This window comes from Uloborus diversus, chromosome 4, assembly GCF_026930045.1.
Source record: "Uloborus diversus isolate 005 chromosome 4, Udiv.v.3.1, whole genome shotgun sequence".
NCBI lineage: Eukaryota > Metazoa > Arthropoda > Arachnida > Araneae > Uloboridae > Uloborus > Uloborus diversus.
Genome location: NC_072734.1, coordinates 27545802 through 27673596, shown reverse-complemented (window position 1 = coordinate 27673596; position 127795 = coordinate 27545802). Strand labels below are relative to the sequence as shown.

The window sequence follows — 127795 nt, the reverse complement described above, 5'->3', positions numbered from 1 at the left end:
AAAAAACAATTGTTGATTTAATCGTAGTTATGATATTGAAAAAAAGGTCATCCACTATTAATGTCATGCCTTGAGGGGAAGACAGGTTCATGAAATTGTGGCAAGGGGAAGAGAGAGGGTGACTAACAGTGACATCACACAGTTATCATAACAATATGTTTATTAAACATATGACATGTGACAAGAGGAGGAGTAAGGTGAAGTATTACACTTTAGGGCGGTTTCCATGGGCACTTTCGACCCCGGAAAAAACCTGCTTTTCACCGCATTCCGGTTATTAGCGGGTTTTATGTGGAATCTTTCTACTCCTGCTAGCTTCTGGAGTGAAAGCATTGTTTTTACCCGGAATGCATTACGCGAAACAAGTTCGTCTACTACCTGCTAAGGATGCTGGGTAAAAACCGCTTTCTCTGGTATAATGGGAGAACCTCTTTTTACATGGAAACTGGGAATTTTTCAATCTGGTTTTTTGCAGAGCCAGAGTGGGGATTTACCGGGTAGAAAAGTAAGTTGTGAACGCACCTTTTGTGACAAAGGGGGGAAGGGGGTCATATACGTTGAAAAAAAGTGCGACATCGTTTAAGGACAGCCCGTTAGTACTCCTCCAAAATTTCATTTTACTCCTTCGAAACTCCTCCGAAACTCCTTCATTTTATTTCTGAAATTGAGTACGAACCCTGATGCTCTTTCAGAAAAAAAATACTTTTGGGGCATTCCAAGGTATTTTTGACATTTATGTAGAGTCCGTAACGCGACCTTTTTTGCCATAGCTTTTTAATTTACCGTTTGATTTGCAAATTATTTTAATTTGAGCTGGTGTGTTGGTAGGAAAAGATAAAAATAAAATAATATGCTAATCAAACAGTAAATTAAAAAGTTATGGCAAAAAAGGTCACGTTACGGACTCTACATAAATGTCAAAAATACCGTGGAATGCCCCTTTTAAAATTTTGGAAACAACCCCATTGCAAAGGAAAAACAGAATTAAAAACAAAAACAAAAAATAGTGGCTCAAAGTTTTACCCTCCCTGACTGTATAGCTGAAAGCTGAAACCACTGACTCATTTTCAATTTCTTGTTTTCTCTTTTTTTTTAGCACGCAATGCTGTTGTGTCTTTTTCCCTCTCAGATTGCAGTCATCATTTTTATTTTTTTCCCTTTGCATAATAACAGGGGAGCGCTGTGAGCAAAAGTATTGCATCTGCCCCGATTACTCATTATTTCACGGCGCCGCGCCGGCGCCTGTGAAGGCAGGCTGCAGTTTTGCGGATTATGCTGACCTCGGCGAAATACTCAGATCATCTTATTTTTACAAACAAACTGACGCCGTAATAACCTAAAATTCACTGATAAAGGATTTTTCTTTATTTTGTTTGGGATTCTTCGGAAATATACCATTCAAATCCTTTTTTTTTAAAACCTATCATCGTTTTTTTTTTTGTCTAGTTGATGAATTGAGCGTTATCGCTCCCGAATAGGATTTCTATTCTTTGTTCCGAGAAAATCAAGGTATTTTATGTCAAAATCATCATTTTACTTTTTTCTATTGAAGCTTAAACAAATGGTGGTGGAGGGGGGGGGGGGTAATATAAATAAATGAATTTATTCGAGTGCACAATTTAGGTGCGTCAGCCCGGTTATCACATCCACTCACTGCAGTTTGGTTCTTATTAGAACTCACCAATACGGAATAGTGAATAACCGTGCTGGTGGCAGATATCATCTCATTGAATCTGAGAGTGCCAACAAACTGGTAGATAAAGTAAATTTATCTCACCAGCGAGAGTCCGCAGCATGGTGCGTTTCGAGTCGTGAATTGAAAGCAGAGCTTGGTAGTTTGGCAGGACTACATGCAATGTACCACACAGCCCGGTTATCCTATCCAGAGACTGCAGTTCCGCTTTAATTAGAACTCATCAGTCTTGAATAGTGAATAGCCTCCAGCTCGGTTATTCACTAATCCAGACTGTTGAGTTCTAATAAGAACGAAACTGCAGTCTCTAGATGAATAACCGGGCTGTGTGGTACATTGCATGTAGTTCTGGGGCCTCAACCCTAGCTTTTAGAGGCGGGAACTTAATGCTCAAGTCAAAGGCGTGCGCAGAGCTTCAATAAAGGGAGTACCACTATACCAGTAAACCTGGTCATTTAAATAACCACCGGAAGAGGGCGCAGGGCCTCCGCGAGGTCAAAAATTTAGACAAGGTGTATGAAATTGGTGGCATCTGAATTTCTTTTAAAGCATCTTAAATATATAGAGATAATTTAATTCCTGGTTTAAAATGGAGTTAAGGAGCCAAAACTAAATCTGAGTATTAGGAATAGAAACCTAATCGTAAGCATATCACTCAGAAATGAGAGGGTCTGAGAATTTTTAGGAATTGTAGTCTTAGAAACGAATTTTAGACTATCTTTGGTTATGTTTCGGTGGGGGGGGGGGGGGTTCAGGGTCGCTTCCCCCATCCTTTTTCCAAAATTGAAACTCCTAAAAATGCAAGTATCTCCGATTATGTTGGGAAGTTCTATCCCAGAAATTGCGTGAAATTGTAGTCCTTACTATGCAATTTTAGACGATCTTTGATGATGTAGGGAAGAAAGATTCGGGGGCTCTCCCTCTCGCCAGGGGCGCAGCAGCTAGGGGAGCGGCATTTCGACTGACTTGAAGAAAAAAAAAAGAATTTTTTTTAAATTTCTTTTAAAGAACTGATTATGTAAGTAGAAAAAGACTTTTATAAATAAAAATAAATTAAAAAAAAATCGTAATGAAAGGAGCTAGAGGGAAAATGAAGCAATCCTTAATTCTCAAAAAAAAGGGGGGGGAGGGGGAGTTTACTTGTGGTGTGAAATTCTATTCCGATTCATTGAGTTATCCAAAGACTTATACATACAATTCGTTTTCCACTGAGCGGTGGTGGAGGGCGTTCTATGCTGGATGATTCCATTTTTTTTCGGGGAGGGGCGACATTTTGTCGTGTACGTGTATAGTTTGAAGTGTCTAGTTTTTCTTAGGCTAAGTAAGTATGAGTTATTCTCATAAAAAAAATAATGCTATTTTTTACAAACCGGTGAGGTTTTCTCTCCTCTTCCTCCCCCCCCCCCTTTTTTTTATTTCTGAGCAATTGTTTTGATTTCTGACATCGATATTTTGCCATCGATGTAGCACCTCTAATTGTAAGCTTTTATGCTGTAAAGTGTCAGGCAACTGATAAGAAGCCCCCCACGCTTTTTTCTATTACATTAAAATTAAGTATTTGGTCAATTACAATCAAAATATTTTTTTTCTTTTTAGTTCACTTTACTACAAAAGCGTGTTTTTTTTTTAGTTTTTTTTAAACTGTTATTTTATTTTCCCTTTTCTTTTCTGTTTAATTTAACTTCTTTTACGAAAAAATATTCATTTCAACATAATTCAAAATATTTTATATTCATGAAATTTTCCAAAAAAAAAAAAAAAAAAAAGTGACTAAAGGTCTCGAGCAGCATTTGAAACGCGGTCTCTCGAACTCCAAAAAGAATAATTATACTCCTTAAAGTGTAATAGGCTAAGCTTTAAAAACAATCAACTATGTTGATAAATTGTGTCAGTAGAGTAATTGACTAATCCTACAGTCATCGATGTATGTGTGGGGAAATCGTATTTATATTACTTTGAAAATTTGAGATACATGTCAATAAAAGTATTGTTTAACAATGCCCTGATTAGCAATAACTTGCCAATTGAAGGCTCGCCTAAATTTTGGCATGAAATTAGTTAAAAACAATCATAACTCATGTTCTAATTACCTTGGAACAATGGAACAAATTTCTCTGATGCAGTAAAATCAAAGGTTTGTATAGATATTTTTAAATAATTTTTAAGGGCAATTTTTGATATATATTTATTAAATTTTTCCTTTTCACATTGTTGGAATTAAGGTCAAAACATTGGTTAAAATTGGAATAAACTATCAATTAAGAGTTAATTAATTAATTTTATTATAGAATATTGCATTGTCATCGGGTCTGAGGTCGCGAGTCAAATTTCAAAAGAATCCGATCGCAGGAAGTGGGCGAAATTTGAGTTGCAAGATTCCGTTACAAGATACATACATACATACAGATGAAGCTAATAAAAGCTTTGGATTAATAGTGTAACGGATTCGGTGCGGCTTCCAACTTTCTTGAAAGGATGACACAGTTCTTGATTAAAAAAATACAGGAAATTTATTTACACTATGTACAGGAAAGAGCGTCAACAACTGCTAAATTATTCATCAGCAATTAAGCAATTATCACACAACACCGTAAACTCAACGTTTACACACGTATTTACTTCCAAATACGAAAACAACACAGCGAAATGCCTCGCAATAAACAGAGCAAATACGCTCTCAGTTCGAAATCTCAATCGAAACTCACTCTTTATCCAGCGTAACGGTTTATATACACACCGAAAGAAATCTCTCAAATATTCCAAACGCTTCTAGAAAATAGTAGACCGTTATCAAATTTTATCAATGAACAAAAAAAAAAAGAAATAGGGGTTCGTATACTTTAGCCATATGTTAAGGGGTTGTATATTCATTACGGGAAACTATTTACAGGTTACGTTACTACAATAATTACTATTTACAGGATTTGTAACAATAGTTTAATAATAATAGAGAATTCTTATTAGCTTCACCTGTATGTATGTATGTATCTTGTAACGGAAACTTGCAGCTCAAATTTCGCCCACTTCCTGCGATCGGATTCTTTTGAAATTTGGCACGCGACCTCAGACCCGATGACAATGCAATATTCTATAATAAAATTAATTACTTAACTCTTTTAATTGTTAGTTTCCTCCAATTTTAATCAATATTTTGGCATAAATCAAATAATGTGAAAAAGGAAAAAAAAAAAAAATACATTAAAAAATGCTCGCAAAAATTATTTCCAAAATATCTACAAAAACCCTTAATTTTTCTGCATCAGACGAAATTTGTTCCAATGTTCCAAGGTAATTAGAACATGAAATATAACTGTTTTTAACTTTTTTTTAAATTTCAATATTGGTTTTTGTTATGTATTTTTCATTTTGGTTTTTCTCGGCATCCTTCAAAAAAAGTAATACTAAATTCTCTATTTACTGATTGTAAAGGTGTTCCCGGCTCTGTTATTTCGTCGGTCCGGGTACGTTGGTTGGAATCGGTTAAAGCTGCATTTATACTGAAATAAAATGCGAAAAACATATTTCTAGAATGTCCAGAAGCAGCTTTACACTCCTGCTCCTATATCCGACATCTAACGAGCAAGCTAAAAATAATTTTTCACATTCTATCTAAGCATTAATGCAAAGCTGACTCATTCCTTCCAACTCTTCCTCAATTTCAACAGAGATTTCTTTAAAGAGCAAATCATAGTTTTGATTATATTTTTGCCGTAGATAACATTTTTTGAAGAAACAGTGCCATTACCCTGACGCAAATTTTACACTTGGGTAGTTGATGTGGGGGGAAAATGTTTTTGAGGTCCGTATCCGCGGATCTTGACATTAATGATCCGGATCCGTATCCGTATCCGCGGATCTACTTTTTTAACGATCCGGCACATCACTAATACATACAGGTGAAGCTAATAAAAGCGTGTTAAAAATAAATAAATACTAAATAAATAAATAAAATCTATATAAATAAAACAAAGAATAGGGAAAAGGGGGCACATGTGAACACTTTTTTTCATTTCTTAATACCTCAAAAAATATTATTAATTTTTCAGAGCAAAAGGGTCTCTGTGATTAAATAGTCTTTTCTTAGCGCCCTAGATTTTTTTTCAAATTAAAAAAAAAAAAAAACATTTCGATACCTTATGGAATTTTAAAAAACGAAATACAGTGGATTCCGCTTATTAGACTACCGGTTAATTGGACCCCAGTCGCTTACCCCCAATCGCTTATTTTGACCAAATCTTTAAGAACCAAAACAATTTCCATTACACAAGCCAAAAATCCGCTAAATCGGACCAAAATATGAGAAAAAATTGGAATAAAATTAAAAATCGCCCACTTGAAGCGAGTTTCAGTGTCAGTTTAAATTGTACAGCAACCGTCAAAAAAAAAAAAAAAAATTCTAAATTATATAACGCTGCTTACTATCAAATTTTAAAGTTTCCTAGCGTGTTCTGACCATTGGATCGACAGGAAAAAACTTATAACACAAATTAATACAAAGAATACTTTGTTATGTGAAGTTCATTCTTGTTGTATAGTGACTTTAAGCTTCATACAGAATATGATGATGAGATTTAAAATTATTTTACACTTTAGTTTTTAGTTAAAGGAAAATATGTTTTCTTTTTTTTTTCTTGTAAGTATTACAATGACTAAACTGTTGGCCAAACATTTGGGAACAAAAGAATTAAAAACATTAAAAAAATAATACAATAAATAATCATCAATTTTCAATAATGTAAAAATAATTGACAACAAACGCACGAACTGATTGTAGCAAAATATAAAGTATAAACCTTTGCATAGGCTTGCCAGATTTCTGAAATGTTCAACCGGGACATCAGAAGTGGGACACCCCCCCCCTCTCCAGTGCTGCAAGTAATTAGAAGAGTGTACTTTCTTGGTTGGTTTTCAGATTATTATTTTAGTGGGTAGTTTCTTCTCAATGCTATGAATAAATGGTTACTAACTATGAACCAAAACTAGAGGTGAAACAAAACATATGAAACAAGCAAATAAATTTAAACATTTTTTCATTTCTTACTTAAGTAGAAAATATTTGAATGAGGCATAAAAATGTGTTCATGTATGTTATTATTGAGCAATCACGATTGCTTATTGCTTTCATTTGACTGTTTTTGATGTCCTATCATTTTATTTTCCCACCGCCACCCTCTGCACCATCACCGTGGACAGGCGGGCTCCTCACGATGCTGCACCTATTGCGAAAGCCGTCTCCAGGTTGCATCCATGTCCTACACACACGCGCATACATACACAACTACACGCGCACATACACACACACACAACACACATACACCTACACACACAAACACATACACGCACAAACACACACGCATACATACACACAACTACCCACACATTCATGCCTGCACACAGACACAAACACATATGCCCACATATGCATACATACACACACATACACACAACTACCCACACATTCCTGCCTGCACACAGACAAAAACACATATGCCTACACACAGACACAAACACACATACCCCGTACACACAAACACCCCCCCCCCACACACACACAAACACACATGCCTACATACACACACTCGTGATTGCGAAAAACATAATTTGAATTCAAGATGTCAAAATTCAAATTATTTTTTTTTTCATATAATTTCAATTGGCCAGAACTTTTTTCGTTTTTAATCTTGTTGTAAAAGTCTTCACAAGCTAATCCAATATTAATTTTTATGTTTATGTTACAAATGACAAATTAACTATCCTAAAATAATCCTTCAGTTTCTTATTTTTTGACTTTTTTGGTCATGTTTTATCAAATTTATCATTTTCCGGGACATGAAGTAAACCGGCCGGGACACCAGAGTTTTGTCTAAAATCCGGGACTGTCCCGATCAAACTGGGACGTCTGGCAAGCCTATCTTTGCAACATTTTTAACACTAATAATGACCCTACACTAATACTTAGATTACGGAAAGGATATGGAAACTGTTCACATGTGCCATTACATGTTGTGTTCACAAGTGCCCCGTCACCTGCCTTAGAATTTTTTTTAAAATAAAGGATTCTTAATTTAATTTTAAAATTCAAACATTGTCATAAATTTACTTGAATGTTCATATAATAGTTTGCAATAATTACGTTTAGCTTATTAGTTTGTTGAAATATGTTCTCACTTGAAGAAGACAGCAATAAAATTACATACAACGCCTACTAAAACAAAAAGAAGTTGTCACCATAGAAGCATAAACTGGCTCATTGCTCCAAAAGTTTAGCAAAGAAGTAGGACTGGTACTGCCATTACTTGAAAATTTTTGAAGATTTTTTGCCTGACCTTATCCTAGTAAAACACACACTGTTCACATGCGCCCCTTTTCTCCTTATGTATGTTTATATGTTCCCTATCAAGGGCGCCCATATGCAAAATTTTAAGGGGGGGGGGGGCTCAAAAATTTTCCCTATAGTTTAGCAGAATATTTTCCCCATGGAAAGCGATTTCAGTACATATTATAGATATTAAAATTTGATATTTTTAATAACTTATTCATTAATGGCTGGAAAAGAAATTTTTATACATTTTTGCAAAGAAAAAAGCATTAAAAGCAAGGAAGTTCTTATTTCAAAGGAGGGGGCCCCTTGCCCCCCTATATGGGCGCCCTTGTTCCCTATACAAATCCACAGCTTGCGTCTGATCTCGACCAAATTTGGCAGAGAGGTACTTGGGCACCCGAAAAGGAACGTCGAGGGGTTTTCGTGCGCCAAAAAAATACCGAACCGTTCGAATTTTAATTTTAGGACCCTGCTCTTTCTACTTGAAATAATTATCCGATTATCTTGATTTAGGCCTCATTCAAAAGCCCGCAAAAAATAACCCTCAAGTTGATTTACTTTCTTCGAATTAAAAAAAAAACAAGGCTATGAAATCGCCGGAAAAAGAGTAAGCATTTTTAAGCCTAATGGTACATCCATTTTAAGCCTAATGGAACATCCATATCAAATCGGAAATTTATTGCTTGCCAACCAGCTCAATTTGAATTGACATGAATAAAATCAATTTTGGTCTGTTGCCATATTTTTTCACGACTGTGGACAAATAAAATTCTTGCTTTTGCTTTGAGGTAAAAATTTCTCCTTTTGCATATTTTTTGCCACACTTTTTTTGTTTCCTTGAAGCAAAATTTGCCAGCAGAAGATAATCAAGGATCTTAGTTGCATTAATAGAGGGTTGCGTTTAATTTGTTTAGGATTTAAAGATTAACCGTTAACAAAATTTAAGAAACAATATTTTGAAGGGAAATTTTATTTTTTTTCCTAATATTTATAAGCCCAATTGTTGAACACGCGTCACTTGACATAACTTGTATTTTCGAGGAAAACCGTACAAAGCCGAGCAACGCAGCTAGTCGATAAATAAGTCAAGTAATTTGCCGCCCTTACAATTAAAGTTAGTTTCTAGTTAAATTCCAAACTGGGATTTGCATGTCCAAGCACTGATACACAGTAAAAACTATCTTTTTTAACATTAAAGTAGCGTATCTTGTAGCACTGAAATATGTATTAATATTTTCAAAAGAGTTTTAAATCAAGTAATTTGCCGCCCCTCAAATTGAACTGAATTTCTAGTTGAATTCCAAACTGTGTTTTGCATATTCAAGCACTGTTCTAAACTCAAAATTATTTTTATTTTATTTTTTTAACCTTAAAACTGAATCATCTAATGGCACTGAAACCGATATTAAAAAATTAAAAAAAAAAGTTTCAATTTCGAAATTTGCCACCCTAGGCGACCGCCTAGGTAGCCTACCCCTACAGCCGTGCCTGATCGTTCGGTACTTTTCATTTGAACACCCCTTACATTTCCATCCAAAGTTTATTTTTTTTTAATACCCGCAGCAATTTTGTAATTGAAAGAACACTTTTCTTTTGTGCAAAAATGCAGAATAGTTAATCTTATTACACAGCTGTCGTCTTGTCGAAATCATAGATTGCAAAATTTCTAAATAATGGTACTTTTCAAAGCAATCGGATTTTGCACTGCCAAATAAGATTGTAAGAATGAAGAAAAAAATTGAAGTTTTTGCCAATAGAAGTAAAGGCATGTTTTACCTCGGTATGGCATCTGCCATACCTGAACCTGCCGTACCGGTTTTCCGACGCCAATGGTCTTCTATTTTTTCTATTATATTCTCGGGGTAGACAAAACATTAGTTTCGCAAACGAGAGAGATTTCACCGTCTCCATATCTTTTTCTTTTTTTTAAGGAAATTTGCAGTTTTTTTTCTCAGTTAAAAAAGGCTGTAACTGTGAACTACTGACCGAGTTTGAGGACTACATAGCCCTTTTAAATTATGTCAAGGCCGTAGCCAGGATTTTGTTTCGGGGGGGGGGGGGGGGGCATAAATTTTCGACAAAATAAAGTCACCTTTTGCTATTCAATTTTTGAAGCATATTGCGCATTAGTAGTCATATGGCAACAAAGGAAAGGGGGGGGGGGGCAAAACAGGAAAAGGGAAAAAAATTAGGAAGAAGACGGAGGGGGGGGGGGCAGGGCGATTTTTTTCTTTTGAACAGTAATTTTACTGAATGAGGTACCGAGAGTTAAAGTTACTTTATCAAAATGAGAGCAAATGTTTTCTCAGATAATTTTAATTAATTACTATAACATCATTTAATCAACATCCAATAATGTATACAAGTTCTGTTGGTTCAAAAAACGATGAGTGTTGTTGTAAATGTCATAATTGCCAAAGATACTAATAATATGAAAACCTTTAATTGGCCCTCAAGTTGGACATAAAATAGTAATATTTACCACCTATCACTTTTCATGAGCTCATAGGATCAGGAGCGCCCAAATGATTGTTTATAAGGGAGGAGAGTATTTTTAATATTTTGAAATACATGCCAAACTGACACTGGATTTGGTATATACTTTTAGACGCAATTTCAAAAAACATTTTTTTAAAAAAACGCAATTTCAGTCTATATTTGATAGTAAGACTAGGAAAAAGGTTTGGTTTAGCGCACGTTTCCCTGGAAATTTTTGAAGCCTTAAAAACGCATTTGGGACTGGAAAACATTGTTATTGAAGTTTTGAAAATGCAATTTTGGGATACATGTTGACATGTTAGGGGAGGAGGTGGGTAGTTCTAACTTGGAAATTTTTTGAAGTTATAAGGCCAATGCTTGATGATGCTGGGGGAAAGTTCAGGGGTTCTCAAAGTTTTGACAATAACACTTTAAAAACGCCATTACAAATTTTCTTTGGGGGGGGGGGGGGGTTCAGGAAGGAGGTGGAATTTCAGGATCTTTCCCTTTGTTAAACACATTCTAAAGTTCTCTTCGACAATGTTAGACAAGGAAAAGACAATGAAAATTATTTTTGATTTGGTACGACCGCATAAGGGGCGGGTAATCGGTAGCTGTCCTCCCATAAATTTTCGAAATCAAAATTCTGAAAATGCAATTTTAAGTTACCTTTAGTGATATTAAGGAGGATGGAAGGAATCGAAGACTCTCGATCCGAAAGTTTTCCAAAGTTGAGGACCCCAAAACGCAATTTTGAACTCTTTTTGGTCTTGTCAAAGAGGTTAAAACCTTCTTTTGGATCAGCGGTGTTTTTATCCCACATGGCCATTCCGACTTCAAAAAAGTAAGGAAGTGTATGAAATCAAAGGCTTCGTTATTTCCTCCCATCACATGTGCCTCAAATACGCTTCTCCCCCAGAAAGTTTAATGATTTTGGTTTTAAAAATGCATTTTGACGATCTTTGGTAATATTGGGGAAGAGGTTTGAGGGTGTTCCCCGCCCATTTTTCGAAATTGCAATTGTAAAACTGCGATTGTTATATTCTCTATTTATGTTAATAGAAGGACGATTTGGGGGCTCACCAACGAAATTTCTTGTTAATTGAGACTCTAAAAATGCAGTTTCAGAAGATTTTAGGAGATTTTCGAAATTATAGTCGCAAAAAGGCAGTTCTAGACGATCTTTAGAAATGTTAGGGAAAAGAGAGATTTGGGGTCATTCCTCGGGAATTTTTTGAAATTGAAATCTTTAAAACACGATTGTAGACCATCTTTGGTAACATTAAGCGTAACGGCAATCTTTCCCAATTTGAAGCTCCAAAAACGTAATTTTGGTTGACTTTCAATGATGTAAGGGAGAGAAGTTTTCAAGCTCTCCTACGGAAACTTTTCGAAATTCAAGTCATGAAAACTGAATTTAAGATAATCTTTAATGATGTTGGCAAGAATAAAGGGGGGGGGGGGCGGAGAGGCACCCCATGAAAAATTCTTGAAGTTAGCTTTTAAAACACAAGTTTTAGAAGATCTTCGGTAATGTTTGTGGGCAGAGGGGTTTAGGAGCCACTATTCGCTAATTTTCGGGGGAGCTCCACCGGAAATTTTTTCGGGATCGAAGCCCTGAGAAAGAAAGTTTAGACGATCTTTGGTAATATTGAGGGGAGAGAGGGAGGGGCAACTTAAATTTTTCAGTGTTGAAGTTTGAAAAACGAAATTTTTTTCGATTTTTTGTTTTAGTTTGTGAAATTTTAAAAAACTCGGGGAGGGGGAGGGGTACTGACCCTCCTTTCCCCTATTGGCTATGGCCTTTAATGATGTAATTTCTACAATTCAGAGAAACTTTCCAGAACAACGAAAGTTGTTAAACAGACAGATCAATTAAGAAATTTGAACCAAGTTCTTTTGAACAAGAAATAGGATTTTTCTGGCAAAAATCCTAATTTTTTTTGGCAGAGATGTGCAAGGATAGAGCCGAAGTGCAAAGCAAAATAGTTTTTTTTGTCTCTGTCGCCGGATTGTTAAAAGCACCCTCCATTCATGTGCAGATCCATCATCCACCCAGGTATGGTCCGACTTTCCCGTTTTGAACGAGAGATTCAGTCCCGTTTTCAGATAACATGTCCCGTTTGTCCCCGCACACACTTTAATGTCCTGTTTTCTGAAGTGACGGAAAGGAACACTGGAAATGTTTCAACCAAAAGTCACAGTGTGGAGGTTGCTGTTGAAGCCTTTTCATACCAGTAAAAATTAAATCATGCATAGAAATGTTTTATGTTTGCCCGAACCTTATGCAATCATAAAAAGAATGTTCTCGCTGATGACTAATTTAAGGCAGCGCAAAAGCAGTTGTAAATCGCTGTTCTCAAAGCAATTTTGGTTTTAAAATTAAACTGTATGAAATTCTAGCAACACTTTCGCTCTTATTTAAAATCAGAACCAAATGTGTGTCTGTTTTTTTTTTCCAAGTGTTCATTTCTGATTTTGCCAAAAAGCCTAAGAATGGATTGGGGGGGGGGGGGCTTCAATTCAGAGATAGTAAAGGAAGAGAGCCTTAGAACCTCAATTTGTGCCTCTTTCCGATTTGTGTGTTCATTCCTTAATAGTAAAGTAACCCCCTTACTTTCAAAAGTAAAGGGGCTTTGCCCCCTCGCTTTTCAGAGTTAATAATTAACGATAATTGAAAAATGATTTTTTTTGCAAATAGATTGATTTATTTCACTAAAATAAAACTAAAAATTCCAAATAAATAGACTTTTCTCAAGCTATATTATAAAAATGGAACTTTTAATTGGAGGTGGGGGGGGGGGGGAGAATCAACGTTTGCGGTAGCACTCCCTAACTACCACACCTCTTTTGAACCTCCATTTTTTTTATTTTTTTTTGCACACCAGCCGCTTTTATAACCCCCTCCAAAATTGGAAACTGGATTCGCCCTTGCTTCCGTTATCTATTACTAAAAAGCAATTATCGCTCCAAGATCCGCGACCGACTCTACTGTGTCTGGTGATATTCATTGCTCAGAGTTTTTTTTTTTTTTTTTTTTTTTTATCTCTCTTTATTAGTAAACAGAACAGTCATTTGCTCACAAGGGGTCAATAGAGCAGAGAATGTCACGGCGATTTTTTTTTTTGAGCAATCACGATTGCTTATTGTTCTTATTTGACATTTTTTGATGTTCCGTTCCTTTTTCAGCTTGGACCAGGGCCTCTGCAGCACCACGACCCGCCGTCCTGCAGGCGCAGCTGTCCCCCGGTCTTGAGCTATGCGCTTCTCTTGGTCGGAGGCGTCCATATACTACGCACACACGCATACACACACACGCCTACACACTCATGCCTGCGCACAAACACACACACTCATGCCTCCACACAGACACAAACACATATGCCTACATACACACACGAACGCCTACACACACACACGAACGCCTACACACACAGCACTGCATACACAACACGCACACACATGCATACATACACACGCGCACCCATACACATGCGCCTACACAAACACACACGCGCATTCGTACACACACGTTCGTGATTGCGAAAAACATAATTTGAATTCAATATGCCAAAAATTCAAATCAATATTTAATTTTTTATTATTTTTCTTTATATATAACATCTGCTGCTTTCAGAGACTACGTACGATGTGTTTATGAGATGATTTTCATGCTTGTTTTTTGTTACCTCATTGACATTGATCTCACCAAAGCTGTTTAAGCAAGAAATCTAAAATGATCCAGACAGGTGTTTTACTGAAATTATGAGCTATTAATTTGTATCGTTAGCTGCAAATGAACTGAAAGATTCTTTCGCGACAGCTTGATGCGCCCTGCATTTCAATTATATACTTTCGCATTTTTAGATAAAATTCGAAAGCTATCTTCCTGTCTATTCTTCCTGCCGCAGCAAAATATGTCTCACTACTTTCTGCCCCCTGCCCTTCCCTTCCCTTTTTTTTTTTTTTTTTTTTGCTGTTTCAGCATGAATTTCGTTGGCCCAGGCCACCAGCAGCGGCGGATTGGTTGAAAAAATCGGCCCCGGCATTAGGAGATGTAGCAGCCCCATAGCTCTTTTAGATATTAAATTTTACCTAACGATTGGGATATCACTTAAATATGAGGAAATTATTCTTAACCAGTAAATATGTTTTATTTAAACGAAATTTAACCGATAGGAACACTTTTGCGCTTTAATGGTGAACAAATTGATACAGTATTAGCTAAACTTTATTTTGGGGGAAAATTGTGATTGTAATTGTACATTTAAGTATTTTTATAATGCCCGGAACTTGATTGAATATTTCTGTAATGATAAAACCACTGCTTGGCTAGTATGTCCTTTTCTGCAGTCATAACAAGTTACTTAATTGCCCTGTTTTATGAAACAGATCTATCGATGTTCATAGGTGAAAAACTAGGGCCGTCTTAGAACGTGATGGATCTCTCAACACAAACTTACATTACAGGGCCCTATTATAAACATTTCCTTTTTTATACTGCAATATCCTGACGACCCCCAGACTCGATACGAGGGCAAAAACCTGGTGATAGGGGGTCAGGTACGAGTTTGACAGCCCTTTATTATTATTTTTTTTTTTTTTTGAAACGCATGTATCAATACAAAGAGAGAGAGATTGGACTTAGCTTTCTGGCTTCTGAGAGTTATTAAAGTATTAGCAATATAAACTTAATAGAAAAATTAGCATTGAGTCTGAAATAGGGAGCTCTGGGGGGCCTCTCCCCCGGAAAATTTTCGAAATTGTAATCTTAAAAACTCAATTTTAGACAATATTTGGTGGTGTTAGGGGAGCGTAGGTTCAGGGTTTCTCCTTTTGCAATTTTTCCGAAGTGGAAATCCAAAAACAGAATTTTAAATTATCTTCGAGTATATGCTATAAAGAGCGGTTCCGGGTGCTCTCCTCTGAAATTTTTAAAAAGATATATTAGCTCTGAAAACGAAATTTAAGAAGATCTTTGGTGACTCTAAAGTTAAGTTCCGAAAACGAAATTTTTGCTGACCTTCAGTGATATTAGGAAAAGGAGTTTTCAGGAGGCTCACCCCGGAAAATTTTCGAAATTGAAGCACTAAAAACGAGATTTAAAACGTTCTTCATTGATGATGTCGAGAGAAAGGAGGAGACGGGGCACTTTCCTAGAAAATTTTTGATGCTGTTAATTTAAAATCACAGTTTTAGACCATCTTTGGGAATGCTTAAAAAAAAAAAAAAATGGGAGAGGTTCGAGTGCTTTCGTCCCGCAAATTTTCGAAACTGGAATTCCATGTTATGGCGGGAGTGGTTTCGGCTGTTCTCTTATGAAGTTATTCAAAATTGAAGCCCAAAAATTTAAATTTTACACGATTTTGATGATATTAGGAAGGAGAGGGGAGGTTCTGGGGACCAACAGAATTCTTTCGTTATTGTTTTTTATCAACTTATTTTTTTTTTTAAACTGAGGGGCCCGAAACCGTAAGTTTGTATAGCGTACAGAATACTTTATGTTTCGTCAAAAAATGTTTGAAAGTCAATTTCGGCGGCCTTTGGCCTTTGATTTGATAATCTTAATAATGTAGAGCCTTTCATGCTCCTCAATGGTATTTTAAGATTGCATTTTTTTAAAATAATTAAATAATTTTACGGAAAAAATATTTTGTCTCTTTTATTCCAGTTGTTATAAATAGGGTCGCCGAGAGCAAAAGGGGGAAAAAATGTCATAGGTCAATTTTTTTTCACAGGCCCCCTTCTACACCTTTCACCGTTAGGATATTTTACCCTCTGCACGAGTTCATTTCCGAGCCGGGCCCCTATTCTAAGCTGACATGACCTCACGTCGGCCCTTGTTGTAAGTTGCATTTTATAGCATTTGATAATTGTTATTTATAAATAAAAGCGTCAAAGAGACCAAAAGTATTTTACCTTTTTTACCCCGCTAAGGTTTCCCTGTTTTTTTTTTATTATTATTATTCATTTATTTTTTATTACACCACTAAAAATATATTGGCAGCCCCAGGAACTGAAAGTGACTGGTAACTGAAAGTGAGGTCCTAAGCCCACATTAATTTGGAGGCCCCCTGAAAACTATGCAGTGTTTGATTTACATTTCTAAAGCACGAATGCACTTCTGGAGGTCTCTTTGTCTAATCACACAACTATGTATGAATCCCCTTTGGGCCCCCTCATAATCGTGACCAAGGAAATTCGTTACTGGCAGAATGATTAAAAATTCCCCTTTAAAGGAGTCCTTTTTCCAATTAATAAGTCATATATATATATTTTTTTAATATATGCCCCATTTCAGAAATTTCCTCTCCCCCTCCTCTTGGTGACGGCCCTGTCTCCCTCCACCCGCAAGCTTTAGCCCATGCATAAAGAGGAGCTGAGGCTGTGTTTTGCGAATTGGCGTTATTCTGAACACATGCGCGTTAAATTTACATTTTGCTGTTAGTAGACAGGCCCAAAAGACTTTGCTGTTAGATGATCGGCCCAAAACATGACCGGCCCACCGGGCAAATGCCCGGTTGCCCGCCGGCTGTATCCGCCACTGGCCACCAGAACCGAAACTAAATCAACGAATTTCCATTGAAGACTTAAATATGATCAGCAGAACCCGGCAAGCCGTCATTTCAAAGTTTTCCGAGTGAAGGGGGGGGGGCGGGCAAAGGGTGTATACTCAATGGTTTTGGGGGGGGGAGGAACACCAAAATATATGCAAAACACACATTTGAAATTCAGGGAACTTGACCCCGCCCCCGATCGCCAAATGCCTGACCTGGAGCCCGTATTATGTAGAATGAAATTATGCATTTATATACGTTCAAAAATTTCCAAAAATATGCACTTAAAAATTTGAAAACACTCACTTTTTAAAAAAATTCTCCCAAATACAGGGTAACCTGATTTTTGGTTCTTTATGAAGAACAAATTAGTCTTTTGCAATCTTTCTTTTGCGGGGAAAGGGGGCGGGGATCTAAAAGTGAGTTTAAAACTCAGTAGTATGCTGCTTTTTTTTTTTTTTTAATTACTGCTTTTAAGCAGTCATATGCATTTAAGTCAAAAGAAGCAAATATATGCCATTGCATATACACATACATTGCATTTTCATTCAATCCGGACTCTACTTACAGTTGAACTCCATTATCCGAATCAATTGGGAACGGCCCCCTTTCGGATAACTGGACTTTCTTCAAAAACGAGTCTGTTTTAATTAATTGCGATAAAATGCTGAAAATGGGAGAAAAAAGCATTTTTAAAGAAAAATTATTTTCAAATAAAAAAAGAACCGACTTCAAAAAACGAAGAGGAACTAAAAGGCAAAAAACAATGGGTCATACTTACATACAATTTTCTACCCAAACGTATAAATCAAATTTATTTTACAATTCCGGTACAAAATTAAACTAAACACCCAATTATAAAATAAACGCCGATTTTAATTATTAGACGATGAATTATTTTAATACCTAACTAATTATATCCGATAATAATTTTTAATAATCTTTTGAAGTCGGGGACTCCTATAAACTAAACTGTAATCTAACGTAACTGACAACCAGGGTTGCCAGACGTCCCAGATTTCAAGGGACAGTCCCGTATTTTAAAAAATTGTCCTGTGTCCCGGGGAACTTCCATACGGGACGGCTAAAGTCCCGTATTCTAGCTAATAACAATATTGTACAAAACAAGACATTATTTTAAGGGGGAAAAATATAAAAAAAACCAAAAAAATGTCAAATAAAGAGCAATAAGAAAATCAAAGAACAAAAAGTTCCGAGACGGCTGACTCTATAGTAAACTGCTTGACCCTTATTAAAGCATTGATTGAATCAGACTTGGATTTACAGTCAGTTTAATCATTTTAACCGACAATACCAACGCTAATTTTGAAACAAAGCGCTCAGTATATGTCCTATTTAGAGAGGAAAACAAAAATTTACTTTAGTCAGGGTGTTTAGATCATATAGTTAGGGTGTTAGCATAGCAGCACTGCATTTCGCTGTGCTGTTGATGCTTTAGAAATTGACGTCAAAACTAAGCGGAATGATCTAAAGGAGTTTTTTGAGTTTGCTGCTAACTTAGTTTAAGGAGTTACTAAAACATATTCCGACACGATGTCTAAGTTTAGCTCCTGCTGTAGATCGACTCATTAAATTTCGGCCTTCTCTCATGAGCTATTTTATACGCGAGGGAGAATCCATCCCTAAGCCTGTTTGAAAATTATTGCTTTTAAGTGAAGAAAGTACAGCTGAAACATGTGAAACCAATAAGGTTGCATTAGTTTTCCTTTTCTTAGTAATGTGTCCTCCGTTTTTGAAGTTGCCAGTAAAAAACTTCAAAATGAATCTACAACTGCAGCTGATAACTTAATGATATTATGGCACTTTTGGTAAAACAGCTAGAGAGCAGATTTGAAGATAAGTTTTATGAATCGTTCGTTACTAAAACCTTACAACATCTAGACGTTAGAAAAATACAATGCCTGACTGAAGGATACCAGAAATTTTTGAAACAGCTGTGAATTACATGAGAAAGTAGTTTGATTTCACAGATAAAAATTCACCTCTTGTTTTAAGAGCAATGGCTTTAATGGATTAAGTAGTTTTCTGACTTGGCATTTATTGTAGAACAGTTACATATTAAAAATAAAGTATTAGTAGATGATCTATACGATGAGTTTCCAACAATAAAGGAAGTTCTTAACAGCTTAGCTGCACAAAAAAGATATAAATGTAGGCGATAAGTTGCAAATGGTGCATTAAAATTATTTTACTCATTCAGATTTCTCAGTTGGCTGGTATGGCATTAAAAAACCAAGTTTTGCTGTACGATTCCTTGCATTACTATTTCAGATAAAGCAATCACATTTAACAAGATTTTTTTTTCAACAGCACCGTTTAACTTATAGCGAAGGCAAGTAAAAAACTAATTAGCACCTGTTCCTATAACGTCGATCTCTTTACTGAACGTTTTATTGCTTTGAGTTAGAGTTCCTCTAAAAATGTGCTCACCCATAAACATATTGAGAGAAATCTTCCGAAAGCTATTAAAACATGGTTGCTTATCACCCCTTAAAAATATATAACCAGTGATTGCTCTCAACCTCAAAAATCCCCCCCCCCCTTCTCCCTTCGAAGCCTGTCCCGTATTTACTGCTCTAAAAGCTGGTAACCCTGCTGACAACCTACCTGAGTTGAACATTAATTTAACTAAACGTGAAATTAGTCTTTAAATGTAAACCTACTCAGTACCTCCTATTATGAAGATCAAAATACTACTAGAGCAATGATACTAAATGAATTTCCTGTTTGCTTCAGAGGAGTCTTTATTCAAAATTTGCGATATAACTACTAATGATTAATGCAGGGGAAATATTTAGAGGGGGGGAGGTACTTCCCAAAGGGGGGGCAAGAGCCTCCCTAAAAAGAAAAAATACTCGTCAAAACACCCTCCTTGCACTTATAGGGCACCCCTGATTAATATTATTGTTTTATGATACTTTCTTCAACACTGAGTAAAGAAAGTACCTTTGTTTACTGGCAATTTCTTTAACAATGGATTTTATATTTAATCGTTTAATATTAAAATTCAATTAAGTTTATTGTGTTTGCCCATAACTTTTTTCTAAAGAGCAAATATGGTGAAGCAAAGGTTTGGGACCTAAGTCATATCACTCCTATCCATTAAACAAAAAAAAGAAAAAAAACATAAACATCGTTTCTCTAAGGGAGATGCTATGAATTTACAAACAAAAACAAAAAAGTGTGAGTATGAAATTTTACGAGTTCACTCAATTTCACCAGATTAAATATATTTCAAAACTGAAGTATTAAAAATAATAATAATAATAACTTTGATTAAATGAAGTTATTTATTAGCAAAAAGAATTTTATATTAAATTAATTAATTCAACTATTTTCGTAGCAAAATGCATTTAATTTACTGATCTGCAACATGAGTAATAAATACATTAGTAAGATTAAAATTAACAGGCAGCGCCGTGAAAATCAAATATCCCGATGCATGAGAATTAAATATTGTTCAAGAAAAGATTCCTCCGTCGAAAAAATGCACCATTCACGCCAAAACCACGTCACCTGTGACTGTGACGTGTAGCGCAGCTGACGAAAGCTGGTCTACGTAGCCACAACGCGTATGAAATTTAAAGTTTCTTAGATTTCTCCGGGACCCCTCATCAGATCCACACAAAATTAACATGGGACCATCTGGAAAGCATATCTTGCAAATAAAAAAAGAATTGTTCAAATCGGTCAGTGTTCTTGAAGTAATACGAAAACATACATAAAATGGCCGCAAGACGAAATCATAACCTCTTTTTTTTGAAGTCGGTTAAAAAGAGTTTTTTCATTAAAAAAATGAAATTTCTACCAATTAACGACGGATGACACCCAATGAAAAGAACTGCACTACGAAATGGTGACTCATTATCCCAATATTCTGCCATGGGCAGATGAAAGGCAGTAACTACAAAAAAAAGTTGAGATTTTTGGAGAAATGTGTTTTGGATTCCATGCTAATAATAGGAAAATGTTGGAATTTAACGTTTTTTTCACGCTTTTTTTTTTCTGCGGAAACTAAATAAGTTCGCTTGAACAATAAAGCTAACGTACATTTAATGATAAAAATGTTTTTAAAAAATTGCAGTTATTGCCCTAAACCTACCCAAGGCAATATTCTTCGTGCTATGCATAAAAAGGGAAGGACAATTATCATTGAGAAGGGATAAAATGGATGAAGTAAAGACTCTCATTCGTGAAGCAAAGATCCTAAGTCACGTGATGGATTTTAAAGCAAAGTATTGGAACAAATCAAGTTTCTTTCGCTAGTTTCACAGAAAACGTGTCAACCATTCGTCATTGTTGAGTCATGTGACTTGGGGTCTTTGCCTCAGCTTTTGATGAGCAAATAATTGGACTACCATTTCCATGCTCCTTCCATTCCTCGGGCAGAATAGCGATCATAGACAGAAATATCATTTTACGAATTATAGTACATTTCAGTCTTTATTCTTTCTAATTTCTCTAATAGGAGTTCGTGGCTGCGGCTTAGTATTGAAGCTCAAAACTTTTGATCTACTGTATAAAAGGGATTTTTTTTCCCCTATTACACGCGGAACACGAGTTCGCAATGGATTCGCGATTTTTGTGCTTTTATTTAGTTGATTCCATCATTTATTTATTTTGTTTGCTATGTTAACGTTGGCGTCACTTTTAATTGCAAGCAGCTTGTCTTTTTTATAATGGGGTTGTTTCCTTCAGTCAAAAGTAGTACTTTTAGTCACTAAAATTGATAGAATAAGCAAAAAAAAAAAAAAAAGAACATAGACCCAGAAAATTCTTTCATTTTCCCAACAGTTATTTTTTAATTAATCTTTTAAAATGTCCGATTTTTCAAACAAGGCGGGTCTTGATGACGTCACAAATGATGCTCTTTGGCGCATCTTTGTACCCGCGTTTCCACGTTATGATAATGAAGAAGCGAATTAAAATTGTGCTCTACGCTTGCTATCAACCATATCGTTGCCAATACACGAGAGTAAAGATGCGAATTAAATATTTTGCTCTGTGAATGGCAACACAGAATGGCATTTCATCATTTGTGATGTCATCGGCAAGAAATGTAAGCAATAAAAGCGCACCGATTTAAATAATTTTTTAAAAATATTAAACTTTAATAAATTATTTAAAAAATGGTTAGATTCTATGTTTTTAAGCATGTTCTTTCAGAAAAAAAAAATTACTTTTAAATTTTTGGAAACGACCCCATTCACTCTATTATTTTCAGGCCCAATTTTTCTCCTCCTGCGCAACTGAGCTGATATTAACTGAAAATTTCGTAACAGGAATTTGAAACATAGAATCGCTTCAAATCTAATTTTTCTTCCACTCAAAATAGCTAATTTGCCTCGAAAAATAACACAGTGTTTGTAACATCTTCTGCAAATCGATTTTTCATTAGATCATCAATGTTCTAAAATACCTTAGGGTTTTAAATGACCTAAAACTTGTACTGCAAGGTCTCAGCTAGAAAACGACCGACCCGGCCTATAGAGAACTCGCATGTAAATTGCTGTGACCGAAGTCGATAGGAAACTAGTGATGTGCCGGATCGTTAAAAAGTGGATCCGCGGACACGGATCCGGATCATTAGTGTCAAGATCCGCGGATACGGATCTCAAATTTGTTTTTGCCCAATTCAACTATCCAAGTGTAAAATTTATTACGGAAGGTATTCCCGTCATAATAATAGCACTGTTTCTTCAAAAAATGTCATCTACGGCGAAAATATAATAAAGACTATGATTTACTCTTTAAGGAAATTCCCGTTAAAATTGAGGGAGAAGTGGAAGGAACGGGTCTGCGCTGCATTAATGCTTAAATAGAATGAAAAATTATTTCTATCTTGCTCGGTAGATGTAGGATACAAGAGCAGGAGTGTAAAGCTGCTACTGGATAGGCTAGAAATAATTTTTCAGATATTTTTTCAGCATAAACGCAGCGCTGATCCATTCCACCCAAATTACTCCGGCCGACGGAATAACAAAGCCGGGAACACCTTTCAAACATTAACTTGTGAATTTTGTCTCACTTTTTTTGAAGGATGTCGAGAAAAATCAAAATGAAGAATAACAGAAACCTCAAATCAATAACAAAAACTAATATTAAACTAAAAGTTAAGAAAGAAAAACATGTCTCAGAGGGCCGTTGGCTTCTGAAATGATACCTTATAATTTAAATACGGAATAAAACCTTATTTAAACGGAATTTAAGGGTCTTTTATTCAAATATTTAAGGATTTTTAGAATAGAAAAGATCCGTTTAAGATCCGTCAAAAAAGTAATGGATACGGATGCGGACACAGATATTTATTTTTCCCCGGATATCAGCGGATACGGACACAGATATCCGGAACATCATTCTAGGAAACAGTGGCGCAGTGAGAGGGGAGGCGGGGCTTTCGGGGGTAAAAATACGCTCCTGAGGCCTTGGTTTTAACATCATTACCAATCCTAGTACGGTAGTTTTTTCTCCCACGGGCAAGGATTGTTCTGACTAAAAAATAAAACCCTCCAGAAGATATATAAAATGATGCAGATTATTTAAATTGTTAAATCTATAACTGCCATGGCGTCGGTTGAGTTAAGAAACATGAATCTGAAAGAAATTCGTTTTAGGTTGTTAAAAATTTAAATTGTTATAGTCTGTAATCGGATTTTGAACTTACACTGAACTCCAGAGTATTCGTGGTACATCGACAATCGGTGCCGTCGTATAGCCTCGTCAAAATAAAGTATTTCCCTGCATGTCAAACATTACAAAAAAATATATTATCAACTTATCATGACGTGGAGCGAGTTTCAATGTTGATGACGTCAGGAGCGTTACTCGTTCATTCGCTATTATATATATGAGGATAATATTTTTTCCCAGGCCAAATGCACTTATAGAAAGGATATTTCGCTTAATTACTAACTTGTGGGCTAGTGCAAAAACACATTTGCAAATCGTAGTTTTTTAAGCAATGTTAATGTTAAAAGTAAGTTTTGTGAAATTTTCTGCTAAGAATTTCATTTTTATTTAAATTCATCACCAAATGTACTGAAGCGAATATGTTCATTAATTAAAACATTACATTAATTCTTCTCCTTTTTTCTGTTTTTGTCTGTCATGAACTATATATAATTGAATACAAAAGGGGGTAGGGGAGGAAGGGAGGGGGGACTTTTTTAAAGAAAAATTCACTCGTACAGATGCCGAAAATCAGTAAATGTAAGGTTTTGAGGAAAAAATAAATGGTCAGCTTTAACATGAGTTGCCTGGCTGAAAGACAAACTTGATCACAAGACCACATTGTAATTTGACGTAAGGGATTTTAACCCTAGATCTAGCATAACTATAGTTGGGGCAAAGCCTACCTGGAAGCGTCGTAATGCTGTCCTTTGCATCCGCTTAGCCTTCACAATGCTGGCAGGTTAGGTTTGCTCCAGCTATAAAAACACAAATCCGTAGTAGCAGCCACTTGAACGCACGAATCTTGAATTCGACTGGAAAATGAGTAGCCTACCCAAGATGCAACTGCAACCACCGATCTCCAGTTGTCAGCAAAAGTTATTTGCGCGCATGCGCTTTTCGGAAGCTTGTCCATCTATTCAGTTGCCCCTGGAAGAGGTTTCTCATTAAGGCCGTTTCCATGGACACTTTCGACCCCAGAAAAAACCTGCTTTTCACCGCATTCCGGTTATTTGCGGGGTTTATGTGGAATCTTTCTACTCCTGCTAGCTTCTGGAGTGAAAGCGGTGTTTTACCCAGAATGCATTACGCGAAACAAGTTCGTCTACTAGCCGCTAAGGATGCTGGGTGAAAATCGCTTTCTCTGGTATAATGGGAAAACCTCTTTTTACATGGAAACGAGGAATTTTTCAATCGGTTTTTTGTGGAGGCAGAATGGGGATTTAACGGGTCGAAAAGTTTGTTTTGAACGCGGCTATTGTGTATCTATTTAATACTATACTATCTGATTTTAACTCACAATGTTCTCAAAAAAAAAAAATAGGTAGCAACAACTTTTCATTTGAGCAGGAACTAGTGACTGGAGGGAGCAAGCCAAATCATTGGTTTAGGAAACGCTGAGACCAAGATCCAAGTCACTTGGTTCAATTACGACGAATGGGAGAAGCAATTTGCTTGAAACGAGGGAAAAAAACCTGATTTCTTCCAGTACTTTACATCAAAATATATCTCGTGACTTGAGATCCTTACTTCAAGATTTGAAAACTCCACTCTCTTCACGTATCCCTTCTCAAGTCGGCCGCTTTATCTATTGGTCAGAGAAATCTGACTGCGATGAGGAGGTACAAGGTTCGAGTCCCGGTTCTGGCATGGATGTACTTTCTATCTCCTGTCCTTATCCTTTCTTTGTGTGCATGCGTTGTTGTGCTGTGAATGGCTACCTACCCTATAAACGGGTCCTAATGGACGTGTGTGTACTGTGGAAGTCAGACTTCACACGAAATAACGGTACGGTTGGTAAAGTAAAGCAGCACCCCCCCCCCCCCCAAATTGCCAGCCTAGCTGACACACGACAACATCCCTTCTCAATGGCTTTTTCCCTTATCATTTCAGAGCTTCTACAAGTAGAATCCTGCCCTGGAACGACTGCAGCATTGCCGTGCCCCGCCCTTACTCCTACCGAAAAGGACGATCGATCCCTAGCAGCCTTCTGGTACAAGGACGACCATGTAACTCCTTTCTACATGGTAGATGCCCGAGGAAGTGCTTCCACCGAAAAGGGCATCCACCGGCAGCTGTCGGCCCTGGGCCTCCGGGCCAGTTTCAACGTGTCCGGCATCCCAGCCATGTTGTACCTGGATGTTGAATCGAAGGAAGATGCAGGGGTCTACGTGTGCAGAGTGGACTCCTTCAAGTCTCTCACTAGAACGTCTACGGTAGAGCTGAAAGTTTTAGGTAAATTTATGGCTAGAATAAAACTGGTCTTGGTATAGGTGTATGCGGTAGAACCTCGTTTCTCCGGACTAAGTGGGGCCAAAGGAAATCTGGATAACCGAAAATCCGCATAGTCTAGATAGTTCGGAAAAAGGGCAGATACAGTGGCCGACAGAAGGGGTCTAAACCCACCTTTCGCCCCCTTTTTTTGATTGATTATGATTCCATGTACTCTCAAGGTTCGTACACTCCTTCAAAACTCCTCCAATACTCCTTCATTTGGGAAATTTTTTTGAAGGGCCCTTCAAACTCCTTCATTTTGATTTGCACTCCTTCAAAACTCCTTCTTTTTTAGTTGAAGTCTACATAGTCTTCTTCTATGACAGTAACTTGAAATACTTCGACTGACAACTTAACTTTGTCACAAGGGCGAAGATGAGGGGATGAAAATATTATTAGATGACTAAGACATTTCATTATTAAAGTAAACCATGCTTAAATGGGGGCTTGACTATTTTCCAAGTTTTATGATTATTGCATTTCCTTCCACCATACTCTCAGCTGCAAAAGTCGGTTTCTCTAATTATTACTTAAAGATACATAGCAGATGTACTATATTAAGTGATTGTGTTAAAAACATAATTGTTTGGCAAATGGCAGTTATAATTTGTAAAATGGGTCATCCACAAGTGATGTCATGCCTTGAGGGGGAGACTGGTTCACGAAATTGTGACAAAGGGAAGAGAGAGGGTGATGAGAAGTGACGTCACACAGTTATTATAAAAATATGTTTATAAAAATGACATGTGACATGAGGAGGAGTAAGATGAAGTTGACACTTTGTGACAAAGGGGGTAGAGGTAAAAGATGTTGAAAAAAATTGCGTCAACATTTAAGGACAGCCCTTTGGTACTCCTTCAAAATCTCATTTTACTCCTTCAAAACTCCTCCAAATCTTCTTCATTTAATTTCTGAAATTGCGTACGAACCCTGACTCTGTACGTAAATAATTTAAAAACTTACAATAATTTTAGTTTTAATACGTAAAAAAAAAACCATATGCAAAAAATATATAATTCTGCATTTTTCCTGTAACGAATTGCAGAAATAAGAGATAAATCTCGACATCGAGAACTTTAAAAACATACGCAAGTAGTAGTACCGTGTATAATTAACGTTTAACTGGTCTTGCACTGCTGACTTCAAACCACAATACCATCACACACTGAGGAAATTATAAATGAAATCAAAAGGAAAAAAAAAAAAAAACCTAGAAACTTGGATTTTATTCTACGATATTTTGTAAGCTTATAGAAGCAGACTGATGACTATAAATGTATACACTAATAATCACCATTTAAGTTTTGTAACTAGATTAGGATGATATATTTTTCCTATGAACGTGGTGCTTCTATAAAGATGAATTCGCTTTGCTAAATTCCATATCTCAATTATGAGAAAAGAAAATACATAAATTCTCGTGCGTTCTGGTAAAGTAATTTTTTATTTGTTTTTTTATATTTTTCATTATTAATGCTAGTTATTTATTCAAAAATTTATTTTTTACTTTTTTTTTTTCAACAATTGATAAAATTAAGTAAATAGTAAATATGTTTGAACAGCGTGCAACCTCTTACTGTAAAGTTAATGTCTCATTCTAATATTATTTTTAAAGTACTGCCATGTAAGGTAAACACACCAGTAGTGGCCAGTGCTTCAGTAGTGGCCACTTCAAGGTTTAAAACACACCAGTAGTAGCCACAGTGAAGTATATAAAAAATATACTACGGGTCTACAGTATTAATTACCTCTCTTAAAACTCAACGAGCTTATTGTAGCCCAAATCTTTCTTAATCGATCCAATTTCTAAAAATGCCAGAATTTCAATTTGGACAATTTTTCATCCATTTTTTTCCCAACCTCAAATTTGATCCGATAGTGGCCACTCCAAAATCTGAAGATTTTAGTAGTGGCCATCTGACATTCTCCCATCCGAAGAATTTACATTAATTACTTTAAATTCAAATGACTTATGAATACAATTGATTCAATTTCAATATGATAGTTACATTAAGTACCAATACATTAACCACATTATTATTGTTTATTTCTTTCTTCAAAGTAAAAGTAAACTTGAAGGTACACTGGCCACTACTGGTGTGTTTACCTTACATCCTTTAAAACCTGAACCTTTATTTTATTTTAGTTTTTTATTTTTAAAACTAAATATTAAAATTTCCCAAAATTTAGGAGAAAATGCTTTATAAAAAAATAAAAAATAATAACTTATTTTTAATTAAAAATGAGGTTTAAGTCTTAACGATAGACCAGGCAAACATGCATATAGAGTTTTATGAAATTATGTAACACAATCTTTTGAGATATCATACACGTTTCTTAAAATTTTTATAATATTCTATCACGAGTTTGCTTAGAAAATCTAGGAATTGAAGGTATAATAAAGTAATTATTTTTTACAAATGAAGAGTGAAGAAAATAGGAAGGCTGAACAGAGCATTTTTTTTAGAGTGCTAACAAGATAACTAATCTTAATAAGCGTAATTAGCTGTACATCCTGCATAATGAATTGCTAGAGTAAATTAGCAACTTACAAGAATAAACAAATTCTGTTTCCTTTTGATTTTGCCTAACTTCCATTTTATTTTTAAATAATAGCTCTTTTTGCGTGCCCTTCTAATAAGCGATATTTTTCTTCAAATTGGTCTCTATTCCTCTCTCCTCCTTTTTATTTTATACCCTGCAGTAAGATGTTTAGAGTTTATTAAATTTTTTGCACGGTATTTAATTATTGAAAAAACATTTTAAAAAGTTTAAGGTGTCATAGTACATGGTTAGTATTTCAGACCAGTGCAAAAATATTATTAGTTGTAGCTTTAATGAGTTTATAAATAGTAAGCGTGAGTGTTGAGGTGTAGGGGAGGGGCACATTAGGATTATTATTACTGTTATTTAAGCGTGGGATTGTACCTGATAGAAAGTCATTAGAAACAAAATTTCCCAATTCTGGGCTGAAAGGCTGCAACTTCTGTTTTACCCCCGTGAACATCAACACACAATCGCACGCTTTCTTTTATGAAGATTCACTAAACAGTTTATATTTTCTCATATATTACATTTTTCGCTTTTTGCTGCTCTATGCACCGAAAAATGTTCGATGTTTATCTTTCGTCTACTAATAGGGCCTGATTAACGCACAGGCCAACTTGGCATGGGCCAGTATCCCATCTTTCTAAGGTGTCCCGAATTTTTCGAAGATTGATGCAAAGAATTAAAAATAAATGTATTTTTGTGAAAATAATAAAAAATCCTCTTTTAACAGGGTGGCGACAGATCAGGGAAATCAGGGAGATTAGGGAAAAGTCAGGAAACTTTATTAATCAGGGAAAAGTCAGGGAAATATCAGGGAATTTTGAAAAAATAACAAAAAATCAGGGAAAATTGATTTTATGAAGAAAAAAATTTTTTTGATTTGCTTTACAAAATTAAGTACTCTAATTCCCTACGCATTTTCCACCAATTATCTGTTCAAAAAAAAAATAAATAAAAATAATGACGTGCGATTATACACTTCCATATATTTGTGCGTCTTTTTTCCTCATCGTCGAAGTATTGAATCTTACTTATTAACCACAGGACTTCCTAAGATTGCTCCTGTGTCTGTTAGGTTGTTTATTTTACCTAGCTTGAAATTTCCTTTTACGTTTTCAATGCTACGTAAAATAAGCAACCATACAGGCAAAGAGGAAGCCTTCATTATTGCCTTAGTTCCTTTGCCTTTATTCCATTGTCTCAAAGTAATTAGTGTACTGTAATCACGATTTCAAGAAGAAATCTTTGGTTTTTGAATTAATACTATAAAAGCTTAAAAGTTATTACTTCTTCGCATTTTTAATTTAATTGCTAAAATTGAAATTTCAATTAAAAAACCTTTGTTTTTTTGCCTTTATACTATTTGTTGTCACCACAGATTATAAAGGTTTTCTTTTCTTCAGACTTAAGTGATTCTTTAATTTTATAACTAAGCTGTGTTCTTCTTCTATATATTTTGAAATTGACTAATTGCTTTTTTTTTTCTTGCATTTCAAAGTTGTTTGTTTCAAAAGCAATCGAAGATTTTTTTTCGTTACATACTGAAATCATTTGAAACAGAATTAACTTGTGTACTTAAGTAAATATCTTTATTTTTTTATTGTTAAAATGCTGTATTCATTCATTAAAACCTATGTTCTTTACTAGAGAAAAGCTCCTTATGAATGGATGTCAAATGGTTTCATCTGTTTTGCATAAATATGTCAATTAGTTATATAAGAATAACTACATTACTTCTATTCTTTCACTATTACTTGTTATTCTTGCAACTATTATTATACTGTTTGAAAACTTAATTCAAAATAATTTCAATTACTTTTTAGTTCTATCATAAATACACATATGTTTTTAAGAGTAATTTTAATAGTTTCTTAAAATTCTTATGCTAAGTGGTTTCTGGAAGTTTTTTTTTTCTTAATATTCTATAATCTTTCCATGTAGAAAAATTTAATGTAAGGTTTTGTAGTTTTTTTCCCAAAAAAATTGACTTGATATGTTTTTTTAACCATTTTATTAAAAAAGTAACATTTTTAAAAAAATATATCTTTAGTTCAACAACTTTACACAACAAAAAACGTTTAAAATACTGCATTTTATACAAACATACAATGGATTTCAAGTAGAGCAAAGAAAGAAAACCATTATCATTGGTAACGTAAATCAGGGAAATTTGGTGAACTTAATCAGGGAAATCAGGGAAAAATCAGGGAACTTTTTTTCACAGTTCCTGTCGCCACCCTGTTTTAATAAATGTTAAGCATTATTTTAACCTGATTTTATGTCGACTCATGTAACAGAATAGAGAGGGGGACTCCAAAGCATTGTGGGCCTGGGGCTTCACTTTCAGTTAGTGGGGCCTTGTCTACTTAAAGAAATGGAGTACAACTTCGTTCATTCGGACTACTGGGACAAAAAGCGGTGTGGATAAACCAAAATCCTGATAATCCGGGTAATAAGCAAAATTATGCATATTCGCAAATAAGCAGCCTTACATTTCATTACAGTAAAAAAAGATGCTTTGCAACGAAATTAAGTTGAATTGTTACTCGCAAACACTTTAATCGTCTATCTATGTTATGTATAGTTCACCTGCAGTGGTGTCGAATCGACACTCCAAATACTCCAGGTTGTTTATTAGATGACTATAGTTTATTCCACGACCTATGCAGTAGTTGAACATTTAATCAAATAATTTTCATTTACGCGAATATATATATATATTTAACTCTACAAATTTGATCCGGATAAACGAGGGCCGGATAAACGATCACTTACCACTCTCATATCTTCCTTCCTAGCACCTACACCCAAGTTGAAAATATACGAGGGGGAAAAGGAACTATCTGATGTTGCTGGTCCCTATAAAGAAGGATCTGATTTGGAGTTGACTTGTGAACTTACGGGTGGTAAGTTTATTTTTAACCCTAAGCTCAGTAGCTCGATTTTTTTTCTAATTCCTAGCAACCTCTGAAGAATTATAATTATATCACAGCACTATATACTGCATTCAATGAAAAGATCGACCAAAAGTAAACAAACAGGTTGCCAGAATTTTTCCACTATGCTTCTTACGTTGGAGTTACATACACTTCACTTCACCACCAAATAATAACAATAACCCCACCAGTCGTTAAAGTTTAACTCGTTTCAAAAAGGATATCATTTCACATCGTATGTATGCCGGGTTTTTTTTTTTTTTTTTCCGGTCCACCTATAGCTTCTCTTTGGATGAACCGATTTTGACGATTCTTTTTTTAATAAGGACCTAACTTAGGTCCCATCTTTAACTCTTGAAAATTGTACGAGTTTGCAGTAGCATACATAGACTTCTGTGCGCCCTCACGCAAGATTTATAAGTACATCCCCCCCCCCACCACCACCATAAGATTTATGTGCACTCTATCTTAGGTTTATGGCAAAAAATTAAAAACTACAAGAGCGAACGTCCTCATACCTCATGCGCCGCGGAGCAGAAGAAAAAATTGAACCCCGAACCGTGACTAATTTTACGTGAAACGGGAATTAGTTTTTCTTGAAAAGCAATAACGGGAACGGGACGGCGTTCTAGCATTAGTTCATCCCTGTCGCAAACAATGATTGCATGAAATGCGAGTAGAGCATGAATCTGATAGTAAGGTCTCTGACCTCCGATGAGTTCATTTCTGCTTGGAAGATTCTTAGATTGACGTAAAGCCAATAGTTATTGCAGTACAATATTACCAGCGCGGTGAGTTATACCACATTTCACGGTGTGCTAGGTTCACACATTAGCCGCGTTCACAACTTACTTTTCGACCCGGTAAATCCCCGCTCTATCTCCGCAAAAACCCGATTGAAAAATTACCCGTTTCCATGTAAAAAGAGGTTCTCCCATTGTACCAGAAACCGCGTTTACAACTTACTTTTCGACCCGGTACATTCCCGCTCTGGCTCCGCAAAAAACCCGATTGAAAAATTGATCGGTTCCATGTAAAAAGAGGTTCTCCCATTATAGGGGAGAGTCGGGTAAGATGGAGAGGCGTAAGATGGTGACTTGAATGTTTCTCTTTATTTGCGATAGATGGCAGCCCCTTATTGGGATATATGCTTCAGTGTTGGCCATCTTTCAATTGAATTACATTCCTAGCGTGGAAAAATAACTGTAACTGCCGCCATTTTGTGTTTTGTTATTTCAGCGTGAACATATCTAAATTTGTCAACCTTTTCATTAGTGGATTGCGTTAAATTGGTGAGTGTTTTGGGCTTTTCTTCAATTTTATACATAATTAGTCTTCTCGATTAATGATATAATGTTGCTTTTAAGTTAAAATACGGTTAATTTTATTCTCGTTTTGTACTTTAATTTCGGCATGACGTCGTCGGGTAAGATGGATATGTAAGATGGCGGGTAAGATGGTGGTCTCCATCTTACACGCAAATAAAAAGCAGGCAATTTACTAGTCTCAAATCAAATATTTGTGCCTATAAGGATTACATATTATCTGTAAAAACTAGATTTTAAGACATTTTTTTACTTTTATTTTGTTTAATTACTTAAAAAAATATTTTTAAATATTTAAAAAATTTGACTAGGTATTTGTTTAAATAAAAAAAAGAATTCTTTATTTTTATTCGTATTTTTCTTCTACAATGAATTGAGGCATATTAAAGATATCAATCAACTTTTCTTTTCTTGGATAGTTTAAAGGGGGGTAAAATTCATAACTGATGACAGCATCCTTAAAGTGATTATAACTTTATTTTTTTAGAAACAAAACGATGGGGAAATATAAAAGGATTACGGAAAGACAATCTTGGTCCAAAGAAGGTATGGATAAAGCTGTTGAAGAGGTACTAAGAGGAGCGTTCATTTTAACAACAGCAAAAAAATATTCTCTGCCTCAAACTTCTCTTCGGCGTTATGTGGATAAAAGGAAGAACAAAGAGCCATTTCCTGAGAACGCTGGAAGATTTAAGAATACTTTTACTGAGGAACAATTACTCTTGCTAAAAACCTATGTTACAGATATAGACAGACGTGCATTTGGTTTGACAAAGAAAGATTTTGCAAGAATCGCATTTGATTATGCTGAACATCTAAAAATAGAACATCGATTTAATAAAGAAGAAAGGATGGCTGGAAAAGATTTTGTGAGCAACTTTTTAAGTAAATTTAATTTATCTTTACGTAAGCCAGAGGCGACCTCAGTGGCAAGATTAGCAGCATTTAATGAAGTAAGTGTGCAAAACTTCTTTAATTTATTGACTGAAATTATGAAGAAACACAGATATGAGCCACACCAGATTTACAATGTTGACGAAACAGGTTGCTCAACTGTACCAACAAAATCCCCTCTCATTATAACACCAACAGGCAAACGACGGGTGGTTAAAGTATCTTCGGCTGAGAGAGGCTCAAATGTGAGTGTGGTCTGCTGTGTCAGCGCAACTGGACATTATGTGCCTCCACTTTTTATTTTTAAAAGAGTGCGCATGCAAGATTATTTGCTGCATGATGCACCACCTGGATCCCAAGCTGCCTGCAATCCAGACTCCAGCTTTATAAATGCCAAAATATTTTTGGAATGGCTGAGCCATTTTAAAAAAAATGTAGGACCTTCAGCTGACAATCAGATTCTGCTGTTGATGGACAATCACGCATCACACATAACCCTAGAAGCAGTAAATTTTTGCAGGGACAACTTTATCACTCTCCTTGGTTTTCCCCCGCACACAACCCACCGGATGCAGCCTTTGGACGTCAGTTTCTTCGGTCCTTTGAAAACTGCCTACAGTAATGTGTGCAATGATTTTTTAACTATGAATCCTGGCCAAACTGTTGCTGTGAAGAATGTACCTAGCCTCTTTCACAAAGCGTATGCCAAAGCGGCTACGCTAAATAACGCAGTGAAAGGATTTGAAGCAGCGGGGATTGTTCCCCTCAATTCACAAATTTTCTCAGCTGAAGAATTTGAACCTGCTGTGACAACAGCGGCTTATGCCACATCTAGTTCCGAAATTCATGATGCCGACACCCAACCTATTGCTGGTCCTTCTAATGCCTCCGATATCCAACCTGTTGCTGGTCCATCTAATGCCCCCGATATCCTGGTACTCCCTTTAGCTCCCCCAAAGGTAAAGAAACAAAAGACTAAAGCTCCATCGCTACATGCCACAAGTTCGCCTGTAAAAGAATATTTATTAGAAAGGAAGAAGCAAAAGGAAAGAAGAGAAGCAAAAAAAGGAAAGAAAAAAACTAAGGTCGTAGAGAATAAAACTAAGGTCGTAGAGAAGAAAAAATGCTCAAAAACTTATTTTGACTATTCATCAGATTCCTCCGTATTCATACATTACATGGACGAAGATGATAACTCAGATGAAGAAGTCGATGAAGTATGCATCATATGTGATGACTTCGGAAAAAATGAACTGTGGTTCAATTGTGCAAAATGCCACAAGTGGGCTCATGCGGCTTGTACTGGACTGTCAAATTCCGAAGCAAAAAAGAAGTCTTGGATATGTGATTTTTGTTCATAATTTTTTGGAAATTCATAATTTTGGGCATAAAATAAAATATAGTTCTTATACTTGACATAACGAGTTTATTTTATTTTGTCAAATGGAATCAACTACGTAATCGCCATCTTACCCTCCACTGGTATCCATCTTACCCGCACCATCGGGTAAGATGGATACTTTGTGATGGGAGTAAAAAAGCAAGATTAACAAAAATATAAATTGTTTACATGGCAGGGAAATAAACTGTCATTAGGCAATAGTTGTACGAAGATATTAGTACAAAAATATTTTTTCAAATGTAGTTAGTTCTGTCTTAGAAATGTAAAAAGTCTTAGGGTCTCCAACTTACCCGACTCTCCCCTACCAAAGAAAGCGGTTTTTACCCAGCATCCTTAGCGGCTAGTAGACGGAATTGTTTCGCGTAATGCATTCTGGGTAAAACACCGCTTTCACTCCAGAAGCTAGCAGGAGGAGGAGACATCCACATTTCCCCCGCAAATAACCGGAATGCGATGAAAAGAAGGTTTTTTCCGGAGTCGAAAGTGTCCATGGAAACGGCCCTTTTAGGGTGTTTTTATCCAGAATGCATTACGCGAAACAAGTTCGCCTACTTGCCGCTAAGGATGCTGGGTAAAAACCGCTTTTTCTGGTACAATGGAAGAACCTCTTTTTACATGGAAACGGGGAATTTTTCAATCGGGTTTTTTGCGGAGTCAGAGCAGGAATTAACCGGGTCGAAAAGTAAGTTGTGAACGCCGCTTTTAAGGGGTAAACTCCCAGCTGGGTTGACACCCAGCACGGGGGCTTACCCCGGCGCAATAAGTGCCAGGACGTCCGTAGTCACTACACTGTAAAATTGCTTCATTTAATTTACTAATGCTTTTCCTTAAATTTACTGTACAATTTCCCCTTATGAATAGAAAAGTTCCGTTCTGGATTGATAACGGAACTTTTCATGGAATTACTGGAAATTTTCTTTTACTTTAGCGCACTAACAGAACATGTCCGTATGCGATCGTTAGAGGGAGCCTTTATCCGTGAATAAACGGAATATCTCCAGTAGTGATGGGCATAATCGAGTTCTCATAATCGAATCACTCGATTATTCAAGATCATTCGAGAACTCGATTACGACGAGTTCTCGATTATCGTATCTCGAGTTCTCGATTACCACTTTTCGAGTTCTCGAGCGATGAACTTCTCGAGTTCTCGATTACCACTTTTCGAGTTCTCGAGCGATGAACTTCTCGAGTTCTCGATTATCATTTTCCGAGTTCTCGAGCGATGGACTGCTCGAGTTCTCGAATATCACTTTCCGAGTAATCGAGCGATCAACTGCTCGAGTTCTCGATTGCCACTTTCCAAGTGCTCGAGCGATCAACTGCTCGAGTTCTCGCTTTGAACTTCTCGAGATCTTGAGTTCTCGAGATGTTGAGTTTCCGAGATGTTGAGTTCTCGAGATGTCAATCACTCGAGCAATGTATTTTTCGACCGATTTGATAATCGAATGAACCTCTCAATATAGTTGACTTCTGATAGGGGTGCCCACCTAGAAAGGGAGGGGGGGGGAGGTCATGGCGTAGCCTGTGCCATTGACATTTTTAGGGGCGGTATTTTAAGGGGTATTTTTCATTTTTTGGGGGGCTCTGCGATATTGAGGGGGGTGCGTCTTTGACCTCAGGGAGGTACCCCTGCTTCTGAAGTGATTCAGTTGCAGGGGCGGATCCGTCATTTAGGGGGTCAGAGGGCTGGCTTTGAAAAGTTAATGATTTTACTTATGAATGGGCATGGTTTTTGTTGGCTTCCGAAAAAATTTGCATTGTACCCTTCCCCCAGAAAAATTTGGAGTGACTGACGGGCTGCGCTGAGGTGCCCACAAGGAAGGTGGTTCATAGCGCTGACTGCGCCACTGAAATTCTTAATGGATGTTAGCCTTTTTTAGGGAATATCCTTCTTGAGAAGAGAGGGTGTTTTGAGGGGTATTTTTCTCTTTTTTTTGGGGGGGGAGGAGGTCTCCGCAATATTGAGGGGGGGGGTACCCTTGACCTCAGGGCGGGTGGGTACCCCTGCTTTTGAAGTGACACCTGCTTTTGAAGTGTTTCAGTTGCAGGGGCGTATCCGCTATTTAGGGGGTCAGAGGGCTGGCTTTGAAAAGTTAATGATTTTACTTATGAATGCGCATGGTTTTTGTTGCCTTCCGAAAAAATTTGCATTGAACCCTTCCCGCAGAAAAATTTGGAGTGACTGACGGGCTGCGCTGCGGTGCCCACAGGGGAGGTGGGTCATGGCACAGACTACGCCAGTGAAATTCTTAGTGGATGTTAGTCTTTTTTAGGGAGTATCCTTCTTGAGGGGGGGGGGGGGTCCTGATTTTAAAAGGTGTGCCAGCACACTTGAGGAATAGATACCCTTGCGATCTAAATGGTGTTATTATCAAATAATTGTCTCTCGAATGTTTCATTCGAATATTGTTATAATTGAATGTATGCTGTCGAATGCTTGTTTATTAAAAGATCCTTTGGGATGCTTTGGTAGTCTAATGATATGTTTGTTGGAAGTGAAGGTTGGGGGCGCTAATAAGGTTCTAACTTGAGAGGCATTAAAGTTAAAATTATATTTCAGGTAGTCAGTAAAAAGCGGAATAATAAGTAGAAAACCTGAGGGGACGTCTTCCCCCTTACGTCCTCCTTCGACTATACCATTTGGTAATGATACAAGTGTAACAGGTGTTAACAAACGTTTTAGAGTCCAACTATACACATTACTGCAGACACGTGTTTCGGGGTTCCAAGGAACCCCTTTTTTTCAACGCAAAATGAGATTGTGGATGTAGGGACATTACTGGATGTCTTTAGGGACCATTCATTAATTACGTAAGGGTCTTGAGGGGGAGGGGATTGGAAAAATGTCTATATTTGGGGGGGGGGGCGGTTCAAACCCATTCTTTTGCAATATTTTCCAAGTCGATGTTTTACATTTGAAATTGCGCGGTCAAGTGATTTATTTGACAGGGATTATATATTTCATTTGCGTCTGGAAAATAAATAACGTATTAGGATAAGCTGTTTTTAATTTGTTTTACAAAGAATGAATAATGTTAAACATAATAAAAGAATCGCACTATGCATGGCATGTTTTATTTTTAATTAGTATCGCATCATGTACAAAAAAATGTCGAAAAAACATTCAGTCTAAATTCCTACTTTCTAGTAAATATTTAATTACACAAAAAAGTTTAATTTAATAATAGTAAATTTAATTTCGATTCCAGTGATGTTAGATTCGTTATTTTATTATTTTGAAAAACGAAATGGAATCTTACGTAAGAATAGGGAGAGGGGTTTGAAAAATCTTCCGTACCCTTACATGGGGGGAGGAGGGTCAAAAATTGCCAAAATCATCCTTACGTAACTAATGAATGGCCCCTTACATGCAAAAGCTTACTATTTTGTTGAAAAAAGAGCACCTTAAAACTCCAAAACAATGTTTCTGCAGTACTCTGTATATTTGGGATACAAAACGTTTGTTATTTCATGTTACTTCTCGGCACAAAGGTATTTATTTATTTCTTAATAAAACAAGTTTTACTTCTGTAGTTTCTAACTGTAATTCCTTCTTATGGGTGCAAATAAGTTTTGACACAAACAGTGGGATTGTAATTTTTAGGAGATTTTGTCTCTTTTGGGGGTATTGCTCTTGGGGAAGAGCTTCATAGGTGTCGCGCCTTCGCTCTTGGGATGGATAGATTGGGAATGATTTTAAAATCGAATGATTGCTTTTCGCTTGCTTTATTCGAATGGGGTTATAGTTGAATGTTAGGCGTCGAATTTTCGATAATTGAGAGATTTCATAATAATCGAACGATATTTTTCGAACGAAAATTGTTAATTATCATATAAGCGGATTTATGGAGGGGCATGCGTTGTATGAGTGGAAAATACAACGGGAGGGTCATGGGGGTCATGACCCCCTCCCTCTCACCCTAAACCTACAGTATCCGTTCGCATTGTGTTCAAACACTTCATGCATAAAATGCAAACGATGACAGTATCTTTTCATTTCATTAATTATTTTTTAAAGTAAATATTTGAACTACTACTTCGTTTCATTGCTCATGAAATTAATTTGCAACGTTTATCTCCAATTAGGTGCCTTATTCCTAATCGATTTGATGCTTTTTATTGATTCCCAAACACGTTCAGACATTTTTCGTATCAAAAATGGGAATTTCGTTCATGTGGGTGGGGGGGGGGCTTTCTTCAACACGACCGCCCCCCCCCCCCAATAATGGTTTTCTGTATCTGCCCCTGGTGTGATTCGGCGGTGAAACGCTTTCCATACTGTTTTGAACTTGACAGTTATTAAGATTAAATATGTACAATTTTTATTAAAAAGTGAGTGATAATGATAATACGGGCGGGTCTTTGGGCGACACTAGCAGGTTTAAACTTGAGAGTTGTTAAACTTAAAAATATATTGAACTAGTATTGCACAAACTGTGTAATTGAGAATTTAAGGTGGTCTTAGCTCGTTTTCGGATCTTTGTTTCTTAGGGGGAGGGGGAGGTGGAATTGTCATAAGAGGCGCGCCATTGCTCACAGGAACAGACGAACACCTCTGTCATTCTATAAGGTTTCAGAATCAAATAATTGCTTCTGAAGTGCTTGTTTTTCGGATGGGGTTACTCAGAGAGCACACTTCGTTGAGATAAAGGTTTTAAAACGATTGTTAACGCTGTGACAACCATGTCAAAACGTTTGTGAAACGTTTTAACGCAATGTGTTTATAATGCAGTGGTGCCCATCCCCCCCCCCCCCACCTGGCGATGACAATCATCCCTCAAATGCGACGAAGAACCCCCAGAACGAGAGCCCCCTAAAATAAGACGAAAAGCCCTCTTATAAGTTACCCTCTCTCTTCAAAACTTCAATGGCGCGGTCTGCGCCATGGCTCTTCCCCCCCCCCGCCCTCTCTCTCGTGGGAACCCTTGTATAATATATTGCCTGTTGTCGAATGTTCGGTTATCGAGCGTCTCGGATAATTTGAAAATCCAATACGTAATCTGCTTTTCAGAGAAACTTGGTAATCAATTTGTCCTTTTTGAGGACCAGCGCACGGAAAATGAAGCGCAGCTACGAAACCTTAAATTCCAAAATGGACCGTCGCGAACCAAAGCATTTTCAGCAGTTTTGCCTCAACACACTTTAAAAAAAAAAAAAAAAATCATAAAATCAGCACATCAATTGACTCCAAATTTTTAAGTTGAGTAAATAATATACTAATCAACATTTATGAAAATATAAGGAATATGACATTAAAAATCTAAGGAATATGACATAACCAGAAGCGAGTAAAACAAGAAAAACATTTAAATTCAACTACGCACGCAAAAATAAATGCTACGCACACAAGAAGTCACAAATATCTTACGCATGGAATTTAAAAAAAAAAAAAAACAATAATCTGTATAAAATATAATTTTTATTAAAAAAAAGGGTCAAAGAGTGGAAGCTAAAACTAATCCCACACGACAATCTTCAATATTTCTTTTTAATGCATTCAGAAACATTTCAACTTCACTCCCTGCGCTTTTAATTACATATTTAAGTCAGCGAATGAAAAAGAAAAATTAAAAAGAGCGAATCAAGAAAGAAAAAAAAATCATGAACTTCAATGCACTTCAAACTTTCAAACCACACTTGTAACTTTCAAACGCAGCCAGAAATATTTTACCCTCCCACCTCATGTATCAGTCAGATTAATATAATTCTACTAACAAGAACACACTCACACACACACACACAAAAAAACAAAAGCAATAAACAAGAATAAATGAGTCCTTTTGCGCAGAGCAACGATTCCCCTACTTGTTTACATAATTAACTTCATGTTTGAGAGATCGAAACCGTTCGAAATAATCACGTGATATCTGAGAATCATTACTTTAAATGCATAGCCGTTCGAATAAATCACTCAAAATGATTGTAAAAAAATAAAAATCGAGAAATCAACCCGTTACACAAATTGAGATCGAAGGGAGAGGGGGTGATAGCGTATCATTTCAATCACTCCGGGGAATCCCCCTGAGGGCCACCAAGAGTCAAGGGACCGTTGCCAGGTTTTTAGCCGCCACCCATAAACTTATAAAAGTTTATACTACTCCAAGCCGGGTCGTCCAAATGCCGGGCTCCTAGTTTCTGATAAGCTAACAGTAGTGTTGACAAGCAATGAATACAATAACTTCTAAAAGCCAGGAGGGTTCGCCCCCTATTATACCCCTAAATGATAGGCTTAATGGCACATTCCTATTTTGAGCGTACCCCTGCCAAAACAACTCGGGAATTCAACTGTTCCGAAAGTTAAGGGTATCCCCCCACCCCCTTTCGCTGGGCGATATGGCGCACCCTATCAAATGTTACGGGGCATCCATCTAGAAAGAGCTCCCCTCAACTCCCGAAATGAGATTTAAAAATCTCTCAAAAAATCACTTCTAAAAATTTCAGTTTCGCAGGCTGCGCTATGGACCCCTCCCCCCCCCCTCCCGAAAATGAGATTTAAAGAACCCTCTCAAAAAACTAGACCTCAAAATTTTAGTGGCACTGGCTGCGCCATGCCCCCACCCCTTCCGAAAATGAAATAAAAACACTCTGAAAAAACCGGCCAATGGCGCAAGTTGCACCATGCCCCCTCCCCCTTTTTAGTAAGCACCCCTGTAGCAGTAAACTCAATTCTGGAAAAGCTCAGAAAATGAACTACTTGAGTACTCGATTCAAACGTCTCGAGATCTCGATTTGAAACATCTCGAGATCTCGATTAAAAACATCTCGACATCTCGATTCAAAAGATCTCGAGAAGTCAATCGCTCGAGTACTCGATTATAAAGATCTCGAGAAGTCAATCGCTCGAGTACTCGATTATAAAGATCTCGAGAAGTCAATCTCTCGAGTACTCGATTATAAAGATCTCGAGAAGTCAATCGCTCGAGTACTCGATTCCAAAGATCTCGAGAAGTCAATCGCTCGAGAACTCGATTCCGAAGATCTCGAGAAGCAAATCGCTCAAATTCTCGATTTCAAAAGATCTCGATTATCAATCACTCGAGTGATCGACTTGAAATGTTCTCGATTATCAATCACTCGATTATCAGAAGTACTCGATTCCCGAGATCTCGATTATCAAAAGATCTCGATTATGCCCATCACTAATCTCCAGCGTAGAAGATTTTTTTAAGTATTGAGTGATAGTAACAAATGAGTAATGGCGGCGAAGCACGTTGTTTATTTCGTGCATGGAGATAGCTGATACTGAACATTTTTCGAACTTTTTTCTCTTCTCCATCAACATCAAATTGTTTTGAACAACAGCAGTGATTACTGCATTAACTGAAACGCTTAGAGCGTTTGTTCGTAGGCTACGGTTAGTTTGTTTATCTTGCAGCAATGGCGGATGACGTAGCGGTCAGAAATCGTTATCGCCGAAGACGAAGTTTTTGTATCTTCTCATCCGGGATTGATTGCTGGTAAGTGTTTACATTTTTACTACAAATAAATACTTTTTGAATTCTCTAACGATGATTGCTGCTTAAAATTAAGTTTTTATCTAGTTTTTAACATTTAATTTCCCGTGGATCTTTGTTTAAACATTAAAACATCGTGACAAGTTTTTAAAATTAAAAAACTTCTAATAATATTAAAAACTTTTGTTTGCTAAGGGGATATTTTACAAAATTGTCTCGAATAACTAGGTAATTGTTAGATGGGACACCATTGAGTCTTGATTGTTTTATTGTTAATGAAGAATATTTTCTGCCTATCTGTAAAGTTAATGTAAAGATATTGCTTATTACTTAAAATACTACTGTTTTTTTAATTTTTTTTATTAATTTATTTTAATTTCTATGAATAACAACTATGTCTGTATAAACTTGCTTCTTGCAATGGATTAGATTTCAATTAACAAGTTGAAGCATCTAGTTTTAGTTAACTACTTGGGTTTTCAATTATCTCCCCCCCCTCTCTTTCAAACTTTTAAATGCTTGTTATCTACGTTAATGAATATAGCACATAATTTTTTAAGGAAATGAATATTAAAAAAAAAATGTATCAATCATTAAAAAAAAAGCATTATTTTGAGAACTTTGAATCATATTATTCTAAGCACTTTAACATTCCAGATGCTGTCCACTTTGAACCCTCTCAGCACTGGAACCTTCCAAAGTGAGCCGGAAAATTTATTGATGGAATGCGGATTCAACTGTGCAACTAAATGAACAGAACTCCTTGAACAGAAAAGGGAAGTTTGCCGCGAATATGCAAATTGTAAGTATAAAACATGTTGTTTTACATATGCATTATAGACCAAGAGCTGACCCCCCAAAACACGATTTATCTCTTTTATGGCTTGTGGCCGGTTAAAATAATAAAAAAATGCAATTTAAAACTTTGGCTCGAATCCCCCCCACTAATTTTGGGTCACACGGCTGCGTGGGTGGATGAAAGGTCAAAAAAAATGAAAAATATTAAAGTGATGAGTTAAATGGCTAAAAATTATATAATAACATTAAATTAATAAGAAAAAACACGTAGCGAATTTCTCCCCCAGCTATGTTGGGGCGAACGTGGTGGCCCCCAGGGGTAAAGTATCGATTATTAAACTTAAAAAAAAATGATCACTTTCATGGGGGGGGGGGAATTTTACAGGGTATTAGTTTCATTATTTTGATTGCCAAAAAAAATTCAACCCCCCCAGTAACTATGGGTCAATTTGTCAAAAAAAATTTTTTTTTGTTCCTCTTTATTTGGTCCAAGTCGAGTATTATTCGAACTTACGCATGACTGTTTAAGTTGCAAAAAAAAAAAAAAAAAAGTTTGAACGTTTATTCGTTAAAAAAAAACTCGTAGCAATCCCCCCCCCCTCCACACCTATGGAGGGGGTTGCTACGCGGTGCGCAGTTTTACAACGTGGTGCCCCCCCCCAGGGGTGAATTGTCGATTGATTAAATTAAAAATAAATGATCACTTTCAAGGAGGGAATTTTACAGTGCATACATTTAATTGTTTTAATTGCAAAAAAAAAAATATATATATATCTCCCCCCCCTTCCCCTCCAGTAACTATGGATCAATTTGTCATTAAAAAAAAAAATCCCTCTTTATTTGGTCCGAGTCGAGTACAATTCTTCGCACTTTAGCCTGACCGCTTAAATTGCAAAATACAAAGTTTGAATGTTTATTCGTTAAAAAAACTCGTAGCAAATTTCCCCCATCTATTTGTGGGGGGGGGGGGGGGTGCTACGCGGTGTGCGGTTTTACAATGTGGTGCCCCCCAGGGGTGAACTATCGATTGATTAAATAAAAAACAAATAACTGTCGTGAGGGAATTTTACAGAGTATACATTTAATTGTTTTAATTGCAAAAAAAAAAAAAAAAAAAAAATCTCCCCCCTACCCCAGTAATTATGAGTTTATTTCACAAACAAAAGTGATTTTATGTTAAAATTGCAATAACGATTTTTTTACTTGTAAATGTTAATGCGTTAATCTGATGCGTTAAATGAATTTTTAAAATAATTTGGAAATTCATATAGATTTATTTACCTTCAGCATATTGGTTGTGATAGTGTCTATCTAGTTTGATAAAAATGTTCCTGCAATCTCGATGATATAAATCTGCTTCTGTTAAGAACTCGGAAAAATCTAAATCACGGAATTTCAGTTTTCAGTGTTTTCGAATCTTTGAAACTTCCTTCAAATAAAGTTTCTGTCAAAACATTATCTTTTATCTGGTCGCTGGCTACACTTAAAATTACCCTTTAAAACACTCATAATATAAAAACACCAAAATATATTTTTGAAAAAAGGATTTTTTTACGTTTTCAGTTTAAGGATGCGGTACAGTGTGCTCCGAAAAGAAAAACCAACAGCTATAACGACTTCACTGTGTTGGCTACAGTTGATCACTGACGAAACTGCCCTCGAAACAGCAAGAAGAAATCATCACATGCGTATACTTTCACCTTCCTTCTTTTCATACTGAGCACACAATGGTAGAAGCAGATGTACGGACGCTGAATTGCTTCGTTTCATTTTGAAAAATATTTCAAAATTTCTAATTTAAATTAAAAACATTTTTTTTTTGGGGGGGGGGGGATTTTTTTTCCTGCTACAATCAAATGTAAACTCTGAGAAAATCCCCCCTCTCTACGAAAGTAATCTTTTTTTTTATTTAATCAATCGATAATTCACTCCTGGGGGGCAACAAGTTCGCCCTAACATAGCTGGGTGGGGGGGGGGGGATTTTCTACGTGTTTTTTTTACCGCATAAATAATTGCAATTGTTTTTTACAATTTAAGAGGTCATGGGAAAGTTCGAATATTACTGGACTCGGACCAAATAAAGAGAAACAAAAAACTTTTTTTTTTTGACAAATTTACCCATAGTTACTGGGGGGGGGGGAGAGATTTTTTGGAAATCAAAATAATGAAACAAATACCCTGTAAAGTTCCCCATCCCCAACCCCACAAAAGTGATTTTTTTTTTAATTTGAACAATCGATATTCACTTCTGGGGGGGATGGGGGCTCCCACATTCGCCCCAACATAGCTGATGGGGAGATTTGCTACGTGGTTTTTTTAAATTAATTTAATGTTATTATATAATTTTTAGCCATTTCACTTATGTTAATATTTTTCTTTTATTTTGACCTTTCATCCAACCATGCAGCGTGTGACCCGAAAATAGTGTGCGGAGGGGGGGGGGGGATTAGAGCCAAAATTTTTAATCACATTTTTTTTATTATTTTAACCGGCCACCCGCCATAAAACAGATAAACCGTGTTTTGGGGGCTCAGTTCTTGGTCTACAGGGACGACGGGTTCGAACTGAAAAATTCATTTTGTGTTGAATAGTCCATTTATTGAGAAGGCTATACAACATTGCGCTTTGACTAATAGGAGTGGAGCAGCAATAAGAAATGTAATGAACGCGGGAAATTTTATATAATTGTACAAAATGCTTGGAACGCCGAATACACGTACATTTTTGAGGTAGACCGTGCAACGCCTGGCAATGCAGCTAGTAGACTCATAATTGCTGGGGAGGAGAGATTTTGTTTTGCAATTAAAACAATTAAATGTATACTCTGTAAAATTCCCTCCACGAAAGTGATCATTTTTTATTTAATCAATCGACAATTCACCCCTGGGGGGGGGGGGCACCACGTTGTAAAACTGCGCACCGCGTAGCAACCCCCTCCATAGGTGTGGGGGGGGGGATTGCTACGAGTTTTTTTTAACGAATAAACGTTCAAACTTTGTGGGGGGGGGGGGGGTTGCAACTTAAAGAGTCATGCGTAAGTTCGAATAATACTCGACTTGGACCAAATAAAGAGGAACAAAAAAATTTTTTTTTGACAAATTGACCCATAGTTACTGGGGGGGGGGGGGGAATTTTTTTCGGCAATCAAAATAATGAAACTAATACCCTGTAAAATTCCACCCATTTTTTTCTTTATGTTTAATAATCGATACTTTACCCCTGGGGGCCACCACGTTCGCCCCAACATAGCTAGGGGAGAAATTCGCTACGTGTTTTTTCTTATTAATTTAATGTTATTATATAGTTTTTAGCCATTTAACTCATCACTTTGATATTTTTCATTTTTTTGACCTTTTATCCACCCACGCAGCCGTGTGACCCAAAATTAGTGGGGGGGATTCGAGCCAAAGTTTTGAATTGCATTTTTTTATTATTTTAACCGGCCACAAGCCATAAAAGAGATAAATCGCGTTTTCGGGGGTCAGCTCTTGGTCTATTAGGGCTGGGCGTTGGATTGATACATCGCCAAAAGCCAGTGTAAACCCTGCATTGTTAAATCGTTTTCTAATTTTTCTCTTAACCAATGCATTGGTTCCACACTGACTACGAATCGAAGCGCCAATGTACGGACACCGGTTTACTATTATTGCCGTTGTAATATCTTTATTGTTTCAAAACGCCACTGGAAGCGGCACCCTGATAGGAGGTCACTGTGAACTACCAAAAGTGTTCTACGTCGACAATTTTTTCTGATGATTCTGTAAATTTGGACACTTCACTGCAAAACTGTTTGAAATTTTTAAATAGTGATGTTTAATGTCTCTTCTCATTAGATGCACGTTTGTGTTCATGCTCGTATTTTATCATTCGGTAAAATTCAGAGTATCGTTCGGAAAATTAAAAAATCATCCCTTCCCGAACATTTAAAAGCGGGGTTGTCTGTAAAGAAGTATCATAAGTGAACGAACAACTTTCACTTTTCCGAAAACTTGCAGTAAATGCAATTGTTTTTAAAAACCTTTTTGAAAAAAATATATTGCTGAACAAAGTTGATCAGATAATAACTCTACAAAACAAAGCAAAATGAAATCTCAAAATAGGAGCAAAGGTTGTATGCACGAATTTTATTGCTTTGAGTTACCTCTTTCCAAATGCAAGATGATATTGCTTCCACAAGCTTGCACCTGTTTGTATTGAAAAAATAGGTTCATTGTAGTTTCAAAACAGATGACTAATATTTATTGCTACCTTGTACACAGTTTTTTTATTTTTGACAATTTTTTGCTGGTGCTAGAACGTGTTTGTAGCATTTATATTTTTTCATTTAGAATATATGTTTTTTTTTTTTAATTTAAACAAGCAATTATAAGTGAAATGAAGAAAGAAAAAAAAATGTACATTTTGATGCATCATAACATCGTGATGTAAGGTTGGCGATGCATCACAATGTAGAAATCCCTACAATGCCCAGCCCTATTTGGAAACATAAATATGCAAGTATAATGAATATAGTATGCATATGCAGGAGTTCGACAAAAAATGTAAACTCTTGAGAGGTAAAAAGAAATTGTAGGTTACCGACAAATTACATATCCGAGTTAATTAGGAAAATCTTAGCTTCTTTTTTTGAAACTGCAAATTTACTGCCAAAATTAAAAAATACAGTTTCAATGTTAGTTTTATTTTAAATAGAGTGTTCTTTCTTTACGTACTATCATTTTCAAAATAAATTTCGAATTTTTTCATTTTGAAAAAGCTCAGTCATCTTAACTATTTCACATTGCCCTACTCAGCACAAATGGTTGGCTGTTTATCAGTTACTAGATTACTATGAATTATAACGACAAAATTTACACACATGAAAATTTTCTGCTTTAAGTCTAACAAAAGTAATTTTTAATTATTGCAGTGTAATCTAGTTTTAACGACATAGCTGCTTTAGCAAATAAAACTAATAAAGCAGACAGCCTATCCTAACCCAACACACTTCACAATTTGTTCTAAAATGCAGAATGTCTGTAAACCGAATTCAATGATAATTTAAAGAGTAACTGATGTTAAACAGAAGTCTTTCCGCTTGCGGAAGGATATACTTTAAGTTTAAAAACCCGATTGGCCCTGAGAAATAAAGCCTAACAATATTTTACTGTTTTAAAAATAAATTTTTTATGAAAAAAAAAAGTATCCATGAAAAGTTTTTCAGGTGTATAAATAATCAGTCAGAATCGGAATAATATAATTTTTACAGTTTTATGTGGGGAGGGGTTAAGGAGATCAAACTAAGAAGGCGTAACCTTGGCTCTCGTTGACCTGAGTTCAACTATAACATATACACTGAAAAAATTAATTCTGCACCAGCTGCAATTTTATACGATTTTGTGGAATTGTGCATTATTGCATCCTTCCAAATAAATGCAAAAGGAGATTGAAAGCACAGTACAAGGACAAATCATAAACATAAAAAAATAATGATTTTTTTTTGTGGGGGGGGGGGGGAGAGAGAGAATATAGTAGAAAAACATCCAGGTATAACTCCGTGATATTTATTGTGATTCACAAATTCATGATTCCTCTCCTAACAGTTCTTTTGAAGTTTTTGAATAATATTCTCGAAACAATTCTTATAACCTGCTAAAATATTATTTTTTCATGGATAACTTTTGTTTTGTTTCTTGAGAGTCAAGTAATGATGTTCGGAACAAAAATTGAGTTAGCAAATAAAATGTTACACTTACTATAGTTAGGGCAAACCTAACCTGGAAGCATTGTGAAAGCTAAGCATATCCGAAGCTCAGTATTACTTGGCTGCCAGGTTAGGTTCGCCCCAATTATAGCTAGGCGAGAATTAGAAGAGATCGAGAATTGTTTTTGAGCTATTGGCTGGCACGTTCAATTCTAACATATAAACTACTCCACACTGCCACTTTTAAAATTGAAAGTATTAATTTAAAAATTGTTGCAAAAAAAAAAAAAATGCATAGGTGTTTACAAATTAACTGTTTCTGAAGTAAGATGCCTAATTTCTCTCCAAATTTCGACAGTGCTGTTGACTACTTTTTTTGCTTGCTGTCAGCGTATTACCTCATTGTCAAGAAAAATAATGTCAAATATCTTACCGTAGGTAATTGATGTTTTCATCTGCATGTTTATGACATGACACTTGGTAATTTATTCAATAAAATGTTTATGTGTTAAATATTTTTGATATCATGCATTAATACTTTTATTTTTGTAATTTAGGTTTGTGACATTAATTGTGAAAAATTGGAATCGTCCTAAGATATCCCAGTTGTACCTATCAATCTTATTTAATCTCTATATATGAGGGCAGAAATAAAAAAGATACTGATGATGACAGCAAAGCAAACTATTAATTCGACATTGGCACAAGCAAAAAATTTTAAAAATTGTGTAGCACAAGATCTGCAATAAATGATTTTGTACTTGTAATAAATGTTTTGTTTTATTGAAAACAATGTTAACTATGCACAATTGATAAGTTTCAATAATTTTGATAAAGTTAAACTTTGTGGCAGTTATTGTTAAATAAAACATCGCACAGTTAATTACAGGAACTTTTTTTTGTCGGGGGGAGGGGGAGAGGAGGGTATTTTTGTGAAGACTGATTTAAAAAAGAAAAAAACAGTTGGTATGATTTGCGTTTATTTCATATGTTTTGCAATTGTTTGTTGATAAAAGATTTTAATACAATAAAATGCAAAGCAAATACATTCCCAGATAGCTGTTATATCTTCCCTCTATACCTTCAAAAGAGAATGATTCATAGTTTCTGCATAGTAAAAATGTGTTTCTTCACTTTTAGGAAGTTTCACAAATTTTTGAAAGTTAAGGAAGAAATTTGTGCAAATGCTCTAATAAAACTGCTTTTCTTTTTCTTTCTTTTTCTTCTTTTTTTTTTTGCTGTTAAAATATAAGGGCTTTTAAAATCTCCAAATGTTAATTCATTATGCTTTAATTGCCCAGCTGTATTTTCAAAATAATAGTTTTTTAAACTGAAAATATACGTGCATAAAACGGAAAATATTTATATTATAAACTGAAAACATTAGTTCATGAAACGGAAAATATCTACATTAAAAACTGAAAACATCAGTTCATAAAACGGAAAATATTCCGATTGAGAACGGAAAATAGCAGTTTTAAAACTGAAAGTGTCAGTATGAAAAAACGGAAACCATCCGTGATAAAAACGGAAAACACCACTTCTGTAAAAAAACGGAAAATTGTCGGCAACTCTGCTGCCAGTACATTTTCCGTTTTTTGAGGGAATTTTAAAATACAATGTAGACGACTATCCACTGCGACATCTGTGTGGGGGTGTTGTGGAGAAAAGTACATTATTGACAAAGTAGAACTGGCTTTCCTCACACCTGTTTTAACTAATGGAATATTTCCTTCGTCTGTCATAAATGTTCATTTTATCAGAGTTAAACTATAAAGTTCCAAAATCCAAACACAACGGCTGAATAATTTTTTAAATAATTCTTAGTGTAGCTATGACGGATTGAGCTATCACCTTGACAATGCTTACTTCTTTTTGGCGAGTTCAGTGAAAATGGGACGTGTTATTGGCACAGATTCGAGTTGGAATTATTTTGCAAAACTCCTGCGAAAGACAGTAATGCAGCTCAACGCTGGGCCAATAACTCTTCCTTGTTAAAACAAAAGGAAGGTAAACATTGTCAAGGTCATAGCTCTACTTATCAGAGCCAAACTATACTTTTTAATCTAGAATTCTTTTCTATTTTACAGGTGATTCGAGTCCAATGCAAGTGCTTTGGATGATACGGAACAACGTTGTCGACTCGACATTCAAAGTGCTGCCCAATGGACGTATGAAGAACGATTATTTGATGCGCAGCTTGGAGCGAAGCCTCTGGATGATTCCCATCGCATGTGTTGCCATCAGCAGAGAACAAATGAATTCCACCAGTGAACCATTACTTGCTGCAGCCATCCAGCTAGATCTCTTTTGTATGTTAGTGTCAGATAAACAAGTAGAATCATCTAATAAGCAAGTGCATCAATTAACATATGAAATGCGTTAGAAAAGCTATTTAACTTATTATTTAGTAGTATTAAATTAGTATTTTCTGTAATTATCCAGGGAAATATTTTTTGTTGAGACGTAGTAGTACGTAGTAGGAGTAGATTTTGGCTACCTGTTTGCTAAGAGTCCGAACTGAAGTGAAACTGAGCCCCATTTTAATATAAATACTAGTGGTACCCACACGGCTTTGCCCGTAGTAGAAAATGAAAAGGTCAATTGGTTCGCCTGTATATTTGCAAATAAGGAGGGTGAATTTCTCGCCAATTTGCTCATGGAATGTATCAATCATTTTAAAGTTCATATTTGAAAAAGAATATCATAAAAAATCCTTAATTTTAGAAGCTTATTTGTTTTGCTGCATTACGTGAAAAATAGAAATTTTAGTTTTTGTGTCAAAACAATTGTTTGAACTTTTTTATTGGTTATTTTAGGGTATATATCGAAACAATATTACTTTTATAGCATACAGGTTTTTTTAGAACTAAAAAATCTTCATTTTTGACCGAGCTATGAGGAAAGCAAAAAGTACAAGGCGGCCCTCTTTGATCCGTCATTTTGGATGGAAGCTCACATACAAACTTAGGGGACTTTTTAAGATTTACTCTACTTGCTATGAGGAACTAATTCTGAAAATATTTCTTAATTATAAATTTGTGGTGCAAAAAATCCTAAATTTACTGGGCTATTCTCGTTGTGTATCTAGTGAACATTACAACTGCGGATAACTCCCAGCTGCTGATTGCCCCAATGGAAATCTGGTAGACGAGCAAAAGCATTCATAAGCTCTTACCGATAGTACAAATTCTGCATGTGCAAACAGTTGGCAGTATTTTTACAATTTATGCCTGAGACTCTCGTCACAGAGTTCTGCATCTAGTTATTCTACATACAGCGGCTCCCAAAAGTGTTCGTACACCTACGACTTTCAATTAAATAGAACCCGGTCCATTGGTTAGAATTAATGTTTCAGAATAGGTATTTAATTATAAGATCTATGATCAATTTTCAACAAGACTACATGAGATATTTTTTTAAATATTAAAAGTTAAGTTTTTAAAAATCAAAAACCAAAAAGTGCCGGAAATTTTATGTCACAAAAGTCTTCGTACACTTTAAAAAATGTCCATATATCATTGAATAATCTCTAATTTTTTATTAAGTTATTATTTAGTAGAATATCATGCAGTATCAACAACACCTTTTAAACGTCTGGGAATATATTTCATTCTTTTTTCTTTCATTTTTTGCGTAATTTCTGAGTAAGTGTTCAACCACACTTCGAGTCTTACTGTTTTTAGCTCTATTTTCCTTTCAAAGCCGTATTTTCGTAATCTATCCTCCAGACATCTATAAATATGTTACATTAAGTCCAAATCTGGAGATTGAAGAGGTAGTTTCTAAACTTAAGGACAATTTTTGAGGCACTAGACACAAACGTTGAAAACCGTGTACTTCTTATCGTTATTTTGATAAAAAACAAAGTTGTTTCCGATAGCCAAATTTTTGGCTAAGAGTTTAAAATTGGTTTTTAAAATATTTAAATGAACAGCATGATTCATTATTTCATCAAAAAATTCCAAACTACCAAGTCCTGATGCTGATATGCACCCTCACACAAGAACACCTTCACCGTCCTGATTAAATGGTCCAACTAAGTTCTTAAGATTAAGTTCCTAATTTTTTCTTCTGTTTGCAATTATACAACTATTTAACCAAAAATGCTGAACTCATTTTTATCTAAGTAAGACGTAATTCCAAAACGTTTTGAGCTTATTTATCATGGATTTCGCGACGAAAAGCGTAACTTTCTGTTTTTCGCATGACCAAGAAAATTTCTGCTGGAAGAGGTCCCATTTAATCCAGCTAATCAGAGAACTTGGCGAACAATTTTAGGTGAAAATTAAATGTAAAAAGTTTTATTTAACTACGCAGAAACTTTTACAGCACTCAAATGTGTATTTTTCATAAATTTTTTAACTGTAAATCTCCGATAAAGCTTTGTCAACTTTTGCCGGTTGACCTTTTCTTACCTTGTTTTTGGTCCGATTCTTTTCTTTAAAGCATTTTATCAGGCACTTTACTATAGAATGGAATAAATTAACTAATTTAGAGACATTTCAAACCAATTTACCGCTACTGTGAGGAAAAAATTTAAATTCCGAATGGTGTTTGTGTGTGTGTGTGTGTTTTTTTTTTTTTTTTTTTCACAATATTAAGGAATAAATAAACAAAAAATTAAAGCCAAATGACTTTTAAGGGTCAACACATTGCAAAAATTATAAAAAAAAAACGGCGTATGATCATTTTAATCATGAATTTATTCGAAAATATTTGAGTGTACGATGACTTTTGTGGCGTATTATTTATCTGTCTCTTCGTTTTTTGACCGATTTCGAAAAGAAGATCCTTCAATATTTTGGGGAAACTACAGGGTTTTATTTAGAATGACAAAGGAATGATGTGAAAAAATATTGGACTTCATATTCGAATTCTGTTTCGCGTTATTTTGGTTTTACTAAAAAATTTCAAAGTGTACGAACACTTTTGGGAGCCACTGTATATGATTTCGAACCACCAAATGATAAAGGCCCCTTTCCACCCCAGAAGAAAATGATTTCTCTGAAGGTCCATGTCCTTCTTACCGAAGCCGATCCGTGCACTTCTGTTTTAGACTGAGGTAGAGAACATAAATAAAGATAAAAACATATCTTTAATCTTTATGTTTTTTTTTTCTTTCATTAGTGAGACCTTTAAGCGTCCGGATCACACCTTCACATGGCACCTGTCAAGAGGGCTCGCTATTAGAACTCCGCTGCCGGACATGGGGCTCTCGCCCTCCAGCTGATATCACCTGGTGGATGTCAGGCTTTCGGCTCCTGAACACGTCCGGATACAACTCCGATTCCGAGTCCAGTTTCAGCTTCGTGTCTCTGATTCCGTCTGCAGCTGACCATGGGAAGATAGTGACATGTCGCGTTGAAAACTCGAGACTTCTTGGAAGTGTGCTGACGGAAAATATCACACTCAATGTGACTTGTAAGTACAATTATATTGTAAACGACTTTTGTTGGTTTGTTTTGTTGAATGGCTTAGGATCCTCAACGGGCTATACTGTGCGAAGCTCATTTGAATGCAAAAGAGAAAACCAAGAAAAGCTGCCATCAGCCAGCGCAACTGAGGGCTAGATTATCCGTCGTATTCTCATTCGCTTTCGATTAACTACGGATCGTTTTCGATTCGATCTAGTGACGGACTTGCTAACAGATTGGCGAATAGAATATTATTTTGTCCACTTGACTGGTCGAAAACGAACGGGGAAGAAATCCGCCCGGGACGAGAATCGCCCTGATTGTCTTATAACACTCGCCTCACCTTCTCGTTTCTCAAAGCAGCTCATTGGCTTTCGGTTTTCTTGGTACAATGTCGTTTGGGGTGTCCGTGGTCGTGGATGGTGGGTAAGAGGTCAAAAGCACCTGCTTCGGGAGCTGCCTGCGCTCAGGTAAGCTGCCTCAGACTATCAAAGGAGCCATGCCACAGTATTAATAATAAAAATAAATTATATTGCATTAAATTAATTAAATTATGTTCAAAGATAATCTTTCAATTATATTTAAACACAATTGATGCGAATTTGTACCAAGAGGGTAGATGCGATGCTTTTCTCCTCACTCCTGTAAGAATTTGTTTTTTTTTAATTGTCTGAGGAACGTTATATTAATATACTATACATAAACAACGCTGGGTAGAAAATTAGTTACCAACAAAATTGTTAATAAAAGTGTTTTTTAATTAAAATTGCAGGATTCTCTCTCTGTCTCATTATCTATCATAGATAGCTTAATAGAGACGTGTGCTACAAACCTTTTTTTTTTTTTTTTTTTTGCCTTCTTAGTTCCTCCAAAAGTGTCTTTATCTCTGAAGACTTACAGTAGCAGCTCCATTTCAGAAGGTGACACAATAGCTTTGCTGTGTAAAGTCCTTGCAAATCCAACCACTGGACCTGTTCAGTGGTCTTTTTCGAAAGAATCGTCAATTGGGCCTACGACGGAAGAGTATCCCAAAACTGGGCCTCATACCCTCATACTGGAAAGACTGGAGCCATGGCACAAGGGAAGCTATAAGTGTAAGGCAGCTAATAATGAGGGCGTTGGGGAAAGCAATTCGCTTTGGCTTGCTGTGAGACGTAAGTATGTTTTAGCTTCATGGCATCATGGCCACGTTTTTTTTAAATAACATTTTAAGTCGCATCTATTTATTTTCAAATTGAAGTGTTTCAAATGTAGGCCTTAAGTTTTTGGGATTCTTATGTTGATTTTTCTAGCAATACAAACATAATTTTCACTGGTGTTCCCGTTCTCTCCTCAAGAATGAAACCCCATATAGCAGGAAAAACGAAACCGTCAGCCTAAAAATATCATTGGGCCCAGTCTGGGCTATGACACGCCTCCCACCTCTCCCGCACAGGGTCATCCCGATGTTCCTGTGTAGAAAATTATTTAATGATGGGTGATGCAACAGCGATAGTATAGTACATCTCTACCAGTGCAATTTATAAGTAGACAGATGATACTGAACCCACGTTAAAACAAGATGTGTTACATTGAGACGAGGCTGTAGTTCACCATTGTTTTTCCTTTTGAAAATATTCGTCATAAGCGTCATAAGCATTTGCCTTTAGAAATAATGAATTAGCTACAATAGATGCAGGAGGATGTCAAAATGGGTTTTCCTAAAAACTTTTTTATTTTATAAGGTTGCGAGAAGGGAAATCGGAAAAATCACTTTCAATTACAAACACCTAAAGTAAGGTGATTCCCATTTTTAGTTTTAAGACTGGGCAAAAACTTGAAATTACCGCCCTTCATTTAAGTTTCTTTATCAAGTTTGAACGAAAAAACTACACAGAAATTGGATGAATTTGTCACCTCCCAGAAGTGGCCACTCGAGGCAAGTGCCCGGCTTGCTCCCCCCTCCCCCCCCCCATATATCGGTTCTGGTAATAGGCAGTTGGACGTGTAATATCCTTTTCAACTTCTTTAAAGCTTCAGTTTCTTAATCGGCATTACCTAATACTATGCAAATATTCGTTTCTCAATTTTGATTTCCTATCTGCACGTCTTTTTCTGGATTAGAAACCATCCCTCTTCATTATCTATTAGCGAACCTATATTAAGGATGAGCTTCTGACGGAATTTCCTCTGTTGTTCTGGGTCTAGTGGTTTAACTTAAATCTCTCAAATGTTCGCTACATTTTTGACGTTTTCTTTCTTCCTTTTTTTTTCTTTTAACTAACTGTAAAAGCGGATCATTTTTCCCCTCACTTCCAGACCGACCCATCTGTCGAGCAGGACAGCAAGTCTCCTATGGTGCTTATTACGGTGAGACACTCTACATACGATGCGAAGTAGAAGCTGAGCCCGGAAGTGTCTCTTTCCATTGGAGTTTTGCAAACACTCAAGTTCATCACGACAACATTACATTCCACAGCAAGGCCCTGAGAAGCATTGCCACGTACACTCCCACTAAAGATGTCCACTTGGGGTCTCTCTTCTGTTGGGCGAACAACAGCGCTGGCGAACAACATGTGCCATGTACCTTCACGGTATTCAGACCTGGTAAGTGAGGAAATTCTGTTGAGAGAAAGTAATAAAAAAAGAAAATTGTGTAATTGAAAGCAACTAACTAACAAAAAAAAATAATTAATTTGAATTTTGTCATCTTGAATTCAAATTATATTTTTCGCAATCACGAGTGTGTGTGTATATGTAAGCTTGTTTCTTTGTGTGTGGGAGGTATGTGTGTGTGTGTGTGTAGGCATATGTGTTTGTGTCTGTGTGCAGGCATGAGTGTGTGGGTAGTTGTATGTATGTGAGTGTGTGTGTATGTATGTGTTTGTGTATGTGTGTAGGTGTATGTATGTGTGTGTAGGTGTATGTATGTGTGTGTAGGTGTATATATGTATATGTGTGTATGTGCGTGTAAGTGTAGGATATTGACGAAACCTGTAGATGGTTTTCGCTAGAGGTGCAGCATCGTGAGGACCCGATCGACGGTGATGCTGCGGAGGGTGGCGGTGGGAAAAATGATAGGAACGTCAAAAACAGTCAAATGAAAGCGATAAGCAATCGTGATTGCTCACTAATCTTCTCAGAATCTGTTTATTCTTCGAGAATATTCTCAACTTTCCTCTCCAACTAAGGATAAACTTCAAGGCAAGAATCAGAAGAGACATATGCTTGCAAACTCAATGCTGACGTACTACATACGAACAAAGCCATAAATTGATAAATGCGTTTGGTGTTTCGGTTGAACGTCTGATGGTTCATAGAGATGAAGAAAGCGCTGTGACAGCTGATCACTCTGTTATCACGATCTGGGTGCTTATTCCAAGCTCGAAATTCACCTTGCGAGATTAGTTCTGATCGCCTCACTAGATGGCGCTATAGGGAAAAAAGCGGTCTCGAAAGGAAATTCTCGCAAGTAGCAATTCCAAGCGCCAAAAGAAGGGGAAAAGTGACTTTTCGGGCGCTTATTTGCGGAGCGAAATCTCGACTGCCCTAAAGTAGGTGAGATTGAGCGATTTTTGTGATACAATTTGGGAGTTTGTGTTTCTGAAAGGTATTGGCTCGAGGAAAACGAATTCGGATGTTGCCAAACTTGGAGATGGTGCAGGGGGGCAAGGGGGGGGATAAAACTGCACTGGGGGGGGGGGGCAAGTGGTTTTCCGTTAAATTTTTGTGACACAAAAATGGAAGTTAGTTTTTCTGAAAGGTATTGGCAAGCAGAAAACAAATTACAATGTTACGAACCTTGAACATAGTGAAGGAGAGGGAGGGGGATTAAAACTGCGCTGGGGGGGGAGCAAGTGGTTTTCCGTTAAATTTTTGTGACACAAAAATGGGAGTTAGTTTTTTTGAAAGGTATTGGCAAGCAGAAAACAAATTAGAATGTTACGAACCTTGAACATAGTGAAGGGGAGGGAGGGGGTTAAAACTGCGCTGGGGGGCAAGTGGTTTTCCGTTAAATTTTTGTGACACAAAAACGGGAGTTAGTTTTTCAGAAAGGTATTGGCAAGCAGAAAACAAATTAGAATGTTACAAACCTTGAACATTGTGAAGGGGAGGGAAGGGGGTTAAAACTGCGCTGGGGGCAAGTGGTTTTCCGTTAAACTTTTGTGACACAAAAACGGGAGTTAGTTTTTCTGAAATGTATTGGTAAGCAGAAAACAAATTAGAATGTTAGGAACCTTGAACATAGTGAAGGGGGGGTGAAAAAGTGGTTGTCCGTGGAATTTTTGTGATAAAATTACGGCAGTTGGTTTTTCTGATAGGTATTGGCACGAGGAAAACGAATTAGGATGTGGCCAACCCCAAAAATGGTGCAGGGTGGGGGGTTATAACTGCAAACATAAAACAGGTATATATGCAAAATTTTTCGCTTTACAACAAGTTTTCAAAGCTTAAAATGCTTAATTCAACTAATAACAACATTATAATGTACAAACATCCGATTTAAATTGCAGACACGTGTTTCGGTAGACACGTGTGAAGAGCTCCTTTTTCAATGTAAAAAATGTTTATGAATGAAAATGCATTAGGCTAAGGTTGATAACTTCCATTGATTCCAGTAACCAAACCCATCATTTAAGAACTAAGGTACGAGTGGGGGGGGGGGGAATCGGGGGCACTCCAAATTTTCAAGATATAATGCATTTGAAATAATTAAGGGGCTAGGAATTTCCTACTCCCTCTTATTTTTTTGACCTCTCGACGGCCTGCACAAATGCGTCTAGGGGAAATTTTATGTAAAAAGCGTTTATAAATTTTATTTTTCTTTTGTACATTATCCCACTTAAAATTTAGTTTTTTTCACAAAAGTACTAGTTGTTTCTGAAAGTTGTATGAATTTCAAACTTACACAGAATATACAATCCCTTTTTTTTTGCGTTTTAGGGGGGGGGGGGGTGATATCACAAATTATCGCCCCGGGTGTCACCCATGCTGGGTACGCCACTGACGTAGGTATTTTTTTTTTGTCTTCTTTTGATATAAAATCCTCCTCCCCTTTTTTTTCCTAAATTCTTTATTTATTACCTACTGTCAATATTCAATTTCAATTGAATTCAATTTGTAAGAAAATTTATTTTTCTTTATTGAAATTTGATATTGATTTACTAATTACAAAACAGTACAAATACTGGTAATTTCTGGGGAATTGTTTCTAAAGTTTGATTTTCCATTTCGCCGACATCAAAATTAGTAATATTATACATGTATTCGATTATCGTGTGCGCATTTGTAAATTGGCTGCTATGTAATATGATGTATTTCAAGGAAAAGAGAATGCTTCAAAATGCTCCTTTTTTCTTTTCTTCTTCAATTTAGGATCTTTCCTTTGGGTTGAACTTTAAAGTTCTTTATCAGCTGAAGAGAAATAATGATTGAAAAATTTATTCCTTTTACGAATATTTTTCAATATACATTTACAGAAGCAGAGTATTTATTTATTTTAAACTGCTCTTGTAACCAAGATTACTGTTTTGACTTTTTAATCTTGAAAATAAAGATGGAATTGTGTAATCATAGGTACAAGTTGCTTGTTTTGAAAAAGTAATCTAGAAAAGTACTGTTTTGAGGATATCTTTGGAAAACAATACCTAGAAAAAATGGAATTTGAAAACAGGAATATTGAAGAAGTAATACTTTTTATTTAGTATATGCTTATTAAATTATAATTTTAAAGGAGAAGAGAAAAAAAATCTGGAACATATCTTTGAAACTGAGATTATTGTTATAATTGCAACTGGGAGCGGGGGGAGGGTTGGTTTTTACATTACTAATCCTAATATGGAAGATTATATATTCTGTTATGTCTGCTCCCATCCCCAAAAGCTCAATTAGCACAACAAACCTTTTACATTTTGTAGGGGTGTCCTCCCCCAAAATATCCGGTAGACTCCCCCCTCCAAAAGCAAGAGCCCCCCAAATAAAAAAATACCCCTCAACCCCCTTTAAAAATTTCAATGGCGCAGTCAGCGCCATGCCCTAACACCCCCCTCCCTGCATTTTAGTGTTTTTTTTTTATTCAATTTGAATTAGCAGATTTTTTCATCAAGACTTTTGAATGCCTCTAAACCTTTCGCACTCTGCACTTCATTAGACACGGCAACAACATATTATTCAGTCCACGATTACGAACTATTTGTATTTTTTCGTCTGCATTTATGAGGGTTAAGATTTTTTTTTTTTTAGTATCATTATTTTTTATTTCGATTATAGTTTCTTGGGAAAAATATATTTCATATAAGACGTTCTTACTAATATAGATGGTGTTATAGGGTAAATCAACAAAATTTACGGTTAATTTTTATCATATTTATGTATTGGCTGTTTTCACCTTTTCGATTTTTGTTTTAGACACTAATATTGAAATATGCAAAAAATATGACTTACTTTTTGCCATTCGACTAAGCTTTTTGCACCGGAGCACTCGGCCATTTTTCCTTTGTGTACTATTTTGTAAAATTCTCGGAGAATTAATTTTTAAGAACATCTGGGTTTGCTTCAAGAAAATCTAAAATTATTTCGGTGTGATTCTTTGTAACGTAAAACGTATTCTTTGAAGAGTAGCCATTAGCGTGCCAGTCATCAAAGTTCGCGCTCTTCCGTGCAAGGATTAAACAAAACAAAACTAGCTGCGCTGAAAGGACATTGGTTGGAAGAAGTCACGTGTACCTCCTGGCCGACCAAACTAATCGAAAAAATCGGTGCCTCTTCGAGAGACAGCTGCGAGCTGTTCAGAATTCAATGTTGCGAGATTTTTTGGACAACATCGATCACGTGACGGGAAATCTCGAAGTCGAAACGAGAATTGTTTGGAATGAGCGCCCTGGTGTGACCCTAGGTGGTGCCCTAGGTAGACCGCTACCATCATGACGCTGCTGAACCCTGCCATTTTCCATCCATCCTTGCCAGCATCTTCGAAGCGCCGCATCGCTTCGACTCAAATGACGAACGATTCTTCGATTTGACCAACCGTGCCTCTTTCAATCCAATGATACGACCTCTTTTAAACTCTGACAGTTGCTCGTAATGAGCACGAACCATGCGGAGAGGCATTTTTAAGTTGTTGAAAGGTAATCTGAATCGCAATCAAACTGAAAGTTTTAACAACTGTTGAAGAACTGCTCGTTATATACATCTGCTGGATGCGCAGTTTTGATGCGCTGGAGATCAAACTATTCATTCATTGGACACCAAATTTTAATCATTTGCATATCTGGTCAAAACACTCACGCATACAAAATTTCAAAGCAATCGGATGATTGCTTCTTGGTGCGTCGATTTTTTTTTTTTTTTTGTTATAGAGTATTTTCTAGGGTGGTTCGAAAAAAATCGATTTTTTTATTTCGGAATCGCGTTACCTCTCAAAAGTTGTAGCTTAGTATTTTCAAATGGGGGGGGGGGGGGATCAAAGTTGACATCTTCAGTTAACGAATGAGGCTGAAAGTTTGAAAAAATAAGTTAAAAATTGAAGTTTTCAGAAAATAATAAAATTAGCTTTTTTGTATTTTTTCTAAATAAACAAGACATAAATTATCAGTACATAGCGTAATATGAACCTAAAAAATATTTTATAGCTTTTACATAAGATCTTTAGTTCGTGCATATGCCTTAGATAAAGTTTCAAATTTCAGGAGATTTTAGCACAATTTACAACATATGCACAAACGAAAGATCTTATGCAAAAGCTATAAAATATTCTTTTAGGTTTAAATTACGCTATATACTGACAATGTATGGCTGTTGCCTTACAAAAATATGGAAAAACTATTTTTTTTTATTATTTTTTTGAAAAATTCGATTTTAACATATTACTTCCTTTTACGAAAAAACGGAAGTATCGTACCATTCGCGAAAAAATTTTGGCCTTAATTTCCATTTTGCTTGCCCTCGAATGAATGTTTTTTTTTTTTTTTTTCAACCCGACTACACGTGGATATATGCCTAAGAGTGTATAGACACCCGAAATATCCATTTTGATGATCCCCGAATTAATTACAAGGAGTTTTCTCGCGACGTTTGTATGTTCGTATGTGTGTATGTATCCTGCATAACTCAAAAACGGTATGTCCCAGAAAGTTGAAATTTGGTAAGTAGACTCCTAGTGGGATCTAGTTGTGCACCTACCCTTTTGGTTGCATTCGGATGTTCCTAAGGGGGTCTTTTACGCCTTTTGGGGGGGGGGGAATCATTGTTAATATTGTTACAAATCCTGTAAATAGTAATTATTGTAGTAACGTAACCTGTAAATAATTTCCCGTAATGAATATACAACCCCTTAACATATGGCTAAAGTATACAACCCCCTATTCTTTTTATTTTCATTGATAAAATTTGATAACGGTCTACGCATTTCTCGAAGCAGAAAGAATGTTGTGGAAAATTCTTGGATGTTTATAAAAGCCGTTAGCGATTTATAAACGGGGAGTTTCGATTGAGGATTTCGAACTGAGAGTGTGTATTTGCTCTGTTTATAGCGAGGCATTTCGCTGTGTTGTTTTCGTATTTGGAAGTAAATACGTGTGTAAACGTTGAGTTTACGGTGTTGTGTGATAATTGCTTAATTGCTGATGAATAATTTAGCAGTTGTTGAAGATCTTTCCTGTACATAGTGTAAATAAATTTCCTGTGTTTTTATCAAGAACTGTGTCTTCATTTCAAGAAAGTGGAAGTCGCACCGAATCCGTTACAATTTGGCGCCCAACGTGGGGCTTCTTCTGGACTTTCTTGGAGTAAGTGTGACTTTGGACATTTTTTCATAAAGACTGTTTGAATTTATAGACTTTGTTTTTATGGTGATTACTCGCGCAATGGATAACCAATTAAAACAACTTCTGGAAGCAATTAATGCTGCGAAAAGTGACATGGCTGAAAGTATGGCGGCTAATCAAGAACAATTAAAAAGTGATTTGACTGCAAGTTTTACTGCAAATCAAGAACAATTAAAAAATGATATGGCGGCTAATCAAGAACAATTAAAAAGTGATTTGACTGCAAGTTTTACTGCAAATCAAGAACAATTAAAAAATGACATTGCGGCTAATCAAGAACAATTGAAAAGTGATTTAATGGTACTGAAAAATGATTTAGCTTCTAACCAAGAGGAAATTAAAAACGACCTTACTTCGGTAAAGACTGTGATGGAAAACAAATTTAATGAGATAGAGCATCGAGTTGATGCTTTTGATGAAAAATTTGAAACAGTAGAAAACCGTATCGCAACAGTTGAAAATCATGTGGATGAGAAAATTAAAAACATGGAAAGGAGATTGGCGATCGCGGAAAGCAGCTCTGTACAGTTTGGCGCTCCCACATCGGTTGCTCGACCGTCCATTAAACTTGCCACATTTGATGGGAAAACTTCGTGGCAGGTTTACAAAACTCAATTCATGATAGTGGCGGAAGCGAACGGATGGGACTCTGCTACCAAGGCCTGCCATCTTGCAGCATCCCTGAGAGGTGACGCAGCGGACATTCTTCAGACCCTTCCGGACAGCCAGCGCCTGGATTTCGCCGCCCTCACATCTGCGTTGGAGCTTCGCTTCGGTGAGAAGTGCCAGAAAGACTTCAGCCGACTCCAGTTGAAGTCCCGTTTCCAGAAAACCGGGGAAACCCTGCAAGAGCTAGCGGCGGACGTCGAGAGACTGTCTCATCTTGCTTTTTACGACTGCCCTGCGGATGTTCGAGACAACCTGGCACTCAACTACTACATCGACGGGGTTCGAGATCCGGAAATCCAGAAAGCTCTACGGATGGCGGATGTCAAAGACCTGAATTTTGCCGTTGTGTATGCGATGAGATACGAGGCCGCCCAAGAAGCAACCCGTGTGGATCGCCATCTAATCCGGACTCAGGAAGTTGATGAGTCTGATTCCAGGTCGTCCCACCTCGCTGAACTTGAGAGACAACTCGGTGACTTGACAAGACATTTGAGCAGCATAACAGCCCAAAAGAAACAAGAGCAGAAGTGCTGGAAATGCGGTAGTGAAGGACACCTGCGAAGGAGTTGTCCGGCTCGCCAAGCTACGCGAGGGAAGGAAATCACCACCACTAAAGCTCTGCAGATTTCCTCTTCTGGTAGTGGCAGTGATGGACTTTTCATTTACGCACATGTAAATGGGAACCCCTGCAGATTGATTGTTGACACTGGAGCCAATGTGACAATCATTAGGACAGATGTGGCTCGTGAATTTGGATTGAAACTGCTGTGGACATCGCCACGCGTAAGTCTCCAGACTGTGACAGGTGACAAAATTGAGATTGACGGTAAAGTGGACTTGGAAATAGTGTTTGGGACTGCCACCTACCATCATACGGCATTCGTCGCTAATATCACGGACCCCTTCATTCTCGGATTGGACTTTTTGAAGAAATATGTCTTCACTCTCGACTTCAAGACTAATGAGCTGCACTCGATGAGAGAAGACATAGCCGTTTTCCCTGCAGAGAGTGATGTAAAATCCGCTCATCAAATAATAGCTCAAACAGATTTATCGATTCCCTCAAGGTCAGAATCATTAATACCTGGCTCCCTTGAAGAAAGCAATAGTTTTCGATTTGGACTCATTGAATACCCTAAGCTAAGCAATAGCCTAAAAGGAGTACTGGTAGCATCCACGCTTGTGGACCTTTCTAAGGATGTAATTCCTGTGAGAGTCGCCAACGTGAGTGAAAGGCCAAGGAATATCCGAAAAGGTGAAGTGTTGGCAACTTGTACTCCAGTAAACTGCATCATTAGAAGAATCAATTCCCCTGAGACTGTGTCTTCCGAGTCCTTGACATCGAAGTTAATTGGGAGTGCGCCGTTATCGAAAGATCAAAGAACTTCTGCGGAACAATTGGTGGACGACTTCAAGCATCTGTTTTCATCTACATCGGAGGATGTTGGCCGTACGAATTTAACGCAGCATAGGATTTACACTGGAGAACACCTCCCTATTAAACAGCATCCAAGACGACTACCGTTCGCCAAGAAGGAAGTGGTTGAGACCCTCCTGAAAGAGATGAAGGAGAATGATGTAATCGAACCGTCATCCAGTCCCTGGGCTTCTCCCATCGTCTTAGTCCGAAAGAAAGATGGCTCCACCAGATTTTGTGTCGATTACCGACGGCTGAATGAAATCACCAAGAAAGACAGTTACCCTCTTCCACGGATAGACGACACCTTGGACACTCTTTCCGGACACAAGTGGTTTTCGACCCTGGACTTGAAGAGCGGCTACTGACAGGTTGAGATACACCCTGATGACCGAGAGAAGGCAGCGTTTACAACAGGACAAGGCTTGTGGCAGTTTAAAGTGATGCCCTTCGGCCTCTGCAATGCACCAGCTACGTTCGAGCGTCTTATGGAGACAGTGTTAAGAGGACTTTCCTACGAATCCTGTCTGGTCTACTTAGACGATATCATCATCGTGGGACGCAGTTTCGAAGAACATCTGGCAAATCTTAGGAAGGTGCTGCAGAAGCTTAGGGAAGCCAATCTGAAGTTAAGCCCGTCCAAATGTAATTTGTTCCGCCGGGAAGTGAACTACCTTGGTCACATCATCTCTTCTGAAGGTGTACAAACCGATCCAGAAAAGGTATCTGCAGTCAAGAGTTGGAGTCGTCCCGAAGACATCCATCAGCTGCGAAGTTTCCTGGGGCTCTGCACGTACTACAGGAAGTTTGTAAAGGGTTTTTCCAACATTGCACGACCTTTGCATAAGCTGACGGAGAGCAAGCAAAAGTTTGAATGGTCCAAAGAATGCGAAGATGCATTTCTACGACTGAAGGAGGCTTTAACATCAACGCCTATCCTTGCCTATCCTCAGCCTGAAAAATCCTTCATCCTGGACACTGATGCGAGCAACGAGGGCATTGGAGCTGTTTTATCCCAAGAAATTGACGGAAATGAACATGTCATCGCTTACTGGAGCAAATGCTTATCCAAGTCGGAGCGAAATTACTGCGTCACCAGAAAGAAGTTACTGGCCATAGTGAAAGCTGTAGAACACTTCCATCATTACCTCTACGGCCGAAAATTTCTGCTTCGGACAGATCATGCCTCATTAACTTGGCTTTTGAACTTCAAAAATCCGGAAGGCCAGATAGCCAGATGGATACAGCGGCTCCAGGAATATGACATGGAGATCAAGCATCGAAAAGGGTTATCTCACGGTAATGCTGACGCTTTATCAAGGAGACCCTGTCCTGAGAACTGCCACTATTGTTCCCGAATCGAGAAACAGTATGGAACGACTAGTCCTACTGCCTATCAGGTGACAGTGACTTCAACATCATCAGAACCTGATCCATGGAGTGACGACCAAGTTCGAAAAGATCAACTTGAAGACCCCGACATAAAACCAATTTTGGAATTCATGGAAAGTGACAGTCGGCGACCTAGCTGGCAGGACGTTTCCATCTTCAGTCCTGCAACAAAAAGATACTGGGCTTTATGGAATTCGCTCCATTTACGGAACGGCGTGCTACACCGAAAATGGGAATCTGACGACGGCAAAACATCTAGGTGGCAGTTACTACTTCCCCGATCAAGGATTTCAGATGTTCTGAAAGAAATACATAGTAGTGCGACTGGAGGACATTTTGGTGTCTTGAAAACCCTCAATAAAGTTCGGGAGCGCTTCTTCTGGAGCAAGGCGAAGGATGACGTGGAGAAGTGGTGCCATTCTTGTGACGCCTGTGCTGCTCGTAAAGGACCGAAGAAGAGAAGCAGAGGGAAGCTACATCTGTACAACGTTGGAGCTCCTTTCGAACGAATTGGGATCGACATCCTGGGTCCTCTACCAAGAACTGCTGATGGGAACAAATACATTCTTGTTTCCATCGACTACTTCACCAAATGGCCGGAAGCATATCCCATTCCAGATCAAGAGGCTACCACCGTAGCAGAGACTCTAGTCCAACATTGGATCTCGAGATACGGAACACCTTTGCAGATTCATTCCGATCAAGGGAGGAATTTCATCTCTGCTGTGTTTAAGGGCCAATGTCAAATTTTCGGAATTGAGAAAACTAGGACAACACCACTACTTCCACAATCGGACGGCATGGTGGAGAGATTTAACCGCACAATCCTGAATAATCTCTCGCTTATGGTATCCAGAAATCAACAGGATTGGGACAAGAAGCTACCTTTGTTCCTGCTGGCCTACCGCAGTGCTGTCCACGAGACTACCGGATATGCCCCATCTCAGATGCTCTTCGGACGAGAGCTTCGGCTACCTTGTGATGTCGTCTTCGATCGTCCTCCGGATGCGCCTGCATCGCCTGAGGAGTACATCCAGGATCTCCAGGCCCGGTTGGAAGACGTTCATAACTTCGCACGAGAGCGAATCAACATCGCGGCGGAGAAGATGAAGACCCGATACGACACAAGGTCTACTGGACATGAATTCAACGAAGGCGACAAGGTTTGGTTATGGAATCCCATCCGACGGAAAGGTCTGTCACCCAAATTGCAGTCACATTGGGATGGACCCTACAAAGTCCTTAATCGACTAAATGACGTCGTAGTGAGGATCCAAAAATCACCTAATGCAAAACCTAGGGTTGTACATTATGATCGGTTAGCCCCGTACTATGGCCATAGTTCATGAGTATTACGTAAACAACCATGGTTGATAACATAAAAGTTGTAGATAATTTTTGCTTTTAATGTTTAGTAATATTTCTTGTTATTATTGTTTTCTGTATCTGTTAGTTATTAATTAGTGTGTATATTTGTAAACCTGTGATAGAAGTTTTGCACCCTTTCTGGGGATTGTACTGCCCGGCACGTGCAGTCCTTAGGAAGGGGGCAATGTTACAAATCCTGTAAATAGTAATTATTGTAGTAACGTAACCTGTAAATAATTTCCCGTAATGAATATACAACCCCTTAACATATGGCTAAAGTATACAATCCCCTATTCTTTTTATTTTCATTGATAAAATTTGATAACGGTCTACGCATTTTTCGAAGCAGAAAGAATGTTGTGGAAAATTCTTGGATGTTTATAAAAGCCGTTAGCGATGGATAAACGGGGAGTTTCGATTGAGGATTTCGAACTGAGAGTGTGTATTTGCTCTGTTTATAGCGAGGCATTTCGCTGTGTTGTTTTCGTATTTGGAAGTAAATACGTGTGTAAACGTTGAGTTTACGGTGTTGTGTGATAATTGCTTAATTGCTGATGAATATTTCAGCAGTTGTTGAAGATCTTTCCTGTACATAGTGTAAATAAATTTCCTGTGTTTTTATCAAGAACTGTGTCTTCATTTCAAGAAAGTGGAAGTCGCACCGAATCCGTTACAATATCAATGCAAACTCAAGTGGTGTTATAATTTGGCAAACACTTGGTGACATATCGCCAAGTTTTTGGTCGCCAAGTTTTTTCGCTAACTTGGAGACAAATGTGGCGTGTTTGTTTGGTTTCATTTTGGCCATTAATGGCGATATTTCGAGAGTTAACCATTTAATCACATTAAAATGTTCAATATTGGGAAAATTGATCTGTATAAAATGTTTTTTTTGCTTCAGTTCGCAACAAACTTGGGGCAAAAATATTTTGAGTGTTTCTTTGCTTACTCCAAGGTACTACCATTATCACTAAATTGGCGTAAAAGGAAGTCATGTGATGCACACATAGCTCATTTTTTCAAACTTTTGACCTCATGCGCGAACTGAAGAAGTCAATTTAGATTTAAGATAAGATACACATACATAACAGTAAGCAAAATTAAAAAAGTAAAGTTAAAAAAATTACAAATTATAAAACATAAATTACAAACTTCATAACAAAACATTAAGTAAATCTTGACTATAGGTCAACACGAGTTAGTATTAAATTTAACACTAAAGAGCGCCAAAGGCACTGTCCGCAGTGTTTTTTAATTGATTTAGTATGGAGTACAAACACAAATATGTATTAACAGAAATATTTACAAATTAATTTTACACAAGTAAAATTAATTTGTGTATTTTCTTTTTCTTTTTCCTCGTTTAGGATATTGAACTACAACTTTGGAGAGGTAACACCGATTCCGAAATAAAAAAATCGATTTTTTTCGAACCACCCTAATATTTACCACTGACATTTAACGTCGCCAATGACGTTGCCTAAAAAAAAAAAATTCGGAGGGAGATATAATTAGTTTTATACCTTTTCTGGTCAAAAAAGGAAAAAGTCCAAGTTTCGGAGGGAGGTATATCCTCAAATGGATGTTGTTTATATTGATTTTCAAAAAGTTTTGATAAGGTACCTCATGTTGCTCTTCTCAACAAATTAGCTGATATAGGAATAGGAGGAAAAACTTGACTTTGGGTTAGAAATTGGCTGACTGGAAGGAAACAAAGAGTAGTTGTGAGGGGAAATAATTCTAAATGGAGTGATGTTTTAAGCGGGGTTCCTCAGGGTTCAGTTTTAGGGACTCTTTTGTTTATTATTTTTATGAATGACATCAATGAGAATATTTCTGGAGGCATGAATTGTTTTGCTGATGTTGTAAAAGTTATAGGGATTGTAGAAAATGAAGAACGGGTAAAACAGCTTCAAGAGGATTTAGATTATATTACTAAGCGGGCGGATAGGTGGGGTATGGCAGTTAATGTAGGGAACTGTCAAGTGCTACACTTAGGTCATGGAAATAAGCATACGAGTTATCGTTTAAAGGGTTCAATCATTAGTCAGAGAGAAAATGTTATTGATCTGGTATCGTAATAAATCAGGACTTCAAGTCTGGACAACAGTGCAGCTTTGCAAGTAACAAAGTCAACAGAATGCTTGGGTTTATCAATAGATCTATTTCAAACAAATCTAAGAATGTTCTTTTACTTTTATATAGGAGTTAAGTAAGACCCCATTTGGAGTATGCTGTGCAGTTTTGGTCGCCTTATCTGAGGAAAGATATTTGTGTATTGGAAAGGGTTCAAAGAAGGGTATAACTAGACTAGTAAGGGGACTTTCATCGACCGTCGCACCCAACCGTGCGGGGCCCCGCTACGCGGACCCCCCGGGCGGTGGAACCTAAGGCTCGCAGGGTACTTTCAGATTTAGATTATGATACCAGACTGAATAGGCTTAATATGTATAGCCTGGAGCAAAGGAGGATCAGAGGAGACATGATTCAGTTGTTTAAATTTATCAAAATGAACTATGTTAATGGATTAAATTTTTGCAACGACAGCAGGACGAGGGGTCATTGTTTTAAGCTATTCAAATCTCAGGCTAACCTGGAAATAAGGAAAAACTACTACTTTAGTCGGGTTGTTCGCACTTGGAACAGCTTACCGGAAGAGGTGGTAATGAGCAAGGGGGTAGATAGCTTTAAGAGAGTCATTGATCTTCATTGGTGACTTATAAATTGACTAGGACCAGCCTAGCTGAGCCAAGAACCTGTTGAAAATTATTAGGTGATAGAATGTAACTTACGCTTATGCTCAAAATTACGTCCCAGATTCAAAGATTTAACTAAAGAAAGAAAATAACTATTGACTATTTTTGGAATTGATGAGCTGCACAGCGCAATACCGATGAGCTTCATTTTTTCTAAAAATTCACTGAAAAAATAGAGTAGGAACTGAGCTCCCGTCGGCTGATGTGCTAACTAAGCCCTACTTGTTCCTGAAAACTGCCGCATGCAAAATATTTTGTATGTTTGCGCTCTAAAGCAGTTTTTTCTTTCTGATCAGGGCCTAAACTCCACAGGCCAACTAGGCTTGGGCCTAGGGACCCATCATCCTAAGGGGCCCCAATTACTAAAAGAATTATGCCTGTCATTGCAAATATATGAAAAATACATGTATTTTTTAAATAATAATAAAAAAAATATGGCCTATTAATTGAAAAAAGAAAAAAAAAATCCTTAAAGTGGAATTTTCATTGGTTCTGCCAGTTACGAATTTACTTTATCTCAATTATGACCGGTTCCTTAGGGGATTCATTAATACACAATAAACAATCACTTATAAATGATTCATACATAGTTTGGTGATAGACAAAGAGGTCCCCAAAAGTGCAGTTCGATAGGCCCTAAACCTGTAAATCAATCACTGCATGGGGCCTCCAAATTAAAGTGGGTCTATATCCTAACTTTTATTTAGTCGGGCCTTGCATCTGATCTCAGCTTTCTTTTTTTTTCCGTTCTTAAAAATGCTATAGTAATGGGTTTCATTCTTTTACTTTTCAGCGAAACCCAACCCCCCTAAAAACTGTCAAACGACGAACCGGACTGCGACATCGTTTTTAGTCATCTGCGAGGCCGGTTATGACGGAGGTGCGCCCCAGCAGTTCTATTTCCGTGCCAAGATTAAAGGATCTCCAGAACAAGGGATCACTTTACACGCTCCGATCCCTGTGTTCTATCTGACGAGTCTGCCCTCCGGAGCTACGTTCACTGGATCTGTCGTTGCAAAAAATAAAATGGGTCAGAGTGATCCGTTCCAGTTTGAAACTACCACACTCTACAGCAAAAATAAAGGTATTGAGATTTTTAATCTGAATGGGGTGTGTGTAATACAGTCTCTGTATACAGTAGCTTGGAAAGAATTGCAGGCAAAGAAAGCGATAGGCATTTGCTTGCAATTCTGCATTAGTTTTGTCATATTTTATTAAATGCTGCAGGAAGATTCCTGGTAAATCAGTTTTGTGTCAAGCTACTACTATAAACATGTATATACGCTTCTTGGAAGGATCCTGATTTATTCCCAAAACGTGACAAGCTTTTATTCAGAAGGTTTCTGAACTCTTCAGAAAGATTCCTTTTTTCGGCGGATATGTTACCGACTGAATTTAGGCACATTAACTTCCTATTATTTTCTAGGAACGTTTCTGATTTTTTTCGACAGTGAAAGCAGTTAGTAAAAAACATGCTTAACTATTTTTGTAAAACAAAAAATAATGACTAAATGAAGTCTGTAGTTTAAGTCATGTCTTTTTTTTTTCATTTCAGATCACATTTCATGGAAAGTGAACAGAAGCTTGCTGATCTCATTCGTTTTAGTTCTTATAATTGCTGTTGTAACGATGGCAACTGTGGCGTCTCTGAGAAGATCGCATCCATTTTTGTTATAATTTGAGCCAATGGTGACTTTAACTTAACTTTGCTTTTTTTGAGAACTTGGATACTTCAGTGTTCGGAAGTCACCCTAGATTCAAAAGTAGCAAGATCAACATTTGCAATGGTAACTTACGGAAACAAAAGTTGGTATTTAATCCTTCAAGGGCCATTGATCAGTCTATTTGTGCGAACAAGACATTGTCGCGCATGTACTTAATTCCTAGAATTTAAAACTTTAGCTTTCTTTCTAAAAAGTTTTTTGTAGTGAACCTTTTTATTTAAGGGCTTTGAAATTCTGATCTGCAACGTTTTGTGCGACGAAAGTGACGTAGTTTTTTTATTTTTTAAACTTTTTTAATTGTTGCCAAAAACAATGAAAAATAATACTAGTAATCATAAATTAAAAATACTTCCCCTCTTTAATTCTTGGCAAGAACAATGAAAATTACTAGTCATTATAAAATTAGTATTGTTAATAAATTAAACAAATTAATTTCTAGGTTGAACCTAAACAAGCATTTGTGATTTTCTTTATGTTAAATTCTTCAAATAATGTAGGTTTTCGGTTTTCCTAAGATTTCTTTGAGTTAAGTGCATCGGTTTAAAAGCGTAATCCACATTGCTTTTCAGCCTTGAAATTAGTTTGTTAACTTTCATTAACATAATAAACTTCATAATAACTACTATTTTTAACTGTGTTTGGCACCATTAAAAAAACAGATTTCGAGTATTGTTTAGTTTTCTCGTTGTTTATAATCTATTTTTAAGTCAGGCGCAGAAAAAGCAAGAGTGCGGTGTGAAAGAAATGTGCGGCTGTTCAGAATGCAAGAAAGAGAAAAAAGATAAAAGTTTCACTTCCATCGTGTGTCTTTACGATGCATTTTTTTTTTTTTTTTGTATTTAAAAAATAATGATTTGTACGTGTTGCGTGCGAAACCGAACGATCACACCAGCGACTCTTATATATAATTATTTTTTAAGTATCAAATTTGTTGATTCTTCGTATTATGATGCATAATGGTTCCTTATATTTGAATGAATAAAAATCAAAAGCCAAAGTCTAAAAATATTTGGGAATCAAGTGCAAACATATGAGTGAAAATGTCAATGGACTGAGCAATAAACCTTTGCGGTAGAGTATGAATTTTTTGTGCGTAAAACTAATAACTGGCGACGTATAACATGTGTGTCAAGTTTTGTGAAATTTTTTTCAGAAAATTTTGTGCAAATGGAAGATACGGATGTGTCTATATACGGTGATGGTCCATCATATATGTGCAAAGCTACAACTATTTCCCAATATTTGATTTTTTTTTTTTTATTTATTGATTTATTTATTTTATTTATTTATTTATTTATTTTTTTCAACTCAGAAATATTTGGACAATTAATCACATTGTCGAAAAGCAATCGAAAACTTTGTATAGAGTTCCGAGAAAAATAAGACAACGAAAATAAAAGTACAAATCAAAGCATTAAAAAAAGAGTTAGATTTGCACGTTAGGAACTCAGCAAAGAACTGTTTTGACGTTATCGAAACAAGCCTCTTCATCGATACATCAAAAAGAATGTTTCACGAAAACCTACATATAGATTTAGTATTACTAGGGGCGTCCCGATGGGAGGTCACTGTCCCCTCCCAAAATTTCCCTTATTCGGCAAATTTTGTCTGACGATTCAGAAAAATCATAATCATTTCGACAAAGTTATCATCATTCGGCGAGATATGGAGTTCCATTCGGCAAAATGGGTAATTTCTGCCCCCCCCCCCCAACCTAAAAAATTTAAGTTCGGGGCACCCCTGGTGACCAGGCCATTACGTCCTGTTTTCAGGAGCCTGTCGTTGTCGCCACACATACTGAAATGTCCCGTTTTTTGAAATACGGAGCGCTTACGCTCAGGGATGCCCACCCCCTAAAGGCAAGGGCGCACTCCCCTCAATATCGCGGAGACCGCCCCCAAAAAGCAAGAGCCCCCAAATGAGAAAAATACCCCTCGACCCCTCCTCCTAAAAATTTCAATGGCGCAGTCTGCGCCCTGTGTGGGCACCCCTGGCTACACTAAATGTTTCAAGTGAAAGCAGTTGGGTGGAGCTGTTGAAGAACTTTCCTAATAACAAATTTAAATCATGCATAATTATTGAATATGTCTTATATTTGCCCAGCATTATGCCCTAGTAGAAAAGATATTTTTGCCTGTGAATGATTTGTTTATATTTGTGCATTGAGATGAATAGACTTGTTTCGATATCCTCGAGACAGCTATCTGAACTCTTTTTAAAAGCTTTTCTTTGTACTTTTACTCACGTTGTTAAATTTTACTCATAATTAATCACATTATCTGCATTTAATCTTCAGTTAATTAGTATAATCTTGGTAAGGGTAGAAGCATAAATTCGTATATGTGAAGATTTGATGAAGACATTTACCATGTTTTAAAGGTAAAATTGAGGAGCATTTTTAAAGTTTTTTTTTTCTCTTTTTTGGTTGAACAGCCGGGATTGTACTCAGCATTGTACATTATGTACGTTGTAAATAATATATTTACTTGAGTTTTGTAAATAAAGTAGAATTGGAATTCAAAAAACGTTTCTTGTAATGAATACTAAGCATTTTTTTTGGGGGGGGGGATGGGGGTGGCTTTGTTGCGGAGTAGAAACTTACAAGTTCAACAAAATTAACGACCACTTAAGATCATCCAGATAAAATAAATCACGGAAAAGATTTGACTGGTGAAAGCAAAATTTATAGAAATGTCACTTAATGTCAACTGCCCCACTTCGCTACGCGTTACAGTACATTTTTTTTTTAAAATAATTTTCTGTGAATTGATTTGTGTCATGTAAAACTTTACTTAGTACCTGAAAAGAAAAATTAAACTTATTACTGCTGCTACACAGGAACGTATTGAGGGGGGAGGGAGTTAAATTACCCCCCTGGAACCCTTGGTTTTAACCTACACTCCTGTTTGTGAAAATTGCAACACCATGTAGGAAGCATCATTGTTGAATGAAATTTAATACACAGTTGAGTGGTAATGGTACAAATAAATGATTACATTTTCAAACCAAACAAACAATAAAAAGAGATAGAAATTAGTATTTTGTGTGGGCCACCACGCGCCGAAATAAGAGCTGCTACACGACTCGGCATGGAGTGAAACATAGTTTGAATAACTGCCTGCGGAAGAGTATTTCATATTGCTTGTATGCGCAACCAAAGTTCGTCTGTCGAAGCAACAGGACGAGAATCACGAGCGAGACGCCGCCCAACGAAATCCCACACATATTCAATCGGTGACAAATCCGGGGAATATGCAGTCCAAGGAAGAAGCTGTACCTGCTGCGAATCAACGTAGGATTTGACAGTCCTGGCGACATGTGGACGAGCATTATCCTGCTGCAATACAGCTCCTGGAAATACTTGCAGGAAAGGAATAACTTGGGGCTCTAAAACTTCGTTTATGTATCGGGTACTCGTCAAATTTCCCACAATTCGTAGCAATTGTGATCGTCCATGACATGCTAAGGCACCCCAGACCATAACTTCGGGTGTTCGTCTATTGTGGCGTTCGATAATGCATTCCGGAGTGTGCCATATTCACCGGCATAGCGCCTACACGAATTCGGCCATCATGGTGTCACAGATTGAAGCGGGATTCGTCAGAAAAGACGACCTGCTGCCAATCAGCACGCCAGTTCCTATGTACATTGGCCCACTGTAGCCGCAGGCGGCGATGGTTTTGCGTGAGAGGAATCCTGTATAAAGGAATCCTTGCGCGCAGCCCACGCTGCAGCAGACGTCTCCGAATTGATGAAGCACACAATGAAACACCTGTAGCTGTTGACCACTGTGCTGCCAATTGTCTGCAAGAAGCTGTGCGGTCCGTCAGTGCCATATGCACCAGGTGTCTGTCATCGCGAGCTGACGTCACATTTCGGGGTCCACTCGCAAATTTCTGAGCTGCCCGACCTTTGTCCGTCCACTGCTTCCAACACGCACGATTGTGCTGCTGTTACGCTGCACACGAGCGGCTACTTGCACGATTAGACAATCCAGCTTCACGAAGGCCGACGATTCTGCCCCGTTCAAACTCCGAAATTTGCTCAAATTTCGCTTTCTTTCGTCGTAGAGGCATAGTAAAGACTCAGTTAACGTTTACTCTAGCATATAGCCACCGATAATCATACACGCCTCGCTACAGCCGTCTATTTATATTCGATTCGATCCGCCGTTCAGAGCGCGCTGCTCATCATACGCATGCGCTACCGGTCTGCAATTCTAATCATTTCCATATCAAGTCGTTCGTGGTGTTGCAATTTTCACAAACAGGAGTGTATATTACCAATCCATCGACGATAGTTCACGTGTAAGGATTCTCCCAGGAGGTTAATTTTGGCTGCGCTAAACAAACAACGTTTTTTTCTTTAACAGTGTTTGAATTTTTGGAGCATTTTATTTTATATTTGTGCAATTTACACTGCTGTGCAAAAATTAAGGACGAAGTCGAAAAATTAGCATATCAGCTGAATGAAGAGGCAGAGCGGACAGAAAGATCAATCAGGAGATTAAGTAAGGTGATGTACGGTAGCACATGCGCAGATATGCAGGCACACGTAATGGGGGAGTGTCTGAGTAGTATAAAGCATGTTGTCGGTGTAAGATCAGTATTTCTGGCAAAGAGATTGCACGCCGTATAGCAGTTAAAATCACACCGAGTTGCTGCCTCAGCGAGAAATGGCGAATAATCAATCTGTTAGACGACATCTGGATGCTTCTACTCGAGGTCGAATCATTGGGAAGTTGGAGAAAGGCCGCAGTGTGACAAGTGTGGCTGCAGAGTTCGGAATTGCTCACAGCATCGTTTCACGACTTTCCGTCGAAAATGATCCGATTGCATAAAATTAGGGGCGCCTTACGGCGCCCCCTCATTCCATGTATCATGGATACACAATCAAAAACACAAAATACAGAATCATTGCAATGATTCTCTATTTTTTTTTTCCTAGGGCACGAAAATATTCTTCTCTCTGTCTCCAAAACATTAATTTCCTTTGCATCATTGCAGCAAATATAATGTAACGGATTCGGTGCGGCTTCGAACTTTCTCGAAAGGATGACACAGTTCTTGATTAAAAATACAGGAAATTTATTTACACTATGTACAGGAAAGAGCGTCAACAACTGCTAAATTAATCATCAGCAATTAAACCAATATCACTCAACACCGTAAACTCAACGTTTACACACGTATTTACTTCCAAATACGAAAACAACACAGCGAAATGCCTCGCAATAAACAGAGCTAATACACTCTCAGTACAAATTCTCAATCGAAACTAACTTTTTATCCAGAATTACGGTTTATATACACACCGAAAAGAAAGCTCTCAAAGATTCCAGAAAATGCTACACGTTCTACACTTTCATTGTTAAAATCAGTGAATGAAATAAGATAAAAAGAATAAGGGGGCTGGTATATTTCGGCCGAAGGTAAAGGGGCTGTATATTCATTACGGGAAACTATTTACAGGTTACGTCACTACAATGACTACTATTTACAGAATTTGTAACATTGCCCCCTCCCTAAGGACTGCACGTCCCGGGAAGTACAATCCCCAGAAAGGGTGTCAAACTTCTATCACAAGTTCACAAATACAAAAATTAAATAATAACCAATAGTGTATAGGAAACACAATAATAACAAGAAATATCACTAAACATTATAAGCAAAAATTATCTACAACTTTTATGTTATCAACCATGGTTGTTTACGTAATACTCATGAACTATGGCCATAGTATGGGGCTAACCGATCATAATGTACAACCCTAGGTTTTGCATTAGGTGATTTTTGGATCCTCACTACGACGTCATTCAGTCGGTTAAGGACTTCGTAGGGTCCATCCCAATGCAACTGCAACTTGGGTGAAAGACCTTTCCGTCGGATGGGATTCCATAACCAAACCTTGTCGCCTTCGTTGAATTCATGTCCAGTAGACCTTGTGTCGTATCGGGTCTTCATCTTCTCCGCCGCGATGTTGATTCACTCTCGTGCGAAGTTATGAACGTCTTCCAATCGGGCCTGGAGATCCTGGATGTACTCCTCAGGCGATGCAGGCGCATCCGGAGGACGACCGAAGACGAGATCACAAAGTAGCCTTAGCTCTCGTTCGAAGAGCATCTGAGATGGAGCATATCCGGTAGTCTCGTGGACAGCACTGCGGTAGGCCAGCAGGAACAAAGGTAGCTTCTTGTCCCAATCCTGTTGATTTCTGGATACCATAAGCGAGAGATTATTTAGGATTGTGCGGTTAAATCTCTCCACCATGCCGTCCGATTGTGGGTGTAGTGGTGTTGTCCTAGTTTTCTCAATTCCAAAAATTTGACATAGTCCCTTAAACACAGCAGAAATGAAATTCCTCCCTTGATCGGAATGAATCTGCAAAGGTGTTCCATATCTCGAGATCCAATGTTGGACTAGAGTCTCTGCTACGGTGGTAGCTTCTTGATCTGGAATGGGATACGCTTCGGGCCATTTGGTGAAATAGTCGATGGAAACAAGAATGTATTTGTTCCCATCAGCAGTTCTTGGTAGAGGACCCAGGATGTCGATCCCAATTCGTTCGAAAGGAGCTCCAACGTTGTACAGATGTAGCTTCCCTCTGCTTCTCTTCTTCGGTCCTTTACGAGCAGCACAGGCGTCACAAGAATGGCACCACTTCTCCACGTCATCCCTCGCCTTGCTCCAGAAGAAGCGCTCCCGAACTTTATTGAGGGTTTTCAAGACACCAAAATGTCCTCCAGTCGCACTACTATGTATTTCTTTCAGAACATCTGAAATCCTTGATCGGGGAAGTAGTAATTGCCACCTAGATGTTTTGCCGTCGTCAGATTCCCATTTTCGGTGTAGCACGCCGTTCCGTAAATGGAGCGAATTCCATAAAGCCCAGTATCTTTTTGTTGCAGGACTGAAGATGGAAACGTCCTGCCAGCTAGGTCGCCGACTGTCACTTTCCATGAATTCCAAAATTGGTTTTATGTCGGGGTCTTCAAGTTGATCTTTTCGAACTTGGTCATCACTCCATGGATCAGGTTCTGATGATGTTGGAGTCACTGTCACCTGATAGGCAGTAGGGCTAGTCGTTCCATACTGTTTCTCGATTCGGGAACAATAATTGCAGTTCTCAGGACAGGGTCTCCTTGATAAAGCGTCTGCATTACCGTGAGACAACCCTTTTCGGCGCTTGATCTCCATGTCATATTCCTGGAGCCGCTGTATCCACCTGGCTATCTGGCCTTCTGGATTCTTGAAGTTCAAAAGCCAAGTTAACGAGGCATGATCTGTCCGAAGCAGAAATTTTCGGCCATAGAGGTAATGATGGAAGTGTTCTACAGCTTTCACTATGGCCAGTAACTCCTTTCTGGTGACGCAGTAATTTCGCTCCGACTTTGATAAGCATTTGCTCCAGTAAGCGATGACATGTTCATTTCCGTCAATTTCTTGGGATAAAACAGCTCCGATGCCCTCGTTGCTCGCATCAGTGTCCAGGATGAAGGATTTTTCAGGCTGAGGATAGGCGTTGATGTTAAAGCCTCCTTCAGTCGTAGAAATGCATCTTCGCATTCTTTGGACCATTCAAACTTTTGCTTGCTCTCCGTCAGCTTATGCAAAGGTCGTGCAATGTTGGAAAAACCCTTTACAAACTTCCTGTAGTACGTGCAGTGCCTCAGGAAACTTCGCAGCTGATGGATGTTTTCGGGACGACTCCAACTCTTGACCGCAGATACCTTTTCTGGATCGGTTTGTACACCCTCAGAAGAGATGATGTGACCAAGGTAGTTCACTTCTCGGCGGAACAAATTACATTTGGACGGGCTTAACTTCAGGTTGGCTTCCTTAAGTTTTTGCAACACCTTCCTAAGATTAGCCAGATGTTCTTCGAAGCTGCGTCCCACGATGATGATATCGTCTAAGTAGACCAGACAGGATTCGTAAGAGAGTCCTCTTAACACTGTCTCTATGAGACGCTCGAACGTAGCTGGTGCATTGCAGAGGCCGAATGGCATCACTTTAAACTGCCATAAGCCTTGTCCAGTTGTAAACGCTGTCTTCTCTCGGTCCTCAGGGTGTATCTTAACCTGCCAGAAGCCGCTCTTCAAGTCCAGGGTCGAAAACCACTTGTGTCCGGAAAGAGTGTCCGAGGTGTCGTCTATCCGTGGAAGAGGGTAACTGTCTTTCTTGGTGATTTCATTCAGCCGTCGGTAATCGACACAAAATCTGGTGGAGCTATCTTTCTTTCGGACTAAGACGATGGGAGAGGCCCAAGGACTGGATGACAGTTCGATTACATCATTCTGCTTCATCTCTTTCAGGAGGGTCTCAACTTCTTCCTTCTTGGCGAATGGTAGTCGTCTTGGATGCTGTTTAACAGGGGGGTGTTCTCCAGTGTAAATCCTATGCTGCGTTAAATTCGTACGGCCAACATCCTCCGATGCAGATGAAAACAGATGCTTGAAGTCATCCACCAATTGTTCCGCAGCAGTTCTTTGATCTTTCGATAATGGCGCACTCCCAATTAACTTCGATGTCAAGGACTCAGAAGACACAGTCTCGGGGGAATTGATTCTTCTAATGATGCTGTTTACTTGAGTACAGGTTGCTAACACTTCACCTTTCCGGATATTCCTTGGCCTTTCACTCACGTTGGAGACTCTCACAGGAATTACATCCTTAGAAAGGTCAACAAGTGTAGATGCTGCCAGCACTCCTTTTAGGTTATTGCCTAGGTTAGGGTATTCGATGAGTCCAAATCGAAAACTATTGCTTTCTTCAATGGAGCCAGGTATTAATGATTCTGACCTTGAGGGAATCGATAAATCTGTTTAGGCTATTATTTGATAAGCGGATTTTACATCACTTTCTGCGGGGAAAACGGCTATGTCTTCTCTCATCGAGTGCAGCTCATTAGTCTTGAAGTCGAGGTTGAAGTCATACTTCTTTAAAAAGTCCAATCCGAGAATGAAGGGGTCTGTGATAGCAGCAACGAATGCAGTATGATGGTAAGTGGCATTTCCAAACACAATTTCTACGTTTACTTTACCTTCAATCTCGATCTTGTCACCTGTCACAGTTTGGAGGTTAACGCAGGGCGGCGTCCATAGAATGTTGAGTCGTTTTTGACGAGCCACGTCTGTTCTAATGATTGTAACATTGGCTCCAGTGTCAATAATCAGTTCGCAGGGAAACCCGTTTACATATGCGTAAACAAACAGTCCATTACTGCCGCCACTCGTCGATGAAATCTGGAAAACTTTAAGATGGGGCTCATTCCAATTTGGCGACCTCCGCCCCGCGGGATTGCCATGGCTTAGTTTTCCTGAACCTGAGAGGGAGAGGCGCTCTTCCCTCCGGTTTCTTGGCGAGCTTCGCAGTTTCTTCGCAAGTGACCCTCGCCGCCACATTTCCAGCACTTAAGTGGTTGTCGATTTTGGTCCTTGGGAGCCGAAATCCTTTTTAGGGTTCCTGCAATTTCTTTTATTTGCATTTCCAGTTCAGCAAAGCGTGACGAAACCGGATCAGGCTCATCAGTTTTCACGCCGCGGATTGAATGGCGATCCTTGCGGGTTGCTTGCTGGGCGGCCTCCAACTTCATCGCATACACAACAGCAGAATTCAGGTCTTTGACATCCGCCATCCGTAGAGCTTTCTGGATTTCCGGATCTCGAACCCCGTCGATGTAGTAGTTGAGTGCCAGGTTGTCTCGAACATCCGCAGGACAGTCGCAAAAAGCAAGATGAGACAGTCTCTCGACGTCCGCCGCTAGCTTTTGCAGGGTTTCCCCGGTTTTCTGGAAACGGGACTTCAACTGGAGTCGGCTGAAATCTTTCTGGCACTTTTCACCGAAGCGAAGCTCCAACGCAGATGTGAGGGCTGCGAAATCCAGGCGCTGGCTGTCCGGAAGGTTCTGAAGAATGTCCGCTGCGTCACCTCTCAGGGATGCTGCAAAATGGCAGGCCTTGGTAGCAGAGTCCCATCCGTTCGCTTCCGCCACTATCATGAATTGGGTCTTGTACACCTGCCACGAACTTTTCCCATCAAATGTGGCCAGTTTAATGGACGGTCGAGCAACAGATGTGGGAGCGCCAAACTGTACAGAGCTGCTTTCCGCGGTCGCCAATCTCCTTTCCATGTCTTTAATTATTTCTTCCTTAAATGAAGTAAATTTCTTGTCTTCTTCTTCCAACTTATTTTCCACATTGGCGATACGCTCTTCCACAGTATCAAATTTTTCTTCCAGAGCATCAACTTTATCTCCTATGGCGGTTAGTTGATTCTCCATCATGGTTTTCATCGACGCTAGGTCACTTTTTATTTCATCTTGACTTGTAGTAATTTTAGCAGTTAAATCACTATTTAACTGCTCTTGGTTAGTCGCCAATTCATTTTTCAATTGTTCTTGGTTAGTCGCCAATTCATTTTTCAATTGTTCTTGGTTAGTCGCCAATTCATTTTTTAATTGTTCTTGGTTAGTCGCCAATTCATTTTTCAATTGTTCTTGATTAGCCGCCAATTCGTTTTTCAATTGTACTTGATTTGCAGTCAATTCATTTTTTAATTGGTCTTGATTAGCCGCCATATCAGTTTTTAATTGTTCTTGATTAGCCGCCAAACTTTCGGTCAAGTCACTTTTCACAGCATTAATTGCTGCCAGAAGTTGTTTTAATTGGTCATCCATTGCGCGAGTAATCACCATAAAAACAAAGTCTATAAATTCAAACAGTCTTTATGAAAAAAATGTCCAAAGTCACACTTACTCCAAGAAAGTCCAGAAGAAGCCCCACGTTGGGCGCCAAATTGTAACGGATTCGGTGCGGCTTCCAACTTTCTCGAAAGGATGACACAGTTCTTGATTAAAAATACACGAAATTTATTTACACTATGTACAGTAAAGAGCGTCAACAACGGCTAAATTAATCATCAGCAATTAAACCAATATCACTCAACACCGTAAACTCAACGTTTACACACGTATTTACTTCCAAATACGAAAACAACACAGCGAAATGCCTCGCAATAAACAGAGCTAATACACTCTCAGTACAAATTCTCAATCGAAACTAACTTTTTATCCAGCATAACGGTTTATATACACACCGAAAAGAGAGCTCTCAAAGATTCCAGAAAATGCTACACGGTTCTACACGTTCATTGATAAAATCAGTGAATGAAATAAGATAAAAAGAATAAGGGGGGTGGTATATTTCGGCCGAAGCTAAAGGGGCTGTATATTCATTACGGGAAACTATTTACAGGTTACGTCACTACAATGACTACTATTTACAGAATTTGTAACAATAATTTCTGAGAATATAACTGTTTAGAATCAAACAAAAGACACTTCTCCTTTGTCTAGCTCTCACTAAATTTGCTTGAATTCTGCACCTGCGTGCAGTGACGTAACCAGAAAATGTTTTAAGAAAACAAATTAAAAAAAACAAAAAACAGATTTTTTTTTTTTTTTGATCTGATAGGGAAAAAGAGGTCAAAAGTTGTCCAGTCAAAAGTTTGAAACTTCTAGTTTTGAAAGTGCAGTTTTAGCCTTAATTACGCGACTATAGGTCATGTTTATTGACGTTAGGGAGGGAGCTCAGAAACTGTTTCCGATCGATTATTTTTTTTAATACATAGATTAAAATCAATTCCTTCTCCCCCTGCAAGTTTTCGAAATTGAAATTTCAAAAACACTACTTTAGACGAACTTTGAAGATTTCATAGACGGGAGAACTGGAGCATTTCCCAAGAAAATTGTTTAAAATTATGGTTCAAAAACTTTAAGCCATGTTTTGCATTCAGGGACAATTCCACTTAATTTTTTTGTAAATGTTGTTTAAAAAACCCATTTTTTGCGATAATAAAGAAAGGCGGCATGGGGACCCTTGCACGAATATTTTCTTAAACTTAAGTCTTAAAACGTAATTTGTAAGGCCATATTTTGTAATATTAGGGCCAGTGATTTTTCGAAATTAGAGCTCCAAAACGCAATTCTGAGCGATTTTCGATGTTGTTGAGTATTTGTGGGCTTCTCCCTAAAACTTACAAATATTTGATGCAAAAGAATAACATCTTTGTTTCTAACACATATGAAAGTTAGTACCTATTAAGTTGGTACAATCATAGAAAAAAAAAACGAAACACTTTTAATTATTCGGCCATTATACATGCTAAAAAGGAAACAAAGGTGTTATCCGACTTGGTTTAAAGTCTTCTTTCAAACTACGTAGGTAAAATTTTGATAAGGGACAATATACAAAGAAAAATGAGCACCAACTCTTGATTTTCAAATGGGAACCCCTATTTTTTGCTACATAATTATGTTTAGACCGCAAAATACAGCCAGGGTACAAAATTTCACTCCATTCCGTGCAGTAGAACAGGAATTATTAACGAAAAACGTTTAAGGGACCGTCACATTGAAAACGCTTTTTTCAAGGTCACAGTTTATCAAGTAAAAATCGAGATTATCCAGCTCAATTCATGATTTTTTGAAGTTCTTTTTTTTCGTAATTCGATACCTTTTTACTGATAATGTTGTGCCAAAAAGCGATTTACGGTCGAAAACTTTTTTTTTCTTTGAAAAAAAAAGATAAAATATTTACTGATTTTTGTCTATCTGGATTAACCTAAGAAAGATGGATGGGGTTTGGCTGGTCCATCGTGTAGATCGTAATTTAGTAAACCGAATAATGACAAATTAAAAGTATACATTACAACAGTCATTTAAACTTTTTAAATTTTAATTGTAAAATCTTACTAATATTATATATGCGAAAGTTTGTCTGTATGGATGTATGGATGTATGGATGGATGTATGGATGTTTGTTACTCTTTCACGCAAAAACTACTGAACGGATTTTGATGAAACTTTACAATAATATAGCTTATGCATCAGAATAACACATAGGGTAGTTTTCGTCCCGTTATGGGGGGCAAAACCCCCTTAGGGGGGCAATAAAACACAATTTTTGTATAAATTCTCTAATATTGGGATGAAAAAATACTTGCACATATTTACATTATATGTCCATCGAAAGCTCTGATTTTTCTGCTGAAGATGGCACCTGTTCGAAATTTCCAAGTAGAATAAAAAACGAGTTATGAGCTTTTTAGATCCATGTTCGAAGGCTTTCCTCAACTCAATACAGTATTTAGTGTATCATCTCAACTCCCTGTCGATAGCGAAAATTGTTGTATTGCTGACTTTCTTTGCTTTTCGTGATTGTTCAAGGCTTTTCTCAAGTCAAATCTTGAAGTAAGATTTTTGCACAAGATTGGCAAATAATACATGATTTGGCTGATGATTTTCCATTTAAACGGAACTTTAATGTAATTAATGGTTTTTATTATTATTTATGCTGATTGAACACTTACTCATTATCCAAACAACCAGCAGATCGCCAAAATTTTTGCAGAAAGATTTCCGTAGCTGATGCATTTGGCAGTTTTTTCAACGTTGCTGTTTTTGAAGCCGAAGACTACGTCATAATGTTTCTCAGCTTTCACCATGTAAACAAAATATCGCCAATCAAAAAATTTTCAAAAGACTTTTTTTACTGTATTAAATAATCCAGCAACTAAATTAGGCAAATCCATAAACAGCACAAAAACTTCCATTAATTTTCCTTTTTGCACAATTTCAAACAATCACCAAATTTTATTACTTATTTCGGTAACATTTCGAATGAAACTGTTTAGCGCCATTTTATGGTGACCAGAAATATCTCAGCATCTGGCGACGATATCTCTGTAACGAAAATTAATATATCGTTTTACAAAGTAAGGAAAGAATGGGGGAGCATCATCGAAGGTATCCCGAAACGACTTTCGCAAATTCGGTAAAATCGCACCAAGAGCCACAATGATTGAAATTTCCCGAAATAACTAAAGCAAGTATAAGGGGATTACGAGCGCAGCTACTTTTTTTTAATCACTTCGTACTTCATTAGCCATACAGAGAAGGTTTTAGACTCAATGTTAAAAAAAAAGTATCAACAGATTAATCTTTTTAAACATGAGAAGATTAATTTCATGTTTTTTAAATTTGTGTATATGCTTAAATATAGTGCTTTCGTTTCTAAATCAATACTACTTTCTTCTTTATACTTATTGCTATTTTAGTTTTATGGGTAAGGAAGAAACTCGATTTTTAATCACGTCAAAAAGTTGTGTTTTAAATTCTTTCATTTAAAACAGAAAACAAAAGCAAGTAACGATTTTTTCTAATAATTATTACTGACCCAGGCAACGCCGGGTATTTTTGCTAGTATAAAATACTTATATTAACTATTTAAGTTATTGTGCAGTCGCACCCGCTTATAGCGAAGCCGCGTATGTAGTGAATTTATGACTATAACGTGACATAACTCGAAACCTTATAACTCGAATATTCCTCTATCTCGAAGATTTCAATAGGTCCCGAACTCTTGAGAAAGCTTCCCATAACTCGAACAACAATTAACTCGAAGGATTTTAGCCCTTCCCTCGGGATTTCGAGCTGTTGAGTATTGACTGCAGCTTCAATTCCTTTCACGTTTTATTAGTGTGTTATTTAACATTAACTTGTGTAACGAAATTACTGCTATAAAGAAATTTTTATCTGATCATTAATGTTATTTTTCTCACCATTGAAATGATATGCCCAAAAATTGTATCCAAGCGTGGGGCAATGTATCCAGCAATTTTTCATCTACCTGCCACAGTAAGTGGGTAACATAACGACGCAATTGCGTTGCTTTGACTATAACGACGCTGTCACGCTATAGTGTATAGTCAAAGAGGATACAGGGATACCCTGATAAACGCACAGGCCAACTAAGCTTGTGCTTGAGGCCCCCATCTTCATACGAGCCGTACCGCCAAATTACTTAAAGGATTATGCATAATAGCATTACAACTATATGAAAAATACATGTACTTTGAAATAATAATAATAAAAAGGTGAATAGGAACAAAAAACTTCCTTAAAGGAGCACTTTAATTCATTCTACCAATAGTGAATTTACCGTGTCAAAATTATGAGGGGCCCCGAAGAAGATTCATAAACGCACATGATAAATGATTTACATAGTTCTTTCTGTGATAGACAAAGAGGGCCCCAAAAATGCATTCCGACGAGCCTCAAACCTGTAAATCAGCCGCTGCATTCCACTATAGGGTCCTCAGGGGGTCCCCAAATTTTTGTGGGCCTAGGGCCTCAATTTTAGTTAGTCGGGCCTTGAGTGGATACGTGAGTTGATGAATACGGACAAAATGTAGTTATTTTGAAAAACTGCAGAATCTTTTTTTCTTTAGGTCAGATACTAGTTTTATTTTCAGCTCCAAATAACAGACTATACTACAGTAAAACTTCGTTTATCCGTCCCCCATTTATCCGGATCGCCAGTTTATCCGGATCAAATTTGTTTTGTTTGGAAAAAAAAATATCTTTACACGAATCTTAATTCTAAATTATGATTGCAAGAACGGAACTATAAATATTCCGAACATTCGGTTTTTGTTTTGATTAAACGTACAACTCCTACATAGAACGTACAACAAAGTATGGTACTAAATCAACAAACAATATGGCGTTCGTGGAGCGCTGGTCCAACACCACTGCAGTTGGACTATAAATGAAGTATTCGCGAGAATCTTGCAGTATAGTTTTGTTACAAAACATTGTTTTTTGCTGTTATTAGTCTGCTCATTAAAGAATGTGTTTTGCTTATTACTCGAATTTTCCGGATTTTCGTTTATTGTTATTGCTTTTAGTCCGGATAATCGAGGTTGTACTACATTTTCAAGTTGAAAATTAAAATAATTTCGTCCGGATTAACCTGCGAAGGAGCTCGGGTTTCTCCCGAAATTAATTTGAAACTACTTATTGTGAAAAGAATTTTAATATTTTCAAGCTGAAATTTGGAAAGTTCTCTTTTTATTTGGCTTGGACCCCTTTCGAAATAATTCCTGTACTCGCACCTGCTTTTCTGTGAATAGTTGCTTCAAGAGTTCTGAGAACTCTCTTTGACAACTTTTTATAAATTGTTTTTAAAAGTCATACTCTGAGACAATGTTGAGTATCCTGCTGCTTTGAAATGGGGGAAGGACACAATGGCATGCAATTTCAAGTTGAATTAGTATTGCTTTTGGAAGTTAACTAAAAAGGGTGTATTCAAGTGAAAATAATGGATTGTACATCTGAATGGATGGTTTTTCTTTTAAAATTTCGGGTATTTCCTGAAAAGATAGCCGTGGCTTTCAAATCATCTCAAATTTTCTGATAAGAATTTGTGTTGCCAACATTTGAATGACAGAAGGCAAGCGTTTTATCACTCCGTAGTGATCAGTAACTGTCACTCCAGACAAGTGTTACTCCCACATCAAGCCTTTTGTCGACTTGTCAAGCAAGACTTGTCGTTATCTGTTGAGTATAACTAAATTTGACCGAAATTGATTCTCGGATTTTTTTTTTTTTTTTCTTTTTACGCTGTACCAAAAAACGTTGTATGGGCAGGGAGGGGGGGGGGAGGATTTGCTACAATAAGTTGCAAAAAAGGTTCAGTCAACTTTAACCTCTTAACTGCGTAGCTCGAGCTGAGCTCGGAGTGAGGTTTATGTGCCTTTAACTGTGTAGCCCGAGCAGCTTGAGTAGGTGGAGAGTGAGTTGTCGATCTAACTTATTTCCGCTTACTGGACAGGTGCACGTGTTCGAGAGCTATGAGTAAGTTCATCCTAACGCTGCTTGAAATGGATGTGTACTCAGAAATTGTGTATTTTTAGATTAAAATTAGGTACTAAAAATAAATATTCTTGCAAAATGCTGAAAATGAAGTGTTCATTATAATTAATTATCAAATACAAAAAAGATCGGGATTAGAAATCTTAGTCTGAAATAAATATAAAAGTATAACTAGCGTGCCAGCATAAAATCTTAATTAATCTGTTCAAATATAAATAACCTGTCAATGATACTTTTTCAAAAATATCATAAATTTAATCCCTCTTATAAACTGAAAGTTCATGGCACTAGCGTCCCTAGGAACTCTGAGTGACATCATTGTCCGATGAAATATAAACTTGATCTAATAATGTGGGTTATATCATGTATCTTATTTTTTGATGATTAATTCTTTTCAATTTTTTGAGCTAAATCCAGAATTGAGAGGAAAATTTTCTTGTCACACAACACAGTTCTGTAAAATTAAATTTTAATGTTTTCAAAAAAAAAAGAACATGTTTACAAGTGGTTTAAAATAATGAAATATAAGCACCATTTTGGTTTTAAAAAAATGCAAAGTCCCATAAAAAAAATGCTGACATCTGTTTTGGAGTTTTAAGCTCGTTTTTCGAAGCAAAAAAGGTACTAGCTTATTGGTGTAAAAAGCATTCTTTTCCATTAATTAAATTATTTTTTTATGAAGTATGTAATACAATCACGAAACTCTTATGCTTTGTCAACTCTTGAAAAGGAAGTATGAAAGGTTTTTAGAGCAAATTCAATGTGTTCAGATTACTCCCCTAAACATTCTAGGTATCTACAATACCTATCACTTAAAATTAATCCTAAACTCGGACTAATATTTGCAATTCAAGTCTTCTGAAATACATTTATTTACGAACTATTACGAAACACCCCTCTCAAGATAAAATTCTAACTTATTATACGAATATCTGTTTTGCGCTTTTCTTTTCTCTACAGAACGCCTTTCCGTCAAGTTCTTAATAAATTTCCTAATGTGGAATAAATAAATATCTGAGCTAAAAAGTAAATGGGGAAAAAATCAACAACTTTGGAAACAGCACAAGTTTACCAAAAACTTCAGTCGCATGTTTCGGAAAAAGGGGAAGAAGGGAAGGGGGGGGGGGGGGGCAAGGAAGACTTTTTTTTCATAGCAAATTTTTCTTAAACTTAGGTATGGACTTGATTGGATGTCCTGATTACCTCATAACATCCAAAGCTCACATCTTCTTGTATTACAAGTTTCTCATTGCAATCCTCCTCTTCACTGCAATCCCCTTCTGTCTGCAACTTGTTTTGCAAATTAGTGCTGTTTTAAACGTTGTTAAACTTATAAATCACCAAGTGCTTCAAGTTTTTATTTGAAAAAGAAAAATATTACATATTGCACCTTTTATGCAAATGTTTTCAAAGGAAAATATTAATTATTTTAAGGTGAAATTGCGAAACGCTTCTCATACACCTAGGTAAAGCTCGACCGGAAAAACTGCTGAGAAACATGATGAATTATTATATATGCAGGGTGTCTTAGTTAAATGTTTCAGAGCTCCTAGGAGGGGTGGGATGCATCCTGACGACTTGAAATTATATCGCATTGCGGGGTCGGGAATTCTTTCTCTTCCCGATAAATTCGACATATGCCAGGAGTATTGTGCGAGTTTTGTTGGCAAAAAAAAAGAGTATTAAATTTAGATTTAAAATAAATATCTAGTACGTTTTTCTCAAATTTTGAGTTGTGTCACTTTCCTTGCAAGAGTGCGAGAGATAAAGATATTGTTACAAATCCTGTAAATAGTGGTTATTGTAGTAACGTAACCTGTAAATAATTTCCCGTAATGAATATACAACCCCTTATCATGTGGCTAAAGTATACAACCCCCTATTCTTTTTTTTTTATTTCATTCACTGATTTTATCAATGAAAGTGTAGTTTTAGAACGTTGTAGCTTTTTCTGGAATATTTGAGATCTCTCTTTTCGGTGTGTATATAAACGGTTACGCTGGAGAGGGGAGGGAGTTTCGATTGATATTTCGAACTGAGAGCATTTTTGCTCTGTTTATAGCGAAGCATTTCGCTGTGTTGTTTTCGTATTTGGAAGTAAATACGTGTGCAAACGTTGAGTTTACGGTGTTGTGTGATAATTGCTTTATTGCTGATGAATAATTTAGCAGTTGTTGACGATCTTTCCTGTACATAGTGTAAATAAATTTCCTGTGCTTTTATCAAGAACTGTGTCTTCATTTCAAGAAAGTGGAAGTCGCACCGAATCCGTAACAATTTGGCGCCCAACGTGGGGCTTCTTCTGGACTTTCTTGGAGTAAGGGACTTTGGACATTTTTTCATAAAGACTTTTTTTTGAATTAGGACTTTATTTTTATGGTGATTACTCGCGCAATGGATGAACAATTAAAACAACTTCTTGACGCAATCACCTCTGTGAAGAGTGATATGGCGGCTAATCAAGAACAATTAAAAAGTGACTTGACTGCAAGTTTTACAGCTAATCAAGAACAATTAAAAAATGAATTGGCGACTAACCAAGAACAGTTAAATAGTGATTTAGCAGCTAAAATTACTACAAGTCAAGATGAAATAAAAAGTGACCTAACGTCGATGAAAACCATGATGAAGAATCAACTAACCGCCATGGGAGATAAAGTTGATGCTCTGGAAGAAAAATTTGATACTGTGGAAGAGCGTATCGCCAATGTGGAAAATAAGTTGGAAGAAGAAGACAAGAAATTTACTTCATTTAAGGAAGAAATAATTAAAGACATGGAAAGGAGATTGGCGACCGCGGAAAGCAGCTCTGTACAGTTTTGCGCTCCCACATCTGTTGCTCGACCGTCCATTAAACTGGCCACATTTGATGGGAAAAGTTCGTGGCAGGTGTACAAGACCCAATTCATGATAGTGGCGGAAGCGAACGGATGGGACTCTGCTACCAAGGCCTACCATCTTGCAGCATCCCTGAGAGGTGACGCCGCGGACATTCTTCAGACCCTTCCGGACAGCCAGCGCCTGGATTTCGCCGCCCTCACATCTGCGTTGGAGCTTCGCTTCGGTGAGAAGTGCCAGAAAGATTTCAGCCGACTCCAGTTGAAGTCCCGTTTCCAGAAAACCGGGGAAACCCTGCAAGAGCTAGCAGCGGACGTCGAGAGACTGTCTCATCTTGCTTTTTGCGACTGTCCTGCGGATGTTCGAGACAACCTGGCACTCAACTACTACATCGACGGGGTTCGAGATCCGGAAATCCAGAAAGCTCTACGGATGGCGGATGTCAAAGACCTGAGTTCTGCTGTTGTGTATGCGATGAAGTTGGAGGCCGCCCAGCAAGCAACCCGCAAGGATCGCCATTCAATCCGCGGCGTGAAAACTGATGAGCCTGATCCGGTTTCGTCACGCTTTGCTGAACTGGAAAAGAAAATAAAAGAAATTGCAGGAATCCTCAAAAGGACTTCGGCTCCCAAGTACCAAAATGGACAATCACTTAAGTGCTGGAAATGTGGCGGCGAGGGTCACTTACGAAGAAACTGTGAAGCTCGCCAAGAAACCAGAGGGAAGAGCACCTCTCCCTCCCAGGTCCAGGAAAACTAAGCCATGACAATCTCGCGGAGCGGAGGTCGCCAAATTGGAATGAGCCCCATCTTAAAGTTTTCCAGATTTCATCGACGAGTGGCGGCAGTAATGGACTGTTTGTTTACGCATACGTAAAAGGGTTTCCCTGCGAACTGATTATTGACACTGGAGCCAATGTTACAATCATTAGAACAGATGTGGCTCGTCAATTTGGACTCAACATTCTATGGACGCCGCCCTGCGTTACCCTCCAAACTGTGACAGGTGACAAGATCGAGATTGAAGGTAAAGTAAATTTTGAAATTGTGTTTGGAAATGCCACTTACCATCATACGGCATTCGTTGCTGCTATCACAGACCCTTTCATTCTCGGATTGGACTTTTTAAAGAAGTATGACTTCAACCTCGACTTCAAGACAAATGAGCTGCACTCGATGAGAGAAGTCATAGCCGTTTTCCCCGCAGAAAGTGCTGTAAAATCCGCTCATCAAATAATAGCCCAAACAGATTTATCGATTCCCTCAAGGTCAGAATCATTAATACCTGGCTCCATTGAAGAAAGCAATAGTTTTCGATTTGGACTCATTGAATACCCCAACTTAAGCAATAGCCCAAAAGGAGTGCTGGTAGCATCTACGCTGGTGGACCTTTCTAAAGATGTAATTCCTGTGCGAGTCGTCAACGTGAGTGAAAGGCCCAGGAATATCCGGAAAGGTGAAGTGCTGGCAACTTGTACTCCAGTAAACTGCATCATTAGAAGTATCAATTCCCACGAGACTGTGTCTTCTGAGTCCTTGACATCGAAGTTAATTGGGAGTGCGTCATTATCGAAAGATCAAAGAACTGCTGCGGAACAATTGGTGGATGACTTCAAGCATCTGTTTTCATCTACATCGGAGGATGTTGGCCGTACGAATTTAACGCAGCATAGGATCTACACTGGAGAACACCCCCCTATTAAACAGCATCCAAGACGACTACCGTTCGCCAAGAAGGAAGAGGTTGAGACCCTCCTGAAAGAGATGAAGGAGAATGATGTAATCGAACCTTCGTCCAGTCCTTGGGCCTCTCCCATGGTCTTGGTTCGAAAGAAAGATGGCTCCACCAGATTTTGTGTCGATTACCGGCGGCTGAATGAAATCACCAAGAAAGACAGTTACCCTCTTCCACGGATAGACGAAACCTTGGACACTCTTTCCGGACACAAGTGGTTTTTGACCCTGGACTTGAAGAGCGGCTACTGGCAGGTTGAAATACACCCTGACGACCGAGAGAAGACAGCGTTTACAACTGGACAAGGCTTGTGGCAGTTTAAAGTGATGCCCTTCGGCCTCTGCAATGCACCAGCTACGTTCGAGCGTCTTATGGAGACAGTGTTAAGAGGACTTTCCTACGAATCCTGTCTGGTCTGTTTAGACGATATCATCATCGTGGGACGCAGTTTCGAAGAACATCTGCCAAATCTTAGGAAGGTGCTGCAAAAGCTTAAGGAAGCCAATCTGAAGTTAAGCCCGTCCAAATGTAATTTGTTCCGCCGGGAAGTGAACTACCTTGGTCACATCATCTCTTCTGAGGGTGTACAAACCGATCCGGAAAAGGTATCCGCGGTCAAGAGTTGGAGTCGTCCCGAAAACATCCATCAGCTACGAAGTTTCCTGGGGCTCTGCACGTACTACAGGAAGTTTGTGAAGGGTTTTTCCAACATTGCACGACCTTTGCATAAGCTGACGGAGAGCAAACAAAAGTTTGAATGGTCCAAAGAATGCGAAGATGCATTTCTACGACTGAAGGAGGCTTTAACATCAACGCCTATCCTCGCCTATCCTCAGCCTGAAAAATCCTTCATCCTAGACACTGATGCGAGCCACGAGGGCATCGGAGCTGTTTTATCCCAAGAAATTGACGGAAATGAACATGTCATCGCTTACTGGAGCAAATGCTTATCAAAGTCGGAGCGAAATTACTGCGTCACCAGAAAGGAGTTACTGGCCATAGTGAAAGCTATAGAACACTTCCATCATTACCTCTACGGCCGAAAATTTCTGCTTCGGACAGATCATGCCTCATTAACTTGGCTTTTGAACTTCAAAAATCCGGAAGGTCAGATAGCCAGATGGATACAGCGGCTCCAGGAATATGACATGGAGATCAAGCATCGAAAAGGGTTATCTCACGGTAATGCTGACGCTTTATCAAGGAGACCCTGTCCTGAGAACTGCCACTATTGTTCCCGAATCGAGAAACAGTATGGAACGACTAGCCCTATCGCCTATCAGGTGACAGTGACTCCAATATCATCAGAACCTGATCCATGGAGTGACGACCAAGTTCGAAAAGATCAACTAGAAGACCCCGACATAAAACCAATTTTGGAGTTCATGGAAAGTGACAGTCGACGCCCTAGCTGGCAGGACGTTTCCATCTTTAGTCCTGCAACAAAACGATACTGGGCTTTATGGAACTCGCTCCATTTACGGAACGGCGTGCTACACCGAAAATGGGAATCTGATGACGGCAAAACGTCTAGGTGGCAGTTACTACTTCCCCTATCAAGGATTTCAGATGATCTGGAAAGAAATACATAGTAGTGCGACTGGAGGACATTTTGGTGTCTTGAAAACCCTCAATAAAGTTCGGGAGCGCTTCTTCTGGAGCAAGGCGAAGGATGACGTGGAGAAGTGGTGCCATTCTTCTGACGCCTGTGCTGCTCGTAAAGGACCGAAGAAGAGAAGCAGAGGGAAGCTACATCTGTACAACGTTGGAGCTCCTTTCGAACGAATTGGGATCGACATCCTGGGTCCTCTACCAAGAACTGCTGATGGGAACAAATACATTCTTGTTTCCATCGACTACTTCACCAAATGGCCGGAAGCATATCCCATTCCAGATCAAGAGGCTACCACCGTAGCAGAGACTCTAGTCCAACACTGGATCTCGAGATATGGAACACCTTTGCAGATTCATTCCGATCAAGGGAGGAATTTAATCTCTGCTGTGTTCAAGGGCCTATGTCAAATTCTCGGAATTGAGAAAACTAGGACAACACCACTACACCCACAATCGGACGGCATGGTGGAGAGATTTAACCGCACAATCCTGAATAATCTCTCACTTATGGTCTCCAGAAATCAACAGGATTGGGACAAGAAGCTACCTTTGTTCCTGCTGGCCTACCGCAGTGCTGTCCACGAGATTACCGGATATGCCCCATCTCAGATGCTCTTCGGACGAGAGCTTCGGCTACCTTGTGATCTCGTCTTCGCGTCGTCCTCCGGATGCGCCTGCATCGCCTGAGGAGTACATCCAGGATCTCCAGGCCCGGTTGGAAGACGTTCATAACTTCGCACGAGAGCGAATCAACATCGCGGCAGAGAAGATGAAGACCCGATACGACACAAGGTCTACTGGACATGAATTCAACGAAGGCGACAAGGTTTGGTTATGGAATCCCATCCGACGGAAAGGTCTGTCACCCAAATTGCAGTCGCATTGGGATGGACCCTACAAAGTCCTTAAACGACTAAATGACGTCGTAGTGAGGATCCAAAAATCACCTAATGCAAAACCTAGGGTTGTACATTATGATCGGTTAGCCCCATACTATGGCCATAGTTCATGAGTATTACGTAAACAACCATGGTTGATAACATAAAAGTTGTAGATAATTAATTTTTGCTTTTAATGTTTAGTAATATTTCTTGTTATTATTGTGTTTCCTTTGCACTATTGGTTATTATTTAATGTGTGTAATTGTGAACTTGTGATAGAAGTTTGGCACCCTTTCTGGGGATTGTACTGCCCGGGACGTGCAGTCCTTAGGAAGGGGGCAATGTTACAAATCCTGTAAATAGTGATTATTGTAGTAACGTAACCTGTAAATAGTTTCCCGTAATGAATATACAACCCCTTATCATATGGCTAAAGTATACAACCCCCTGTTCTTTTTTTCTTATTTCATTCACTGATTTTATCAATGAAAGTGTAGTTTTAGAACGTTGTAGCTTTTTCTGGAATATTTGAGATCTCTCTTTTCGGTGTGTATATAAACGGTTACGCTGGAGAGGGAGGGAGTTTCGATTGATATTTCGAACTGAGAGCATTTTTGCTCTGTTTATAGCGAGGCATTTCGCTGTGTTGTTTTCGTATTTGGAAGTAAATACGTGTGTAAACGTTGAGTTTACGGTGTTGTGTGATAATTGCTTTATTGCTGATGAATAATTTAGCAGTTGTTGACGATCTTTCCTGTACATAGTGTAAATAAATTTCCTGTGCTTTTATCAAGAACTGTGTCTTCATTTCAAGAAAGTGGAAGTCGCACCGTATCCGTAACAATATAATTAGAGAGAACATAAACAGCTGGTGCACAAAAAAGTTGGCGATACATGAGGGGAGGGGGGGGGGGGTAGGTAGGCGGTGCCTCTACAGGTGACTTTTTCTAAAATTTAATTTTAACGTCATTATTGAATAACTGACCTTCTCCTAAAATGTCCGGGGCACGACCTCAAATATTGGCACTAATGGTCTATGGTACTTCTTTCAATTCGATGCTATTTTTTTTTAAATTTTTATAAAATAATAAGAACCTTTTCTTTTGAAAGAAAGGGGGGCAGTTGTCCCCCATACTAGTTGATTATAAATATATGTAAACAGAGAGATAATATGGTAGGGCGTTTTTTTTTATTTTATTACAAAGAGTCAGCTGAATCTAAACTTGTGCGGCGTTTTAGTTTGTGTAAACTAAACTTAGTGCAAAAAATGTTAAATCGCGGCAAAACGTGAATCAATAAAAACGTGTCAATCTGCAATGATGTAGTTTTGGGGAACGAAGGGGAAGGGATGCTGCCCCCCCCCCCGAAATATTTGGATTTCTATTGAAAAAATAATGCAAATTGTAATGTAAACTCGTTCAAAACCACCTTTACTTATGCTGTTGCTTTTTGTGGTCCCAAACCCCAAATTGAGGCTAGTAGTTTTCCTTCTAATCAATATGTTCTTCCTGTTTTTCCTTTTTAAAAAAAATAAGATTTAAAAAGTAACAGTTATCACATCGCGTGACTTTTACTATTATAGAGTGACAAGGTAGGAAATACAACACATGTGTGTGAGCTGTTTGCACCCCAAAAAGATATCTATTCAGAAAAGCTTAGAATGCCATGCGAATAAAAGACTTCAGACACTCCCAAGAGAGAAAAATGATGACGGAAACAGGTTCACTGTCGTATCAGTGCATTCCATTAGCCCTCCTTTCTTTGCCACAAACACAATTATGGAATGTGTAGTTTTATAATAGCAAGATTCAGGAACAGCTGGTGAATTTGAATAGAAAATCTTAAGTCAAAAAAATGTCAAAAATAAATAAATAAATAAATAAAATAATAATAAATTTAATCAATGATTTAAAAAAAAATCGTTAAATAATACAGTAAAATATCATTGCATCGAATACCGATGCAAAGAAATATCCATTTTAACGAAATAAATAGTCAATCGCATTTTTATTTCTAGTATTCATTCAACACAAGATGACTGGTTTTAGAAGAAATTGATCAAAGAATATTCTCACTTTTCATTCTGAAGCTGAAAAAGTAAAATATAGCTCTGCGATAGGAAAAAAATGTTTAAAATCAGTGAAACATAGTAAAAGACTCTAGGTTTCACGAACAGACATTATGTTTATGAGACCTAAGGAACAATATTGTTACAAATCCTGTAAAAAGTAATAATTGTAGTAACGTAACCTGTAAATAGTTTGAAAATACAGGAACTTGTGTAAGCACAATCACGAAAAATATTCAGTCAAATCGTTCGAAACCACAATAAAGCACTCGTAGAGAGCAGACATAGCCGTTTTCCCCGCAGAAAGTGATGTAAAATCCGCTCATCAAATAATAGCCCAAACAGATTTATCGATTCCCTCAAGGTCAGAATCATTAACACCTGGCTCCCTTGAAGAAAGCAATAGTTTTCGATTTAGACTCATTGAATACCCTAACCTAAGCAATAACCTAAAAGGAGTGCTGGTAGCATCTACGCTTGTGGACCTTTCTAAGGATGTAATTCCTGTAAGAGTCGCCAACGTGAGTGAAAGGCCAAGGAAAATTCGTAAAGGTGAAGTGTTAGCAACTTGTACTCCAGTAAACTGCATCATTAGAAGAATCAATTCCCCCGAAACTGTGTCTTCTGAGTCCTTGACATCGAAGTTAATTGGGAGTGCGTCATTATCGAAAGATCAAAGAACTGCTGCGGAACAATTGGTGGACGACTTCAAGCATCTGTTTTCCTCTACATCGGACGATGTTGGCCGTACGAATTTAACGCAGCATAGGATTTACACTGGAGAACACCCCCCTATTAAACAGCATCCAAGACGACAACCGTTCGCTAAGAAGGAAGAGGTTGAAACCCTCCTGAAAGAGATGAAGGAGAATGATGTAATCGAACCGTCATCCAGTTATTGGGCCTCTCCCATCGTCTTGGTCCGAAAGAAAGATGGCTCCACCAGATTTTGTGTCGATTACCGACGGCTGAATGAAATCACCAAGAAAGACAGTTACCCTCTTCCACGGATAGACGACACCTTGGACACTCTTTCCGGACACAAGTGGTTTTCGACCCTGGACTTGAAGAGCGGCTACTGGCAGGTTGAGATACACCCTGATGGCCGAGAAAAGACAGCGTTTACAACTGGACAAGGCTTATGGCAGTTTAAAGTGATGCCCTTCGGCCTCTGCAATGCACCAGCTACGTTCGAGCGTCTTATGGAGACAGTGTTAAGAGGACTTTCCTACGAATCCTGTCTGGTCTACTTAGACGATATCATCATCGTGGGACGCAGTTTCGAAGAACATCTGGCAAATCTTAGGTAGGTGTTGCAAAAGCTTAAGGAAGCCAATCTGAAGTTAAGCCCGTCCAAATGTAATTTGTTCCGCCGGGAAGTGAACTACCTTGGTCACATCATCTCTTCTGAAGGTGTACAAACCGATCCAGAAAAGGTATCTGCGGTCAAGAGTTGGAGTCGTCCCGAAAACATCCATCAGCTGCGAAGTTTCCTGGGGCTCTGCACCAGTGGTTGGAAGTAGCGCGCTACAAGTAGCGACGCTACTGTAGTAGCTACATTTTTTAGTAGTTTGTAGTGTAGCGCACTACTTTTGAAAAAAAGTAGAGTAGCGAGTAGTTCGCTATAAAAAAAAAGTAGTTTGTAGCGATTTTTGAAAACTACTTTTGAATAAAGTTTCAAAAAAAAAAAAAAAAAAAAAAAAAAAAACGACATTTCAAACAATCTGACTGCTGCAAGTCTTACGCGAGTAAAACTTGCATCAATCAGATTCGTAAGACTGAAACATACGAGCTGTCATCAAACATATTTTGACGCCATACGTTCTATCTATTAGAGGCCATTAGTTTGTTTGGCATCAAAATGTTCACATTTTCTCAATATTTGCCTTGAGTAGAGCATGGCTTAGGAAGAAAAGAATAATAACTGCCAAATAGTATCCCGTTTGTGTTTTCTGTCAGCAGAGAATGTCCCGTGGATGAACATTTTAAATGTAAATAAGATTATTGTGTCAATATCCTCCTAATATGGAAGCTACTGTAAATGTTATAGAAGAGGATGACATTGAACTGCCTTTTTGACCGGCTAACAATTAATATTACAGTGTAATAAAAATGTATGATAACGGAAATGCTTCAGTTTCAAGCAAAATTTGCCGTTAAGCAAAAAGGTATGAATGTCATCCGCATTTACTATCGATACTTATGTGAGGGATGAGTTCCAAGACGTAGGTTGACATTTCGCGTTGAGGAAAAGAGAATCTATATGATTTTTTTTAAATGAACTTACCAATAATTTTAGACATTTGTAAACACCCCTAAAACTATTTTAGCCCATTGCTTAAATTCATTTTTCCGAATTTAAACGTAGAGAACTGACATTTTATTGTATTTAAAAAGAAACTGTTATTGGATAAAAATACGGTTAGGGTGTACAAAATCAATGGGAGAGAATGGCATAAAATGAAACAGTACGGTACGTATAGTACGTGCAATAATAAAATGCAGCCCTACAGTAGTACTATACAGTATATGCAGTAATTATATTCGACGCACTTTTTACTTATTCAAGAATATCGAAAATCTTTTAATTTCTTCAGTTGTCAGGATCTTTCTATTATTCCTCTTGAAACTTTAGATTAACAGCCCGCTTATGTGAAATAATGTTTCATCAACTTCATACTTAGAATGAAAAATATGCTGAGAGGCGATTTGTAAATTAACAAAGCGATGTTTCAACTAGTACAATGTGGGGTACTTTTTCTTTCAGTGATGCTGAAAGGAAAGTCCATTCACGTAACTAATATTTAGTACCCAATAAAAGAAGGTGATACTTACGCCTTGCGATTTCCTTCCCAAAATTTTCGTGTTACGGGGTGATGAATTCGCGTTAGCTCCAAAATTCGTTACTCGAGAAAAGCTCGCTATTTAGCCATTTCTCGTGTCGTCACTTGACAGCATTAGAGAAACATAGCATACAATTTGAAGTTAAAATATTGGAAACTTTCTGAAATATGAAAGGTTAAAACCAATTAGTTTTTCACTTCGCATGCGCGAAAGATAGCAATTTATAACTTTCATAATTGGAAGCCCAAATACATTCTACAACTTGTAAAAAAAATCCTACCGTGGTATCTTTAAAATGTAAAAAGTTATCAGCGATCTAATGAGCCGAATTTTAATATTTCTTAGCTAGACGACGAATCGTGAGGGAACGTTCGCAAATAATCCATTCTGATCATGAATCACTCTGCGACGATAACAGGAAAGTGTTGCCAGTTTGCAAACGACCCCTTACCTTTCATCGCCTACCCAAGAATTATAAAAATTCGGCTCATTAGATTGCTGATAACTTTTTGAATTTTAAAGATATTGAGGTGGATTTTTTTTATGAGTTGTAGGGATACATCTAAGCTTTGAGTTATGAAAGTTATAAATTTCTATCTTTCGCGCATTCGCAGTGAATTAAACGTTCACTGCGCATGCTAGAACGTGATTAATTGCTTTAAATGTTCATATTTCATTAAATTTTTAATATTTTAACCTCAAATTTTATTCTTATATTTCTCTAATATGCTGTCAAATATTCTGAAAATTAAGTAACGTTTGACTAAAAACTCTGCGTGATGAGAGCCAAAAACCTTCAAGAACAATTATGCATTTTTGAAAAAAATGCTTGTATCTCCGTGGGAGATACTTTCAAGAAAATGTAAAAATAAATTTTTGATAGTTTCAAAACTTATTTCTGAAATTTATAGCTTATTCTCAGTTATTTACAATGAAAAATAATCAAAAACCTTTTTTTGTTCTCTCACCTTGTTGCTGGTCACCTAAATGAATAGTAGACTTAGCTTTTATTGGAAAACGACAGCTGGAGTATACTTTTTTTGTGAAATAAATTACAGAGCAATTGGTCTTTTATTTCTCCAGAAATCCGTAAAAATGTGAATTTTTAAAAGTGTCCCCATACTTTTGGTCTTACTGTAGTGTATGTATATCTATATGAAATGGTAATCAAATTATGACTGCATCTATTTACATTTTTAAGTAGCCGAGTTGCACTTCTTGAATGAAATATTCACTGTAAGGAAAAGATTAAAAACTTGAAGGTTGATTTCCTTCAACTTTTTAAATCCTTTCTTGCAGTGGATATTCGTAAAAATCGTAAAAAAATGTTTGGATGGCTCAGTAAAGGAATGAAACAATAAATAATTCTTAGTCCATGTTCAAGTGAACAAATTTATTAATCTAAACCAGTTTTCTAATTTTTTTGTGCAATCTTCAAACGGTGTGTATGTGTATGCTCTTTATTTATTTATTTTTTTAAAAGTAGCGAAGTAGCGACTACTTTTCAAAAGTAGTTTGTAGTTGCTACATTTTGAAAAACGTAGTTGTAGTTGTAGTTAACTACATTTGTAATAAAGTAGTTGTAGTTGTAGTTCGCTACAAAAAGAAAGTAGTTTTTCCAACCACTGCTCTGCACGTACTACAGGAAGTTTGTAAAGGGTTTTTCCAACATTGCACGACCTTTGCATAAGCTGACGGAGAGCAAGCAAAAGTTTGAATGGTCCAAGGAATGCGAAGATGCATTTCTACGACTGAAGGAGGCTTTAACGTCAACGCCTATCCTCGCATATCCGCAGCCTGAAAAATCCTTCATCCTGGACACTGATGCGAGCAACGAGGGCATTGGAGCTGTTTTATCCCAAGAAATTGACGGCGATGAACATGTCATCGCTTACTGGAGCAAATGCTTATCAAAGTCGGAGCGAAATTACTGCGTCACCAGAAAGGAGTTACTGGCCATAGTGAAAGCTGTAGAACACTTCCATCATTACCTCTACGGCCGAAAGTTTCTGCTTCGGACAGATCATGCCTCATTAACTTTTCTTTTGAACTTCAAAAATCCGGAAGGCCAGATAGCCAGATGGATACAGCGGCTCCAGGAATATGACATGGAGATCAAGCATCGAAAAGGGTTATCTCACGGGAATGCTGACGCTTTATCAAGGAGACACTGTCCTGAGAACTGCCACTATTGTTCCCGAATCGAGAAACAGTATGGAACGACTAGCCCTACCGCCTATCAGGTGTCAGTGACTCTAACATCATCAGAACCTGATCCATGGAGTGATGACCAAGTTCGAAAAGATCAACTTGAAGACCCCGACATAAAACCAATTTTAGAGTTCATGGAAAGTGACAGTCGACGCCCTAGCTGGCAGGACGTTTCCATCTTTAGTCCTGCAACAAAAAGATACTGGGCTTTATGGAACTCACTCCATTTACGGAACGGCGTGCTACACCGGAAATGGGAATCTGACGACGGCAAAACATCTAGGTGGCAGTTACTACTTCCCCGATCAAGGATTTCAGATGTTCTGAAAGAAATACATAGTAGTGCGACTGGAGGACATTTTGGTGTATGGAAAACCCTCAATAAAGTTCGGGAGCGCTTCTTCTGGAGCAAGGCGAAGGATGACGTGGAGAAGTGGTGCCATTCTTGTGACGCCTGTGCTGCTCGTAAAGGACCGAAGAAGAGAAGCAGAGGGAAGCTACATCTGTACAACGTTGGAGCTCCTTTCGAACGAATTGGGATCGACATCCTGGGTCCTCTACCAAGAACTGCTGATGGGAACAAATACATTCTTGTTTCCATCGACTACTTCACCAAATGGCCGGAAGCATATCCCATTCCAGATCAAGAGGCTACCACCGTAGCAGAGACTCTAGTCCAACATTGGATCTCGAGATATGGAACACCTTTGCAGATTCATTCCGATCAGGGGAGGAATTTCATCTCTGCTGTGTTTAAGGGCCTATGTCAAATTCTCGGAATTGAGAAAACTAGGACAACACCACTACACCCACAATCGGACGGCATGGTGGAGAGATTTAACCGCACAATCCTGAATAATCTCTCACTTATGGTCTCCAGAAATCAACAGGATTGGGACAAGAAGCTACCTTTGTTCCTGCTGGCCTACCGCAGTGCTGTCCACGAGATTACCGGATATGCTCCATCTCAGATGCTCTTCGGACGAGAGCTTCGGCTACCTTGTGATGTCGTCTTCGGTCGTCCTCCGGATGCGCCTGCATCGCCTGAGGAGTACATCCAGGATCTCCAGGCCCGGTTGGAAGACGTTCATAACTTCGCACGAGAGCGAATCAACATCGCGGCGGAGAAGATGAAGACCCGATACGACACGAGGTCTACTGGACATGAATTCAACGAAGGCGACAAGGTTTGGTTATGGAATCCCATCCGACGGAAAGGTCTGTCACCCAAATTGCAGTCGCATTGGGATGGACCCTACAAAGTCCTTAACCGACTAAATGACGTCGTAGTGAGGATCCAAAAATCACATAATGCAAAACCTAGGGTTGTACATTATGATCGGTTAGCCCCATACTATGGCCATAGTTCATGAGTATTACGTAAGCAACCATGGTTGATCACATAAAAGTTGTAGATAATTTTTGCTTTTAATGTTTAGTAATATATCTTGTTATTATTGTGTTTCCTATGCATTATTGGTTATTATTTAATGTGTGTATTTGTGAACATGTGATAGAAGTTTGGCACCCTTTCTGGGGATTGTACTGCCCGGAACGTGCAGTCTTCGGTGCGACTTCCACTTTCTTGAAATGAAAACACAGTTCTTGATAAAAACACAGGAAATTTATTTACACTATGTACAGGAAAGATCGTCAACAACTGCTAAATTATTCATCAGCAATTAAGCAATTATCACACAACACCGTAAACTCAACGTTTACACACGTATTTACTTCCAAATACGAAAACAACACAGCGAAATGCCTCGCTATAAACAGAGCTAATACACACTCACAGTTCAAAATCTGAATCGAAACTCCCCTGTTTATCACGTGGGACGCCTTTATAAAAATCGAAAGAAATCTCTCAAATATTCTACACGCTTCTCGAAATGCGTTGACCGTTATCAAATTTTATCAACGAAAAGAAAAGGAAATAGGGGGTTGTATACTTTAGCGGAATGAAAAGGGGTTGTATATTCATTACGGGAAACTATTTACAGGTTACGTTACTACAATTATTACTTTTTACAGGATTTGTAACAATATTTCTTCCTCGTCAACAGTATCATCACTTCACCAATAAAAACTCGACCTGTCTCTTCACCTCAAAACATCTTTAATGTAAAGTAAATTTCAAGTCAAGTTTATTTTAATATTTTTTGTTAAAGGTAAATAAGGTAATCCTGTATTGCGGTTTTTTTCTTTTCCCCAATGTGTTTCAAATCAATATGTACTGAAAAATTCTTTTTCTTCCTTTAACACATTTAGTTCTTTTCCGGTAATACTTTCAATTATAATTAAAAAAAAAAATCTGTTCGGAGTATCCGAAGATTCGGACATGCAAGGTTCTACTGCATATAGTAAACAATCTAGAATGTAAAATAAGAAATTACAACGTCAAAAAGCACGATTGCAGACTACTGCAGACACGTGTTTCAGTGTTACAAGGAACGCCTTTTTCAACGCAAAAGAAATGAGCTTGTGGAGGAAAAGACATCCGAAAGCTCCTTTTTTTTTTTTGCATTGAAGGCGTTTCCTTGTAACGCCGAAGCACGTGTCTGGAGTAATCTGTAATTTGTGCTTTTTGACGTTTTGTCATTTCTTATTTTACTTTTTGATACAAAGATATTTATTTAACTAATCTTGGATGTATTCAAAACGAAGCAATATTCCTACAATGCACGATATATTTTCAATAAATATGAACAAGAAAAATTAAATGATGCTTTGATTATACACATAAAATGGATCGATATTAGGAGAAGAATACTTCTTATACGCTCTTTTCGTTACTCCCCTCCCCCTTTTATTCTCCTCCCTTTTAACAAATGTTGCAACCGATTCCGAGCAATTTAGTTTTTATCATGATAAAATTTTCACCGTCATTTGGGACATTTAGCCATGAATATGAAAAATTAAGAAACTAGAACAAATTTCAATAGTTTGAAGGAAGAAAGGATAAAAATACAAAAATGTATGCTTTCCCCTCTTACTTATATATACACGTATAATATATATGCTTTAGTTTAAACATATACGAACACAACCCAGAGCTTTTTCGAGTACTAATTCTCATCGTAGAAACTAGATTCTAATGCTCGTTCAAGCACGAATTCCCATGTTGATTCCTCTGCAATAGTTCAGGTTTTCTTTTGAAAGGGGATAAATTCTTTGCTCTTGCTTTTCATGGTTGCAATGTCTGACTGATAAGGTGTATACTGGCTGCGCATGCGCACTTCACAGTTGCTACATTGTTGTATCTACAACGAGAAGGACTTCATTCTTTGTTGAACATTCGATGCATTTAGAACATTTTTTTCTTAGAAAATACTTATATGCTTCATAATGTCAGATGCAGATTATTCGAGCAACGACAGCTCTGATTATAGTATTTATTCTGATGACGAAGCATATTCTGATGGAGAAAACAGCGCAGATGACAATTTAGCCAATGTTTGTGGCTGGTGTAAAATTGATGTTTCTAATTGCCCCCCCCCCTCCCCCGCACCAAAGCAACTGAGAAAAATTGAAAGTGTTTCTCAACATTTATTTTCAAAATTCAAAGCCTGCTACATTCTTGAGCGGGATATTTGTACAGACGAGTCCCTTCTTCTGTACAAAGGAAGGTTAGCATGGAAGCAGTACATGCCGAAAAACGTGCTCGATTTGGAATAAAATTTTTCCTGCTGTGTGAATCCTCATCGGGCTACATAGCAAATGCTATCATATACATTGTCTGATTTTTCTTAAATGCTCACTTACTTATGGATAGTTGTTACAACAATAAGTTATCTACAACCTTTTATCTACAACCTACATTATTTGCTATAAAATGTTTTGCAATAAATCTTTAATATGTAGTACAAAAAAAAAAAAAAAAAACTCAGCTGCCCACTAACTTTTTCCTCAAGAATCCGCGAGTCAAAAATTTACTTCTTTTTCTTTGAGAAAAAAACAAAAAATAAGAAGAAAAGGTGGAGGAGGGAAGGGGGGGGGGGAGATCCTCCGGTCCGAAAGTGTTTTTAGAATATTTTTCAGGTTCTACGAGTCAATTTCTTTTTTTTTTTCATATTAAAAAAATAATAAATAACAGAAGAAAAAAACTGACCGGTCCGGGAGTCATTTTAATAAGATGTTGCCGGCCCGCGGGTCAAAGAAGGTTGAAAGAAAAATCGATTTGGTGCTTAAGTATTATAGCAGTCACTGGCGTAATCAGAATTACCATCTGGGAACTGGGTCGTAGCCTACGGCTTCAGCTTTTCAAATGCTCCCAAGTAGCTAAGATTTTGATTTAGCCAATGGCTAAACCCAGTGGCGCACATGGCAACCACGCAGTGGGGGGGGGGGGGGGCAAGATGCGTGAGGGCGTACGTTCAGAAAAGTAAGCACTATGTTGAAATTCGGGGGGGGGGGAGCATCATGGTCTATCTACGCCGCTCTCCCCATATTTTAGTCGGATCCTGCATATGATTTTGATTTCAATTACAGTTGAGGTAAACCTAACCTGATAGCGTCGTGATGTTGTCATTAGGATCTGCTCAGCCTTCAAAATGCTGCCAGGTTAGGTTTGCCCCATCTATAGTTACATTTTATAATCAGACTCTTCTTCAATTGTAAATTTGTGGACGTCGGTTCTGAGTGACAATATAACATATACGAAGCATTCAAGTTCATCGTTTAAAAAAAATACAATTGCTATAGAATTTTTTGCCGGCTTGAAATTATTAATATAGAACAGGATAAACTTTAAATGTTTCAGTCTGAATTTCATTGTTAGAAAACTTTGGCTTTAAGTTGGTTGGAACCAAGGAAACACTAGCACACCCAAGTAAATGGGTTTGACTCAAGCCATACGTGATGAAAGTTAATGCCCCAGCTTTTGGCTACCATATTAAAATTCATGCAGCAAAACTACAAACCGTTAGTTTGTAAAAAATAAAATAACATTGCTTATCATAGTATAATCATGTGGCAAATGCTAAGCTTCGCAGTTTTAATAAGCAATCTAATTATCCATAGAATATAAAGAACTTCATGTTAAAGTTTGTGGTAAGGGAAAGTTATTTCAACTTGCATGAATTTTTGTTTCTCTTTTAAAATCATTTTTTTTTAATTTTTAAATTAAATTGATTTTATTGCGCAGTTTTAAAAGTTGAACAGCAAATTTCAATAACTAAACTAGTTGACTAGCACTTACAAAATATATAACGTCTGTCTGAACATAAGTAAATATTTCGAAATTTCGTAGTAAAATGCTTAGAGGTCCTTTTGAAGCTAGGAGAATTTCAAAATGGTTCCCAGAACAAACCTAAGAAAAGAGAAAGTAAAATGAATACATTCCAGCTGTCATCATCAACCTACCCCTTGCACCTCAGGGACAGCGTTCCCTCCCACTCTTTAGAAACTATCGCGCGCTGGATCTCCATAATGGCTAGATTGATCAAGCAGAAGCTCCTTTGTAAAACAAGTACCCCACATTTTCTCTAAGAAAAGACAAAAAAAAACCACATTTCTTTTTTAAAAAAACCCAGGTTTAGTTGGGTTTTATTTAAAAAAACCCTAAAAACCCTGTGTCCGTGGGCTTTTTTTTTTTTTTTAAACCTGGGTTTTTGCCAACCCTGGTTTCATATCTATTTTTTTTTCTTGAGACACCTACTACTTTGGCAGCCATTCGCTTCATACACCCTTTGCCCGCCCCCTCCCTCCGAAAAAAAATTCTAAACGTGCGTAGAGTTTTTTTATTAATAGTGCAGACGCTACACAGTGGTCGATTTATTGAATCTAGCTGGACAAAAATCAAAATTGCATCATTGTTATTTCGCGATAACTAATATTTTATTAGAAACTTAAATACCTATAAATCAGGGAACCATGTCTAATTTGGACGGGAAGTTCCTGAATTTTTTCCTGTAATGGGTTGAAGTTCGCATTTAGCAAAAGTGCATTTTGTGACCTTCTACATGGAAGATAATTGATTATCGTTAAAATTTGTCTGCCTAATTTTAAATTATTTATGTTTATGTATTGTCATTGTGTTATCCAATGTTAATATTATTTATCAGTTTCATTAATTAAATGCGAGTTTTAGATGCATTTTCTTCCAAGATAAAAAGTGACGAATAATACACCATTTTATCAAAAGTTATTAGAGCAGCAAAAGAATTCTCCACGAGCCTCCGCCTTCTAATTTACGTTTTTATGTACTTGGTATATCTAAAAACATTGGGCAAATTACTATAGCCGGATCTATCCGGCCATACGAGTATTATCAATTTTCATGAATCATGGTGCCAAAAACTAAATTTCTATTCAATAAAGATGATCATGTTTTATTTTTTTTTCCCTTCAGTAATGTTTTTTTTAACTATCGTCTGCTGTTGAATGTCGTCTGCTGTTTATTTTTTAAACTTTTTTTTTTTTTTTTTTGCCTTTGGCAACTATAAGTAATTCTTATAACTATTGTAAAGTTTTTTTTCAATGCAGTGCAGATGGTAGTAATAACGTTCGTCTTTGCATATGTAAGTGAAACAAATATATTTTCCTATCATTAATACATGTGAATTTATGCTGATTTAATGGTTTCATTAAAAAAGAAAGCTCTTTTTGATGTTTGGCTTCTAAATAAGGACTCGAATAGTGTATATAATTTTGTGATTGAAACTTTGAACTTGAATGACTGTAAGAATGATATTAAGCTAAGTGTTATAAATGCTGTAAATAATTTTTGTGTACATGTAAAAGACAAATGGAAGCGTTGCTCTTCCTCACAGAAAACGTTCTTGCGAAAGCATTCTATTTGATTAAAAAGTGATATTATATTTGATGAAAGAGTTGTTAAAGAAGCTGTCATAAGACTTCCAGGATCTTCAAAAATACAGCAAAATTTTGCAGCTCGTGGTCGACCTACAACAACTTTTGAAAATTCAAGCCTTAAAACTAAAAAACGTAAAGTCGCATCTGTTATTCAAGATAGTAGTTCAGAGCAATTAGTTTTTGCCGCTCAAATTAGTCTTCGTTCTTCAGGAAAACGAGATGCTGCAGAACTCTTACAACAAGTAGATGTGTCACCAAAAAGAGCTACTAGAATTAAAACGGCTTTAAAAAGAACCGTAACAAATAAAGTGGTGAAACTAACTCCTGACCAAAAGCTTTAGCCTACTATGTAAATACAAAACTGACAAAAAGTCAGTACATTAAAACGCACAAAATTAGCTAAAAATCAGAATGCAAATATATATCCATGTTATGAAAAAGTGTTAGAATCAAAGAAAAAATGTTAACCAGATGATATATATATATAACTGACATTTCTGCCGAAATAAATCTTCAGTCGCTTATAAATCATACAATATTGCGGCTTTTTCAAAGTGAATGTGAAAAATTCCAGGAACTTTTGACGGTAGATACTTCTTCCATAAATATGATTTTTAAATGGGGATGTGACGGAGCTTCTAGTCAAAGTACTTATAAACAGCAATTCGAAAGCACTGAAGTCTGTTACGATGATTCATCTGTGTTTACTATTTCATTAGTACCACTTCAATTAAAAAGTCAAGAAAAGGAGCTCTGGAAAAATCCTCGGCCATCTTCAACCAGATATTGCAGACCAATAAAAGTAATTTTTGAAAAAGAGACTCCAACATTAATCAAGAAAGAAGTTGATAAAATAGAATCTCAAATAGCAAAAGCCTTTGGTCCTTCAAAAATAAAAATTAATGATAGAGAATTTTTGGTGGGACAATCATTGGTAATGACTATGGTTGATGGAAAAATTTGTAGCATTCTAAATGAACAATCTAATCAAAAATGTTACATTTGCGGAGCTTGTCCTAAAGAAATGAATGCGCTTGAGAAACATACTCAAAAATCAATAGATCCTTCAAAATTCAGATTTGGATTATCAGGTTTACATGCTTGGATCAGATGCTTCGAGTGTCTTCTTCATTTGTCATATAAACTTGAAGTGAAAAAATGGCAAGTAAGAAATCAAGAAGATAAGGAAATGGTAAAAAGGCGTAAAAAAATATATTCAAGACAGATTTAGAAAAGAAAGGGGCCTTTTGGTAGATAAGCCGAAGCAATTTTCTGGAAGAACAAATGACGGAAACACTGGTCGCAGATTTTTTGCTAATCCGACTTTGTCATCCGATACAACGGGATTAGACATTGGACTTATACAGCGTTTTTCAATAATTTTACAAGCCGTTTCTAGTGAACAAGAAATAAATGAAGACGAATTTGAAAAGTTTACTTTTGGCACTGCGAAACTGTATGTTCAACTATATAACTGGTATTTTATGCCGGCTATTGTGCATAAGTTGTTAATTCATGGAAGACAAATTATTGAGCATGCCATTCTACCAATAGGACAACTTTCTGAAGAAGCGCAAGAGGCTTGAAATAAAGATTTCAAAGCTTTCCGAGAACATTTCTCACGAAAATGTTCAAGGCAAAAACTTTGGAAGACATAATACATATGTTACTTATTATATCTGACCCATTAATTACAAAGCTGAGAAGCAACTCTAAAAAAACATGAGAATTTACTATCCAAAGAAGCAGCATTGTTGTTGAGAAACAATCAAAAGATAGACTACAGTTCCTCAGACAGTAGTTCTGCTGAAGATGACGAAAATTTTAGTTACTGACGCTTTTATTTAATGTAGTTTTATGTGAAAATTCTAGTTACTGACGCTTTTATTTTATGTAGTTTTATGTTTACTATCAATATAACGACCGAATTAAAACTTTTAACTCGGTTTGACAAACCAAAGTATTTTGTCCAGCTAGATTTGTGAAATCGACCACTGTGCGCTAGAGAGAGTTGAGTACGCAAAATGTGAGGACCGGCAACTATGTTCAGATTCTTTAACCAGAGACACTAAACGAAAAAAAAACCATGCTGCCAGCAGCTCTGTTGGTCCCTTTCTCCTGCCCCCCCCCCCACCTCCAAAAAATCTTTCGATTGAAAATGCGCTTAAAAACGTAATTTTTCCAAACAAGATAGGGGGCCTCTTTCCTTTTTTTTCCTATCTCATCTCGGAAAAATTGAAAATCCGCTACTGTTTGTTGATTAACGGTTAAATGCATAAAGCCCTGGTTTCCTAGAAGCGAAATCACTGAGCTTTGACGTCGCTCTTCGGCGTGACGCTGAAATCAAAGTCAAATGATTCCGGCATGCCAGTCACAACGCCGATTTTGCTCGGGCGCGCATGCGCAGAAGAATCAAGTTTTCCTCTCGGCGAGAAGCGACGCCGAAGGTCGGCGATTCCCTCCTAGGAAACCAATGCTTAACACTGCACTATATGTACACTGTAATGAGACATTTCAGTTGAAAATGACCACTCAATCAACAAGAGCAAATTAGTTTAAGTGGCGAAAATTACATCCAGTGTCGCTGTTTAGAAAATTATTATTATTCGGACCAGGGCCGGATTAGCCATAGAGCAGAAGTAGCAAATGCTACGGGCCCCGCGCTTCTGGGGGCCTCGCGCCATGAGAAAAAGTTCCAGAAAAAAAACTAATTTCCGTACTTTAAGCCGTTTAAATTTCTCTCTTTCTTTCTCTGTTTAGTTAGATTTAGCTTTTCTAAATTCTCAGGTAAATTAAAAATCTTATTTTTTCGATAGATTGCTTTCCAGAAATTTCTCCCAATTGAAGTCTTGAAAACGCAATTTTATTTGATATTTCTTAGTGGAAGGAGAAAAAGCTCTGTTGGGTCAGAAAAGTTTCAAAACTGACTTAAAAATTACAATTTTAGGCAAAGTTTGGAGAAAGGAGAATTGTGATTTTTTTCTGATTTTTTTTTTTTTTTCAAAATGAAATCAATTTTAAGGTATCTTATGAAATTTAAGGGAGTTATGGTCCTAAAACTTTCAGCTCTTCAAGCCTAAAAAAAAAAAAGAAAGAAAGAAAGTTTTGGTTGTTTCATAACAATAGAGAAAAGGGGAAGGGGTTCTTTCCTGAAATTGTGATCAAAACTAAAGTCAATTTCAGGCTATCTGTGAGAGGAAAGGGTTTGAGGGATCGACCCATGGTATAGCTGAAAAAAAAAATTTCAAGCTATGTGGGAAGATTGGAGAAAGGGATGAGGGTCTGAACTCCCCCAGAAACAATTCTGACTTCAAGTTTCAAACCGTGGTTTTAGATTATTACTGGAGACGTTATCGGGGGGGGGGGGGGGGATACGGGTTTGCTTCGCAAAATGTTGGAAACTGAAATCTTTAAGACGCAGGCTATCCTTAATTCTAACTTTAGGTAAAGAGTGATGCTTTGTAGCTTTCCCCCCCCCCCCCCGAATGTTGAGAAGCTAGGGAAGTAGGTGGGTATTCTCCTATGGATTTTTTTTTTTTTTTTTTTTTGAAATTTTAAAATCGAGATGGTTTAAGGGCTTTCTCCGAAATTTTTCGGAATTTAGGCTCTAAAAACTCAAATTTAAGCAATTTTGTTGATAGCAAGAGAAGAAGGATGCTGAAATTCTTAAAGCACAAATCCTAAAACCACATTTTAAGGCTCTCTTTGGTGATGTTGGACAAGAGAGGGGAAAGGGTTACCATCCAGAAATTGTTTAAAAGTGGCTTTCTTCTTAAAGCTTTCGAAATTGGAGTCCTGAAAAGGTAATTATTAGTCATCCTAAACTCTTTTAAGTTACTTCATGTCAATTTATCACCCTCAAAATTTTCCGCCCGTGACACGAACCAGTAGATACGGCACTGTAAACAGCAATGAGCAAAATTAAGAAATCATGATAGAAGAAAAGAAAGATTCCGAGACTTCATACTTATGCTGAGCGAAATAAATGAATTGTTAATAAATAAAATAATTAAAATAACTAAAATAATTAAATAACTAAAATAATTATGTGTAGAAGAAAGACTTTAAATACCGTTTTCAATTTTTTCCTCTGAGTGGGAGGGAACTAAAAAGCTGCCATCCATGCACCGAACCTAACCCATTTTGCATCACCAAAGGTAGTCGAAAACTTTTTTATTCGAACTTGAAATTCAGAAAATTTCAGGAAGAAAATTGTCTAACATAATCGAAAACCCGCTAAAACTGCTTTCTGGAACTTCAGTTTCGAAAAAATCCATGCCATTTCAATCATTCGAATAATCGAATTTCCATGGGTGTAATCAAGGGCCCGATCCCGTCCTATAACGTCGTCTAATAAGGGGGTCTACAAATGCGTATTTTGGACTATAATTTCGAAAAATTTCAATGGGAGTGAGTGTACCTCTCCCCCCCCCCCCCCAACATTGTTAACAATGGTCTAAAATGTACTTTTAAGACTTAAACTTCAAAATTTTTCCGGGTTGCCTCAGAGAGTGCCTGAACCTCATCCCATACCGAAACGTAACCCGCGATGGCCTACTTTCACGTTTTCACAACTTCACTTTCGAGAAATTTCCAAGGAATGGCTTTCGCGAACTCCACCCCAAAATCACCAAAGAACGTAAAAAATAGCATTTGAGAGTATATAATTTCGAGAATGTTTGCTTAAAATTGTGTTTTTAGATTAATAACAGATAATAAATTCAAAAATTTTCCAATGGGACCTTTCTTTCCTTTCTCCACAACATCATTAAGGATAATCTACAGTTTTATTTAAGACTTCAATTTTTAAAAACTGCTTGGAGAGTCGCTGCGAACCCAAATTTTTTCCTTTGATCTTACCTAAGATAGGATGCAATCGCGTTCTTTGACTTCAATTTCTTCAAATAATGTGGCCTCCGAATCTTCTCTTCCTAATATGATCAGGGGTCGTTAGAATTGAGTTTTTAGAATTGAAATATCGAAAATTTTCCTGGGGTAAGCCCCCGGGACCCTCCTCCCTTTATATCGTCTTAAAATTGCGTTGTCGGAATTAAACGATAAAAAACGTGTAATAACGGGAAGACGAGGGGCAATAGAAGGGGATCATAACCATCGTAATGCTTTTAAAACTATATCCACATTTATGTATTCATGCATGTTATAAGTACACCTCCCGTCTCCATGAAGAAGTGCTATATTGTTTGCTATATCATTCGAAAACGAGGGCCCCTTGGAAACGTTTTTGCTACGGGCCCATTGACCGCACTGGCAAATTTTTATACAAGCATTGTTCAGTTCTAAGAATAAAAAATTAAGCGAAAATTATGATATAAGAAGATTATCAGTATTTTATGATATACATTTCACGATTACTGAGAAACATACTCCAAAACATATAGCTTTAGCACAATCTATTCATCACTTAACACGATCGAAACATTTAATCATTATGTTAAATAAACTTGGGCATTGTATTAATTACAAATCATTGAAAAAGCTTGATATAGAAGTAGCAACGTCCATTGTGTGTGAAGATATTGACAAAAAATGTCTTATTCCTAAAAATATAAATCGCGATTCATCGTTATTTCTTCATGGAGCTGTAGACAATAATGATTTCAATGAAGAAACATTAAGCGGAAAAGACTCGACCCACGTGACAGCAATGGTGATATATCAGGAAAAAAACACTGAAAGTGAAGTAAGTTTAATCAAAGTGAAGCCTACGTCTAAGCAGAACGAATTTGATTAAAATTTTTAAACTGCCAAGAAATTCTTCATTTCCAAGAAAGTATGCAGATTTTAATACCGAATTATATGGACAGCAGCTTTTTATTGAAAAGTAGAACAGTTTAAAATTTGATAATTTTCTCTGGATTTTGTATAGACTGGGTAGATTTACGGTAACCGGATCGCGTTGGCGGATTTTTTCAAAAACAGCCAAAGTTGGCACCTACGACTCAATGTAAACGAAGTATTTCAATGTAAACAAAGGAAATCCACCAATAAGAATAGACCCAAAGAAAATGGTTGGATGTATGGATGACTCAAACTATCACCTTGGTAACAAGGAAACTTTCTTTCTCTGATCGTAACCGCAAAGAAAAAAAATATTGAAATTCCTTTTCCTCTTTTAAATGATGATAATGTAACAAAATATACGAAGAAACATATTAAACCTAATTTAAGAAATCATAGAGTATAGATGAAATTTTTTTTAAGAGAGAAAACAGTGAAATACTTGAAAGAAAAAAAAAGATGGGGGAGTGTATGTTTGGAACAGATAATTGGTAGTTTTTTAAAACATTTAATGCAGAAAAAAAAAAAAAAAAAAAACTTAAGCTGTTTTTGGCTAGAGTCCAAATTTTATTCGGACAAAATACATACCTAGCAACGAACGAAATGAACAAAAAAGTAAACGAAATATTATGTAACATTAACATTGAATTAAAATTCAAAAAAATGCTAAATAAATTAAAAATACTGCAAAATAACGTTAAAGCTCTGTTAAAATGTAAAATAACATTCTAATCAAATGATTCAACAACTCCATTAAAATTTAAATTACTCTACCAAAACACATTGAAACAAATTCTAAGGAACAAAAAAATGTAAAATAAATTATAACAAAATATAAACAAACTAAAACAAACGCACATGGTAACGAAGAAAATGCTAAAAGTGTTGTGATTTTTGTTCGTACGTATGATTTTTTCGCTTTATTCTTTTTAAATTAATTTTCAAAGTCTTGTGGATATTCTGGCCCACGTAGAAAGAAATGAGAATTCAAGAAGCATTACTAAACGTCAAAGATTAATGCAAACTACGTAGTTCGTAGTTCTAAGCAGCTATTTCCACGATGTTGAATTCGATATTTATCAATTCTTGATAAACTAAATAATAATTGTGGCCTGACAAGAACAACAATTAATGCTAGAAAATTCAATATGACATTACAAATTATTATCGAAAGAAAATGATACTTCTTTGCCTTGCTTGGCTAGCGCTTATTGTTTTGCATTTGTTGCTGAGTTATTTCTCTCGAATTCCTGAATCGGTTAATTTAAAATTTTTCTGTTTCGATTTTTCTAATTTCTGAGTTACGATTTAATTATGTCAAGTTATGCAAATCATCTATAGAATTCTTATGGATATATGGTGGTAGTTTTCTTTTCAGTTGATTGACCATTATTTCTTTTTACTTATCGAATTCTGTAATCTTACTACCATTTTATTCCACTCATGATAAAAATTAAAAATGGTTTAAAAACGCTAAATCTCGCCAAGGCTACTTTGCTCGCACAATACTAAAACTATAACCCTAAACAAATTTGGCGAAACCTTTCAGCTGAGAATAAAAGGAATAAAGTAAATTCTTTCTCGGTGAAACATTTTTCATTTTGTTCTACGATAATATATTCAAGAAAATATTTTGCATACCGTCCATTCCAACTAAATGCTGCTGTAAAAGATGGTTAGTTAAATTAATTTAAGATTAAAAAAAACTCATATTCTTACAAATTCATACAAAACAATAAAATTTTTTATCTTGTATAACGTTATCCAAGTTTGTTAATCCAGTTTTCGCTTTCACCATTTTCAATCAACTCATATTTTAGAAGGAAATAAGGAAAACTAACATTATTTTGAGAAGCTCGAGAATACTACTAAGGGACGAATTAATTTATGTAGCTGAAAGCAAACTAAGACTCATCGATGCGGTTAATAAATACTCAGAACAAACTGCCTGTGTTTACGTCAACAGACACACGTGGAACGCAACGTGGCAATGTTTTAGTTTCATCGGCAGTTTTGTAAATCACCGCAAGGTAGCGTATTTGAGCGCTGGAGTTCCGATTTTTTAAATCAACAACTTAAAGTAGTTAAGAGTGAAAAACATTCCATGGTGTAAAATTTTATAAAATGCTTCGACGATCTAAAAATTGAAAAGATACAGTTTACGTTGCCAATTTTCAGAAAAAAAATCAACTTTCAGAAATTTAAAAATATAATTCTATAGAATAAAAAATAAAAAATAAAAAGATTTATGAGACAAATCCATTACAGTTTTGTGTATTGCCGATTGGCCAAACGAATAGCGAATCAGCTTTGTTGTAGGGTTGCTAATATTGCTCTGCCGCCAATTGAGGTATCGGGTTGCCAGAATGAAACATTTATCGCCGCGACCCGGTTACCGTAATTCTACCACAGACTGCAATATAGTCAAACAGAAAATAATTTCTGCCGTCCACCTACAAACTCAATACCTGGATGGACTCCGTTCCAACAAATGCTCTCGACTGAAACCGCATCTGTGTCTACTGTTGGATTTAGTCTGATTATAACCTCAGCCACCGACGTCTAAAGACATAGTATACATTGCAATGAAAAATTATGTCAATGTAAGTCTTGCACTCGGTAAAAATATTGCAGTAATTTCATGCGATATGGCGATATATCTTATTGCAAAAAATATTCAACAAACAAATCAAGAATTTGACAATTTAATGCTGGGAATAGGATTGTTTCATTTGCAAAAAAAAACTTTTTGCGCTGCTTAGGCCAATATCTAGAAAACAGTGGACTCGACAGTATTTTTATTGAAGCCGATATTTATGGCATAAATACTTTGTCTTTAATCCTTAAAGGTACTCAGTACAACAGAGGTATTCGAGCACACAAACTCTTGTATGAAGCTTTGAGAAGTATACAAATTGCCGAATTTATAGAAAGCATGAATTATTCTCAAGATCATTTACAACAGCTAAATACTTTGTCTCAAGGAAATAAGAGAGAATACAGTTGATAAAGATCATACAGGCCAAATCGAAAAATATAATCAATATAAAAGAATAATTACAGATTTTTTGATGAGTTTTTTAAATTTCTTACACACCAAGAGCACTGAAAACGAAATATTTAAATATTTGAACAACTATTGCGAGATGGTTGAAATTTTATTAGGTTCAGTTATGGCTGATAGGAGTAATAATTTTGAACTGCATTTGTTAACTAGACAAATGTTACCTTACTTTTTATCCACGAATCATACAAATTACATTCGTGGGTGACTCTTTATTTACAAGGTATGATAAAACTACCTTTAGAATTTGTAAATGATATGAAGAGAGGAATGCTCTCCGTCAAACGAACGGAAGGTAGATTTAATGCCGTAAGTCCCGATTTAGCATTAGAACAGTCTCAAAATCGATCTTCAGCCATGGGCGGATTTATGGGGGGTCAGAGGGGGGGCAATGCCCCCCCCCCCAGTTTTGAGAGGACTTTATAAAGTAACAACACATCTTCCACATATTAAAAAAAAAAACATTATTTTTTCGTTTTTGAATAGTTCAGAAGAGCATGGGTGGATTTATAGGGGGTGGGGGGGGGGCAAAGGGGACAATGCTCCCCAGTTTTGGGAGGAGTTTATATAGTAACAGCTTATCTTCCAAAATCTTATAACAAAAAAAATCATGATTTTTTCTTTTTTGAATAGGAAATTAAAGTTTATTTTTTCTTTTAAACTTAAAATAGACGTTTCTTACAAAGTTTGAACAATACTGTACAAGTGTATAATCTACTACTCAATTTCAGAGGCTGGAAAGTGCAAATTATTGATAGGTTCTAAAATCCCTGAAAAGATTGGCGCAGTATAGCCTACAAGGGCTCTTGAACCAAAAACCCAATCTAACCAACCAAACCTTGAAAATAATTAGACAAGTCTTTGAAACTCCTAAGCAAAGTGCGCTTCAATTTATTTCTTATCAAGTGTATAAATTAAGAATTGTTCAAATGGGTAGTATGTTACTCTCTTGATACCTATTCTCTAAATCTGTGCACCATTTCTTTTAAAGTATTAACTTGGATCGCAAAGCACTTTTAAAGCGTAAAACTTTAAAAAAAAATTATTTGCCAATTATTTCCAATTAACCCTTATAAGACTTCAAAATGCAGAATTTTATATCCATTTTAGATAATTTCCTCCGGGGGAGTAACCCCCGGGCCCCCTAAAACTGGAGATATTCTATGTCCCACTTAAAAGGGAGCATTGCGTTACTCTCTTAATACCAGCCCCCTCTCTTTTAAGGTCAATTTAAAAAGGACAACATAATTACACACAGTAATGCAAACGACACATAAAAAAGTAAAGAATGTCCTTACGCATCACAGAAAACAGACAAAAACATGGGAGGGGGCGGGCAATTAAAAATGTTGCTCCAAAAAAAAAAAAAAAAAAAATCCTGCCCCCCCCCCCCCCCAGGAACTCAGTCCTAAATCCGCCTATGTCTTCAGCAGTGACTTGAGGTTTGATTGGTATCACAAAAAATGAAGATGCGATGCAGAGATGACTACTACTTTATCCGTTTAAAAACAGCATACACGAGGCTTTTTCTTCGTATATCGGAATACAAGGAGACTCTACAAGCGACATTAATTACCATAATGAATGGACGCAACCCAGAATTGATAAAGATGAAAAGGACATTCAAAGTATCGTCAAATATTTTATTGCTTACAATCCCTATAATGATAGCGAAAATTGCGCGCTCCGAAATATTTACACCAGTGAACTCGCAGATGAACCTTCTTCTCAATGCTTGCTAAATATTGTTGAAAATGGAGAGACTGCATTAAGTACGTACGAAAATGAGCGATTTGTTCTAAAAAGTAAAAAGTTATCTGACTTAAGTAAAAAAATTAAATTTGACAATTTTATAACTACATATGAAAAAGGAATAAAAACTACGCATAATAAAAAGTTAGAAGTTGCAACAGATCTTTTTCAAAAAATCTTTTTCAAAAAACATTCATGTTGGCTGATCAACGAGGATTTGACACAAAAATTTTAGCAGCGCATGAAATCACGGGACGCGGGAGCGTCCCGCCCCGCCAAGGAAACCAAACTTCAGCAGCGAACAGAAGCAAATCCACCGCCAAAGACGAAAGAAAATAAAAGCGACCAAGAACAAGATTACACAACAGAACAAGTTGGGGTTTTTTGGGTTTTTCACCCCTCTGTATCTCAGCCCCATGAAGAACCCCGGATTTGATTTTTGGCATACTCTATCTCTAGTGGCCCGGACGCCGTAAACCAAAATACAATCCCCTGGACCATCAGGGGGAGGAGGTATTAAAGTTATAAAATCGCTGATCAAAAAAGTTTTCGCTTTCTTTGACAGGGCTACAGCCCAGACGAAAAAAGGAATCAAGCTGAAATTTCGCACACACATTCCATGTGCCCCTACTGATGTGCCTTTTTACCCCCTCCCTTCCCCCCTCGTTTTCACCCCCTAAATTGTACCTTCCCGGGGTTCTCTCACAGCCCCCCGTGGGGCTACGGTAATGATTTTTTGTATACATATTCTTGGGGGGTCATTGAGTACATATACAAAAAATCAACCCCCAGGGACATCATGGGCCAAAATAATTGAAGTTTGAAAATCATTAATTTTCCCTAAATTCTTATGTACTTACCCTCAGCTCATAGGGTTTGTTTATCTCGGACTGCAGTTGCAAGGTTAGAACAGATCTAACAGTTATTCCAAAATTGTCTTAGGAAATGAAATTCAATCAAGACTAAAACATATCCAACAGTTGCAACTAGACGTTAAATCGCGGATATCACAAATTTGCCACAGCGACTGCTCATGCACGCAGACTAGCTCATTGGGCTTTCTGTTTTCAGATTCTATGTTGTTTGTTTATACTTAAGCAGAGAAACAAATTAATGAATGAGATTAGAACGCTGTCCTCGCTCCTCCCCCCCCCCCCCCAAAGTTTTACCGATACGTTATTTCCTTCCCCCTGTTTTTCAGTTTTGATATATTTATGGAGGGAAGAAATTTTAAATGTTGGCGCGAAACTGGGGTTAAACCATTACAATATTTTACGTGACAAATTATATGAAACTGTACGCATATGAATACGGCACATATAACTTTAATTTAAAGCGAAAAATATCACTTTTTTTATTGGTTTGCTTATTTTCTAAATTAATGGATTTTTCAAACACATAATGAATTGAAAATATATGAAATACGTGTGTGGATATCTGTGCTTTGCAGTGATTTGTTAGCTGAAAAAAATTTTGCAATTAATTTAAACAAGACATTTAATGAGCTTAGTCCGCGCGCAACATAAGCATTCGCTATGGCAAATTTGGGATATCCGCGATTTGACATCGAGTAAAGTTGTATAGATCTTCTGACACATTCAAATTTAAAATATTTAATGGCTTAGGTTTTTTTTTTTTTTTGCTTGGTGATAACATGCGTTATTTCGTTTTTTAAATGAACTTTTAAACAAAACTAGGTATTAAACAAGACAAAGACTTCTATCAAGAAAAAGATAAATCACCAAACAATTAAAATTATCCCATAAAACGTAAAATAATCCATGATTTAAGAAAAAATGCAATTAAACAAAAAGTAAAAAGCTAGATTAAAATAGCCCCCAAGCTGTAAAACATTTAAAGAAACCTTCATGAAAATGTTGAATAATCTGTCAAATAAAGAAACTGTAATAGAATTTATTGCGAAGTTGTAAAATACTCGAAAACAATATAATTTAAAATATAGTATTTTATTATTCAAGAAGTTTTCTTTGCAACAGAGAGGATACAAGAATTGCAATAAAATTTAAACCGCCCAATTCTCGCAAAATGAACATAGAATCTTAATAGTCAGAAAATAACTTGACGTAAAATTAGGCTAGTCATTATTGTTCCTTAAAAACACAAAACAGCATTGTTTCAATTGAAAATTTTCTGACTTGAAGTTCTCAATTCTAAAAATACAGACAAAGTAATAATATCAATGCAAAAGGATATGATATCTCATCAAAAACAACCCTGTTGTAAAAATTTCCCCGCCAAGAAAACCTTTAACTTTTCCGCACAAAAAAGAAAACTTGCATCCTAAACCCAAAAACCCTCAGCCATAAAAAGTTATGATATCTAGTTTGCCCGCCAAACTATCATCCTCCCTCTTCTCCTTTTTCATCACAGCTACTTCCATTAGAACCTTCTCTCACCTTCAACTCCTCAGAAATATGGATAGATCTTTTAAATTGTTTATCTTGTTTGGCGGGAAGCTTTTCAAAGTGAAGTGGTTGCTTGGTGAGCAAAAAAATTCTTAAATTTTCTACACTTGCATTCAAAGAATCTCTTTTAAAATTAGCTAAAGATCGTTCGGAGGTGTACCAAGAGCTGTCCTTGCACGTTTTAATGTTGAATATGATTTAGTCGCTGCTTTATGAATATTTCTGCGATAATTCAGCGCTTTCTTCTTCTCAGCCTCCGCATCCGCTTAACAGCCACAAAATAAGCAATGTTTTTGAAAACAAAAGCTGGATTCAAATTCACTTAATCGCGCTACAGTACGAGGAGGACTTACTTTTGAAGTATTTGGTCTTAGAATTAAATCCTCACGTTGCTGCAGAGATAGAACTTTTCCGGGTGTATGATTTTCTGCAATCCACGCGAATTGTAACGGACTTTTGACTTCTTAAATAATCAGTATTCTTACAACTTCTCCCGACACTTGCATCGATTAAAGTTGGCATTCCACGACTGCCCAGCACAACAGTTTCACCTTCAGTCAAAAGTTCGTTGCAAATAAAGCAAAATTGTGACATTTTTCTTAAATATTGATCAGCACAAACAATAGACGCTTGTAATAAATACTGTTACAAATCCTGTAAATAGTAATTATTGTAGTAACGTAACCTGTAAATAGTTTCCCGTAATGAATATACAACCCCTTAACATATGGCTAAAGTATACAACCCCCTATTCTTCTTTTCTTATTTCATTCACTGATTTTATCAATGAAAGTGTAATTGTAGAACGTTGTAGCATTTTCTGGAATCTTTGAGAGCTCTCTTTTCGGTGTCTATATAAACGGTTACGCGGGATAAAGGAGTTAGTTTCGATTGAGAATTCGAACTGAGAGCGTATTCGCTCTGTTTATTGCGAGGCATTTCGCTGCGTTGTTTTCGTATTTGGAAGTAAATACGTGTGTAAACGTTGAGTTTACGGTGTTGTGTGATAATTGCTTAATTGCTGATGAATAATTTAGCAGTTGTTGACGATATTTCCTGTACATAGTGTAAATAAATTTCCTGTGTTTTTATCAAGAACTGTGTCATCCTTTCAAGAAAGTTGGAAGTCGCAGCGAATCCGTTACAATACGTTTATTCACTCGAATTGCACGTTGAACTCTAAAAGAAGCATGTACGTCAGCCCACCTAAAAGGGGTCATGGCCCAGACTGCGGCATCAAAATTTTTAGGGGTATTGTTTTGAGGGGTATTTTTCTCAGTTTTTTGGAGAAGGCTCTTGTTTTTGAGGGAGGCTCCACGATATTGAGGGGTGCGCCCATGCCCTTAGTGGGTTGGGCACCTCCGGGTATGTCAACACGCCACACGGACTAGAATAGCTAGATGTGATTCAAGGCCATGCGAGTAGAGGGGATTCTGTAAGTGACTGGCTGTCTTTTGAGAGTACCCAATATCTGGGAAATAGTTTGGTCTTGGAGATAAAAATCATAAGGACCATTCTTATAGAGAATTTTGAGATCTACAACTTTGGTCTGAGGTACGTTTCGATAAAACTTACCGTTTTTGAGGAAAATCCAAAAAACCTAAAATTTTGACCTTTGACCCCGAATAACTTTTTTAGCGCACATGGGATCGACGGGGACTTTTAGCACTTTATTTGTAATGCTAAACCCAAGGTCTCTACAAAAATTTAGCTTTCCCGAAATTTTTGTTATTTCCATTGTCTAAATTGACCGGACTATGAATATCGAATTCAACATCGTGAAAATGGCTGCTTCAGAACAACTTACTGTGCGCTTTCTCATCTATTTCTACAAGGATCAGAATAACCAAAAGACTTTAAAAAATCTTTTCAAAAGGCTGAAAAACAAAACAATTGAATAAAAAATTCGAATATACGAAAAAATTCGAATACGAATAAAAAATTCTGTTACTTACTAAACTTAGAAGCAATTTATACGTTACGGCGTGCGTTTCTTTTACCTTTTTCATCCGCCATTAGACAGTGGCTGCAGCGACCCCTATAGTTTGTTGGAGTTGCGAATTTCCAGAAATGTAAAATGGCAACAGAAAGAAATAAGAGTCATTGCTTAGGTTGCGTTCGACGAAACTCACCGGTCGACCGGTAAGTAACTGGTTACTAACCGAAGCGTTCTATGATCATCAACCAGTTACCACGGTGGTTACCATTCTAAGCAGTTGATTGGTTGATTGGAGCACGTGATCATTAGCTGTCACGTGATTAACTAACCGGTCGCTCAGGGTCGAGCTCGTCGAACGCAACCTTAGAATAAAAGAGAAACGAAGCTAATTTACAATAACTGTCTAGAAAGATGCTTTAAAAAACAGTTTTTTGCTTTAAAAGTAGGATTTACATATCAGAATAGAAGAGAAAGTAAACTAATTTAAAATATTGTAACGGATTCGGTGCGGCTTCCAACTTTCTTGAAAGGATGACACAGTTCTTGATTAAAAAAAATACAGGAAATTTATTTACACTATGTACAGGAAAGAGCGTCAACAACTGCTAAATTATTCATCAGCAATTAAGCAATTATCACACAACACCGTAAACTCAACGTTTACACACGTATTTACTTCCAAATACGAAAACAACACAGCAAAATGCCTCGCTATAAACAGAGCTAATACACACTCTCAGTACAAATTCTCAATCGAAACTAACTTTTTATCCATCGCTAACGGCTTATATACACACCGAAAAGAAATCTCTCAAAGATTCCAGAAAATGCTACAACGTTCTACAACTACACTTTCATTGATAGAATCGGTGAATGAAATAAGAAAAAAAAGAATTGGGGGTTGTATACTTTAGCCATATGTTAAGGGGTTGTATATTCATTAAGGGGAACTATTTACAGGTTACGTTACTACAATAATTACTATTTACAGAATTTGTAACATTGCCCCCTTCCCAAGGACTGCACGTCCCGGGCAGTACAATCCCCAGAAAGGGTACAAACTTCTATCATAAGTTCACAAATACACACATTAAATAATAACCAATAATGCATAGGAAACACAATAATAACAAGAAATATTACTAAACATTAAAAGCAAAAAAAAAAAAAAAAAAATTATCTACAACTTTTATGTTATCAACCATGGTTGTTTACGTAATACTCATGAACTATGGCCATAGTATGGGGCTAACCGATCATAATGTACAACCCCAGGTTTTGCATTAGGTGATTTTTGGATCCCCACTACGACGTCATTTAGTCGGTTAAGGACTTTGTAGGGTCCATCCCAATGCGACTGCAATTTGGGTGACAGACCTTTCCGTCGGATGGGATTCCATAACCAAACCTTGTCGACTTCGTTGAATTCATGTCCAGTAGACCTTGTGTCGTATCGGGTCTTCATCTTCTCCGCCGCGATGTTGATTCACTCTCGTGCGAAGTTATGAACGTCTTCCAATCGGGCCTGGAGATCCTGGATGTACTCCTCAGGCGATGCAGGCGCATCCGGAGGACGACCGAAGACGAGATCACAAAGTAGCCTTAGCTCTCGTTCGAAGAGCATCTGAGATGGAGCATATCCGGTAGTCTCGTGGACAGCACTGCGGTAGGCCAGCAGGAACAAAGGTAGATTCTTGTCCCAATCCTGTTGATTTCTGGATACCATAAGCGAGAGATTATTTAGGATTGTGCGGTTAAATCTCTACACCATGCCGTCCGATTGTGGGTGTAGTGGTGTTGTCCTAGTTTTCTCAATTCCGAAAATTTGACATAGGCCCTTAAACACAGCAGAGATGAAATTCCTCCCTTGATCGGAATGAATCTGCAAAGGTGTTCCATATCTTGAGATCCAGTGTTGGACTAGAGTCTCTGCTACGGTGGTAGCTTCTTGATCTGGAATGGGATACGCTTCGGGCCATTTGGTGAAGTAGTCGATGGAAACAAGAATGTATTTGTTCTCATCAGCAGCTCTTGGTAGAGGACCCAGGATGTCGATCCCAATTCGTTCAAAAGGAGCTCCAACGTTGTACAGATGTAGCTTCCCTCTGCTTCTCTTCTTCGGTCCTTTACGAGCAGCACAGGCGTCACAAGACTGGCACCACTTCTCCACGTCATCCTTCGCCTTGCTCCAGAAGAAGCGCTCCCGAACTTTATTGAGGGTTTTCAAGACACCAAAATGTCCTCCAGTCGCACTACTATGTATTTCTTTCAGAACATCTGAAATCCTTGATCGGGGAAGTAGTAACTGCCACCTAGATGTTTTGCCGTCGTCAGATTCCCATTTTCGGTGTAGTACGCCGTTCCGTAAGTGGAGCGAGTTCCATAAAGCCCAGTATCTTTTTGTTGCAGGACTGAAGATGGAAACGTCCTGCCAGCTAGGTCGCCGACTGTCACTTTCCATGAACTCCAAAATTGGTTTTATGTCGG

General features: G+C 37.3%; 1 protein-coding gene across 1 annotated transcript; it reads left to right on the top strand.

The window, feature by feature from the left end:
• Positions 1 to 23350: 23350 nt before the first annotated feature.
• On the top strand, positions 23351 to 72559 carry LOC129219980 (carcinoembryonic antigen-related cell adhesion molecule 5-like). Its single transcript, XM_054854302.1, has 9 exons — positions 23351 to 23474; positions 25634 to 25975; positions 31363 to 31470; positions 51150 to 51371; positions 54190 to 54483; positions 55340 to 55630; positions 56775 to 57062; positions 71676 to 71966; positions 72438 to 72559. The coding sequence occupies exons 1-9, from the start codon at positions 23351 to 23353 to the stop codon at positions 72557 to 72559; spliced, it is 2082 nt and encodes a 693-aa protein (XP_054710277.1).
• The last annotated feature ends 55236 nt before the right edge of the window (positions 72560 to 127795 follow it).

What these genes read in the sequence shown, in the direction of transcription:
- LOC129219980 (XM_054854302.1), top strand. Translation starts at nt 23,351, where the DNA reads ATGGATACGGATGCGGACACAGATATTTATTTTTCCCCGGATATCAGC. An exon ending in GGGAGGCGGGGCTTTCGGGG is followed by an intron (nt 23,475 to 25,633) that starts GTAAAAATACGC and finishes TTATCATTTCAG; the next exon opens with AGCTTCTACAAGTAGAATCC. An exon ending in TATCACACTCAATGTGACTT is followed by an intron (nt 54,484 to 55,339) that starts GTAAGTACAATT and finishes TTGCCTTCTTAG; the next exon opens with TTCCTCCAAAAGTGTCTTTA.